The 130,537-nt window shown below is 56.3% G+C and overlaps 5 protein-coding genes and 1 long non-coding RNA gene across 14 annotated transcripts; 3 read left to right on the top strand and 3 right to left on the bottom strand.

The window, feature by feature from the left end:
• The first annotated feature begins 12,433 nt into the window (after positions 1-12,433).
• On the top strand, positions 12,434-38,628 carry RHBDF2 (rhomboid 5 homolog 2). 7 transcript variants are annotated; one of them, XM_023244039.2, is made up of 20 exons: positions 13,305-13,382; positions 18,115-18,172; positions 25,630-25,826; positions 29,003-29,168; positions 29,909-30,036; positions 30,577-30,772; positions 30,866-31,069; positions 31,875-32,003; positions 32,358-32,476; positions 32,619-32,816; positions 34,044-34,155; positions 34,358-34,432; positions 34,610-34,771; positions 35,059-35,168; positions 35,324-35,387; positions 35,477-35,571; positions 35,848-35,923; positions 36,093-36,193; positions 36,398-36,551; positions 37,265-38,628. In XM_023244039.2, the coding sequence occupies exons 4-20, from the start codon at positions 29,025-29,027 to the stop codon at positions 37,682-37,684; spliced, it is 2,487 nt and encodes an 828-aa protein (XP_023099807.2). In that variant the 5' UTR covers positions 13,305-13,382; positions 18,115-18,172; positions 25,630-25,826; positions 29,003-29,024; the 3' UTR covers positions 37,685-38,628. The 7 variants fall into 7 exon arrangements, with proteins under 7 accessions (XP_023099811.2, XP_023099806.2, XP_023099807.2 ...); XM_023244040.2 differs by lacking the exon at positions 13,305-13,382 and adding an exon at positions 15,196-16,891; XM_023244043.2 differs by lacking the exons at positions 13,305-13,382; positions 18,115-18,172 and adding an exon at positions 12,434-12,558.
• A 20-nt stretch (positions 38,629-38,648) lies between these two features.
• AANAT (aralkylamine N-acetyltransferase) lies at positions 38,649-41,583 on the bottom strand. Its single transcript, XM_011289442.4, has 4 exons — positions 41,423-41,583; positions 40,373-40,609; positions 39,941-40,095; positions 38,649-39,715 (listed from the first exon to the last, which is right to left on the bottom strand). The coding sequence occupies exons 2-4, from the start codon at positions 40,533-40,535 to the stop codon at positions 39,410-39,412; spliced, it is 624 nt and encodes a 207-aa protein (XP_011287744.2). The 5' UTR covers positions 40,536-40,609; positions 41,423-41,583; the 3' UTR covers positions 38,649-39,409.
• Positions 41,584-50,723: 9,140 nt separating this feature from the next.
• Positions 50,724-56,698, bottom strand: LOC123382039. The gene is made up of 3 exons (XR_006589812.1): positions 56,126-56,698; positions 52,976-53,131; positions 50,724-51,321 (listed from the first exon to the last, which is right to left on the bottom strand). It is a non-coding gene; the product is annotated as an uncharacterized LOC123382039 (long non-coding RNA).
• Positions 56,699-56,922: 224 nt separating this feature from the next.
• On the top strand, positions 56,923-114,338 carry UBE2O (ubiquitin conjugating enzyme E2 O). The gene is made up of 18 exons (XM_045043994.1): positions 56,923-57,392; positions 99,695-99,754; positions 99,858-99,968; positions 102,020-102,117; positions 102,431-102,494; positions 103,169-103,312; positions 103,743-103,852; positions 103,982-104,132; positions 104,376-104,848; positions 105,228-105,382; positions 105,656-105,768; positions 105,861-105,989; positions 106,587-106,676; positions 107,745-108,441; positions 108,711-108,847; positions 111,486-111,689; positions 111,807-111,864; positions 112,029-114,338. The coding sequence occupies exons 1-18, from the start codon at positions 56,970-56,972 to the stop codon at positions 112,697-112,699; spliced, it is 3,888 nt and encodes a 1,295-aa protein (XP_044899929.1). The 5' UTR covers positions 56,923-56,969; the 3' UTR covers positions 112,700-114,338.
• Positions 114,339-115,270: 932 nt separating this feature from the next.
• On the bottom strand, positions 115,271-120,272 carry SPHK1 (sphingosine kinase 1). Of its 3 annotated transcripts, none has more exons than XM_045043995.1 (6): positions 119,676-120,272; positions 117,583-117,786; positions 117,060-117,212; positions 116,879-116,973; positions 116,683-116,798; positions 115,271-116,379 (listed from the first exon to the last, which is right to left on the bottom strand). In XM_045043995.1, exons 2-6 carry the CDS (start codon positions 117,590-117,592, stop codon positions 115,590-115,592), a joined length of 1,164 nt encoding a protein of 387 aa, XP_044899930.1. In that variant the 5' UTR covers positions 117,593-117,786; positions 119,676-120,272; the 3' UTR covers positions 115,271-115,589. The 3 variants fall into 3 exon arrangements, with proteins under 3 accessions (XP_044899930.1, XP_023099805.1, XP_011287697.1); XM_023244037.2 differs by lacking the exon at positions 119,676-120,272 and adding an exon at positions 118,437-118,599; XM_011289395.4 differs by lacking the exon at positions 119,676-120,272 and adding an exon at positions 118,104-118,315.
• LOC123381842 (translation initiation factor IF-2-like) lies at positions 118,059-121,838 on the top strand. Its single transcript, XM_045044183.1, has 3 exons — positions 118,059-118,085; positions 118,492-119,154; positions 119,398-121,838. The coding sequence occupies exons 1-3, from the start codon at positions 118,059-118,061 to the stop codon at positions 119,476-119,478; spliced, it is 771 nt and encodes a 256-aa protein (XP_044900118.1). The 3' UTR covers positions 119,479-121,838.
• Positions 121,839-130,537: the final 8,699 nt, after the last annotated feature.

Genomic DNA, 130,537 nt, shown 5'->3' with positions numbered 1-130,537 from the left:
GTAATTTTTTTGTAACATTTGTCTATTTTTGAGAGACAGAGTGTGAGCGGGGGAGGGGCAGAGAGACAGGGAGACGGAATCCGAAGCAGGCTCCAGGCTCCGAGCTGTCAGCACGGAGCCTGACGCGGGGCTCAAACCCACGAGCCGCGGTGTCATGACCTGAGCCGAAGTCGGATGCTCAACTGACGGGGCCACCCAGGTGCCCCCGTGCTTGTTTTCAAACGTCAAGGGGCTTTTAATCTTTGGTTCTGGAACTCTCCTCCCTAAGGAGGATAGAATGAGTGAGGGAGGAATAGGGAGAGACTTTCAGGAAGAAGGGCCCCTGCCGGTCTCACGGGCCAGTGAGAGAGCCAAGGATCGGGGCCCCCACTTGTCAGACCCGAGCACCCAGCATCCCACACGGGGAGAGCAAAGTGTTCTCCAGTTCCCTGCGGAAGGCCAACCCTCCGGAGTTTGAGAAAGGAAGTCTGTTAGTACCAACCTGACACCCCTAGCCCTTTCCCTGCGCTCTCCACACCCACCCCTCCCCAAGCTTTGTATCCTGTATCCCACAGCCTCAGGCTGGCCTGCCCAGCCCCCACACACAATGGAAGCAACAGCCAGAGCATCAGCTCCCCAAGGAGGGGTGGGGAGGTCACCACCCCTGGGTGGGCTGCAGCAGAAGCAGGAAGCAGCCTCCGCCCCTTGGGAGGACTCCTGGCTGCCTGGGAAGATTCAGCTGACAGGAAAAGTTTTATCTCCCAGACCATGAACTCCTTGAATGCAGGCTATGCCTTCAATCTCTTGGGCCTGGGACAGCAGAAGTGCTCAGTAGAAATCCAGAGACTAAATGAATTCCACTCATAGAAAGCAAGACCCGTACACGGGGCCAAGAGTGTGAGCTGTGTGCATGAGACGTAAGCGCGGGGTGGAGAGGACGTCAATGGGGCAAGGCCTTTCCAGGGAGGCTGTGTCCCCGGGATGGAGCGCTGGACTCCCGGGGCCAGCCTGTTTCCTAATGCTGTGTGACTTTGGGCAAGCCGTTTCGCCTTTCTGGGCTGCATGGTCACCTCTAACTTAAGATAGGAGTGAGGGGAGCCTGGGTGGCTCCGTCGGTTGAGCGTCTGACTCTTGATTTCGGCTCAGGTCATGATCTCATGGTTCGTGAGTTCGAGCCCCACGTCGGGCTCTGCGCTGACAGTGCGGAGCCGGCTTGGGATCCCCTCTCTCTCCCTCTCTGCCCTTCCCCTGCTCATGTTCTCTCTCTCTCTCTCTCCCTCTCTCTCTGGGGCACTGGGGACGTAAGAGCTGAGCTGCTCAGGGCAGGGTGACCTGACTGTCGGGCCATCCATCGGAAGCAGCAAATGGAAGGAGGCGAGAGGGCCGACTGGCCAAGATGGGTCTTGAGAGAGGAGGGGTGGAGATGGAAAGAGGAAGGCAGTGAATGAAGGAGGAAACTCTCAGGAAGCAGGACAAAGGACAGCGAGGTGGCCTGAAGGACCCTGAGGAGCTCAGGCTGAGCCAGAGCCAGGGTTGGGGGCTGCAGGGCTGCGAGAGGAAAAGGGGCATCTGCGGGCGGGGCGGGGGAGAGCCTCTGGGAGGAAAGACACCCCTTCCTTCACTTCACTTAGTGAAGGGGCCTCCGAACCCAGCAAAACTGGAATCATTCTGGAATGTGGCCCTTGAGAAAGTTTATCTCGGCTCCCCACCACCTAGAGAGGGGGCGCAGGCAGTGAGCGACTCCCCCCAGACCTGGGCTAGAGATGCTGCTGGACAGGGGTGGGAAGTGGGGAGTGGGGTGGGGGAGGCACAAGTCCAACTTACCGCCAACTGGGCAGAGCCCAGGTGTCCCCGCTGGGCTCTCCCCAGGGTAGGGGAGCAATGTCTGGGCTTTTGTGCTCTACACTCAGGGATAGCCTTGTCGCTGAAGAGCTAAGCAACTGGGCCAGCTCCCCCTGGCGCTCTCGGGCTGTGAGTGATGGGGTGTCAGGAACGGGGGTGCCCAGGCTCCGGCTCCTTCACCGCCAAGCCGTCCTGGCCACGCGGCCCCACAGCGCCCCCTGCTGGCCGATGGGCGAGACCTTCACCAGAGGCCGAGCACTGTGGGCCGGCGACCTTCCCTTTCCTACTTCCCTTTCTCTGTGGGCCCGCCTTCCTCCCTCGCTTTAAACGGACATAATCTGAGGCAAAAAGGAAAAATGTGAGCCCTCCACCTATATATGAAAATATCCTCCCATAGTTTGAACCAAGCGGTAAAAGTTAAATGCTCTGTTAAAAAAAAAGCAGACTAGGGGCGCCTGGGAATGTGTGAACCCCGAAATAATTTCAGACCAGCGAGGACAACAGTCTTGGGGGTAGGAGGGAGCGCCTATAGACGGGCCTCATCTGTTCTCCTGCGACGGCCTCAGAGATACTCCTCATGACCCTATTTTAAGGCCCAAGGACTGGGTTCAGTTAACAGCTTGCCCACAGTCACAGAGCAGGAACTCCAGGCTGACCCCAAAGTCCGAGCCCCTCAACAACTCAGCAGAGAGAAGCAGAGTGAAGCACACGGGACAGAGCAAGAAGCCGCCCCCCCCCCCCCCCCCCCCCCCGCCTGGAATCCTGGCCTGAACCCGTGGCCTGGCCTGCTCACCACTCTGCTGCTTTCATAGTCCGTCTCCACCTAGCAGCTGGGCAATGCTTTCTCGAATCTTTTTGGCCCCAGCGCAGACCTTCCAAAGGCCTCCAGGTCCTGGACAGCCCTCTGGGGTCTAGAAGGCCCTATAGAAGCACCAGCTAATAATGGGGGAGGTTATGGAAGTCGATAAAGGAGCCGGGGTCTGAGACTTTGGGGAAAAGCGAAAAGGCCCCACAGAGCTTCAGGGAGAGAAGTGACAGTGAGCGTTCACAGACCTGAGGTTCTCAGTTTCTCTTTCCCGAACTGAGATCTGGGCCGATGGTAGGAGTCCCCCTGTTCCCAGCTCGGGAGGAGTGGTGGGACCCAGACTCTGGTAAAGACTTTGGGAGCCTGAGGGACCAAAGCTTTTCAGAACAGCTTTCGTGTTTCTCAGGACAGAGTGTGGGTAGCACCATTTCAGACGGGCGTCAGGAGATACGCACCGGTCCAGATTTGCCCTGCCTTACTGTGCGACCGTGGGCAAATCTCTCCTGTGCTAAGCCCCAGTGATGGCAGCCCCAGACGAAGGGCCAGGTGACCGCTGCAGTCCACGGGCTCTTGAACTCTTCCCTTTTCTGCTGAGCTCAGAGTCTCCCCTGAGAGTTACTTCAGGGGGCCCCAGGGAACTGAAAGCCCTAGACGTGACTACTAGCCCCCCTGAGGACAGAGAGGGTCTGGGCACCGGGCCACAGCGAGGGTTCCGGGAAGGCAAGGACCAGGCCCCAGGAGGAGGAAGAATGCAGAACAAGGATTTCTTTTCTTTTTTTCTTCCTCCTTCTCTAACTATTTTTCTTTTTCAGTTACATAAATATACATTTATATATTCTCATTGTAAAAGAGTCTAGAAATACCTATGAATTTTTGAAATTTTATTAAAAAAATTTTTAAATGTCTTTATTTATTTCTGAGAGAGACAGAGAGACAGAGTGTGGGGGGGGGGGGCGGGGGGGGGCCAGAGAGAGGGAGACCCAGAATCCGAAGCAGGCTCCAGTCTCTGAGCTGTCAGCACAGAGCCTGATGTGGGGCTCGAACCCATGAACCGTGAGATCATGACTTGAGCCGAAGTCGGAAGCTCATTGGACTGAGCCACCCAGGCGCCCCTAAATTTTATTTTAGAGAGAAAGCATGCCCTTGTGTGCATGAAAGTGGGGGAGAAGGAGAGGGGGAGAGAGAGAGAGAAAGAGAGAGAGAGAGAGAGAGAGAGAGAGACAATCTTAAGCAGATTCCATGCTCAGCACAGAGCCCAATGCAGGGCCCGATGGGGGGTTCCATCCCACGACCATGGGATCATGACCCGAGCTGAAATCAAGTCTGTGAATTTAAAGTAAAATAGAACAGTCTCTCTCCAGGGACTCTATAGAGTATAAGCTGCCCGAGAACAGCCCCCACTTGCCAGCCGCAAAGCCTTGAGCAGGCGACTTGCATTTATGGTGTCTCAGTTACTCATCTGTATAATGGGCTGTTGGAGGATGGAATGAATTCACCCATATACAGAAAGCATTTGCACCGTGCCTGGTGCTCATGGGGCATCTTGAATAATTTATGTAAATGAGGCTACAAGGAACGATGGGGGACACATATATGGCATGTCTCCTCTGCTCACGTACACAGCACATCGTCCCATTGGTTCACTTACAAGACACAAGTTCAAAGACAAAAGTAGCGACAGACTACAGGGCATTAAATCTAGCACAGAGCCCTTCTGAGCACAGGGCCCTGTGCTGCTGTCCAGGTCACATGCCCATGAAGCTGGCCCTGCCTCTCTGGACAACAGCCATTGCCAATGAACTTGGAAATGGATCCTCCCTTAGCCAGGCGTTGAGCTGTCCACAGGCCCAGCTAACACTTCAATTATAGTCTCTCAAGATACCCTGGATTCCTGGGCCACAGAAACTGTGAGAGAATAGTGTGTGTAGTTTTAAGCGGGTAACTCGTTAGTGCAGCCATAACTAAGGAATACCCCTGGCATTCTTCTGAAAAGTGGATCTTTCCTTCCTCCAAAGTAGGGCTATTTGGTTACTTTAAAACACAATTCCTGCTGAAAAGGCAGGAGAGATGCTTGAGATTTTCCCTTTACTGACCTTTTTTTAGAAAAAAAAATTTTTTTAACGTTTATTTATTTTTGAGACAGAGAGAGACAGAGCATGAACGGGGGGAAGGTCAGAGAGAGAGAGAGAGAGAGAGAGACACAGAATCTGAAACAGGCTCCAGGCTCTGAGCTGTCAGCACTGAGCCCGACGCGGGGCTTGAACTCACGGACCGCGAGATCATGACCTGAGTGGAAGTCAGACGCTCAACCGACTGAGCCACCCAGGCGCCCCTGACCTTTTTTTTTTAAAGTAAGCTCTACATCCAACATGGGGCTCGAACTCATAACCCCATGGTCAAGAGTCACATGCTCTTCCCCGACTGAGCCAGCCAGATGCCCCCTGCCCCCCATCAGCTTTCAGAGTGAGGTATTGGTTTAATAAATGCCTCTCCGGGGGGTCCTAAGAGCTTCTCTGGATTTCTCCTGTTTACATTTCTCAAGAACACTGACTTTTTGTGATTCTAGTGTATTTCCATCACCTATACTCATTTTTCTTTTTGATGCTCAGATTGTGTCAGTTTGGCCAGTGGGAGTCCCTTCCAGCGGGTTAGTATGTCCTTTTGACATGATGCCATTAATCTCTGAAAGCTTCCTTGCTTTCTGCCACGAATAAGATGTCTCGAGCTCCCCATGCACTTTCCCTGCCCCAGACCCGGAGCCAGCCATTTTTCCAGGGAGCCCTGGTTCCTTCAGTGGTGCCTTCCATTTAGGTACTGAGATCCGGATGCTACGGGTCTTTGTAGTTTTAATTGGCATTTCCCCCCAGTTACTAGTGGGCTTGGGCATCGGGTATATTCACTGGCTGTTTTTACATATTCTTCTTTGAATTATCTGTTCATATCTTTTATCCAATTTTCCTCTTATTTTTTTTTTAAGATTTTATTTACTTTTTATAATTTTATTTTATTTTTTTTGATGTTTATTTTTGAGAGAGAGAGACAGAGCATGAGCAGGGGAGGGGCAGAGAGAGGGGGAGACATAGAATCCCAAGCAGGCTCCAGGCTCTGAGCTGTCAGCACAGAGCCTGATGCGGGGCTCGAACCCACAGACCATGAGATCATGACCTGAGCCGAAGTCGGACACTTAACCCACTGAGCCACCCAGGTGCCCCTTAAGGTTTTATTTTTAACAGGTGCCTGGGTGGCTCAGTCGGTTGGGCATCCGACTCTTGATTTTGGCTCAGATCATGATCCCAGGGCCATGGGATCAAGCCCTGCCTCGCTCTCCCCAAATGGGAGCCTCCTTGGGATTCTCTCTCTCTCTCCCTCTGCCCTTTCGCCTCCCCCTTCCTGCTTGTGTGCGTGCTCGCTCTCTTTCTCTCATTCTCTCTGGAAAAAAAAAATTATTTTTAAGTAATCTCTACTCCTAACGTGGGGCTGAAACTCACAACCCCAAGGTCAAGAGTCACATGCTCCCCAGACAGACAGCCAGGCTGGCCAGGTGCCTCTCTTATCTTGTAATTTTAAAATTGATTTGTGGGCCCTCTTTTTTAGCTTCTAGATATTGATCCTTTATCAGTTACATTCACCGGAAGTACTTTCTCCCATTTGCTTGGCTTTTAACCTTGTCGAGGGCATCTTTTATGGCACAAAAGTCTACAGCTTTTGTGTTATCAGATCTGTCGATCTTTTTGCTTATGGCTTCTAGGTGGAGTCTCTAGGGTAGTGTGTCTTCCTAGGGAGGCCTTAGCACCTCAAGGTTAGCTAAACTGCCTAATGTAACACATCAAACAGCTAGTGAGTGGTGAGTTGGGTAGACTGGAGTATTTGCCACCAAAGCCAGCGTCCCCCCCGCCCCCGGCCCACCCCTACCACCCTCCCTGGGTGACTGCAGCCTCCAAGGTGAGGGAAGAAAGATACGGCAGTGATCTGGGGTCTGCAGGGTGAGCCCAGCCAGGATGTGGGAGGTAATGTGGATTCTGCAATAACATTCCAAGTCCATTCCCAAAGGCCAGTCAGAATGACCAAGCTTTGGCTGAGATTAGGATGCCCCAGAGGAGGGCTGATAAAGGGTTGAAGACAGCACGTGCAGGGAGCAGGCTGCTGGGAGGGAGGTAGAGATTTCAAGGTCACCGTGGGGGAGGAGACGGCACCAGAAAGAGGCAGAGCTGGAAAGCATCTCTGGGGCCCAGGAGTCTAACCACATCCGCCTCTGGACACTGGACGCCCCAGCGTTTCACGTGGGTGGCAGGCAGCTCTTAGGGTACCTGGGGTCTTGTAGGTCAGGAACACCCAGAGAGAGAGAGGGTCACTGGTGCCCCTTCCTGGGCAGGACGTTCTCAAAGGAGGGCAGGACGGCAGAGAGGAGTTATAGAGGCTTTGACATCTTAGCCTGTGGCCTTAATGCCTGGAGAATTTAGGTGCGGCTGCCAGGTTTTCTGATGAGAAAGCAGGTAGAGGGAGCAAGGATGAATCATGGCTTCCCTGGGTTTCCTGGACCAGGTGGGGCTCCTTGGCGCAGCACCCCCGGTCACCACTAGGTGGCGACTCTGCACCATCAATACCAGGTGCCAGGGCCCGACACCCCACCTGAGCTGACTCTTTCTTGACTTTGCCCCCTAGAGGGGGTGGGGGTGGGGTGGGAGTGGGGGTACATCCCCCAGCATAAATGGAGAGGACAACTGGGGTCCTGGGCTAGCCAAATTCTGGACAGAGGGGATGTTTTCTCATCCCTCTTCTCCACTCAGGTCCCCTGGCCCCCTTTCCCTATACCTTTGACCTGGACCATTGCAGTAGCCTCTTCACGAGCCTTGCTACCTTTGCCAAACCTGCGTGTCCTAAACACAGCCAGAACGACCCTTCTGACATAGGGGTATGGTCCACGATGGCTGGAAAGAGCATGGGCCTTGGGGACAGTACCCAGCTCTATACTCCACCAGCTGTGCGGCCTTGGGCACAGCCCTAAACCTCTCTGAACCTTGACAAGAAAGCATCTCTTCATTCAATAGAACCTCATTATGTATTCTAGGTTTCCTTTAATCTCAGCTAACAAAGAGAGCCCCTAATATTTTACGCCCCTGGACAAATACAAGGACATCCTTCCAAGGTATGTTATCAGAACCTTTTTGGCTTTGCTAACTCATGACTTCAGGGTCACTTTGCCCTTTTCTTCTGAGGGTCACACTGTCTCACCTTCCTGATCTGAATGTCGTTAAGTGATGGGGTTTTGGAGAGATGGGGGTTCAGAGCCAAGGGCCAGGAAAGAATTTTTGAGATGTCTTCGGTGCAAAAAGGTGATTTCATTAAGGCACGGGGGTAGGACCCTTGGGCGGGATGAGCTGCCTTATGAGTGTGAGGGGTGACCATTTATACACTATGGAGTTGGGGGGAGATAAAGTCAATAAGGCACTGACATTAGGGGGTTCCCGTAGAAATGTTATACTTTGTATTCGCCTCAAGTATTTACCAGTGGGCTGCAGGTTAAAAGGAAATTGAATTTTACCTGCCATTTCCTTCTGGCCTTTGTTCCCCGCATCACTATGGAGGGGAGGGTGATGTGGGGGCTCCAGGAAACTGAGTCTATAGGTTTCTGGAGAGCAGGCTATTGATGAGATTGCCTTTTTCTGGTAATTGACTAAGACATTTGTAAACTAGTACAGACTCGTGTCCTGCAGGAGTGTGATCTCTATCAGGTAACCATTTTCTTTCCTTTCCTTTGTTCCTGGGCAGCCCGAGTGCCTGAGGAATATCACACATATCCCACCTGGGGGGGGGGGGGTATTGCTAGCTGGTGCATGGCCTTCAGCTCGCCTTATGGTCCCTCATCATCTACAAGGCTTGTCTTGCCTACCCTACGGGATTTCTGTCAAGATTAAAAATGCTATCATATCTACAAAAGTAATTTACAAAGAGTAAACTATTAGACGCCAATTTTCCAGTTTAAAAACTCCCCGCTGTTTGCAGAATGGAATAAAAACACCTATCCTGACCCATCAGAGCCTTCAGCGGACACCGCCTGCCTCCCCACACTCGTTGCCCATCATTCTTCCCTCGTGTCCTGGGATGCAGCCAAAACAGGGGCCAGAAATTCCCCTCCTATAACCGGGGTTTCCTCCCTCCTGTGTCCTTTTTCTAGTTCTTTCCACCAGGAACTCCTTTCCTGATCCCTACCTATCAAGACCCTCCCGATGCCTTGAGGCTCATTTTAGAAAAAGCTTAGACTGTATTTTCTGTAAGCGATGAAAAGTAATACGCGCTCATGGTATAAAATGAAAAGCCGGTCTCTGTCCCCCTCCCCTCCACTACCCTCCCACGCAAGGTCACTCCACAAACGCACCTACCAGCAAACACATGCATGTTCTCTTTAAACGTAGGTAAATGAAGTTATACCAGGGGCGGCTGGCTGGCTCAGTCCATAGAACACGTGACTCTTAATCTCAATCTCAGGGTCGTGAGTTAGAGCCCCAAAATCATAATGGTGCCTCTCCTGGAGTTGTCACAATGATGTGAGAACAAAGGCAAAAAGAAATGTAGGTGAAATTAAATTTCCCTATAACCTGCAGCCCATTGACAAGTACTTGAGACAGGCAAAGGCTAACCCTTCTCCAAGAACTCCCAATTGTCCTAATGTTAATACCTTGCTGGGGGCGGGGGGGGGGGGGGATCCCTTAGCCTGACAATAGCCAGGCCTCCAGGATCCTGTAAATCTTCCCCAATCTTTGCCTCTCCCAACTCCAAAGTATCTAATCAATTGATCCCCACAACCCCAGTACAGCTCTTTCAACCCCAGGAGTCCTGTTCCCGTGCCTAAATAAAATCACCTTTTTGCACCAAAAATGTCTCAATAATTCTTCCTTTTTTCAAAAAAAAATTTTTTAATGTCTTTTTTTTTTTATTTTTTTAACGTTTATTTATTTTTGAGACAGAGAGAGACAGAGCATGAACAGGGGAGGGTCAGAGAGAGGGGGAGACACAGAATCTGAAACAGGCTCCAGGCTCTGAGCTGGCAGCACAGAGCCTGACACGGGGCTCAAACTCACGGACCGCGAGATCGTGACCTGAGCCGAAGTCGGACGCTGAACCGACTGAGCCACCCAGGCGCCCCTTTAATGTCTTTTTTAACATTTATTTATTTTTGAGAGAGACAGAGTGTGACCAGGGGAAGGGCAGAGAGAGAGAGGAAGACACAGAATCTGAAACAGGCTCCAGGCTCCGAGCCGTCAGCACAGAGCCCGACGTGGGGCGCAAACTCACAAATGGTGGGACCATGACCTGAGCAGAAGTTGGACGCCCAACCGACTAAGCCACCCAGGCGGCCCCCGCCCCAAGAATTCTTTCTTGACGGTTTGCTCATGAACCCCACTTCAAACCACGTCAACAAGAGGGGAGATAACACAGTACAGCCCTTAGATCAGGGTGATAAGGGAGCTCTGAGGGCAGAGTACAGGCTAACAGCACCGACCCCCCCACCTAGGACATGTGTGATATTCCCTGGACTCCCCAGGCTACCCCAAAACAGGAAAGGACCAAACAAACCAAAAAACCCACAAACGGTTAAATTGATAAGAGTCTCCACCAGTTTGTCAGAAAAAGGCAAGCCCATCAATAGCCTAAAGTCCAGGAACTCCCGACTGTCTTAACATTAATGCTTTGTTAGAGGGGAAAAACAACCTAAGCTTGACAGTAGCTAGGCCTCCATGTGAAAGTCTCTGGAAACTCCCTCTTGACTTTGTCTCCCCCGATTCCATAAAAACGGTCCCCCCCTACACTTACAGTGCAGCCCTTCCTGCCCACGGGTCCTGTCCCCGTGCTTTAATAAAACCACCTTTTTGCACCAAAGAGGTCTTCAAGAGTTCTTTCTTGGCCATCAGCTTCCAACTCCACCATCACCCCAAAACTGCGTCAAAGGGAAAGGACCCCAAATGGCCAGCTGCCTTTACCCTTCCTGTTGGGTTTTTTTTTTTTTTTAATTTTTTTTTTCAACGTTTATTTATTTTTGGGACAGAGAGAGACAGAGCATGAACGGGGGAGGGGCAGAGAGAGAGGGAGACACAGAATCGGAAGCAGGCTCCAGGCTCTGAGCCATCAGCCCAGAGCCCGACGCGGGGCTCGAACTCACGGACCGCGAGATCGTGACCTGGCTGAAGTCGGACGCTTAACCGACTGCGCCACCCAGGCGCCCCCTTTTTTTTTTTTTTAATTTTTTTTTCAACTGTTGGGTTTTTAAAAAAGGTTTTTGTTGTTGTTGTTGTCTTTTTGAGAGAGAGAGGGAGCACAAGCGGGGGAAGGAGAGAGGGGGGCATGCTCACAGCAGCAAGCTTGATGCAAGGCTCGAACCCATGAACTGCGAGATCATGACCTGAGTCTGGACACAGCGGACTGAGCCACCCAGGCGCCCCTAACCTTCCTGTTATAGTCCCTGTGTGTTTCCACATCCCTACTGAGCGCCAGCCCTTTGCACACAGGCCCTGATCTCTTTCCTCTTTGCGCTGCCTACAGCCCCCAGGGATGTGGTGGGCAAATAAATGGTCCTTGCATCTGCTACTGGGGAGCGACCCTCTAGCTTTGGCCCACTCCCCACCCCCAAGTCCTGGGGGATGGGGAGGAGGAGGGATGCCTTCCTCTGCATAATCCCCAGCAGCCAGGAGCCCCTCCTCCTCTTTCCACTTCTTAACTTCCCACCCCCATCCACAGGAACTCTGTAAAGGGCCAGGGTCATGTCTTGGCTGTCCCCTGAGACCAACAGGACTGCTCGATTCTGCTCCCCACAGGTCCAGGCCCCACCCCCTCCCCCCAAGTAGAGTCTCCCTTCAAACTGCGCTCGCCCTGGCAGGCCAGGCCTCCCCAAGGTGGAAGGGCGAGATAAGAGCCACCAGGGCTGAGAAAGGGGCACCAGGACCTTGGAGTTTTTCCTCGCTCCCCTAGCCACAGTTTTGTCTAGGCCGAAGTGTGGAGGCTAGGTCAATCAAGTCCTCCCTATGCCGAGGAGAAAGAAGGGTCCATCTGGGTAGCCAGGGGGCCGAGAGGGCAGAAGGACGGAGTGGCCCAGTGCCGGGGGGGGGGGGGGGGGGGGGAGGGGCTAGTGGGCACACCACACCCAGCACCCACCCAGCCCGCACCCAGCCTGCAGACGGAATTGGCTGAGTCCTGTCAATGCCTTCAGGAGGGGGTAGGTTCATGAGTTTTGGCCCTGGCCACAGGGTGATGCGGGTGGGACCCCCCCTCCACCCCTCGCCCCAACTATGGGTGCCTGGGGGAAAGGGAGAGAGCAATGCCAGGTCCGCACCCCAGGGGAGCGGCAGAGCTGTGGAGAAGCCGGGCCCAGGGAGATCAGGAATCAAAGGCCAGCTTCTCTGGGCTGAGAGGGAGGGGAAATTGGCTCAAAATTGATGAGACATGGGGTCCCATTGTGATAATAGTAACAATAATAGCTAATACTAACAATAGCAGCTGCAGTGCCAGGTGCCTTCAAAGGGGCTTCTAAGAGGCAGGGCCTATTATCACCCCCATTTGCAGGGTGGGAAGCAGAGGCTTTCGGAGGTTGTAGGTTATCCAAGGCCACACAGAGAGGAGGCGGCAGGGCCGGGATCTGAACTTAGGTTCTCTGGCTGTCAGCCTCCACCGCCCGTAATAACCACCTAGTTAACACTGCTATGCCACGCTTCACAGCATCCCCACTGCCAACCACGTGAGAAGGCCAGGCAGCCTTTACTACTTTGCAAATTAAGAACAGGCTCAGAGGGGCTAGGGCCTGGGTTGAGGCCACCCTGTCCCCGAGGCTGGCCTCACCGAATCTCCAGATCCTGAACGCTTTCCTCTTCTGCTGCAGGCACCCGTGTGAACCAAGGTTTTGCCCCATCAGGAAGGTCGTGTGTCGTCGGGCCAGAGACAACGTGAGTTTTCACTGGGTCGGCCCTAAAGAAGATTCCCGGGACTCCTCCAGAGACACCCTCCCCCCCCCCCCCCCCCGCAGGCACCAGCGCGTGCTTCGCTCAGCGGCAAACACTCCTACCCGCGGCTTCGTGTGGGGGTCGGACGGGGGCGGAGGAAGTGGAGCAAGACTCGGCCTAGGAGCGCGCGTCCGCCCCGGGAGGATGCAGAGGAGGGCAGAGATCAGAGGCTTGCTGGAGGCGGGAGCTGCAGTAGGACGAGGAGTAATCGAGATGCTCCAAATGCGTTTTAGGGAAAGTGAGCGGCTAAAGGTTCGAGGGACAGGTCCACTTGGCCTTAGAATGAGAGCACTGGCAGGAGCGGGATGGGGGGGTGGTCGTCACTGGAGTGCCTATTCCTTGGGGGGGAGGGGTGACGTGATGGCAGTTCAGACCTAGATCATGCGCTTTGTCCCGGGAGGAGAGGACGACGCCTGGAAGAGATCGGCTCCCGTAGAAAACAGGGCTCTCCCCAGGCGGGGACGCCCGCCCCCAAACCAGGGATCCGGGCGCAGAGCGAGGGGCGCGAGCCCCCCCCCCGCCCCCCGGCGCCCCGGGGCGCGCAGCCTACTCCCGCGCGGCCCGGAGCCCCGCCCCCAGGCCGCCAGGCCCCGCCCCAGGTCGCCGGGGCCGCCCGGTCCCGCCCCAGACCGCCAGGCCACGCCCCCTCCGCCCGCGCGCAGGTAGGGAAGAGGCGGAGCGCCGGGGCCCCGCCCCCAGGAGCCACCGCCCAGCCGCTGGCCGGCGCCGCTCGGAGCTGCGTCCCGGGGACGTGGGGCCGCAGGGAGGTGAGCGCGGGGTGAAGGGCGGAGCTCGGCACGCGGCGGCCGGGCCGCAGGCGTCAGAGGGGTCCGCGGGGTCCGGCACGAGCCCGGCCTGGGGCTGCTGTGCGGGGCCCGCGAGGGCGCCCGACCTGCGGAGCGCTCGGGCCCCACGTGGGCCGCGCCCGAGGCTAGAGGCCGGGGCTGGGCTCGGACGGGGCTGCTGGACCCGGGCTGCCGGTCCCTGGGGTTCGGCTGGGGCGAGACGCCTAAGAGGTCCCTTGGCCACGGGTCACCAGATGTAGGGGGCACGACGATTGAGCAGAAGTGTAAAGCCCCCGGGAGGAAGAGAGGGGACTGTCTGGGTACGGGACCGCGCAGTCTCGCCTTCGTTTCAGAAGCTCCTGGAACTCATACCCTTCCCTCTCCTTTCTCTTCCTGGACGAGCAGCGGGCCGCCGCCTGGCCGCTTTCAGCCTCGCCAGGGTGGAAACAGGTGCGGGAGAGTGGACTCACGGCAAGTTTAGGTCGGAGCTCAGAAATTGGACCCAGCAGTCCCCTCTGTTGCTCCAAGGGCCTTGGGTTAGGTGCGCGTTAGAAAGGATTATGTCTGCTAGACATACTCTCCCATCCCAGGGCAGAGGGGAAGCTGAGGTCTCAGCCCCTGCCTAACTGGGTGAAAGGCTAAAGGGGGCCGGGGGGGGGGGTGGGTGGTGGGGAGAGACTTGCCAGATGACCCCACACGTGAACTGGCTTCTGGTTCCCAAATAATTCAGGACCCCGCGTTCGTGACATTTGCTGGTAAAAGGATGAGCCCAGCCTCTGTGTTCCTGCCACTTCGTAGGGAGGGCAGAGGGGCAAGCAGGGGACTGATTTTGGTGCCAGGAGATACTTGATCATGTCTGGAGACATTTTGGTTGTCACAACTCAGGAGAAGGAGGGGAGTGTTACCACTGGCATCTGGTGGGCACAGGCCAGGGATGCTGCTAAAAACGTCTTACGGTGCACAGGGCAGCTTCCCACCACAGAGAATTAACCAGCTCAAAATGTCACTGCTGCGCTGAGGTTGAAAGACCCTGGAGCCGCACCTGGCCCGTCAAGTTACTTCTGGACTGCCCCTGCTTGCCTCAGTTTCCCCAGGGGTTAGGAGAAGAACAGAGTAAACTTCAGTTGTGAGGGCAGTTATTCCCCCAGCAATAGGACTTCCTTTGGTGCCATCAGCCTGCCTCTTCCCTGCTCAAAGCGGGGGCCCTACAGGAAGCAGGTCTGGGTGCTGTGGGGGAGGAGCTGAGTCCCAGGGGCTGGGCACAGGGCCCTCTCAAGGCTCAGTCCTGGAGTGCTTCACCCCTAAGGCAGCCTCCCATGCAGGGTGAGCCAGGACAGCCCTCCAGCTCAAATATCCCCCTGGTGGGGGGGGGAGGGAATGGGGACAACTCTGTTCTCATAGATTTTCCCAAAGCTGGATTGCTGAGACAGGCATGGACGCCTAATGCCATGTGACCTGCTGGAATTTTCCCTTCTAACCTGACACCTAACTCTTCTGGATATTTACACCAGGAAAATAACATCCAAGGACTGACAGGCTTCTAGTTCCTTGTGGCTCTCCAATCTGCTTCCCTCCGGCAATAAAAAGGTCCTCTGTGGCTTGTGGGAACCCTGGGTTAGACAAGAGGCCCCAGGGTGGGTCCCCCAGCTGGCAGAGCGAGGCAGCCCCTGCTTCTGATGTTAGCCAAGGGGCAGGCCAGGGGAACCCCAGTAGGGACGAGTCCTTTGAATGGGGCTCAGAAATGTTGGCTCAGTTCTCAGGGGCTGGGGCGGGGTGGGGGGGGGGCTGCCCTAGAAGGATGGGATGGAATGAAGACACTGTCCCTGCCCAGGAGCCCGGGCCACTCCACTGCCCTCCCTTCCCATTTCCTGACAGTGTCCATTGTCCACGTTCTGTTCACTTCTGGACCCTGGCCTCCTGGACCCACCCCCCCCAGAACTCTGGCAGGGCAAGAGGGCAGGTGGCAGTTTCTGGGGGGGGGGGGGGTTCTTGGTGGGTTTTGTTTTTTGTTGTTGTCGGCTGTTTTGCTTTTAAACTTCAAAGGGCTGGAATGGCACTGCCGTCTTTTTGTTGATCGGAAACCCCGGAACAGGGGCCTCTGTCTTTAGTGTCTCTCGTGGCACAAAGCAGCATTCCAGACTTGTGCAGAGCTGCTCAGAAATTAGGCAGTAGAGCCTGATATTGAACCTGGGCCGCGGTGCCCAGGCCCAGCCCCCAAACCCTGTGCCACCTGCTGGTAAACGGCCAGCTGACTCCTATCTGGTTCGCTCATTTGTGAGCTGTAGGTCTCCGTGGTATCCCACACACGCACAGACCCACACTGCCCAGGAGGGCGCTTCTGTTCTTCTCAGAGGAGGAATTAACCGCGGCACAAATACCGTGTAGAGGCCACCGGGGTCTGAGCCTGGCTCTTCGTCGGTGGTGGTGTTTTTACCGGTGGCTGGAGCCCTTCAGAGGGTTCCCGTCAACCTACAACAGACTGTGCCCGATGAGACGGCAGATAAGAGCAGGAAGACGCCGAGGGGGTGTGTCTGTGCACGCCCGTACCTGCTCCTGCCCAGGTGACTTCAGCCAGCCACCTGCCACTTCTTTTTGGTTCAGGACGAGTGGTAGCAGCATCGGGGGGGCCCCAGCCTCCCGCCTGCCTCGCGGTGCGGCATCTGGGGAGATGTGCTCTCTGGGCTGCCTCCCCCCGCCCCCCCCCCCCCATCTCTGCACATCCCCTCCGGCCTGTACCACCCACTTTGGAGCAGTGTTACCCTGGCCACCCTCGGGGATTTCCGGAGTGAGCTCACCCGTTTGCTCCCGGGTTCCCATCCAGCTGAGCCAGGCTGGGGGGAGGACTGGCGGGGACGTCAGTGGCCACTGGGAGTGCAGGCCAAACTCACCCGTGGTGGCTGGGCTGGGAAGGCCAGGCTGGGCTGGGGGAAGCCAGCTCCGAGGATACAGGTCAGGGCACGTGGCCCCACCTGTCCCCGTCACTGGGGGGAAAACAAGGGCTTTTCCCACCCAGCCCATAAAGTTACTGTTGCTTCCCTAATGGGAGTTGGACGTGTGTAAATAAGAATTCATCACCTCGTCTTCAGGGAAGTAGGAGCACTGCGTCCACATTCCGTCACTGTGTGCGCTTACCCGGGGACCCAGACACAAGTCATGTGTCTGCCGTTCAGATGCTGCCAGAAGGCATGTTGTGGGGGCGGGGTGCTAGGAAAATGGTCGGAGCTGAGTGGGCAATGCCAATCAGGGATGCCGGCCAGGAGGGTGGGAGGGCGGTAGGAGGGGGATTCCCAGCGTGGGGAGCCAAGAAGCAAGGCCCAGAAGCTGGCGGGCACAGTGGCCTAGGAGATAGTGGTCGGTAGGATGAGGGTCACTTAGAGCCCGTGCCTCGGTTTCTTCAGCTATACAGTGGGGTAACAGTAGAGCCTCGGGACGAGTTGCCGGGAGGATTCCAGTGGTGTCGCGCGTGAAGTCTTGGGGGCCGGGAGCCTGAGGTAGGAGCTGCCACAATAGTGACATCACGCCTGCTGTTAGGAGCGTGTCTGTGGCCCTTGGCACAGGCCCGTGGGGACGACAGGGGCCTTGCCTCGTGGGCTCTGGGGAGGACTCGATAAGAACATGCTGGGGAACAGTGCTAGAATTACTCTGTAGGGGGGCTGATCCGGGGTGGGGAACCTCAGCTCCGAGAGGCGGAGGGAAGAGGGAACGGGAGGGTGGGTTTCCAAGTGGGAGTGGAGTCTCAGACCAGGAACTGTTGGCTTCTCCCAGCCGGGGCTTTTCCCTGCCCCCCCCCCCCCCAGCTTTTGTGATGGGGGGGCGAGGGGGTCATGGCGGCGGTGACCCTCAGCTCTGCTCCCTCCGGCCGGGCTCTTGGGGCCAGGAACGGGGTAAGCCGTTCAGAGCCTTGGTTGCCTCCTCTACCTCCCACGTGCGGCCCCACAGCCTGTGCCAAGAGCATCCTCGGGGGGTCCCGCCCCTGCCGGACGGCAGGAAGCGTCTTTGTCCTCTCCGGATGGCCCTCTCCAGGGTGGCCCCCAGAAGGCCTGAGACAGGAGGTGGGGGACCCGCTGTGGGACGGGGCCACAGCAGGACTTGGCACTAAAATCTGGCCTGAGCCCTTGATCTCACTGGTGATGATGAGATAAGGGCAGTGTGAGAGAATGTTTGAGAAAACCCTGTGATAAGCGGAGAAGCACTACCTAAGTGCCAGGTGATGTCATTTCTGCCTAGGGGCTGCTGGGAGGGACTCCTGAGTCTCAGAGGCCCACACCTACACTCGCCCCCAGCCCATGGACCACTCGGTCACCACCCCAGGCCCATTTTGTGGCCGCTTTGCCTCACCAGTGCCAGGGTGGCAAGGGGCATCACTACCCCCCAACTCTGGGGCCTTGGACAGGTGACTTGACTTCTCTGAGCCTCAGTTTCCCCACCTGTCAAATAGAGATCTGTTACCACTGGGGCTCTTGGCTCAGATGTAGGGACCCAAGTGAGCCGTGGTCAACCAGGAATAAAAGAAGCTACCAATCACTGGCCAGTGATAGCGGCCTGGGTCCCATGCATTCATAATCTCATGTCCTCTCTGTTGGATGGGGGAGGCATCCCCCCATTTCACAGCAGAGGAAACCGAGGCTCAGTTTCCTCTGGCAAATTGCTCAGAGTCTCCCAGCAAGTAGGTGGCCAGGCCAGGGTTTGAGTCCTGTCTCTGTCCTCCCCGCAGCCCTCCTCATTCCTCAACAGGAGAATCCATGCTGCCCCAAAGTGACGCAGGGACTTCGGTGAGTAGGGTTTACAAATGCCCACATTCCCCTGTCTGAATGGCCCGGATGAGCCCGGGTCCAAGGGCCCTGAAGGTCTAGCAGCCATTGGGGCTGGGACCAGCCCCTTGGAGGGAAGCAGCAAGCTCCAGGGCAGGGTTCTGGGAAATCAGGTTTATTAGCTCCTTAATGACTGTTTACAAGCTGAAAACTGTTTGCCTGGCATGCTCCCTCCCAGCCGTGGGGCCGGCCTGGGGCTCCAGAAGTGAGGGGGACCCAGGACAGCCCAGGGCCTGACTTCCGGCTGAGTGGTCGTGGGCAAGGTGCTTACCTCTCCATAAACTATGGTAAGCCTTTGTCCCTCTGCTGAATGTCCACCCAAGTGAGCCCTGGCTAATGGTGACAAAGCCACCTAGATTTCAGACTCCCCGGAGGCTATGCATAAACAGACTAGGGTCAGAGATGTGAAGCGGCTTGCCTGCAGTACACAGCATTTAGGGCTGGGCCCCTGTCTCCCCCAGTTGGACAGTGTTTGTTTTTTCTTTTGAGAGAGAGCATACGAGAGAGAAAGGGGGGAAGGGGCAGAGGGAGGGACAGAATCCCAAGTAGGCTCTGAGCTGGGGCTTGAACCTATGAATCGTGACATCACGACCTACGCCAAGAGTCACTTAACCGACGGAGCCTCCCAGGTGCCCCAGTTGGACCGTCTTTTCACCGTCTGGAGCCAGGCCACAAGGAGGTGGGTGGAAAGTAGGTGGACCCCACCCTTGCAAACTCAAGACAGAGCCCTGCTCTGTGTACTGAGTGTGGGCCTGTCTGGAAACAGTCTGGTCACCCCTCGGTGTCAGGGAGCTTCCAGCAGGGGTGAAGTAGGCCCGCCCCGCTCCCCAGCCGATGTTGGACCCCATCCTTCCCCCAACCACTGAGCATGGGCTGGGCCTCAGCCAGTGAAAACCCAACTGTCAGGGGCACCCAGCTGGGTTGGTTCAAGGGTTGGCTCTTGATCTCGAGGTTGTGAGTTCCAGCCCCACGTTGGATGCAGAGATTATGAAATTATAATAATTATAAACTTGAAAACACAACAAAAACCAATTCCCAGCACGGCAGGATCCTAAGAGAGACAGATCTTCTTGCCTGTTTGGAGCAAAGCCCAGTCTGCACCAAGCTCGGGTCAACATGGCATCCAGCGTTGTGTCCTCCCTTTCTAGGAGCCTCTTCTGCCCCGGTATCTGGCCCAGAAAGAGTCAGGGCCTCTGGACCCCCGATGCCACTTCCTTTTTTTTTTTTTTTTTTTAAGTTTATTTATTTTGGGGGCACCTGAGTGGCTCAGTCTGTTAAGCGTCCAGCTTTGGCTCAGGTTCTCACAGTTTGTGGGTTCGATCCCCACGTCGGGCTCTGTGCTGACAACTCAGAGCCTGGAGCCTGTTTTGAATTCTGTGCCTCCCTCTCTCTCAAAAATGAACATTACAAAACAATTTTTTTAGATAGGTAAAGTTTATGTTTGAGAGAGAGAGAGCAAGCAGGACAGGGGCAGAGAGAGGGGGACAGAGGACCTGACGTGGGCTCCACGTGTGCCGACCTCAGCTTCAATACAGTGAGCCCGACGTGGGGCTCAAACTGCACGACCTGAGCTCAACCGACACTCAGCCAACTGAGCCACCCGGCTGCCTAGCCCCCCTGCCTCCTCCCTTCTTCACTGTGATGCTCAGGGAGTAACAGAACTGGGACAGAATGTGTCACCTTCCCAGAGGAGGCTGGGCCGTTGGGCAGAGCACCCCAGGACGGGCCCCTGTGCTCCCTTTCTTCTATTGTCCCCAAGCTGCACTTGGCCCCTAGGCTCTGGGAGCTGCTGCTTTCCTGGGGTGTGGAAAGGCACGTGCATCCCTGCTCAGCCGCTGTCCCCTCGTGTGCTTCTACGAGCAGCTTCTGGAGTCCAGAAAGTCCCAGAGGGCACCTTGGAGGGCAGGGCCCAGCACTGTGTCCAGCTGGGGACACGTGGCGGCATTGAGTGCCGCCTGCCTGCCCCTGCATGTTGCCAGCGGCTGCTGCATCCAGCTCAGCCAGTTTCCTGGGCCCAGGGCCCCCACAGAGGACGGGGCCTTCACATCTCCGCCCGCCCCACTGGCAGCGGTCCTGAGAAAGCTGATGCATACTACACAGGGGCGTCGGGGTCTGCGGCGCTCTAAGAACTTGGCCTCCCCACCCCGGACTCCCACAGGCTCACAGCCTCAGCCTGGAGCCCGGGGCCCGCTTCCTGGGTCTGTGGTCGGCCCTGCTACCTAAGCCACTCCAACTGGGTCAAGGGGAATCCAGAACCTGGGGTCTGGTGGGGGACAGTGGGGACAAGCCAGCAGGTCCTCGAGCCCCTGACTGTGCCCCCGCCTCTCCATTCTTTACCTTCTGAACTGAGTGTGAGCAAAGCCCTTAAAGGTGTGGGGGTGAAGACATGGGGGCTCTCTGGGCCGGGGTCCTCTGTGGGTGCGGCCTCTCCCCGTGCAGGGCAGGGTGAGGCTGGGCTGAGCACAGGTGCCAGTGTAGTGGGGAAGTGGGTGCTGGCCGGAAGGGATGGAGAGGCCCGCGGAGACTTCCTGCTGGCTTCTCTAACTCTGACCGGGGAGTGACTTGGAGTTCAAAGCCTCCAAGGGGGACGTGGTGGTCCCTTCCCCTTCCGTCTCTCCGCGTCCCTTGCCTTCCTAAGTCCTGATCCCCGGCCCCCAGAGTCGCCTCTGCACTTTCCTGGCCTTTGCTCCCGGCCCCACTCAGCAGGGCAGGGAGGTGCGCGGGTGAGTCACTGGCCATCAGGAAGCCCGTAGGGAGACGGGTTAGACAAACGACCGCCTTTACATAAGCGCCTGGGCCCTGAGCTGGAGCAACTTCCCGAGGTCAGCAGAAGCCAGGGTTTGCCTGGGGGTTGCACAGTGGGTGAGGGCCAGCTTCCTCTTCGCAGCTTTCTAAAAACGACCTGGTTCCCAGAAGGGCTGTGGCGGAGGGACAGGCCGGTTTCAGTTTCTATGGCAGGGAAACGGGAGAGAGGCCACTTCCTTGCCCCTGGCCGTCATCCTGTCATCCTGTCATCCTGTCATCCTGTGATTCATCAGGGGACAGACAGGTTCCCCGCAGCCCCGAGCCGCCTCCCTTCCCTCTGGACCTCCCGTGGCCCACTCACCCACCACGGCCAAGTGGCGGTTTCTTTATTTCCTTGGTTCAGGGGACCTGCGCCGCCCCCCTCCCCCCCCCCCCCAGGAGGTCCCCTGAACTTCCTGATCCGATCTGGTGGCTGGTAGTGGTTTCCCTCTGTCCTCTACCAGAGGGCATGCTTGCCCCTTGCCCGAGTCCCTCCCTCCCTCCCCTTGGTCCCCAGTTCTGGCCACACGCAGGCTAAGCGCTGATGTCAGCTGCCGCGGCTCACTCCCTACCCTGGGTCGTGAAGTCCTCAGAGGCTGGGGATTCCGGAGACCCCGTCCACCATGGGCAAGACCAGGGGAGCATTCAGAAACCTGCTAGGGTGCATCGGTGACAGGCAGGTGGGGAGGGGATTGGGGGCCCCGCCAGCGCCCCGTCTGGACGTGCGCTGCCAGATCTTGGGCAGGGGACCTCTCTGGCCGAGGCCGGGCTGTGACTGGCGGGATAGGGCTTAGCTGGTAGTGCCCAGCCCCACCCTTTGAGGAAACCAGGTTTTCTGTGGGCATCACTGAGTGGTTTCTGAGTCTGCATTTCTGTCATGTGCGCCTGGCTGCCGGCAGCTGGGTCACACCACTGGTTGTGGGCGTGGTGCAGGGGTGACAGAGTGTCAGCCCCTGGGTCCCTCTGGGTCATTTGAGCTGTGCACTTCACTTTTTCTTTGGATCTGCCCCACCCCACCCCACGACGGACGGACTCCACCCTCAGTCCCCTCTCCCTACCCAGGCCCCTTCGAAGTCTTCCAACTACTCTGGGCAGGGGCTGAAGGTCCTTCTGGGGGAGGCCCCCAGCGAGGCCAGGATCCAGCTTGGGCAGGTGGCATTGGCCTTGCTGCGTGGGACAGGCTCTCAGACTCTCCACGCTGCCCCCACCCCGACCCAGAGGCTGGCCGCTGCACCAACCCAGGGGGTCTTGGAGCAGCGGATGTGACTGTGGGCCAGGAGGAAGCCCGGTCCCAGGATGTCACAATTTCCTCTGCAGTGAGCAAGCATTTCTGGGGCGTGGGAGACATGTGTGGGGCGGGGTGCTCCCAAAACTCCAGCACTTTCTGTCTGGGTTCCTCCATGACCCCGCCACACTACCGGCCCTACCCTCTGCCCCCTGCCGCTCTCGGGAAGGAACTGGGATTCTGGTGCTTCTGCACAAGTTTGGGGTCAGTCTCAGGAGCAGGCTCACCCCTCCATGGTGGAGAGGGGCTGTGGGAAAGTGGTGTTTTGTACTAAATGTGTGGGCCTCGTGGGCATCAATACTGGGCCATCACCTCGTCCAACTCCCTTGCTTAGCAGTGAAGGAGAGGGGGGAGGGTAAAGTTTCTTTACAGGCCAGGATGTGGCCTGGGCCACGAAGATGGTGAAAATGGCCTTGGGTACCATGCTGCGCCCCAGGAAGGCACGCACGCAGCCCTGCCTCTGTTCTCCAGGGCCAGGCCGCTTCTCCCTGTGACCCCCAGAAGTGCCCTGGGGCCAGTCCAGTCTCCCCAGTCCTACCGCCTAAGGTTGTGTCTGCCCTTACTTCTGTCAAGACAGTGGCACAGATGGTCTGCAACACAGCGGGTCCCAGGCTGGGGAGTCTGGGCTGTGCTGGGGAGGGGGGGACGGGGGGCCCAGTGGGGGCTCATCCTGGGACAGCATCTGGTCACAGAGCCACAGCAGGGCAGTGGGCACTTTGTGGAGCTTTCCAGAGTGGGCTGGGTGCAGGATGGGGGGAGGTAGTTTTGGTCCATGGTCCATGTGCGCCCCCCCTTCCACCTGCCTCCCATCCCATCAGCCCTTAGCAGGGGCCTGATTATTCCATACCTGCCTCTGCCCAGACCTGCCTCTGCCCAGGGCCCAGGCCTACGCACGGGCAGATCTCTGCAGAATGCCAGGAGAGGCAAGTGAGAAAGTGGTTGGTTCTGTCTGGTGACAGGGCAGACTTCCTGGAGGAGGTGACATTTCACCTGGCGTCGCCCAGGCAGACAAGGTGGAGCCTTGTGCGGCCAGGGCAGGTGCAGGGCCTCAGACAAGAAAGTGGGGGTTTGCGAATCTGCAGGGACACTGGTGTATCAGGTGGGGGTCGGGGCAGGTTCTGAAGGGCCCTGGGTATCTACTCCAGGCAAGTGTGACCAGCCCTGAGTTCCAGAAGGATCCTACATGCTTGATGAGCTCACCCAAGCTTGGACTCGGCAGCCCTATTCTCCCAGCCTTCTTCCACCGCCTGCCTCCCTCCCTCCTTGGTGCCAGTTTCCCAGGACAGTGCCTGCCTGGTGCCCTCTCACTGCACCCTGGTCCCAAAGGAAACTAAATTGGAGAACTTTCCGTGCAGGGGCCCCAGGTGAGGCTGTTGTCTGGGAGCTGTCCCCAGAGCAGACGCGAAGTGGGATCTGAGGAGCCAGCTGGCCCAACGCTAAGGCCCATCTGCCCGTGATCTCTGGGCGGCCTCATCGTCCACGGCCAGTCTGCCCTGAGGTGTGGGGTCGGGCCTCCCAGCACTTTGCGGAAGAAAGAAGGATGCTTGAGTCTGTTGGTCAAACCCAAAGCAGAAACATCCTGGGCCCCCAGCTCTTCCTCAGGACCCCCTCTGGCACCCCCCCCCAAAGTTCCTCCTATGGTTGGAAGCCTTTGTTGCCCCGTGGAGTCAGAGGGAGGGTGCAGACCGGCCCCCAGCCTCTGGTGGGCCCCACGGCAGCCCCTTGGGCCCCTCTTGGTAACCCCGGACCTCTGAGGAACAGAGTCTAAGTGCTATTGAGTATAATTTCCCTCTGGGCTAGACTCCACTGTCACCCTGATAGGGGGCCATCCAGCCCCCAGTGTGCTCTAGCTTTGGGCTGGGTGGGGGGTGGCTCCTGTTTCTTAAAGAGACCCAGCTGTTCCCTTCCTGGCTGTGTGAGCTTGGGCAAGTTACTTGACCCCTCTGAGCCTCCTCCCTTCCCAGTCACAAAAGGGGAGCGATGGCAGATGTCTGTTTTGAAAGGTGTCTTGAGGAGAAAATGGGATAATGCGTGTGAAGGACCAAGCCAGGCCTGGTTGCACGGGAATACTTGACCTGTCCTGCCTCTGGTAGCTGTCAGGGTTCTGCTCCCCGAGGGTCTGCTGCAGAGTGTGCCCTGTGCGGGAGCTCCTAGAGCGAAATATCACAGAGTTCTTTACCTTCAGATGCTTGATCTTATGTTGTGTGGACGTGACCTGGATAAATCATTTAAAGAAGAACACAACTTGTGGGGCCTCTGGGTGGCTCAGTCGGTTAAGCGTCTGACTCTTGATTTCAGCTCAGGTCGTGATCTCACGGTTCATGGGATCAAGTCCCACGTTGGGCTCTCTGCTGAGTGTGGCACCTGCTTGGTCTGTCTCCCTCTTTTTCTTTCTCTCTCTCTCTCTCTCAATAAACATTTTAAAAAATGTTCTAAAAAAAAAAAAGAACGAATACGACTTCTGAATCATTTGAACACTGTCTGAAATACCTGCCTTACTCTAATCGAGAGGAAATGTTGAAGGGAGCCTGGGTGGTTCAGTCAGTTGAGCGTCTGACTTCGGCTCGGGTTGTGATCTTGCAGTTTGTGAGTTCGAGCCCCGCGTCGGGCTCCATGCTGACAGCTCAGGGCTTGGAGCCAGCTTCTGATTCTGCGTCTCCCTCTCTCTCTCTGTCCCTCCCCCGCTCATGCTCTGTCTCTCTCAAAAATAAACATTAAAAAAAATTTTTTTTTAATTTTTTTTTTAATGTTTATTCGCTCTTGAGAGAGAGAGACAGAGCATGAGCGGGGGAGGGGCATAGAGAAAGGGGGGACACAGAATCCGAAGCAGGCTCCAGGCTCTGAGCTGTCAGCACGGAGCCCGACGCGGGGCTTGAACCCACAAACCGTGAGATCACGACCTGCGCCGAAGTCGGACGCTCAACTGACTGAGCCGCCCAGGTGCTCCCCCCAAAAACAATTTTTTTTTAAAGAAAAGGAAATGATCAGAAGACAGCCAGCACTTTGTGTTTAAGTTAAACATGTGTATTGAAGTGATGTTGAAACAGGAAAAATAAAGTAGAGGCCACCCTGATTTGGGGTTCCTAGCCCAGAGCGGGGGCGGGGGGCTCGCAGGTGGCTTTTTAGGCAAACCCTCTGAGACTGGACCCCCCTGGCTGCCCGGCCGTCTGAGCACCCAGCTCACCGCCAAGAGGGGTTCTTACTCCAGGTGGCGAGAACATATCCTTTAACCCCTCACCCACGAGGCCGGTGGGATTACCCCATTTTACAGAGGCAGAGACTGAGGTCAGGAAGATTAAAAGGTCCTTGGTCCCAACGCGCCTGCTTGAGTCTGCCCTTCCTTCCTTAGAGACTGCGCGCGCCTAAGGAGCTGCCCTGCTCGGCCTGGAACCGGCTGCCTTTGCGTCCGTCCACCTGCCCACACAGCTGAAACTTGACCCCAGAGCATCTGCAGAGAGTGAGGGAAGGACTAGAACATACTAGATCATGCTCTGAAGACCCCTGCGACAAGACCCAGGAAGCCGTGAGCTCAGCCCAGATCCGAAGGTAGGAACTCGGTTAGCAGGGGGTGGGGGGAGGGGCACCAACTGCTTTGCTCATTTGTTTGCTTTTCGACACGTCCGAACTGATGCTGTCTGCGGCCGGACTCCTCTGGAGGTGGGGGCGCAGCAGTGAACAAGGCAGAGAGAGAGGGAGGCAACCCGGGTAGAGTGACGGAGAGACTTGAAGGGAGGGGAGGGCCAGGGGGCTGCTGCTTCAGGCAGTCAAGGGGGGCTCCTCGGAGGAGGCAGCGCTCCAGCTGGAACCAGAGTGAGAGGGAGGAGCTACCTGTCCCACCGTGTGATGATCTGACGTGGGGATGGAGGGACCAGCGCAGGCAGAGGCCTGACGTTTGGGGAGCACCTGCCTGAGACTTTTTTTAACAGCTTCATTGAGCTATAATTCACATTTAATTCAGCACAGAGCCGTGAGAGCCATGAGATCACGACCTCAGCGGAAATCAAGTCGACCACTTAACCAACTGCGCCACCCAGGCGTCCCTTGTGTCTGGCTTCTTTCGGTTAGCATAAACATCCTTAAAGTTCATCCCTGCTGGACCATGTCAGCGCTGCCCTGCTGTTTGTGACTAATCATTCCGTTGTGTGTATGTGGGACCTTCTGTTGGTCCGTTTGTCTGTTGATGGGCATTGGGGTCGTTTGCACCCTTGGGCCCTGCTGAACATGCTGCCGTGAACATTCCCGCCCACGTTTCTGTGTGCGCATACAGCCTGGGCGTGTGTCGTGCATTCTGTCACCTGATGCCCAGGGCGCCTCTCTTGGTTGGGGGGAGGTCTTTCCCCCATTATAAGGTGAGGGCTTGGGTGACCTGTGGTCAAGTGCAGGCCTCTGTGCAGGTCAAGCCCAGAACCACCCACCTGCAGCGTGCTTTTGACCGTGACCCCTCGCGGCGCCCCTAGCCGAGCTTAGCAGGTGCGAGACAGTCGGGGACCTAGAGTGGCCGGGTCGGGGGCAAGGAGGAGACAAAGCCACTCAGGGCTCAAAGGCCCCAGTGAGAAGCTTGGATTCCGTTTTAAGGGAGAATGGGAAATCATGGGACACTGTTGAGCAGAGAGTGATGTGGTGTGATTGGTGCTTTTAAAAGGTGACTTTTGTTGTTATGTAGAGGACGGTCATGAGGGTGGGGGCTCGAGGGGCGGCGGGTGGACCGTTCGCGAGGCTGCCTGTGGTCCTTCGGGTGAGAGAAGACGGTAGCTTTGGTGAGGCCAGGTAGAGATGGAGGGGACGGACAGACTCGGGACAAACGCGGCTGCTGTCACCCTCTGTCACACGTCGGCCCCACATGCCCTTACCCGGAGGGCTCCCGTGTGACTCCCCGCGTCCGTGCACAGCCCGGGGTCAGCCCCGCTGTATCAGCAGGTGGATGTGGCGCCCCTGGCCTTGCAGGAGGGGAGGAGAAACCAAACCCGCTCCAGCAGCTTCGGGAAGCGGGGAGAGAAAGTAGCCGCAGATTTTAGCCGGAAGAAGGGCAGAGTGAGGGATGAAAGGAATAGAACAGGCAGAGGGCCTTGATTCTGGTGGAGTCAAAGGGGAAGTGGGGGCTGGTGACCAGAGCGAGAGTAGAAAAGCCCCAGATCGGGGCGGAGTCAGTAAAATTGCCACCTCCTTCTGGCAAGGCCGTTTCCCAAGATCCGTTGAGATTCAAGATGAACTTACTCCTCAACCCAGCAACTCCACTTCTAGAAGTTTGTCTTGGGTTAGTGCTGGGACAAGGACCCGGTCTGGGTCTAGGCAGGGGTGTCGGTGAGCACCAGGCACAAGTCCAAAATGCCGAAAACACCCTCAGCTGCCATCAGTCTGGAATTGGTTTAACCTTGGTATGTGCCACTCAATGAAATCTTGGTAGTCACTCAATGAAATCTAGGGGTGCTGGTGTGGCTCAGTGGGTTAAGTGTGACCGGCTCTCGATTTCGGCTCGGTCGTGATCTCACGGCTCGTGAGTTCAAGCCCCATGTCGGGCTCTGCGCTGATCCTGCTCGGGGATTCTCTATCTCCCTGTCTCTGTGCCCCGCCCCACCCCCCACTGTCTTTCAAATAGATAAACATTTTTTAAGAAAAGAAAAATAGGGGACACCTGGGTGGCTCAGCCGGTTAGGCGTCCAACTTCAGCTCAGGTCATGATCTCGCGGTTTGTTGTGAGTTCGAGCCCCGCCCCGCGTCAGGCTCTGTGGGGACAGCTCAGAGCCTGAGCCTGGAGCCCGCTTCAGATTCTGTGTCTCCCTCTCTCTCTGCCCCTCCCCCACTCACACTGTCTCTGTCTGTCTCTCAAGAATAAATAAACATCAAAAAAAAAGAAAAACAAGGTAGCCCTGTGTGCATTGATGGGACAAGATGCACACACTCTGGAAGAAAAGTTGTGGCAGGAGCGTGTGTGGAACCCAAGTACGTGTGTCCTTTCCGGCTGCAAAGAGGCTGTTTGGTGGCAGATGGGGTGACAGGCAGGCCATGAGCTCACTTTCTGCTTTATAGGTCTTCTGGGTCTGAGCACATGTCACTTTTATGGTTGGGATATAGCGTTTTTCCTCCATGAAAAGAGAGAAGTACCAGACAGGTGGCAATTTCAGTTACCTTTGAAAAAGGAACCAGGCAGCCCAGGGGACAGGAACCAGCATGGTGGCTTTCTCTCTATCTGCAATCAGGCTGAGCAGCCACTTCCTTGCTAGAAACCCAGAAAGCACCTGCTCCCCGCACAGCTGTGGACCTCTTCTTTGTGGCCAGCGCACCGGGTGGCCCCGGAGCCTTCTCCTGGTCCTCCCCCAGGCCCTGCCCCTCGATCGAAGGAGGGCTCTGGATCCCAAGAAGCTGCCCTCTGGCCCCTGGCCTACTTTGACCAGGCTGACAAGGCGGCCAAGGTCACCTGGCAGCTCAGTCCTTTGCCCTCAGGCTCCTTTCTGGGTGTGGTCCTGCAGTGGGAGGAGGTGGAAAGGTGGGGATTTCTCAGGCCCCTGCCGGCCTGGAATGCAAACGAAGGACGAAGGACAGAAATAGACCTCCTTGCGATAATACCCCACCCAGGTCAGATTCGGTCTCTTGTTGCGAGGTTTAGACCCCAGAGTTAGTTAGGCCTGACCTGGGCCACCTGCCCTGGCACCAAGGTCCCCCGGTCCCCTCCTGTCTTGCCACCTCTCGACACACTCGTGCCCCCCTCCCTGTTTCCATTCCAGCCGCGCTGCCCCCCTGCCCGCCATGGCCTCCGCTGACAAGAATGGCGAGAGCGTCTCCTCCGTGTCCAGCAGCCGCCTGCAGAGCCGGAAGCCGCCCAATCTGTCCATCACCATCCCTCCACCCGAGACCGTGGCCCCTGGCGAGCAGGCCAGCATGCTGCCCCAGGTAAAGGGACAGGTGAGGGGGCAGCCTGGAGGCTCGCCGCCCTGCCCCAGACAACAGCCGTGCCCACACAGCACTGTTCGGGCGGAGGAGGCCCCTTCTGCCTGAGCCCCAGCTGCCTGTGTAGCCCCTGACTTAGGCCTGTGCCCCCTCCTGCCTTTCCAGATGTCACAGTGAGCGGGCCCCGAACGCAGGTGCCGGTCTCCCGGTGATCGCTGTGGGTCTGCCGGTGGGATGTGCGGTCCTGAGAAAGCCTCCCGGTTCCACCCAGGACTGGTTGTTTCCCTTTCTGTCTAGGCCCTGCCACACCACCCCGCCCAGGGGCGAGGGCTGTCACACTTGGGGGAAGGGGCCCCCGCGCTGGGCATCAGCAGCCTGACCCCGCGGCGCCTGGCTCCCGTGGAGAATGGAAATGAGCAATGTTTCCAACAGCCTGGATCAGCGCTCCATAAAGGGCTCATTGAGAGCAGGCTTGAAACAGTGTCCTGGGGCATAAAGGGGTGCTGTGTTGGTGCCACCCACTCACCCCGGGGGGCTCTTCCTCCTACAGGGAACCAGGAGCTAGGAAATCACGCTGGGGGTCACTGAAGAGTTAAAAGATGGTGACTTTACATTTGGAAGGAAAGCAGCTCAGGGCGTGTAAATTGGGGGTGAGGCTTGTTCTCCGTGCTCTCACGTAGGGAGCCAAAAAAGAGCCAGCCCGGGCTCTGGGCTCCACCAAGTCCCAGCCTGTCTTCCCACAGAGGCCCAGGAACCCAGCCTACGTGAAGAGTGTCAGCCTCCAGGAGCCACGGGGACGATGGCAGGAGGGCAGCTCAGAGAAGCGCCCAGGCTTCCGCCGCCAGGCCTCCCTGTCCCAGAGCATTCGAAAGTGAGCACCCTTCCCGCCCCCCCGTCCCCGGAAGCCCTACGGACCTTCTCTGGGCCTGGCCCCTGGGTCCCCTTCCTAGAAGGAGTGGGAAGGCCTTAATGAGCGGCCCTCCCTGCAGGGCTGGAACGTGAGAATCCATTAACACCGTGTTCCGGGGGGGAAACTGAGGCCCAAGGGCGATGTGTGCCTTATAGAAAGTCACAGGGTGGAGCCTGCGGGGTGGGTCAAGGAGCGGGGCTGGGGGGGGAGGCACCGGCCCACAGAGTGACTCCCGGAGGCCTGCCCACCCCTTTTAGCTGGTCATTGGGTACCAACCCAGGGGCAAAAGCGGGGAGCCGATCTGTCCCCCTCCACTGCACACACACGTGCCTGGTCGCCTGTCGTCCCCTGCCCACACACGCTGTCACCTCCCACGTCCCCTCCCCTGGACACAAGTGCACGGCACCCTGCCCCCCTGCGTCCCCCCTGGACGTGCCCTGGCCCGCTTTGGTCTTCGTCCCCGCGGCGTGCCCACCCCCGCGGCGCTCTCGGTTCCCGCAGGGGCACAGCCCAGTGGTTCGGGGTCAGCGGCGACTGGGAGGTGAAGCGGCAGCATTGGCAACGCAGGAGCCTGCACCACTGCAGCGTGCGCTACGGCCGCCTCAAGGCCTCGTGCCAGCGGGACCTGGAGCTCCCCAGCCAGGAGGTGCCGTCCTTCCAGGGCACCGAGTCTCCAAAACCCTGCAAGATGCCCAAGGTGGGTTTGGGGGGGAGGGAGGGGCAGCAGTGGCAGGGGACGGAGCCCAGGGGCCCGACCTGCTCCCTCCCTCCCTCCCTCCCTCTCTTCCAGATTGTGGATCCACTGGCCCGAGGACGGGCGTTCCGCCACCCGGACGAGGTGGACAGGCCCCATGCCCCACACCCGCCCCTGACCCCCGGCGTCCTGTCCCTCACATCCTTCACCAGCGTCCGCTCTGGCTACTCCCACCTGCCCCGCCGCAAGAGGATGTCTGTGGCCCACATGAGCTTTCAGGCTGCCGCCGCCCTCCTCAAGGTGAAGATGCCTCTGCCCGGCCCCCGCCGCCCCTCCCTCCCTCTCTGTCCCCCCAGAGCGTCCCCCAAGAGCTCGCCTGGGCGCATCCCTCTGTGCCAAGGGCAGCGGATGCATGAGGTTACCCGGCAGAGAGGCCCGGGGCCTGGCCCATGGCCTTCCAGCCCCAGCGCTCCAGGGTTTGGGAAGCCGGGTTCTGCACCGACATGGGCTGGACAAGTCGGAAGTGAAATGTGCAGTCAGTTCACCCGAGTTTACTCGGCCCCTATGATGTGCTGGGCACGGGGGCTGCAGAGTGACAGGAGCCAGTGTCCCTGCCCTGGGAGAGCCCCCAGTGCCGAGGGGGCAGTTGTCACTAGTCAGTGTGATAAGTGCCGGAGTCGGTGCAGGAGAGGGGCTCGTGTCAGGGAAGCCACTTGAGCTGAGCCCAGAAAAATAAGGAAAAGTTCCCCAGGAGAGGAATAGCTTTCTCAGCAGAGGGAAGGGCCCACGCAGAGGCCCGGAGGTAGGAGGGGGCATGGCACGTGGGGGTCAGAGAGGGGGGCAGGGGCACGGTGTGCCGTGCCGCGGAGCTGGGGCTCCGAGTTTTGGGAGTAAGGGCGCGGAACGAGTGGTGGCGAGCTAGCTGCCCAAGTCAGAGGGCAGGACGTCAGCAGGGAGAGGAAAACGGCCAACTGCGGAGAGAGCGCTACGTTTAGGGCTATGGAAGATGGTGCCCTGTCTCTGGCCACGCCCTGCCCAGGGAGGATGGGCTTGACAGTCCCTTTGGAGCGGGGGGCCTGATGCCCGTGCCTCTGCCCTGTCACAGGGGCGCTCCGTGCTGGATGCCACGGGACAGCGGTGCCGGGTGATCAAACGCAGCTTTGCCTACCCCAGCTTCCTGGAGGAGGACGTGGTCGACGGGGCAGACACGTTTGACTCCTCATTTTTTAGTAAGGCAAGCATGGGGTGTGGGCCTCGGGAAGAGGGTACGGGGTGGCCTGGGAGTTAGGACTGGTGACCTGGCCTTGATCACGCGCTGCCAGGAGCCCCTGACAGATCCAAGGGCCCCCTGGTTGGAGGGATATGCTGCCTCGCGGAGCTCCTGGGCCCCTGTCTCTCCGTCAGGGACCTGGCGGGGCAGGTGCCAACGGGGAAATCATGAGGGCTCCCAGGCACATGCCCTGCACCTCCCTCCCCAAGAGCCTGTCCCGCTCTGTTCTGTCCTTGAATTGAGCTGTCGGGAGCAGTATTTGGGACAGTGGCTCCTCACGCTGTCTTTCTTTGTGTCCCCCGCTCCACCCCACCCCAGGAAGAAATGAGCTCCATGCCCGACGATGTGTTTGAGTCTCCCCCGCTCTCTGCCAGCTACTTCCGGGGGATCCCACGCTCGGCCTCCCCGGTCTCCCCCGATGGCGTGCAGGTCCCTCTGTGAGTTCTGGGCAGCCTTCCTCCAAGCGGAGGGAAGTGGTGCGGTGGGGAAGGGCTCCCCCAGCCCGCAGCAGGTCCCTCCCGGGCCCCCTTCTGGGATGTGCGGGGAAGGGGCAGCCGGCTGAGAGCCCTCCCCCACCAGGAAGGACTCCGGCCGAGCCCCGGCGGCGCCCGGGGCCAGGCGCAGCAGGCGCCTCGCCTCCACGGTGAAGCACTTTGCCTTTGACCGCAAGAGGCGGCACTACGGCCTGGGCGTGGTGGGCAACTGGCTGAACCGTAGCTACCGCCGCAGCATCAGCAGCACCGTGCAGCGCCAGCTGGAGAGCTTCGACAGCCACCGGTGAGCCGCGAGGCGGCCGCCTCCGGGCGTTGTGGGCGGCGTCCCCGCCCTCAGGTGCAGGCAGAGGGCAGGAGGGCCGAGGGCCACCCCGGGAGGCCTGGGAGCTTCCGGCTTCCCCAGGACCCTCGCCTGCAGCAGCCCCCTTACTCACCGAGCCGGCATTTGGCGAGCACCCCCTGCGGGTGAGGGAAGCAGGGACGAGTCCCCGGGGTTGCCCTGCGAGCATGTGCATGTGCGTCTCCTGGGAGGGGTCCCCCGGCGCTTTGCTGCCTCTTCACCCTCCCTGCTTCCTTGGCCTGTGCCCTCAGCCTGGCTCCCGAAAGCAGTGAGTCGACAAGCGTGCATTGAGTGCTATCCCCCACTGGCCCCAGAACAGCTCTGACAGGAGAGACCGGGAGGGCACGGTGGGCCAGAGGGACGGTCAGAACCTTGGACTATGAGTGAGGGGAGCGTGGGGCAGGATGTGCACAGAGACCTTGGGGGAAATTAGAGGATTGGAGGAGGGCAGTCCTCCCAGTGTGCGATGGGCAGTGACCTGATGGACATTAAACCCCGATTATAAATAAGTAATAACGAGGATAGCAAGCGTCCCAAGGAGGACGGAGAATGAGAGTGAACTGGTGAGGAGGGGTGCAGCCAGCATGAGCAGGAGTTAGCCGGGTAAAGAGAGATGTGAAGAGCATTTCTGACAAAAGAGGCACCGTGTGCAAAGGCCCTGGGGCCGCGAGGATTGTGGTTTGTTCCAGGAACTGTAAGAGAAGGATGTGGGTGGGCACAGTAAGGCCTTGCAGCCAGCAGGAGGGGGCGATGTTGGACTTAATTCCAAGGTGGCAGGAAGCCATCTAAGGGTTTTAAGCAGGGAGAGACATGTTGGAGTGCATTTTTTTTTTAACGCGTATTTATTTTTGAGAGAGAGAGAGAGAGAGAGAGAGAGAGAGAGAGAGTGTGAGCACAAGTGGGGGAGGGGCAGAGGGATACAGAGGACCCGTGCTGATAGCAGAGAGCCCGATGCGGGGCTCGAACTCACGAACCATGAGATCTGACCCGAGCTGAAGTCGGCCGCTTAACCGACTGACCCACCCAGGCGCCCCCTGTAGGGGCTGTGATGTCACTGTGCCGAAGGATGAGTTGGAGGGGAATAGAAGGGGAGCTGATGGGGGATGGGCTCGACAGACTGAGGGATGGGATGTGGGTTCGGCTCCGCTGACCCCAGGCTTGTGTCCCCAGGCCCTACTTCACCTACTGGCTGACCTTCGTCCACATCATCATCACGCTGCTGGTGATCTGCACGTATGGCATTGCACCCGTGGGCTTTGCCCAGCACGTCACCACCCAGCTGGTGAGCCAGGCTAAGTTAGGGGTGCTCCGCTCCGGGGGTCCTACCCGCCCGAGAGGCATCAAGCGTCATCGGCACCGAATCCCTCCCGTGGCCACAACCTGGCCCGTGCAGGAGGGTGCTCTGGGCTCACCACAGCTTTACCCCTCAGCCCTACCCTGGCATGGGGAGCCCCCTGACCGCCCTCCCTCTGCCTCTGCCCCAGGTGCTCAGGAACAAAGGTGTGTATGAGAGCGTGAAGTACATCCAGCAGGAGAACTTCTGGATCGGCCCCAGCTCGGTGAGGGGCCCGGCGGGTGGGACAGCGCCACAGCGGGAAGGCCCTGGGCCCCGTCACCTCCAGCTGGGCAGGGGGTCGGCTTGCCCAGGGGACCCCCCCCCTCGTCCGGGGGCCCTCAGGGGAGACTCAACAGAGTGGCCAGGTCGGGGCCCACGCTTATTCTCTGCCCTCCCCCAGATCGATTTGATCCACCTGGGAGCCAAGTTCTCGCCCTGCATCCGGAAGGACCAGCAGATCGACCAGCTGGTGCTTCGGGAGCGAGACCTTGAGCGGGACTCAGGCTGCTGTGTCCAGAACGACCACTCGGGCTGCATCCAGACCCAGCGGAAAGACTGCTCGGTAGGGCCAGCCCTCCGCTTGCCCTAGCCTTGGGGAGGGCCCCTGGAGGACCATCCCCTCCCTCCTTCCCGGCCCCACACACCCCTGTACACGGGCCAGCACGGGGAGGGTGCCGACCTCCCCAGAGGCGCGGAAGCCACGTCTTGGGAACGTCAGCCGGGGGTAGAGGTCTGGGAGATGGGTCTGAGCCCTGGGGACGAGGGGAAGAGCCCCTGTCCTGGAGGGTCCCTTGCTCACTCTCACGGGGACATTCGCCTAGTCGTAACCAACCCTCCTCCACCCTCCAGGAGACTTTGGCCACTTTTGTCAAGTGGCAGGATGACACGGGCCCCCCCATGGACAAGTCTGATCTGGGCCAGAGGCGGACATCGGGGGCAGTGTGCCATCAGGACCCCAGGTACGGTCCCAGGGTGGCCCACCGCTGGGCCACCCGTGAGAAGACGGCCTTGCGCATCCTGCCCGTGGCTCCTGCAGGGATGTTGGAGGGGAGTGTGGCAGGCTGGGGGGCGGGGCACAGCCCCTCATTTTGCCCCCTCTCACCCCTGCCTCCAGAACCTGTGAGGAGCCAGCCTCTAGCGGCGCCCACATCTGGCCCGACGACATCACCAAGTGGCCAGTGAGTGTCCGGGGTGGAGCATGGTCTAGGAAGGGCAGGGAGGGGGTGCCTGCCGCTGCCTGGGCCCCACCCGGTGTCCGTCCCGGCAGATCTGCACGGAGCAGGCCAAGAGTAACCGCACGGGCTTCCTGCACATGGACTGCCAGATCAAGGGCCGCCCGTGCTGCATCGGCACCAAGGGCAGGTGAGCCAGCCCGGGCACTCTGCCCCGGGCACCCTGCCCAGAGCTTCCTCTTACCCTCTGGCACCACCCACCACCCCGGGCCAGTGTCCTCCCTGCCTGGTGACTCTGGGGTCACCCGTGGCGTGAGCAGAATGAAAGGGAGCTTGCCCCCCCCCCCTGCAGAGCGGCACCCCCTTCCTGCCAGCGATGCCTGCTGTGGCCAGGCCTTGAGCAGCAGGTGAATGGGCAGGAGTCCTCAGGGCCCTGACGCATCCCCTGGCCTCCTTGTCCCCCCAGCTGTGAGATCACCACCCGGGAATACTGTGAATTCATGCACGGCTATTTCCACGAAGAGGCAACACTCTGCTCCCAGGTGAGGCAGGGCCTGGTGGGGCCCTGAGCGTAAGGAGGTGAGCACCGCAGCCTGCTGGCGCTGGCCTCGTGCCTTCCCTCCCGCAGCAGGTACCCGGCTCTGCCCCCCCCCCCCCCCACGTCAGGGCCAGCTGGGTCGAGGGCACTGACCTCCACACGCTTGCCCCCAGGTGCACTGCTTGGACAAGGTGTGTGGGCTGCTGCCCTTCCTCAACCCCGAGGTCCCAGATCAGTTCTACAGGCTCTGGCTGTCTCTGTTCCTCCACGCTGGGTAAAAGGCCCCTCGCTGCCCGCCCCTCCCCGCCAGGCCCCTGTGATGTCTGCCCGCCCCCGCCCCCCAGAGACCCCTGGAGGAGGGCTCCCGGGCCAGCGCGCAGCCGCCACGAGGCTCCAGACCCCGCTGCCCCTGCGGTGCCTGGCTGGCAGCCGCAGGCAGAGGCGGGACGGCTGATGCCTGGTGCGCCCCCCTCCCCAGTGTGGTGCACTGCTTCGTGTCTGTGGTCTTCCAAATGACCATCCTGCGGGACCTGGAGAAGCTGGCCGGCTGGCACCGCATCGCCATCATCTTCATCCTCAGCGGCATCACCGGCAACCTCGCCAGTGCCCTCTTCCTCCCTTACCGGGCGGAGGTAGGCACTCGGAGGGGCGGGGCAGGGGGCGGGGCCGGCTCTGCTGCTCCCCACCCCCACCCCCCCACTGGCTCTGCCACAGGGACACACGGCGCGCGCCCTCCCACGCCAGGTTCAACAGCAGATGGACAGCTAAGCTGTGGGCTTATTGGCTGATCCCCTAATCCCCGGGTGCAGGGGAACAGCACTGCCCCTGGGTCGTGCTCAGGCATCCCTTCCGGCTTTCCCAGATCTTGTCCCTCCTTTTGTTCGCCTCTGCTTCGTTTCTCTTCGTGACCGCGACCCTGCCTGTTTACCTGCCTGTCACATAACTGTGGGTTGAGCTGTATGGAATCGCCAACGCCCAGCCACTCTAGACTCACGGAAACAGCGAGTTTTTTGATCGGTTCAGTCTAACGCTGTTGGCTCGCTCAGGGTCTGTCTGTCCCGCCGTTCGCTGCCTGGAGCGGGCTCGTCTGTCGCGTTGATTGCACCGACCACCCACTGGGCCCGTAGTAGGTCCTCAGAGTTTGCAGAAAACGTGGGTGCCGCAAGCCCAGCTGTGGCCCAGCCGCTGCGGCTGCTCCCCGACCCCCTCCCTGCCCCCACCCCAGGTTCAGGGTCCCCGCGCCTGGGAGGAGCCCACCCATAGGCTGACCCGGGTCCCCGGGGGCTCCAGGCTTCCCCCTGGGGCGCCTGGAAATGACCCTTCTCCCCTCCCCCACCCGCCCCAGGTGGGCCCGGCCGGGTCGCAGTTCGGCCTCCTCGCCTGCCTCTTCGTGGAGCTCTTCCAGAGCTGGCAGCTGCTGGAGCGGCCCTGGAAGGCCTTCCTCAACCTGTCGGCCATCGTACTCTTCCTGTTCGTCTGCGGCCTCCTGCCCTGGATCGACAACATCGCCCACATCTTCGGCTTCCTCAGCGGCCTGCTGCTGGCCTTCGCCTTCCTGCCCTACATCACCTTCGGCACCAGCGACAAGTACCGCAAGAGGGCCCTCATCCTGGTCTCGCTGCTGGTCTTCGCCGGCCTCTTCGCCTCTCTGGTCATCTGGCTCTACGTCTACCCCGTGCACTGGCCCTGGATCGAGTACCTCACCTGCTTCCCCTTCACCAGCCGCTTCTGCGAGAAGTACGAGCTGGACCAGGTGCTGCACTGACCCCCTGCCCCCCGGGCGGGGCATCGCTGCTGCTCACGGGGCGCTGAGGGCCCGGGGCCCGGGCCGGGCTGCAGAGCGCCCCCTCCCCCGCGCTCCGGAGACCCACTGCCAGGGGCCCGGGCCCTCCCTCCACCAGGCGAGACGGTCACAAAGGCGGGTTCCCCCGGGGCAGCGAGGCGCCCCCTTCCTCGGGCTGGGGGACACTCCGCACACGGGCTTCTCTGCAGCTCAGGGGCTCAGGGCCGTGCCCGCCCGTCGCTCCCCTGCTGGCGGGACCACTGCCTAGGGGTGGGCTTCTTTCTTTCCCAAGGTCCTCAGGCTTCGCCCATCACCCCCCTCAGCCTCTGCTGGTGCCCCCCGGCCACACACACACACACACACACACACACCCCATTGCTGTGAGCGTGCCCTTACTGGGACGTGGCCAGGGTTCCCACACCTGCCTCACCACGCCAGCCCTCCTTCCTGTTTCTCCTCCCCTCTCTGCCCTAAGAGCCCAGGCCCCTCGTTCATCGGTGGCCTGGTGAGCCTGCCCTTAACGCTCCTGGAGCAGACTTGTGGGAAGGGCTTTGCCACAGTCTGGGGCAGAAAAGAGCAAGGAGGCACAGCTGGGCTGGGAAGCTGAGAGCCTTTGCTTGTTCCGAGCAGACAGAGGCTGTCCCCTCTGTGTCCCTCTTGGCCCTCCCTTGGAGTCAGTGTTCTGCCTCATGGGGCTGGCTTTGAGAAGGCCGGCCCTACTCCACTCTGCCTCACTCCTGCCCGAGTTGGGGCGGGGGCTGGGCTACTCACTCCTGCCCGAGTTGGGGTGGGTTCCCCAGGGGTTGCCCAAGGCTCGGTCAGACCCATTTTTTACTGGTTTATATTAAGGTTCTAATTTTTAAAAGTAACGCTAACTTTATATGGATGACGTCTCAAATGTATTAAATGATACTCTTTAGAAGTAACATCTTTTGACCCGAGGGGCTCTAGCAGAGTGAAAGCTGGAACTTTATTTTGGGGTGCGGGGCCAGCCACGAGCTCAGGGGCGGGGCCTCGGCCTAAAGGGATGGCGGAAAACTTGTGGGGGATTTGCTTGGGCCAGAAACCAGGTTTGGGGTCCCAGGGGGTCCCTTGAGAGGGCCGGGTTAAATGCCTGGAGCCCAGGGGCGGTGAGGGTCTGGCTGCCCCTGGCAGAGACGATGGGGGGAAGGCACAGCCCTCGTCCACTCACTGGGCCCCACCCACAGCCCTGACCCCACGTCAAGGAGCCATGTGGGAAGTGAAGAGAGGACCCGGGGGGTCCCAGGCCAGGGGTGGGGGGCACAGGGGCTGAGCTAGGAGGTAGCCTCTGCTCTTTCCTGATCCCAGCTACCCCTCATTCCGGGGCAGAGGATGAGAAAGGGGCTCCGTGAGGCTGGGGAGGGTAAGGGCCTTCGGAGCACCAGGCCCAGCCCACGGGGACAACGATGCTGCCTGCCCAGAGGGCCCCCCGTTGATTCCCGAGAATGAAGGAGTCGCTGAGGTGGGTCGCAGGACACCTCCTGCTGTCCCCGGTTATCGACCACTCCCCACCTCTGGCACAATTTGGAATGTGGGCCGGGGAGAGGGGTGGTCCAGAGAGCCTCACAAGGATAGGCTGGGAAGTGTATCACCGAAGCTTGCTGGGCAGCTGGGTTGGGGAGAGAACGGGAAATTGGGGCTGGGTAGGAGCCCCCAGGTTGGGGGGCGGGGTGGGGAGCAGTGACTTCAGGAGCCGCTGTTCCTACGCCGGGAGGCATGGTCCCACATGGAGCGCTGCAGCTCATTGAAGGTGAGCGAGCCCAGGGTGATGGCGCATGGGCCCACGAGGCGGAAGCCGAATTTCTGGTAGAAGGGCACCAGCGCATCCTCACACATGAGCACGGCCCGGCGCACTGCTGGCTGCCTCCCCAGGTGGTGCAGGAACCGCCACATCAGGATGGAGCCCTTGCCTTGTCCCCGGAAAGTGTGGTGCACGGCCAGGGCGCGTAGGTGGGCGGTGTGGCCCCCGGGCCGGTGCAGCGTCATCGACTCCTGGGAACGGGCAAGGAATGTGAGTCCAGGGCATCTCCGTCGATAACCTGCCTCCCCAGAAGCCCCACTGGCCGAGCAAGCGTCTCTCGAGTGCGTCCAATCGGGGCTCCATTCCTACCCAAGGAGGGCCCCAAACTGGGAGCCGTACCCTCCAAAGAGGTGGGTCCTTTTGACCCAGGAGAGGCCCAGAGGAAGAAATCACAGCCCAGGGGCGCCTGCCCTCACCTGAGTGAGTCTCTCCTGGTCCCAAAGCGAGCCGATGATGAAAGCCACAAGGCGGCCCTCCTGGAACCAGCCCATGGACAGCTCTGGACACAGGGTCAGAAAGTGCTTGATCTCCTCCAGATACAAGGGGCAGATGCCCAGGACAGAGATGAAGGCTGCAAGGGGAGGTACGGCGTGTGACTCAGCGGTCACCGTGCCACATGCCACTGGCCACCGAGCATCTGCTCAGAAGCCCAGGTGTGCGTTCCCACTCCCCACCCCTCCCCCATAGGAAAGCGGGATTCGGGGCCCTTCCCGTCCCCACGCGCACGCACACACACACACACACACACACACTCGATCTGATACTCTGGGGGTCCAGCCACCGAAGACAGGGGCTCCTCCCCATGGACAGACGCGTCAGCGTCCAGATCCTGTGCGGGGCCCACTCACCTTCACGCTCAATCTCAAACACGCTGGCAGCATCCTCCGGGGTGAGGCAGCGGAACTCGTTGGCGGGAAGCGTATGACGCCGCTGGTGGCCTGGGGCCTTTGGGGTCTCCGGCTGCAGCTGTGAGGCCTCGGGCTCCAGCGGGTACGTGCTCTGTGTGGACATCCTGGATGCTGGTGCGTCCCCGGGTGCCCCAGCTTCAGAAGTGGCCTTGGTGGCCGGAAAGGGTCCTGCGGCACCTATCGGGGAGGAGCGAGGGTCAGGGGTACGGTCCTCCTCTCCGATAGGGGCGGGCCAGGGTGACGGCGCGTCTTGCCTCTTGTGGCCGGACCTGGGGTCAGGTGAGTCCCAAAGCAGACCTGGGGGCCGTAAACATGGGTGCCCTGTCCCCCCCCTTTCCGTCTCAGACAGAAGTACCCGCGGAACAGCCCTTCCACACCTCCAGATCTGGCCTCACTGCCCTCCAGGGACACCCAGGTCTCAGGAGGCGGTGGGAAGGGTGGGCAGGGCTCTGTGGAGCCTGGGGAGGGGTGGCCACCGACCACTTCTGACACAGTTGGTCTTATCTGCCCAGAAGGAGACTTTCTGGTCCTTTGGGTGAAAGATACCGTGCCTCCAGCTTTCTAGGCGGGTTCGGCCCTTGGCCCTGGAGCAAAAGGCCCTTAACCAAAGCGGGTTCTCAGGGAACCTTCACATTTACTCAGATGGCCTCAGACTGGACCGTGCACGCATGCGGAAGGCATCAGGAGTGCAGGGGTAGTCTGAGGGAGAAGGGAGCGGGCCTGGGGAGCAGCGAGACCCCTCCCGCCCTGCCCCTGGCTCAGCCGCTGTGCCCCTGCGGCGCTGTGTCTCTCCCAAAATACCCTGGGGATTCTTAGAGGAGGCCATCCTTCCCTTAAAAAGCCCATGGTCTCCATACGTGCCTTGCCACACTGCCCCCCCCCCCCCCCCTGCCCCGGCCCCTGCTACTTTTTCTCCCTACATCCAGAAGCCCCAGACAGGGTAGCTCCTGTTCCTGAAGGCTGGGAGCCAGGAGCAGGGGTCCCACTTACCAGCACCCTCAGCAGGGGCCCAGTGTTCCCACCACAGAGCCGATCACCCCGGAGGTGGTCCGCAGGCACAGGAGCGGGGGCGGGGGGGAAATCTGGGACGCCCCCTCCGTGCGCAGCTCGCCTGTTGCAGCAGGCGTCACTGGGGAACATGGGATGTTCTCACCGATTTATAATCCCTGCCCCGCCTCCTTGTCACACCAGCAGGACAAAGCCAGCAGGGCTGTGCGGCTCCGTGCCCTGTCTCTGCCTGTCAGACATCAGCACGACATACTGGATGCACAAGGGATTACAGTGATTGATGAAGGCCCCAGAGAGGGGCGGGGAGAGCACAGGGCTAAAACCTCAGGGGTCCAGCTCTAATCCCGGCCCTGGCTCTGCCTGGCTGGGACAGGCATTCACCCTTTGTGCTCTGGAGGCTTGGGCAAGCCCACCCCTGAGGGTCCTTTCAGCTTCTGCAGGCTGGGAGTGCTACCCTTTGTGGCGTCTACTGTGTGCTGGGCCTCGGGTACGAGCGTCCTTTAATCCACATGACAGGCCTGCCCAGTATTAGCCCCATTTTATAGAGAAGGGAACAGAGGCTCAGAGAGGCTGAAGAACCTCCCAGCAAGTCGTCGAGGCCAGAAAGGCAACCCCGGGCTGTCCCCCTGTGTCACGCAATTACAGGGTGTGTTGATTTTCCACATGACAGATCCGCGCCTTCGCACTCCTACTGACCATCAATCAGACTGTGTCCTCAGGTCAGGGTCTGCCAAAGCGAGGTGTCCCATTGGCCTTGGCAGGAAATGCCCTGGTCTCAGTGAGCCTGGAGAGGCAGGCAGGGCTGGAGGCAGCCGTATTCAGACCTTGCCGGGTAGACGGAGACAAGCCACTGATCACCAGACACACCCCTCTACGTCCTGCCCTCATAAATTACCCCCTCCACGTATGTAACCAGCCTACCTCTTTCCAGAGCACTCCGAGGAAAAGACCCAGGTCCAGAAGTAAGAGTCAAAGCCCCACGCTCACCGCTCGCTCATCGCCTGTCACAAAAACCAGCCTCAACAAGCAAGAGGTCCTTAGTGACTCATGCCCCCCTGCCATCACCCTGGTGATGCCCTGTCTACCCGCCGCAGAGGGAGGGCCTGCTCTTGCCATGGTCCCGGAGCTCTGCCTACGTGGCTCTGACATCGGGGTCCCCAGACCAGCCCAGATGCCCCCCGCACCCACGCTCCTATCTGTGGGATCCCTTCCTCCCAGGGCCTCTCTGCTGTGTGAGGCCCAGCAGAACCCCCAGAGCTTAACGTGCCCCCCACCCCAACTGCTACCAGGCACTTCCCGTCTTTCCCCTTCTGGGGGCCCACGACAGACCTCTCGGGACCGCCCAGAAGACCTCCTCACGCTTGGCTTTCGGGCCTGGTTGGGAAGACAGGTCCAGGACCGGGGCTGGGCACCTCAACCTCCAACCTCAAGGTCTCAGGAAAGGTCTTCTCTGTCCTTCTTAGACCCTGTGGCTCCACTGCGCCCCCTTATGCCCATCGCCACCGCCCAGAGCCGCCAGAGAAGAGCAGGCTATCGAATCTGCCTCTCTTCTGATTGACCACTGTATGGCCCTATTCTTTCTGGAAAACACCTCTAGATACATGGAACCTCAGAGACGAAGATAGGACATCATTATACTAAACGTGGCTGAGCTGGGGGACCCGATCCCCCAAGGGGGCAGGGGAGGGAAAGGGAGGGTGAGCTGTCCCCATCAACTGGAGAACCTGACAGTATGCCATCAGCGATGAGAGGGAAAGAGATGGGTGACGGACACACGGGGGTGACGGAGACAGAGAAGGACGCCTCTGTAGTGAAATTAAGAGAAAGGTCAAGAGTGACTGCATTTGTCTCTAGTCCCAGCCTTGCTGAGTGATGATCTCTGGAGACCTGTCGGAACACCAACCGCTTCCGGACCTCGGGGTGTCCTTCCCCACGAGGAGCTGTCATCAAATTCATCTGACCAACAGAGTGGCCTCAAGGGATGTACCTTGTGAATAAGGGTGGCAGATTTGGCAAATAAAATGCAGGAAGCCCTGTGAAATTCAAATTTCAGGCAAACAACTTTTTTTTTTTTAGGATTTTATTGTTGTTTTTATTTTTACTTTTTTTCGGTGCAAAAAGGTGATTTTGTCACAGCATGGGGACAGGACCCCGTGGGCAGAAAGAGCTGCCTAAAGATGTTACTTTTAGCTAATCTCTACACCCAAACCTAGGGCTCGAACTCACAACCCTGAGATGAAGAGTCGCGCATTCCACTGACTGAGACAGCCAGGTGCCCCACAAATAACTTATTTTTAAGTTTATTTATTTATTTTGAGAGAGAGAGAGAGAGAAAGGACCAGCAGGGGAGGGGCAGAGAGGGGGGAGGCAGAGGATCCAAAGCAGGCTCTGTGTTACAGCAGAGAGCCCCGCACAGGGCCGAACTCATGGGAGATCATGACCTGAGCCAAAGTCGGACACTTAACCAACTGAGCCCCCCCAGGCGCCCCATCCCCACGACAAATTTTCTTAAGTATAAGTCTGTCCCCTGCAATATTTGGGACACACTTACACAAAAAAAATGTTGATCCAAAATTCTGATTCCCACCTGAAACTCATGCGACGTTTAGGTCAACTCTATTCAAAGTTAAAAATAGATTTTTTTTTAAATGCTGATTTTATTGGGCATCCTGTGTTTTATCTGGCTACATTGTCTGTGAGGTCTGAGAAAGGGAGTGGTCAGCACAGGCCGGGGAAGGGGCAGTGAGGGAACCAGGAAGAATTGCGTGCCTGCACCGGGGCACAGGGAAGAAGGTGTCCGAGCCTCGGGCAGGGCTGAAGTCCTTGTGTACATCATGGCATCATGGTGTGATGTCGCTAGCCATTACTGTGACCGATCCCACTCCCCCGGCTTCAAAGCAGGGCTCCCGTGCCTGGCTGCACCCTGAAATCATCTGGGAGCTTTAAAAAATTCCAAGCACTGTGTCACCTCCCCAGAGATTCTCATTTTAAGTTCTGGGGTAGGGCCTCGGGAGCATAGCTCCTCCCCCAGGGGCTTCCTCTGTGCAGCCGGGCCTGAGAACCACTGTTCAAAGTACACATTCTCCAAGGGACGCCCGTCTGGCTCCGTCAGCAGAGCATGTGACTCTGGGTCTGTGGGTCATGAGTTCGGGCCCCGCGTGTGGTGAGTTTATTTAAAAAAAAAAAAAAAAAAAAAAAGGTGCATGTTCTCCGAGCTGTAGGTTGGCATCCTGTTTGTGTGCCTTGTGGGGAGAGAGAGTGTGCCTACCTAGCCATGTGCCCAGAGCAGGGGTTCAAACTTTTGCACCCCTTTGCAAGTGGAGTCTTGGGCAGAGGTCAAGTGTGTAAAACAGATCAAGAGTCCCCACACCCCCCACCCCGACCCTCCCGCAACAGGCCAGACCTGCTGTGATTTCCATGAGGGCCCTGCCGAGATGAGACTGGTCCCAGTAGGGACCCCCTAAGAGAAATGGACTCCCTTCAGAAGCTCAGACTCACCTTAGAGTGCCCTCTGCCCTGAATGCCCCCCCCACCTCCCTGCATGTTCTGAGGCTCTGTCCAGGCTCAGGGGGCAAGAGAAGAGGGCCATCTATGTGACAGGCATCACAGAGGACATCACAGGCTCTCCAACAGCAGAACCAGAGGTGAGCTGCGTATCTGATGGAGTCAGTGTGACCCAGTGTCCTGTGTGGGGACCACTGGCTCAGGGTGCTTCTTTTTAGATCCCCTATTGATATAATTTTGCTCTTTTTTTTTTTTAATGTCTATTTTTGAGGCGCGGGGGGGGGGAGGGACAGAGAAAGAGAAGGAGACACAGAATCTGAAGCAGACGCCAGGCTCTGAGCTGTCAGCACAGAACCCAACACAGGGCTTGAACCCACGAACCAGGAGCTCATGACCTGAGCCGAAGTCGGACGCTTAACTGACTGGACCGCCCAGGCGCCCTGGTATAATTTTGCCCTTTGCCAGTCTTCTCGCATTGAGAAGCACCAGCTCCCTTGAAAGGGTCCTGTAACCACTGCTCCCCAGTTCTGACTCTGCCCGTTGGCCTCCAAACCACACTCCTTCTCACTGGATGTCTCCCCCTTAGGGGTGCCGCCCTCACTCCCTCCGGTCTGGTCTCCCAGTCCACCAGACGGGTCTATGTACATGTGAATGGCAGTTATGGGCTGGGCTCCGGTTCTCTCCCACACGGTTCTTTGGTCCCAAGCAAACCGTGGGCAATGGCTTGGCTTCCTGCTTTAGGGCTCCAGAACATTCTATGATAGTTTGGAGCAAGGCTGTTCAGGGCCCATAGAGACACCCCCCACCCCCCCACCCCCACACAAGGGTCATGTTACCTAACTCCTCACCTGTCTCAGCCTCACCTCTGACCCAGCTGAGCCCCTATCCCACTAACGATCTGAAGCGGCAAGGATGACGGGTACAGATGTGGCCATACTCGTGATGGAGTAGACGACGGAGGTCTGGGTACTGAAAGAGTGTTCTGAGGGGCTGCGTGTTGGCTAAGGAACGTCCACTCTTTGGGAGGAAGGAGACATTAGCAGGAAGAAAGGAAAAGGATAAAGACATTTCCCAGAGTCCCAGCCATGGGGCAGTCAGCAACGTCAAGTGCAGCCAGAATAGAGAGAGATCTCAGATGCTCTTATCACAGAGGCCCCTGGGGGCCTTGAAGTCTTTCAGAAGAGAGGGGTGGGGAGGTGTGAGGGCAGAGGCAGGGGAGTGGCCTCATGGTGGCAAAGCAGAGGTCACAGCAGGGCAGAGGCCACCTGTTAAAGACACACTGACCCGGGGCGCCTGGTGACTCATTTGGTTAAGCGTCTGACTCTTGATTTTGGCTCAGGTCATGATCTCATGGTTCGTGAGTTCAAGCCCAGAATTAGTCTCTGTGCTGATAGTGCAGAGCCTGCTTGGGATTCTCTCTCTCCCTCCCTCCCTCTCTCTCTCTCTCTCTCTCTCTCTCTCTGCCCCTCCCCTGCTTGTTCTCTCTCTCTCTCTCTCTCTCTCTCTCTCTCTCTCTCTCAAAAATAAAATAAACATTAAAAAATTTTTAATTAAAAAATAAATAAAATAAATAAAAATTAAAGACACACGGACCCATTGGCAAGACTTCCCCCACCCCCTATCTTATCCCTCCACCCCCCTCTCCCCTCACCAGCACCATCACCTGCAATGACTCTGACGCACCCACAGAGCCTGGCACAGTGTGGCAGCGAGCATCCACCTGGGCCCAGGTGAGTGACGCCCTCACTCCCAGGACCTCTGGGAACTTCCCACACGGGGCTGCACCTGCTCCTCCCTCCTCTCCTCAATGTGATAATGGCCCGGTTCCCACTACAGGGCCCGGGGGAGTCCACCTGGGGGAGACTGCGAAGTGGGCCCCTTGAGAGACAGGGCCCAGAGACACTCTGATGATGTCTCTGAGACCCCAATTTTCCATGCAAAGCAACGGAAAGGCCCTAAGGGGCAGGGAAGGCAGCCCTGTTAGGTCATCTGTGCAACCAGTTGCATTTATTATTATTATTATTATTATTATTATTATTAACATTTATTTATTTTTGAGAGAGAGACAGCAAGTGAGGGAGAGGCAGAGAGAGAGGGGCAGACAGAGGATCCCAAGCAGCCTCCATGCTGTCAGCGCAGAGCCCGACGTGGGGCTCGAACTCATGAACCACGAGATCATGACCTGAGCCGAAACCAAAAGTTGGACGCTTAACCGACTGAGCCACCCAGATGCCCCACTGGTTGCGATTATTTGGTGGTTTTGAGGGCGGCTTGTTTCTCTTAACTCCTTCCCTGGACTTCAGATCCGCCCTGCACGCCTTGCACTGAGCACATTTTGCCTAGTTTACCTTTTCAAACTTAGTCTGTTATGTGCAGGCTCCCCGGGAAACAGAAACCGAGATAGAGGATTGCACGCAGCAGTCTCGCTGGGGAGAGCTCTCGGGGGGGCCGACCCTGTCAGGGAGCAGGGGAAGCAGCCCTGGGTGGAGGGAGAGGTCCGTCATGTTGATGTCATTGCCACAGAGGCCTCAGCCCATCTCGTGGGAGCTCAGGAGCCAGGAAGCCCTTCAGAGACACCCAGATTGAATGAAGCAGGGGGCAGGCCTCTTTGCCCTGCATTGACCTTGGTTGAGGAAGCTTCCTGAACTGAGAGCAGCCCTGCCAGCCAGGGGGCGGGTGCTCTTGGATCATTCTTTTTAAGCTGCCAAGAGCCGCCCTGGCGGTGTGTTAGCACCAACTTCCGGGGTCCTTGCCAGGGTGATAAATCCTGCTGTGGGGAGAAGTGTTCCCAGAACTACGCACTCACCTTATGCAGCTTGATGTTCTGCCCCTCTTGGCCCCGTGTCCTTGACTCCAGTCGCACGTTCTCCCAGCTTCTGTCGGTACCAGCGGCTGGCACCTGCAGGCCCTTCCAGGTAGAGCCTTTCTCTTCCCTTAGGTGGCCCAGCACGTCACCAGCCGGGTTATGCTGTGATTGAGACCCAGCTATTGATCTGGTCCAAACAGAGGAGATAGAGTAGACCCTTGGGGTCCGGGGGTGGGGGAGGGTTGGCGCTTGTCTTACCAGGAAGAGTCTTGTCTTCCGGCAAAGAGAAAGCAATAATCTGTCATGGGCGGGAGGGGGGCCACACCTGTGAGGGCCCAGAAGGCTCAAGGAGATGTTCTCAAGGCTTTGAGATTTTCGAGCACAGCAATCCCGATATCCCCAGGTGTCTCAGAGTCCCCCTTCTTCCTCCTTGGCATAGCTGACTCACCAAGTTTGGGAATTCAACCTCCTCTGGGGTTCTGCTGGCCCGATTAAGTCCAGAACCCAATCCCCTACTTTTCTCTGTTCCCTAACTTCGGGAGGTGCGTTTCCACCCAGGAGACCCTCTGGCTTATATACTGAGCTTTGAATTGGTGACCCATCACCCGTAGCTTTTCACTGTCTCTAGTGCGACTGCCCCCAGCAATAGTCATGAGATGCCGTAGTCCTCATGATGACCACTCTCCCGTGCCTTGCAAATGCCGGAGATTTTCTTCCTTTTTTTTTTTTAACCGCATTTCCTTCTGACTGCTGATGGAGCTCCTCATTAGTAGGCGGATGATCCAGCTGTAGAATCCCATTCATTTTTAAAAATTTTTATTTGCTTATTATTTCTTTATTTTTTAAAAGATTTAATGTTTGTTTTTCAGAGACCGATCATGAGTGGGGGGCGGGGGGCAGGGGGAGAGGGAGACACAGAATCCAAAGCAGGCTCCAGGCTCTGAGCTGCCAGCACAGAGCCCGACTCGAGGCCCGAACTCATGAACTGCAAGATTATGACCTGAGCCAAAGTCAGACACTTAACCGACTGAGCCACCCAGGCGCTCCTATTTATTTGTTTTTGAGAGAGACAGAGAGGGCAAGAGGAGAAGGGGCAGAGAGAGAGAGGGAGAGAGAGAAAATCCCAAGCTACTCCACACTGTCAGCGAGAAGCCCAAGGTGGGGCTCGAACTCACAGATCATGATTTCATGAGATCATGACCTGAGCCGAAACCAAGAGTCGGACGCTCAACCGACTGAGCCACCCAGGAGCCCCTCTGGAATCCCTTTCAGGGTCTGTTCCCTAGGACCACACTTGGCACCAATTACGGGTCAGATTGCCCAGGAAACAGACTTAAAGACTCTGAGGATGTTTACTGGGAGTGTCCTCAGGGAGCAAGGGCAGCAGAAGTGGGCAGAGGGAGAAGTTTAACCTTGATGAGGAAGTTCTAGGAGAGACCTCAGCTGAGCCCAGGAGAAGCTCCGAAGTCGGGGTGGCCCTTCCCAGGTGTCCTGAATGGAGGTGAAAGGCCAGGCTTTGTTCCTCCTTCAGGACAGTCATCGGATGGCTGAGGCACCTTCTTGTGGCCGAGGGCAACCCTTGGAAAGGTACCCCAGCCGTGATCCTCAGCGACCAGTGCCTGGCAGTGGGGGAAGGGTTTCTTGGGATCTGAAGGTGGATTCGGGCTACACACCACTGTATCCGCTGACGCCCATCTCCCCAACAGGCTTTATGAACCCCTGGAAAACAGAGCCCGGGGTGAGAGTGGAAGTGTGTCCCCCAGAGTAGGTGTCTATCAACAGGTGTTGATTCTTCCGTTGAGGAGGATGGCATTTAGCTTCTTGACTTCCTGTGGATTTATTTTGAAGCCTCATTTGCATAGATAGGCTGGTTTCACTGCAGGGCTGAGTGGAGCCCCGTCCTTACTGGGGGTTCAATATCTGACATAGTACACAGGGCAGTTTCCTCAGGAACCTTCCAGACCTTTCTGGAACGGAGGTGTCAAAGGCGGGGAGGGATCGCCATCTCCTGGAGAAAGAAGGGACCTACGGCTCCCTGAACATCTGGAGCCCTGCTTGCCCAACAGAAAGGTCATGTGAGCCTCATAGGTGACTTTCATTTTGTCATAGCCACATGAAGCAGCCACAAGAAACAGGTGAGCTGGATTTTAATAATATATTTTATTTGACTCAACACAGATACAATATTGTCATTTCAACCAGTAATCGATATAAACTTAGTGAGATATTTTGGATTTTTTTTTTTTTTTTTTTTTTTTTTTGGCAAACAAGTCTTCAAAATTCAGTGTATATTTTACACTTACTGCGCATGCCAGTTCAGACTAGCCTCATTTCAAGGGCTCCAGAGCTACACGTGGTTAGGGGTTACCGCAAAAGCCAGCACAGATCTAGAGGCTGAAGTCCGAGGAGAGAACAAGGGTATGTGTGTGTTTGTGTGTGCACGCATGTGGGGTGGGTGTGCATCCGTGCGGTGTTTGTGAATGTTCCTCTCCATATATAGGAAGCGAGAGCAGGGCACTTGAAGAAAAACAGGTGTCAGGTCCCAGAGACCCGATGACACATTTAGAGCCGTTGGAGGAGGTTGGCTGGTTCTGTTCAATCACTCAACAAAAATCTTTGGAGCACCGGGTGCCTGGGTGGCTCAGTTGGTTGAGCGTCCGACTCTTGGTTTCGGCTCAGGTGATGGTCTCGCGGTTCCTGGGTTCGAGCCCCACTGTCAGGCTCCACGCTGATGGTGAGGGTGATGGGATTCTGTCTGTCTTTCTGCCCCTGCCCTGCTTTCTCTCTCAATCTCAATCTCAAAATAAATAAATAAACTTAAAAAAAAAAAAACAAAAAAACCTTTGGAGCACCTTTTTTTTTTTTTTTTTAGTCTTTTTTTTTAATTTTTTTTTTTAACATTTTATTTATTTTTGAGACAGGGAAAGACAGAGCATGAACAGGGGAGGGTCAGAGAGAGGGAGGCACAGAATCGGAAACAGCCTCCAGGCTCTGAACTGTCAGCACAGAGCCCGATGCAGGGCTCGAACTCACGGACCGTGAGATCATGACCTGAGCCGAAGTCGGCCGCTTAACCGACTGAGCCACCTGGGCGCCCCGAGGAGCACCTTCTATGCGTCAGACCCGTGCTGGATGCTGGCGTACAAAGATGAAGAAGGGCACAAGAGAGGTGAATAAACACAATCACACGGGTGTCACCAGGTAAGGTGGGGGGGGGGGGGAATGGCGGGGGAATGGGCGCTTCGAGGGCTTCTTAGATAAGAAGGCACAATCTGGGTTTTGTGAGATGGAAAGGAGTTCTTTAGGTAAAAACAGGAGTTGAAGTTGAGGCATAAAAACTTCCAGGCAGATGGTGAACAAGCAAAAAGTCACCAGGGACCAACACTTGGGGTCCTGGAGGAGGCAGCCCAGGCTGGAGCACGGAGCATGTGCGTGGGGCGGACAGCTGGAAGACAGGGTTAGAGGTAGGTAGAGGGAATCGATTCCAGAAGGGTTACCTGGTGGGCCAGGAGAGCCACAGAGAGATGTGAAGCCGAGAAGTCGGATGATCGTGTCTGCATTTTCCAGGTCCCTGGGGACAAGGTGGCAGATAGTTTAGGCAGCACGGTGAAGGGGTGTATGGGGGCGGAGTACGGGCTGGGGGAGGGGCATGGGACGGAGGCTATAGCAACAGCGTGGGCAAGCGATGGGGATGAACTAACACCAGCAGGTAACCGTCTATCAGGCTGGAACACTGGACAGGCCCTATGCAATATATTCACCATGTCAGTTAGATTCTCAATAACCCTAAGAAGTACGTACTATTGTTATTCCTATTTCACAGAAAGGAAACTGAGGCTCACTGAAGTGAAATGGCTTGCCCAAGGCCACGCGGTGAGTCAGTGGCAGCGCAGGCTTCAAACCCGGGTCCGTCTGATTCTGGGACCCTGCCCCTAGCCGTGGTGCCACGACACCACTCCACCTCCCCATGAAGTGGCCCCCGGGGGAGCCCCTCTGGAGCTGGGGGGTGTGGAAAGGGGGTAGAGGGGCCATGACCTGGGCTTTGATTGCATGTGGAGCTTAACGTCAATGGTTAACCCTCAGGCGGCCAGTTTGGTTCCCAGGTAGGTGATGTTGCCATCAACCTGGGTGAGGAGTCTGGGAGAAGAAATGGGTTTGGGGGAAGATGTCACTTTGTGACATTTGGCTGGTCATCCAGGAAGTACCCACGAGTGCTGAGGAGAAGGCCTTGGCCTGGCGATCTGGGACGTGGTGGTGAGGAGAGTGACATTACTGAGAGACAGCCGCCCTACTGTTCTTCAAACTGGTCTGGTGGACTTGCTGTCCTCGGCCCCCATATCGGCAGGAAGGAGGGAAACGGGGTGACTCTGCCGACCCTGGGCTCTCACGAATCACTTCACCCTTTCCCAGTTGCCCCCGGCCCAGAGCGTTTTGCTCCGTGGGTTGTAACCATTCCTCAGAGTCAGGAGTGAGAATGGCCAAGGGCCCACCCATCTGGGTCCTGATCCTGACGGCCCCGCAAGGGTGATCTTGGACAAATCCCACGGTTCTCCCAGGGCATCGATACAAAAAAAGGGTAAGGCTCCAAGGGCAAGAAGGACTCCTTTCATTCCCAAAGCCCATGACTGGGGAGTAACCCACAGCTGGAGCCTCAGGCAAGGGCATTTCTCTAGCCAGCGTCTGGGGTGTGGGAGGGCTCCCCAGGGGAGCTCCCCTCCCCCTCCACCTTCCTAGCTGAGGACCCCAGTGCTGCAGGCACCCTGGAGCCTCCAAACATGTGCTCCAGGATAGAAGTAGTTCTCTGGGCCTGTCTGGATTCACTCCTACAGGGAGGCCTGGAAAGGCCAAGCAGGCTGGGGCTCCCCGTGGAGCAGTGAGAGGCCCTGAGGCCCGTGCACACTTCTTAGCCCAGTGGCCGTGTAAGATAGGGATAAGACAGAGCCTGCTTCCCAGAGATCAGTTCAGGCTGCCTCCGGCTCTGATGCCTCCTGGGCCTGCCAGCCCTTCAGCAAGGGGAGTGGCCAGACTGGTTCAGTTTCTTGCAGGCATATTTGTAAATAAGCAAAATTCTCCCGAGAAGACTCTCTCTTCCCCAAGAAGGGCTGGGTATTAGGGCCGTGAGAGGAGGGGTTTCTCGGCTGGGGAGTGAAGGGTTTTTTTTTTTTTTTTTTTCATTCAACAATTATGGAAATAAAAACTAAGCCAGTGTTCCCATCCCAGCTCACCCCGCTCGCCAGCTTGGGTGTGCAGACTGTGGCTGGGGGCTCGGGGACCAGGAAGGAGTCAAGCTTCAGACCTTGGCTGGAGCATCTCAGGTGCGAGTGAGGTTGGGAGGAATGTCCTGAGCCTCTTCCTCTAAAAGGACTCTGATGCAGCTCAACCTGGGGGCGACAAAAAATGGCTGAGAGAACGCACGGGCAGCTACTTGGATGTATGGGACAAGGATGGGAAACTGACCAAGCAGAGGACCAGGAATCTCAGGCCTTTGACACCCCCTGATATGGTACATCATTGGGCACCAAGACTGTGCCAGGCACGGTACTAGGTACTGGGGTTACAGGCATACGCAGGACATGATCCACGTGCTCCAAAGCGGTTTTGTTAGCAAGGGAGAGATCAGCGTTTGAAATCAAGGCTCTTACCTACAACCTAGCAGCTTCCTGGGGGAGGGGGACAGCACAGGGTTGGCATGACGCTTCACAAAAGGAGGGCTCATACATCCTCTCCCACAGAGGGCTAATCTATCTACATAAAGGTGCATAATCTATCTACAGCATTTAGTATAGTACCTGCTATTAAGTTACAGCTCAGGAACTGGTAGCTATTATTAGCCATTATTACAAGAAGCCACAGAATAAACATGGCACATCTTCCTGGAGTGCCAATTTTGCTCAGTGATTAGGGAGGAAGGACATTCTTTTCATATTAAAACAAACACAGGCATAAGCTAGAGTAGAGGGCAAAACTCACTTGGATTTTTTTTTTAATTTTTTTTTTAACATTTATTTATTTTTGAGACAGAGAGAGACAGAGCACGAACGGGGGAGGGCCAGAGAGAGAGGGAGACACAGAATCCGAAACAGGCTCCAGGCTCCGAGCTGTCAGCACAGAGCCCGATGCGGGGCTCGAACTCAGGGACCGTGAGATCGTGACCTGAGCGAAGTCGGACGCTCAACCGACTGAGCCACCCAGGCGCCCCAAAACTCACTTGAATTTAAAAAAAAAATTAAGTTTATTTATTAACCTTGAGGGAGAGTGAGTGAGAGAGTGCACAAGCAGGGGAGGGGCAGAGAGAGAGGGAGAGAGACCATCCCAAGCGGTTCTCTGTGCCGTCAGCGCAGAGCCCAGTGCGGGGCTCGAACCCGGGAACCGTGAGATCATGACCTGAGCCGCGAACAAGAGTCGGCCACTTAACCGACTGAGCCACCCAGGTGGCCCGTCCCTTGAGTTTTTGACGCCAAAGATATCGAGCTCATCGTTGCCCTGCCCTGTCAGCCTACTAGCTTGCTCCCTCCCCCCATCCCTTGATAGACATAGGAACTAGAAAAGCCCTTGGTCTTGGGAGTCAGGAAACCCGGGTTCCACCTTGGCTCTGCAGGTTACTACGTTGTAACCCTAGGCACTGAATTCCTCGGGTCCTGTTTCCTCCTTGATAAAATGGGGCTCAGGACACCTATATCCAGGGTTGTGATAACAAGATAATGTATGTGAATGTGCCTGGCATAGTACCTGGTCAATAACAGGTACTCAATAAGTGTCAGGCTATCAGGGGGTAAGGGGAAAGGGCTAAAGGGGCATGGTAGGCGAGACAGAAGCCACTTACTGCTGTTAAGCCTGCCAGGTCTTTACGGGGGAGGGGGTGGGGAACTGAGTCTTTCCAGCAGTGATTCCAGATGGCCATTCATACACTGTGGTCTGCAACAGAAAGGCCAGGCTTTGTGGGTCCAGCTGTGCCCCTAAATTGTATTCTCGTTCCCCTTCAGCTCATTTGACCACAGTTTTTTTTTCCCTCTCTATCTTAGTATGCAAGTTTTCTAAGATGTGGGTCCATTGACAACGACCCCAACCCCAATATTACATCAATATTCTCGAAGCACTTTGACTCAGGACACATTATGTACTCAGGCTGCCACCTGGGCTTCATGTATGTTCTCAGGGCTTTTCCACGCGTGTCGTTCTGTATCCTTGGCGGTCTGAAAACTGCTCAAGGAACAGGGATCCTGCCTTGGTAACAGAACCCAAGTACTGTAATATGGAACCATTTTTACTAATCTGTTATTGATGGTCTTGCAGTCAAATGAGGAAAAAATCATTTTGACTGGGAAAGGGTAGGGCCCTATTCTGAGGATTCTTAATTTCCTTCTAAGAACCCATTTGGAATCTGTCCTCCGAGAATGCATCTAAATCTTTTTTTTAAGTTTATTTATTTAGGGGCGCCTGGGTGGCGCGGTCGGTGAAGCGTCCGACTTCAGCTCAGGTCACGATCTCGCGGTCCGTGAGTTCGAGCCCCGCGTCGGGCTCTGGGCTGATGGCTCGGAGCCTGGAGCCTGTTTCCGATTCTGTGTCTCCCTCTCTCTCTCTGCCCCTCCCCCGTTCATGCTCTGTTTCTCTCTGTCCTAAAAATAAATAAAAAACATTGAAAAAAAAATTTAAGTTTATTTATTTATAACTAAATAGAGAGAGAGAAAGAGAACCAGTGGGGGAGGGGCAGAGAGAGAGGGGTACAGAGGATCCGAAGTGGGCCCGGTGCTGACATCACAGAGCCCAATGCAGGGCTCGAACCCACAACCCATGAGATCATGACCTGAGCTGAAGTCAGATGCTCAACCGACTGAGCGACTCAGGCGCCCCCGGATGTATCTAAATCTTCTGGAACTTACTTACAGGACACGTTAGTATAACTACTTTTTATACTTGATTTCTTTATTTTTAAAGTTTATTTTGAGAGAGAGAGAGAACTAGAACAGGGGAGTGGAAGAGAGAGGGAGGAGAATCCCAAGCAGGCTTTGCACTGTCAGCAAAGAGCCCCACGTGGGGCTCTAACACACACTGAGAGATCATGACCTGAGCTGAAACCAAGAGTCGGACGCTCAGCTGACTGAGCCACCCAGGCGTCCCACTACTTTTTACATTTTAAAATGGCAACACGGAGCAAACCATAAGTATAACAGTTCTACCTGGCTAGAAGTTTAGTCTAGGAAGGGAGAGGTGAAATATTGTAGTAATGGTTGAGCTTTACTGACGGAAGTGTACGTCAGGCACTATTCTATTTCCTTCAATCCTCCCAACTGCCCGATGAGACACGTACTGCCGCCATCACCCCTATTTTACTGATGAGAAAATTAAGGCGAAAAACAGTTTCTCAGTTTACCTACCCGTACAAGATTAGTAAGCGGCCGTGCCAAATACTGGAATCCATGGCTCCATCCCACCCCTAACTGCCTCACTGTCCTACCTCCTGCCTTGCTCCTCATGGAGCTTTGAGCCCCTCTTGATGGGTGTAAAGCCAAACCATAGGGGCTACTAATGCTTGATGATCTTTCTGATCTTTCTCTGGACCTCCTTCACCAACCCCTTGACCGATCCCTGAGGAGTCATGACCTTCCAAGCTTTGTGTGGAATTTCACCCTAGATACACTCTATACATATCTTTTATAGCCTTGCTTACAAGCTACCTTGGAGTTGCTTTTGCAGCTATTTAATAGGTGTATGTTTTGTCTCTCCAACCAGATTGTAAACGCCTAGAGGACAGGGACGGTATCTAGCTCTTTCCCACCCCTCCCAGAGCGTAGGACTAGGGCTGGGGACGCCAAGGAGGCTCCTCAAATGTTGCTGACAGTCTCGGGACCATCCTCTCCGCCCCACCTCGGCCACTCCCCTTTTCCTCGTTGACCACTCCACTTCCTCCTCCGGGGTCCCCACCCAGTCCCGCTCCCATTACTTTCCCCCCTCTGGCCCCGCCCCTCCCTCCGGGAAATCCACCCCCTCCCCCCGCCCCGGGCAGCATCTCCAGCGTCCCCTAGCGACGAGGCAGGAGCTCCTAGCAACCGCATCTCGATTCCCAGACGACGGCGGCACGTAGGGCCACGTCAGCGCGCCGTGGCCCCGCCCCCGCGCCGGCTGGCCCCGCCTCCCCGTGCCGCGTTCGCCGCCGCCGCCGCCGCCGCTGCCGCCGCCGCCGCCGCCGCCGCCGCCGCCCGAGACTCGCGCAGAGCAGTTATGGCGGATCCCGCAGCGCCCGCGCCCGCAGCTCCGGCTCCCGCCCAGGCCCCGGCCGCGGCCCCGGACGCGGCGCCGACCCCGGACGCGGCCCCCGCCCCGGCCCCGGCGCCGGCGCCCGCCCCGGACTCGGCCTCAGGGCCGTCCTCGGACTCCGGCCCCGAAGCCGGCTCGCAGCGGCTGCTCTTCTCTCACGACCTGGTGTCGGGCCGTTACCGCGGCTCGGTGCACTTCGGGCTGGTGCGCCTCATCCACGGAGAGGACTCGGACTCGGAGGGCGAGGAGGAGGGCCGCGGGAGCTCGGGCTGCTCCGAGGCGGGGGGCGCGGGCCACGAGGAGGGCCGGGCCAGCCCGCTGCGCCGCGGCTACGTGCGCGTCCAGTGGTACCCGGAGGGCGTCAAGCAGCACGTGAAGGAGACCAAGGTGCGGCGGGCGGGCCGGGGGGCCGGGGGCCGGGGCCGACGCGGGGACGGGAGTTGCTGCAGGAGCCCTAGGCCGGGGAGGGGAGGCGCGCGAGGCGCTGGCCGGCGTGGTGCAACCGCAGTGGGCCGGGGTGGGAGGACAAGCCTCCGCGGAGGGGACGCTCCGGTGCAAAGTCATTGCACCAGCCCCGGGCCACCGGGCGCCGCGCTTCCCCCCCACCCCCGCCCCCCTCCGCCCGCGAAGGGGCTTCCACGCCTGGCCGTGCTGTGGTGTCGGCCTCAAGATTATGTGGACCCACTACCGTGGGGGAACTTCTCAGACTCTGAGGCACGCTCGGCATGACACCAGTGCGGCGTTTTGCTGACCCCCAAGGAGCTACATACTGCATTGTGCATCCCGAAAGGAAGGCCGTGCCGGGTCCGTGCGGGGAAGGGTTGTGGGCGGTCCAAAACAAAGGTAGAGGTGAAAATCTCGGGCGACGGATAAGCCCGAGAAGTTCCCCAAATGACAGAATGCGTTATTATGGGTAAAGAAACCCCAACCCCTCTTTTAAAACAAAAACAAAAACAAAAAAACCAAAAAAACCCCAACCTTGTTGCCTCATTGTAATTGCTGCGGGGAACTTTGTGAGTAAAATCATTAACAATCAGAGCCGTGATATTAATAGTACGGGAAGGGGGGGATGTGACAGCTGCGACTGGAATTGATGACTCCCAAGTGCAGTTGGACTTCTTGAAAAAAATACTACAGAACCATGGATGGAAAAGAGCCACCCGTTCGGAAGCCCGAAGGGTTTTTCCTGACCTGAGGCTGGAGGCACACCTCAGACTCCCATACGGTACTGGGGTGAGGCTGGTGAATATTGCAGTCTTTACCAGCAAAGGGGTGCATCGTCTTAAACCCGAAACCTTGAACCCAGGTTGGCCTGGTGGCTTCCTGTGTCTTGTTTTCCTGAGTGTGAACTCCTATCGGCGGTTCCCACCCAGGCACACACCCCTGTATCTTTCACCCCTTCTTCATCTCGTCCTCTTCCTCCCCTGCCAGAAAACATTGCTAAGCAGGAATCAGGCCTGTGCTGTTGACAGGTGTGATTTCAAGGGAGGGCGCTTGAGAAGTTCATCTGGGTTTCTCACACGCTGGGAGACAAAGGCCACCCTGCCAAGGGGGTCTGTGATAGCAGCTCTGGCAGGGGAAAAGGCCGCTCTCCCAGGAAGAGCCTGCGAACCACTTCCCCGGGGCAGAAGCGACCCTTGGTAGCAGCAGAGTCTTTCTGCTGGCCAGTGCGCATGCCTCCCCAAGACCCCGAAGTCCGCACGCACGCGGGTCCCCTGGCTTCCCCTCCGAGAAATGCCAGTCAGGCAGTGGCTACCCCGACTGAAAGAAAATGACAAGTTCGTGTGCAAAAACAAACAAACAAACAAACACAAAAGTATGTGGGAAATTCTACTTTCTATAGCGGAATGCTCGTTACCAATTCCCATCGGTGTTGTTACGTCGGAAAGACGATTTTTTTTTTGGTCTTTATGCCGTGTTTCTGCATTGTCTTACTAGCACATGGTTGCTAATGTCTTTCTGCGGGTTTTTTTTTGTTTTGTTTTGTTTTTCCTTTAAACAAAAAATGTTTTGCCCTGACCATCTTCTCCAGAGGTTTGTGACTTTCGGAAGGCAACTCGTTTCACCGTGTCACGGCCTCCTGCGCCGGGACTCAGGCTGCCCGGCCAAGTTCGCTACCGGGAGCTGCCATGTTTATCAGTTGTCGGTTCCCGTTCATCTTGACTTTGGTGGTTAACTTTGTTTACGGTTATGTTCTGCCCGCCTCCTTCCACCATGTGTAATTATCTACAGAGTTGGGCTTAAAATACCTATTTACGAATTAAGCAGAAAATAAGTGTAAGGTAAGGCACCGGCTTGGCTATATCTTGAAGGTGGCCTCTGGTGATTTGCTTTGAATTTGTTGAAGTCCATCGTAGCTCCGGTGGTGGCGTTTTCTTTGCCACCGGAGCGTCTGTGGCTTCTGAGCTTAGGGGCCTGGGAACCTTAGGAAATGGGGGCACGTAGCATCCATTTGTGGATGGCAAGACCCAGTTCTTCGAGAGTAGGTTTGTTGGGGAGGGGAGTTGTATACCCGATAAGTAGCTCTAGGGTCCCAGGAACCCTAGGCACAGGTGACCCCGACTGGGGCGGTGGGGTGGGTCCTGGGACCTTGCACTTTCGGAAGTGGTTTAGGAAGAGTTTTGTTTTTTTCTCTTCTTCTCACTTCTCCTTGGAAATCCGTAGAGGCTGTAAAGGAAAGACTCTCAGACCAAGGCTGAACATTTAGGTTCTGATGCCTACTCCATCCGATTTGGTTATGAGATCTGAGAACCCACTTACTGATAGAATAACGTGGTTGACGATGTGGAGAAACGTATTTCTTTTTAAAGCTGCCACCTCTTGGCATCTTTTAAAATAGTACCCTTTTAATGTGGAGCGTTCAGTAGGCTGTGGAGTATTTCTGTCGTTTTCGGGTTAATTTGTTGGGCAATGAGTAAAGGGGTAATATTAGTCTCTTGATGCAAGCTTGAAAGGAACAGATTCATGACGAGACATGAAGAGGCTGGCCGACCAGTTCTGCCCCCTCCTGGCCCCTTCAGTGAAAATTATCAACAGAAATCAAATAAGTAGCTCTTCCTTGGAGACTGCAGAATTTATGGTCCAGTTCCTGAGGCTTCCAGCAGCCAACGTTGAGCTTCTTTAGGACTTAAACACGAAGTTTGTGCCCCTTTCTTCCCTCAATCTTCTGACCCCTTCAGCATGGTACTCCTCGAGACTTCCCCGTTTGGCCATGGGTCTCCTTTGTGACTGACCCCTTCCCCAGCAGCGACCATCCTTGAGTAAACTTTTGGAATAAAGCCAAATGCCGGTAGTCTCTCTGCCTTCTCGCGCACTGGCTAGACCCGGCGGGTCTTTCTGGTCTCCAGCGGCTATGGTTGGGCACAGTGGCCCCTGTAAGGGAGAGAACAGACTGCCGTCTGTCCGTCCAAGTTTGGGGGCTTCCTGTTTAGGCTTTGGCTTTCCCATCTCTTGTGCGCTGTCCCTTGCTTTGAGTTACCACAACGTTCAGAGTCTCTCCTGGTTTGAGATTTGATGTCTCAAAATGAAGCTGTCTCTGCGATCACGCTGCTTTTCGAAGGCCGTGTGTGTGTAGCATCCCTCATGACACATCCCTCAGGAATTGGCTTTTCAGTTTATTTTTGGCTTCTACTCAGGCCAGCATTTCCACTGGGAAAACTGTTTAGGTGTAGCATCGTGGCATGTGAAGCTGGCTTTGCTTCACTCGTCCGGGTGCTGGACCCATTAAAAGTCATTGTTCTTAGTGATGTAATAGGAAGAAGTTATGGAAGGTTAACCAAGATGCAGGACTGGGTGCATCTCGCTGCACTTGACTCAGAGGGGATCACAGCACTTGTAGACTCGCACAGCTCCCCTGTGCTTTTGTTCTTTGCCCTTTGGTTTCCCCCCTTCTGACTTCTGGGACCCGGTGCCGAGATGGTGCCTCTGTCTGACTTGCCGCCTTGCTCGAGGGCACTTTCACCAGAAGAAGGGCGTGTGTTTGTGTCCTGTGATTGGAAGTCAAAACCCTTGGGTGCTCTTCCCAGCTGTCACCTACTCTGAATGACCTTGGCCTAGTCACTGCCTCATTTTCTCTCCGCAGTCAAATACAAGATCTGTCTTCCCAGCCCCTGAAATGAGCCTGAACCAGAAGCGTCGCTGAGTGCTGTGGCCACTTGGCTGTTAGCAGACACCATCCTGATGTCCACTGGACAGAGCCAGCCACCCCTGCCCCGTCCCTTCAGGAGACCACTTCCATGCGTCACAGAGTGGCGCTACACCCAGGAGGCACCTTGGGAGGCAAAACGTGCGCCACAGGGGTTTGTTTCGGTGGTGTAGGAGTTCCTCATTGATCATGTTGTTGCTCTTGACCTGGTGGGTTATAGACTGGACTTCTTTTTAAGACCCTTCTATAGATACTCATGAACTTTATGCGCCTTTAAAGTAACACCTGCCTGAGGCGCCTGGGTGGCTCCGTGTGTTGAGCATCTGGCTCTTGATTTCTGCCCGGGTCACGATCCCAGGCTCATGGGATCAAGCCCTACATCATGCTCTGTGCTGAGCGTGGAGCCTGCTTAAGATATTCTCTTTCTCTCTCTCTCTCTCTCTCTCTCTCTCTCTCTCTCTCTCTCTCTCTCTCTCTTTTCCTCCCTCTCCCCCCTCCTCCCTCTCCCCCCTCCTCCCTCTCCCCCCTCCTCCCTCTCCCCCCCTCCTCCCTCTCCCCCCTCCTCCCTCTCCCCCCCTCCTCCCTCTCCCCCCTCCTCCCTCTCCCCCCTCCTCCCTCTCCCCCCCTCCTCCCTCTCCCCCCCTCCTCCCTCTCCCCCCTCCCTCTCCCCCCCTCCTCCCTCTCCCCCCCGCCCCTTCCTCTCCCACTCCTCCCCCTCTCTCCCCCCTCTCCCCTTTCCCTCCTCTGTCTCCCCCTCTCCCTCTCTCTCTCTGCGTCCCTCCCTCTGTCCCTCCCTACTGTCTCCAAAATAAAGAATAAAAAAAATTAAAGTAACACCTGCCAAAAAGTCCACCAACCTCCAGGAGAGGGATGGAATGAACATATACGTGTGCATATTTTCCAGAATCTGGAGGATATCTTTTGAAATTTCCAAAAGAACGAATTGCAAAGATGGTAGGTTATTGCTTTTGTATTTTAACATAATATGGATAAGCATTATGTCGTGTTACTGTGTGCCAGGCACTCTCAGTGCTTTCCGCATATCGCTCAGTGCTCCCAGCAACCCTGTGAATTAGGTCCTGCTAATATCTGCACGTTTCAGAGGAGGAAACTGAGGGGCAGAGAGGTTAAGTAACTTGTCCGATGTCACACTGCTAATAAGTGGAGGAACCTGAATACAAATTGAAGTAAATGTAGTTCTCACCTGAGAATGTTTAAGTTCAGCATTCATAGATCATTACTGCATCAAGTGCCCTGGTTAAACATGAGTCACAGACCCTGTGGTTGGTATTAATCATCCAGTCATTAAACACTTGAAAGTCTTAGTGGAGAGGAGGTAACCCCAGGTAAGGAGAGAGGAAGGAGCAGGGTGTTGGGATGGGTGGAAGGTGTACCGGTGGCCAGGGGAGAGCGAGATCACTCCGGGGACAGGATGGGAGGAGGCTCCAGGTTGGCCCTTGTGCTGTGCTTCTGTTCTGCATTTTTCATTCCCTGGCCCCGCCGTCATTCTCAAAATCATTGTCAAAACATACATTTTATTTCTGGAGAACCTGTGAGTGCCCCTAGATGTTGAATGAAAGCAAGCTCTGTGTGATTCATTCCAGTGCTGGTTTAGTCCCCTCCGCACCTCCTGGACCAGAAGTCCGGGGAACGGGCGTTTCTGTGTTGCCTTAGAAATGGTCAGCCTTAGGAAATCCAGCTTGACCTCCTGCCCCCAAAGACCTGTCCGCCCTCTTGCTGCTGTTGTCACCCTCCCGCTGGGAATGCTGAGTCATGAGACGGGTTCAGAAGGGCTCCTTGGAGAGAGGCTGAGTTCCTTCTCCTTCAGTCGCCCTGAACCTGACTGTGCTCTCGGCCTTCTTCTTGTTTTAGGACATTAAAGGTCCTGTTGCGCCCTTCCCGTTCCCACTTCACTGTTATCCCTGCTCTTGTTTTTTTTTTCTTTTCGTTTTCCTGTTCCATCAAGAGAAATCTTGCTCTCTTTTTTACTGTTTTACCCAGGGGCCTCATGGAATCCAGTGGAACCTCTGTGGGGCCAGTACTTTACAAAAGGGATGCGGTTATCGGTTATCGTGCGTAACATGAATCAGCATCACAACAGCGCTGGGCCCATGATCAGTGTCAGCTGCCCCCGGTGGTCCCCTCACGGTTGGATTTAGGGTGATGTCTTTTTAAAGAGCCATTCTGCAGTTTTAACTGGGAGGAGGACGTGATCTGTGCTCCTATTCCAATTGATGGAAGCTTTCAGAGTTTCCCTGCCCAGAGCTTAGCCTGCTTCTGGATGGGAGGGTGCTGATTCACATGGATAATCGAAAGAGGGAAACGTGCTTTTTCATTTACAAGATGCTCTCGCTTAACGCTTACTAGGATTTTGGTGTTTTTAACTGTAGCTCCTTCTGAGACTCCACCTGCCCGGTGGCTGGGTGCCACTGAGAAGGTGGTGCTTTCAAGGCTGTTGCGTGCCCCACACTCACGGCTCTAGTGAGCGGGGTGCACATTCCGAATTGCTTCCGTTGCTGACATTTCTGCTGGCCTCAGGGGGCTCTAGTAGGAACCACCTGACACGTGTGTGGTCACAGACAGGGAAGAGCAAAACGCTTACTGGAAATTTTTGTACTTCGGAATCAAATGGAGTCATGTTCACGGATGGCCCTCTGAAGTCTGTCCACTCCGGGGTTGTTCGCCCTGGTTTTGCTCTTGAGTTGCACTCTGAGGTTGAGCCTTCGACCCAGGGCCGACCTTGTTGAATGGATCTTTTGGTCAGTTTTGCCTGCAGATATACTGTGTTCTTCTGAAGCAAGATTGTGAAAAACAAGTTTTTGACTTAAACATCGAGGCAGATGATACACTGTTCAGAAGTATTCAGCTAGGCAGCATGTACTGGAACAAATGGCCTTTTGGGGTTAAATCTGGTTGACTGGTTGGCCGAGGGATTTGCCTAATTTTGAGACTGAAACACTTAATTTTTTGTAGTTGGGTCGAAGGAATACGACACTTATCAGATCACTTTGGGTTTAAATCAATAGCATAGGGGTGCCCAGCTAGGTCATGCAACTCTTTTTTTTTAAATTTTTTTTATTAAAAATTTTTTTAATGTTTATATTTATTTGAGAGAGAGAGACAGAGCATGTACTGGGGAGGGAGAGAGGGAAGCAGACTCCAGGCTCCTAGCTGTCAGCACGGAGCCTGACGCAGGGCTTGAACCCACGAAATGTAAGCTCATGACCTGAGCCGAAGTCGGACGCTTAACCGACTGAGAAACCCAGGCCTCCCGAGCATGCAGTCTTGATCTTGGAGCTTTAAGTTCGAGCCCCAGTTGGATGTAGCCATTAGTTAAAAAACAAATAAAAATAAAAATCTAAAAAAAAAAAAGATCAAACTAACCTAGCTATGTCCGGTGAGGATTCATTCTAGCTATGATAATTTAAAATTTTTTTGAATTTAAGATACTGTATATTGCTTAAAAAAAAATAGAAAGGAAAACATATTTGATTCTATCCAACAATAAAATGAAAACCCCCAGCAAGCAGGAGAGATTTTCTGCAGTCTTAAAAAGAGTGTTCTGGGGTGCTGGGTGATGACACTCAGTGGTTAAGCTGCTGACTTCGGCTCAGGTTGCAGTTGGTGAGTTCAAGTCCCGCGCTGGGCCCTGGGCTGATATGACAGCTCAGAGCCCGGAGGCTGCTTCAGACTCTGTGTCCCCCTCTCTCTCTGCCCCTCCCCAGCTCGCACTGTGTCTCTGTCTCTCTCAAAAATAAACATTAAGATAAAACTAAAAAAGAACATGTTCTTCATTTACATCCTGCAAGTGAGAGCTGGTCTTTGACACTCAGCAGCTCCGATGAGGTGCTTCGTCTTGTTTTCATTTTGATCTTTTTTTTTGTGGGAGATGCTGCTGTGATGACGGTCGGTGAAGCTGTTGTGACAGGCATGTCCACGGCACTTCTTGCTAGCCCCTTAAGTGCAGGTAGGAAGGGACACACACACGCATCTGTGTCTTGTGTGGCTTCCAGGAGGATCAGGAACAGAGTCTGTGCTGAAAGCGTCCCCTTAGTTGTCTGCTCTGACTGTTCAATTACTTAAGGGAGTTTGAGGGCCCTGAAGGTTGATGATACCATCTTCAAGCCAAAGAAGAAAGCTGCTCTGCCTACCTCCAGTATGCTGCAAGAGGTATCTGCCTCCATTTCCTCACGACCTCTTAGCCTTCCTCTGGCCTCTCACCACTGGATGTGAATGGCTCTTCTGAAGGTCACAAAGGACTAACGGATTCCCGGTCACCGTATTTGCTGACTTCTCCCTAGTCCTTGTCCTTTTGGTCCATCAGCCTTGTTGATTGTGGTCGGTCCTGCCCTGTTACTGGAAACTTACTTTCGTTGGGTTCCATATACCCAACCGTACTGAATTTTTCCCTTTAGCCTTTGTGGTTTTTGTTTTGTTTTAAGGGTTATTTATTTATTTTGAGAAAGAGAGAGGGAGAGAGAGAAACCCAAGCAGGCTCCACACTGTCAGTGGAGCCCGACACGGGCCTCGATCTCCCGAACCGTGAGATCATGACCTGAGCCGAGATCAAGACTTGGATGCTTAACCGACTGAGCCTCCCAGGTGCCCCTTCTCTTTAGCTTTTTCCTCTTATCTCTGTGAGACTTCTCCACGTACCACGTTCTCACTCCCCTCACCACCTTCCTGTCTTCGGTACTTTTGTTCACTCTTGTGGCTGCAGCTGGCTCTCGCACTCGGCTTCCACACCCGCTCCGCGGTCCCCGCCGTGGACCTGACGGCTCCCTCCTGTCATCTAGAACTTCAGACTTTGTGGGGTGTAAAGTTTTATAAGTGTAACTGCCCTTCCCACCCCCAGTTCCAACTTTTGATCATGAAAAATCTTCAAATATACAGAGAAGCCGAAAGACTAGGCCAAAGAGTATTAATTACCAATGATGATGAGTTAGCAGTTAACATTCTGTTCTCTGTGCTTTACCTGTGTATGTAAATATATGTTCTCCTGAGTCACGTGATAAGCCAGAAGCAGACGTGACAGCAGACAGCTCTGAATACTTAAGCTTGCGTCTTCTTAAATTCAGACGTTTGGGATCATTGGAAATTTACCTTCTTGGGCGCCCATTCTAATTTAAGTGTGCAATTCAGTGGTATTAAATGCATTCGTAACGTGCAGCCGCCCCCATCATCCATCTCCAGACCTCTTTTCATTCTGTAAGACTGAAACTTGGTGCCCACCGAACAATAACCCCCTGTTTCTCCCCACGCCAGCCCCTGGCTACCATGTTCTACTTTCTGATGTGAACTGTCACTTCGCTTAGAATAATATCCCTAAGGTTCATCCATGCTGTAGCAGACGGCAGAATTTCCTTCGTTCTAAAGGCTGAATGAGATTCCGCTGTATGTATCACAGCTTTCGGCCTGGCTCTTCATCTGTCGGTGGACACTTGGGTTGCTTTCCTGCTTTAGCCGTCCCGAGTAACGCAGCTCACGAACATAGGCGTGCAGATACCTCTTCGAGATCCCACTTCCGGTTCTTTTGGGTGTATCCCCAGAGGTGGGATTGCTGGGCCATGCGGTAGTTCTATGTGTACTTTTTTGAAGAGCTGGCCTACTGTGCTCCACAGCAGCTGCATCATCTCATGTTCCCCCCAGCCGTGCGCAAGGATCCCGGTTTCTCTACACTCTGGCCAGTGTTTGTCATTTGTGCGCGCTCTCTCCTCTCTCTCTCTCTGTTTTATTTCGGCCATCGTAATGGGTGTAAGGTAGTGTCTCACTGTAGTTTTGATTTGCGTTTCCCTAAGGATGGGTGATGTTGGGCATCCTTTCACACGCCTCTCGGTCACTTAAATATCTTTGAGGAAGCGTTTATTCAAATCGTTTGCCCATTTTTGAATGGGGTTATTTGGCGGTTTTTTGTTGTTGGGTTGTAGGAGTTCTGTATATATTCTGGATATTGATCCCTTATCAGATATATGACTTGCGAATATTTTTTCCCATTCTGTGGGTTGCCTTTTTTATTCAGTTGATACTGTCTTTTAATGCGTTATAATATGTTTTTTTAAATTTTCATGAATCCAGTTCGTCTGTTCTTTCATTGCCCGTGCCTCTGGTGTCAGCCTCCCATTCTAATTTGTCATCAAATCTTTGTTCGAAATGCCTCTTGCCTCCTCTGCATTTCCTTTCTGCAACACGAGCTCACTCTGACCGTGTTGCGCCTGGACTGATCTCGCCTGGTCTCCCTGCCTCTAGCCCTCTGCAGCCCAGTGCGCAGTGGCACAGGCTGACCTTCTGAATGACTGTTGGATTGTGTCGGGACCCAGCCTCCTGACACGCCTTAGCTTGTCACTCAAGGCTCCTCGCCTGCGTGTCGTGCTTAATCTTCTGCCCCTTCAGTAGACTGCATCTAATCTGTTTCCCCGGTTCACTTGTGCCGTTCTCTTCCACTGACGCCCCATGGCACTTAACGTGACACACTTGAAGTCTCTCTCCCTGGATTGGAAGCTTCTTGAGAGACAAAGACAGTGACTCCTGATACGCTGTGAAAGCTTATATTTTGAATGGCTCACGTCTAGTTTCGTGGGAGGCGTTTGTTTGAGTTAATGACCAGATCCTTCCCATTCACCTACAAAGAGTATTCTTCGCCTTTTTCCAGACGCTTCATGATCTGTGCTGGAGCTATGCGGGCACCTCGCCAGCTGACACGTCCCCTTAGGGTACTAGGTAGGTTGCCCATGTAATTTATCGTCCAAGCTGGGCTCTTTCGAGAGCGCTATGAATAATTGCTCCAGACTGAGACATGTGGGTATCCTAACACCAGGAAGAGCAGATTAATCAAAAATACACCGTGTTGTAGTTGACTGTTTCAGCAACTTCCATCAGAAGCTCCCCAGGCAGAGCATGAGCCCAGTGGGCTAGGATAAAGCTAGCCAGAGCTGGTGTCGGCTACGGCCGAAATGCAGCTGTGTCTGGGATTAAAACCTAGCAGGAATTGAGACACTCTCCTGGCCACAGGCTCCCTAGGAGCATGGCCTGGGATGAGAACTAAGAGGCTGTGCCTCACGAAGCCAGTAGAGACTCTCCCTGGTTGGTGCCATTCTGGGTTTCCTTTAGGTCCTCGTGCAAGCTCTGAACGATCTGGAAAAAGCACCAGTTCAACATTTAGAAGCCGCCCAAGTTCTAGCGCCCACAGTAACTTCAAGACTTTGGTGGAAGCCTTCACCGTCCCTGAGCCTCAGTTTCTCAGCTTACAAAATGGGGACGATGCCCATCTCAAGGCTGTCGTGAGGGGCAGCTGTAACAACCCCGCTGAAGAAGACACTTGCGAGACCTACGTTCACACGTGTGAGGTCATGAATGGAGAGCAGCCCAACAGCCCTCACCTTGGGAGATGGTTTTGGGTCTTTAGTGTGAGCCTGCTTTTGCTGGAAACAGGACAGGGCCCCAGCGGTGCATTGCCTGGGAGCGCAGCTTGGGCTCTGTGCTCTGCCCGCCTCGGTGCTCTGGGGCATCCTAGAGAGCGCAGCCTGGGGTTGGCGTGCCTGTGCCCGGCCTGTTACTCTGAAGGAATCAGGCACCATCTATTAACACGGCTCACCAGGGGTGCCGGGAGTATGGGGAGAGCGTGGATCCGTGGAATCCAGAGCAGCACTTCTGGAAGGCTAATGTGTGTGGCCTTGCCTGGGGCTCTTGTTAATGCAGTCTTCTGAAATGGCCAGGGGTGCACCTGAGAGTGTGCGCGTCTAACCTGCCCCCTGGGACGCTGATTCTGCTGGTTGGGACTGTCCTCGGAATTGAACTGACAGTGTAGGTCCTTCAGAAACCCTGTTGATGTCTGTAGGTTCAGGTGTGACCCCCGTCACCCCGCCCTGAAACTGTATGTGTGTAACTGGTTTGAGGTTTTTGTCTCCCCTCTGCCTTAGTCTTCTGGTAGCGGTGGTAATGCCAGAAATTATCAAAAGGGGGGCGGCAGGAGGGAAGAGACATTAAGTACCTCTAATAACCAGGCAGTGCTTTCAGAGCCTAGTGTTCCTGTTGGAAACACCTGCTTCTCCTTCCCCCTCCCCCCATTGCCTACTGACCGGTATTAATGCACAGTTGCCGCTAAGGGTTTTGCTGGATTTCATTTCTTCTTAGGATGCACATATGATTGTTGTTACGAGAAGAATGCAACCAGTCCAAGAGGAAAATGATTGAAACTTGCTTTTTTTTAATATATATATATATATATATATCCATCCAGTAGCAGTGGATTCCTGCCATGTGCCAGGCGGTGTAACAAATGCTTTACACGTATCATCATCTTACTCCTTCCCTAAGGTGGCCAGTGTCCCCATGTTAGAGAGGGAGAGCCTAAAACCTAGAGAATGCCTGTAACTCGCCCAAAGCCACACAGCTAGTGAGGGGCAGAGCCTGGGTGTCTATGCTGCCAGAGCACGGGCCCTTTTCGCCGGCTGGGTGCTGTGGGAGTACAGAGAACACCCCTACACAGGCCCTGTACTCTAGATCGGGGACCAGCGTTCTTTCTGTAAAGGGCCAGATAGTAAATATTTTAGGCTTAGCGGGCTGTACTGTCTCCTTCACGACTGGTCAACTTTGCCATTGCAGCGTGAAAACATTCAGAGACAATAAGGGAGCGAGGGGGCATGGCTGTGTTCCAGTAAAATCTTATTTCCAACAGGCAGCAGGCTGGATTTGGCCTGGAGGCCGTAGTTTGCCGATCTCTGCTCTAGAAGAGACCTGACTGATGGAAATACAATGTGAGCCACATCTGTAATTTTAAACTCGACAGGAGCCACGTTTGAGAGAGTAAATAGAGGGGCGCCTGGGGCGTCTGGGTGGCTCAGTTGGTTAAGCATCCAGCTCTTGATTTCAGCTCAGCTCTTGATCTCAGGGTTGTGAGTTTAAGCCCTACATTGGGCTCCGTGCTGGGCCTGAAGCCTACTTAAAAAAAAAAGAAAAGAAAAAGTAAACAGAAACAGGTGACATTACATTGAATAAATTTTATGTGACCTGTTCTACTAAGACACCATACCGATACGCAATCAGTATAAAAATTCTTAGGAAACATTTTACATTCTTCTGTCTGTAGTGGCTCATGCGTTGGCTGGCGCTCTGGTGGGAGAGAAAACCCTCCAGTCCCTTGCTCAGTTTTGTTTTCTTCAGAGCATCTAGCATTCTTTGAGATTTCATTGCCTCGTTTCTTTGTTTACTGTCTCCCCAGCCAGAAGGGCAGAGGGCAGAAGCGAACCGTTCCCTGCTCTCCGTGCCTGAACAGAGACCGGCCCAGAGCCGGTGCCCGGGGTCCTTGTTTAATGGGTGAATGGGGTACGTGGAAGGTAGAGGCTGCTGAGTCCCGTCTGGAGGCACAGACAACATTGCGGGGGGGGGGGGGGGGGGAGGGGAGGGGGAGGGGGGAAGCGGAGACTGGTGGGAGAACGTTAGGAAAAGCTTTCATGCAGGCAGCTTTTGAGCTAGGCCTTGGAAGGTGAGAAGAATTTGGAACAACAGTGGTGGGAGGGAAGCGCATCCTGAGCGGGAAGATCAACGTGAAGAAAGACAGGCGCAGGACGAGTTCGCACATTTGGGAGAAATAGTTCACTCAGGCCCTTGGAACTCCTTTACACTTAAAAATTATTGACGATCCTGGGGCGCCTGGGTGGCGCAGTCGGTTAAGCGTCCGACTTCAGCCAGGTCACGATCTCGCAGTCCGTGGGTTCGAGCCCCGCATCGGGCTCTGGGCTGATGGCTCAGAGCCTGGAGCCTGCTTCCGATTCTGTGTCTCCCTCTCTCTGCCCCTTCCCCGTTCATGCTCTGTCTCTCTCTGTCTCAAAAATAAATAAACGTTAAAAAAAAAAATTAAAAAAAAAATTATTGACGATCCCAAGGAGCTTTTATTTATATGGGTTGTATCAGTATTTACACGTGCAAAGTGAAAGCAAAACTTAAGCCCTATGAATACCCAGGCACTCGTTCTGGCCATCAGAGCAGGGACATCATTACGCCGCGTGGCCTCTGGCAAGTTCCACCGTGGACTTGGGAGAGGACGAGAGTGCCAAAGGCAGATTCCATCTTAATGGGACCATGGAAAGGTTTTGACTTGGGACCTCCCGAAGGGGGTCTCAGGACCCCCGGAGCACGCGCCTACGACTGACTGCTGAGCTGGCGGTGGGGTGGAGGGAGGAGGCGGGCGAGAGAGAGCACCGGTTAGCCGGGCTGGCCCCGGTTGCCGGTGGTGGTGACAGCATTTCTCATGTCCTGTTGTGCTCTCGATGTGTTGCGATCACTTCACATGGGGGGCTCCTTAGGCCCCTCCAAGAGAACCCTGTGGCGTAGGTGTTCCTATTTTATATGTAGCGAAGGAGAGTTTGGGTGAAGCCCAGGCAGGTGCCCCCACAGCCACAAGGTCTGCTGCCCCTCCGGAACTGCGCAGCACACGGCTTCTGTGGGCTAAGGGTCTTTGGATGACAGCCTCTGGAGTTTGGCTTTGTGTTGTCGCTGTTTTTCCACGTGATGAAGAGCCACTTCAAAGTTTGCGGTGATCGTGTGGCAGCATTTCCTAAGATGGAATTGGGGGAGGGGGGTGGGATCTGGGAAGCCTGGGGACTAGTGAGGAGCTTTTGCAGTGCTGGCGAGTTCTATCTTTTGTGCATTTAATTTGCGTGGCATTTCTCTCTCCCTCTTTCTCCCTCTCTCTCTCTCTCTCCCTCTCTCTCTCTCTCTCTCTCTCTCTCTCTCTCTCTCACTCACACACACACACACACACACACACACACACTCACACACACACACACACACACACGGCAGAGTTTTGAAAGTGCCGGTTTTCATACAAAATGGCCCCTCTGTGTGAACCAATAACTTCCTCCAGTATTCAGTGAAGCAGCAACCTATTCCAGTGCCGGAGGGAAAGTTGGTGTGTTGGAGGACTTACTGATAGCTTTAAGGAGCTTTTTAAGGATAATTTTGACGATGCTCAGTTTGACCTTGGGACCTGACTCTCAAGTACAATGAGGACTGTTGAATCAGAGAGCAGCCAGGGCACTTTGAGTTAGAGCAGTAGGGATCGAGAGGTAGAGGGAGGTTGGGGAAGGTTGCTCTTTCTTTCTTTCTTTTTTTGAAGTTTATTTATTTTGAGAGAGAGTGCGAGCACGAGTGAGCAGGGAGGGGCTGAGAGAGAGAGAGAGAAAGAGAGAGAGGATCCCAAGCAGGATCTGTGGAGCCTAACTCAGGGCTTGAACCTATGAACCATGAGATTGTGACCTGAGCTGAAATCAAGAGTCGGATGCTTATCTGACTGAGCCACCCAGGCGCCCCAGGGACAGATTTCTCAGATGGTGGCAGGCACAAGCCATTAAGAGCATTTGGGAGTGGCAGGGAAAGCAGGTGTAACACAACTGGGCTGGAGCAGTGGCTGTCCACGAGCCCAGGGTCTCAGATGATCAGAAGGGAGTTGGGGAGCCATTACGTACGTTTTTCTTTCTTTCTTTTCTTTTTTTTTTTTTTAAGGGCTATCCTCTTTTTTTTTTTTATAAGTTTATTCATTTATTTTGAGAGAGACCCAAGACAGTGGGGGATGGGCAGAGAGGGAGAGAGAGAGAATCCTGAGCAGGCTCCACGGTGCCAGCACAGAGCCCATCATGGGGCTTGAACCCATGAAGGTGCAAGATCATGACCTGAGCTGAAACCAAGAGTCTGACACTCAACCATCTGAGCCAGCCAGGCTCCCCTGTTTGCTTTTTGCTGTGGTAGAATATACATAATAAAATGTACCATTTTCTTAAAGTTTTTTTTTTCATGTTTATTTTTGAGAGAGAAGAGAGTGAGAGAGAGAGAGAGCACGCACGAGTGGGGGGGGACAGAGAGAGAGACGTAGAACCTGAAGCAAGCTCCAGGCTCATCAGCACAGAGTCCAACGCGGGGCTCGAACTCACAAGCTGGGAGATCATGACCTGAGCCGAAGTCGGACGCTTAACCCACTGAGCCACCCAGGCGCCCCTCGAATGTACCATTTTTAAGTGTGCAGTTCGGTGTCATGAAGTACATTGCTGTTGTGCGCCCATCACCGCCACCCGTCTCCAGGACTGTTTCCTCTTCCCAGACTGAGACTCTGCCCCCATTAAACAGTGACCCGTTCACTGTAGACATGTGGTCTCCTGACATACAAGGAGTGAGGCGGGGGAAGAAGCGTGGCAGAGACTCAGGCCTCCGGAGTGCACGCCCAGGTGATAGTCCCGCCAGTAACAGCGTGGACACAGAAGCGCGAGGGAGGTTGAGTGTCGGAAGCTGAGTGTCGTAGATGCTTGGAATCATCCGTGCGAAGAGACCCCTACCTTGGAAATGCGTATTGAGTCCCGTCTTGCTTTGATTCTTATCGTTGTCCTCTTCCACGCCCTCATAATTGCATTTTTTTAAATGTTTGTTTATTTTGAGAGAGCAGGCACGTGAGCGGGGGAGGGGCAGAGAGTGGGAGAGAGTGAATCCCGAACAGGCTCTGCGCCATCCGACTCAGGGCTCGGTCCCACCAACCTTGAGATCATGCGTGACCTGAACCAAAATCTGGAGTCAGACGCTCAACCGGCCACCCAGGCTCCTCCATAATTGCATTTTTTAAATAAACACTTTTTAGATTTATAGACAGTTTATAAGGATCCTAGTATATCCTGCAGCAGCTCCCTCTAATGTTAACGTCCTACGTAACACGGTATATTTGTCAAAAGTAAGAAATTAACATTGGTTTTACATTATAAACTAGACTGTACACTTTTATTTGGATTAGTTTTCCACCACAGTCCTTTTTCTGTTTCGGGATCCAGTTCACAATACTACGTTGCATTTTGCATAATTGCTTCTTTTTTTTTGAGAGAGAGCATGAATGAGCATGAGTGGGGGAGGGGACAGAGTGGGGGCGGGGGGGGCGGGGAAGAGAGGGAATCTCAAGAAGCAAGCTCCATGTTCACGGAGCCCAACTCAGGGCTCTATCCCCCGACCCTGAGATCATGACCTGAGCCAAAACCAAGAGTCAGACGCTCAACTGACTGAGCCACCCAGGCGCCCCTGCGTAATTGCCTTCTGATTGTTGGAAAAAAACCTTCTAATTGATCTTTCTCTTGATCTAATCTTCAGTTCATCCTCTGCCTTAAGAGTTATTTTTCTGAAGAATTTTGTTAACAGCTTTTGACGCCAGAGAAGAGGGGTCAAGCAAGATGCCCTTGAAAATGAGGCAGTCTGGAGGTGACCCGTAACTATGGGCAGTACCCAGAGAGGAGGGTGGCGGCTGGACAGGTGAGTGCAGAGTGAGGAAGTCAGGGAAGTAGGGGAAGTAGGCTTAGGGGCCCTTTCAGTCTCTGATGATCCAACTCTGAAGAAAAATTGGTAGGATTATTCTCTTTGTCTGAAGTTTATAGTTGTTGGTTTTTCCTGGGGACACGTTATCAGCTCTGTTGCTGTGCAGGTGACCCTTTCTTGACAACCTGTGTAGGTGTTCCCGGAAACTCCTCAGGAGCTACTTGACATTTTCTCTCACTTTGATGTAACACTGATTCTCATGGGCTCAAACCTAAAGAATCATTCTTGGATTACATTTTATTTTATTTTGTTTTTTAAGTTTGTCTTTATTTGAGAGAGAGAGAGAGCGAGCAAGCAGGGGAGGGACAGAGAGAGAGGAAGACCGAATCCTAAGCAGGTTCCAAGCTATCAGCACAGAGCCCAACGTGGGGCTTGAACTCACAAGTGGTGAGATCGTGACCTGAGCTGAAATCAAGAGTCAGATGCTCGACTGACTGAGCCACCCAGGCACCCCTTGGATTGCATTTTTTTCTTAATTTGTTTTTTAAAAAATTACATCCAAGTTAGCATATAGCGCAATATAGCTAATTTCAGGGGTGGAATCCAGTGATCCATGCCCTACATATGACACCCAGTGCTCATCCCAACAAGTGTCCTCCTTAATGCCCCCTTGCCCATGTAGCCCATTCCCCACCCTCAACCCCTCCAGCAGCCCTCAGTTTGTTCTCTGTGTTTAAGAGTCTCTTATGTTTTGTTCCCTTAGATTGCATTTTAAGAACAGAGAACACCAGTAACAAGAACTTGTTTGCCGCTTGACCTTGCTTTGGCTTCAGGGTCTTAACTCTGAGCCTTCTGCAAACCAGCAGTAGACGTCAGGGTCAGGCAGCGCTCAGGCCTTTGCGGCCTGGCCATCTCTCTGCCCGGCGAAGACGCAGCCCTGCTGGCATCTCACAGAGACCTGCTCAGCCCTTAGGGTCATTTCTGCTGTAAATCAGCACATCCCGGGTACTCCTGAGTTGTTCATCCTGTTCTCTCCTTCATCTCTTCATCGTATTTGTCATCTGTGCCCTGGGGACCTCCGCAGCCAAACGGCTTCCCTGCACAGCACTTGCGGTGCCACTGCCTCCGCTCCCTGCAGGAGGGTTCGTGAAACACACACGGGCTAAGTGTGTTAGAAAGGCCAAGTACGACCGCTCTTTTTCGGGAACGTGGCTTTGGTCTTGCCTACGGTGTTTAGAAGTTAGATGTTCATAGGTGGAGGTGTTTCTGTGTCATAGCGTTTTCTTCCCGTTTCAAAACAGATTTTTGGTAGCGTGCTTTTTAATGACCGCCCGCCCATAATTCCATCAGGTGGACGAACCCAAGTTTCTTGAACTCATGTCCGCTTTTGACCAGCTAAAACGTTTCCAGGTTTTCACAGTTTTCAGTAATGGAACTAATGTCTTACACTTGATACTTTTTTTTTTTTTTTTTAAACAAATCTTCCAGTTTCTCAGGATAAATTCCTGAAACGGAATTACTAGTCAAGGGATAGGAGTACACTGCTAAGACTTTGGATTCATTTTACCAAACAGTCGTCCCCCAAAGTGGTATGCGGGTATACACTTCCATCTTGCAGTGCCTGTCTCCCCAGCTGGTGGGGAGAGGTTTTGGTGACTTAGGTGGGGGTCCCCAGCTAGCTGGCAGCATCTGGGGACTAGAACTCAGGTCAGTTGACTAGGCATTTTTCTGACTGTACTCTTCTGTCGCCAAGAAACAAGCCCTTCTTGTGGCCGGGGGTGTCCCCGAGCTCTGCAGGACTGGTAGGCCAGTCTGTTGTGCCTTCGGCTCAGGGCACGCGTTCCCCGAACAGAGGGCTGGACTAGGGGACGGTGAGAAAGCCAGGGGAGCTAGGGTGGCTCAGACATGGGCTGGCGTTTGCAGAGGTTGAACTCTCAGAGGGCCCTCCACAACCCAAATGCAGATCATGGTCGCATAAAGTGGGCCTTTTTCCTTTCCCCAGGGTGAGGCATTAACCCCAGTCAGCGCTCAGAATCCCCATCTCTTGCACATGGCTCCACCGAGGCACTTGTCAGATGACCCAGCTCATAGTGGGACGATGACTGTGTCCTGTACAGTGATGCCGTCTCCGTCCTCTCTGTCTCTCCTGTAGACCCCTGTGCCTCAAGCTTGCCTCTCCTTTGCTGGTGACATCAGAGGACAAGGGAGTTTTCAGTTATCAGGTGCCCAGTGCCAGCGGGTCTTTCCCTGAGCCCCTGAGATGAATGACGTTGGCCGTATACTGGGTTTTAGGGTATGTCTGGGCCCACAGCAGTGGTACTGGAAGGAAGGATTTGATTTGACCCCTTTATTTCATAGTCAGGGAACTGAGGCCCCAGGAGGCTCACTGGTTCAGGTTAAGGATGACGGAAGCCACCAAAGGACAAAGACCCTGAGACTTCAGAAAAGAAAAGTTCACAGAAGGACACCCATGTAATTTCTAGGAGTAGAAGTAGAGGGTGTTAGTGCCGGTTTTAGTTTTCTGGTGATTTAGTTCTAGTTGATGGGTTCTGAGTTTGACTTAAATAAAATGTAGAATACAGAGGATTTAACTGTGACTCAGGAGGCATGTTCAACAAACTTCCTACTCGAGATCATAGATGCAGGCAAAGTCACTACTTGCAGCTTAACCTTAGGCTTGCCTTTAAAAAAGAAAAGAAAGAAAAGGAAAACCCAGCTTTTTCGAGATATAATTTACATGCCATAAAATTCACCCTTTTAAGTTACACAATTCAAATGGCTCTCCGTATATTCAGAGCTTTGTGCACCCACCCTCACTATATAGAAGTAGAATATTTTCATTTCCATCACCCTTGAAAGCAAGCCGTCCCACTGAACTACCCATACTTCTCAGCCCCCGGTAACCCCTTTCTTTGTTTGTCTCTTTGGGTTTTTGTCTTTATGGGATTGCCTCTTCTGGACATGTCCTATAAGAACACATACCGTGCAGCCTTTTGTGTCTGGCTTCTTTCACTGAGCGTGTTTCCAAGTTTCCTTTATGTCGTAGTACACGTCAGGATCTCGTTCCCCTTCTGTGACCAGGTCCTGTGTATGGGCATGTCACTTTTGTTTATCCGTTCATCAGTTGATGGACACTCCATTTGGGGGGCAATTTTGAACGATGCTGCCGTGAGCGTTTACATACACGTTTTTGTGGGGCACGTATTTTCAGTTCTCTGGGGTGTCATGCCCAGGAGTGGGTTGCTGGGTCATGCGGTGACTCGGCGTGTGTCCTTCTGAGCAACTGTAGTATGTGAGGGTTCCAGTTTCTCCGTGTCGTCAGCAGTGCTTGTTATTGGCCATCTGATTACAGCCGCCCCCGTGGGCGTGGAGTGGTTATTGCGTCACGATCGGCCTGCATCTCTAGCGACTGACGGCTTTGAGGGCGTCTTTTCACCCGCTCCGTAGCCATTTGTAACTCTTCTTTGGAGAAATGTCTCTTCCAGTGAATCGTTTGCGCGCTTTTTAAGTGGGTCATTTGTCGGCTTGCCTACTAGACCCTGCCTTTGGGTCTTCTCTGTCCGTTAGAGGCTGGCAGGGGGACCACTTCCTGCGGTAGGTGCTGTGTGTGTGTGTCACGGGGGTCTCTGCCAGGCGTCTTGCACTGCATTCGGATTTAACTTCCTTTCCTGTTTAAATGTACTTTAGAGGAGTTGAGATCCTTATAAACTGAAAGGGCTCTAAATTCTAAATCTTGTTGAATTGAGTTTTAATTGTTTGACATCTGGGGCTCCACAGTCCCCCGAGAATAAGAAAGGGGTTGCTAAATAGGGCTTCCTTGACATAGGGGCAAGCTTGCAGATGTTTACCAGTCGCACGAATTAGGCACGGCATGCAGTCGCAATTGAAGTTTTTCAGAGGCAGAGACGGTACCACCTCCTTCCCCCTCCGGCTCCCCTGTAGTACGGGTTATGATACGTCTTACGCAGTAGGTGATGAAGTGCTTGTTGCTAGACACGCATGTGTGTTGGTAACCGAGGCGTTTCTGTGGCCGTTTGGCAGGTTTGAGGCTTTGGCTGTGCTGAGGCGCGTGGGGGGTGCCGGGCGTGTGACAAACGGTGCCTGGTAACGGAGGCCCCGGGCTGGCCGAGTGCGTCTTGGCTCCCGCTGCTTCCCAGATCCCCCATCCTTACGCAGAGTGGCTGTCTGCTGAGGGGCACATGGGCTGCTATTTATGTTTTGTGACTTTCTCGGTGATTGTTTTTAGTTTAGCATTTAAGAATCTAATTTAACTTCGTGAGCATGTGAAGTGTCGGTTCCCCATGCCTGTCGCAAGGCACAGAGAGTGAGTCTCTTCCACCCGGAGCCCAGCTTTGTCTGGGATCAGGTCTGACTGTCGTGATTGAATCCCTGCAATCCGTAGAATTCAGCATTTCTTCAACATTTGAAAGAAGGCCATGGGCACTGGGGTGGCTCAGTTGGTTAGCGTCCAACTCTTGATTTCGGCTCAGGTCATGATCTCTTTCTTGGTTCTTGGGAGATCGAGCCGCCGCATCGGGCTCTGTGCTGACGGTACGGAGCCTGCTCGGGATTCTCTCTCTTCCCCTCTCTCTGCCCCTCCCCTGCTTGTGTGCTCGCTCTCTCTTTCTCTCTCAAAATAAATAAACATTTAAAAAAACAAAAAAGCAAGCCATTTGTCCGCACAGATAGGTGCCCCCTCAGGTTACTGGGGGTGTTTCTGACACAGTCGTGCCTCCCCTCCCCCCCGCCCCCCCCCCCCCACCATTTCGCATATTAGAACAGCAGTTCTGGGCGAGCCCCTCAATGATGAACTGGTCTCTGAATTAAGTGGGTGGATGTTGAAACTAAAGCATTCTGATTTTTGAATTTGTGATTTCTTGTTTTCACTAACTTCTTCCCATCTCTCCATCTTCAAATCTGTCCCGTGGTTGTAGGTAAGTACTTTGCTGAATTAAGGTTAGAGATCTGTGGTTGCCATCCTTTAGGTAAACACAGTAGATTGAATTTTTATTTCCACTTCCTCCAGAAGCCCTTCTGAAATGGCAGTAAATGAATTTTTTAAGTTTATTTTTCTAAGTCATCTCTACCCCCACCATGGGACTCGAACTCATGACCCGAAATCAGGAGTCCTGTGCTCCCTGACGGAGCCCACCGGATGCCCCAGTAAATGAAGTTTTTGAATGTGTAAACCTGCAAGAACAGAGAACAAAAGATTTTAAGTTCTGGAAGATGAGCCCAGACCGTGTGGGTGCTTATGGAAACCGAGAAGCACTGCAGAAAGTCTCAGGGATCAGACGCCCCTGATGTTGCCCAAGGCGTAAGTGAGGCTTGGGCCCAAAGCCAGAGGGATTAGATGAGAGGTTCGCCTCTCCGCCCGTGCAGACCCCGCGTGTGAGAGCAGAGGTTCGTGCTCTGGAGAAATCAAACCAGGGAGACTGTGGATTGACACAGCTGCCATGTAACAAAGGGCAGCATAACACGAAGATGAAATAGGGATTCCAGGAAGTCTGTACACCAAAAGGGGAAGTCTCCGCTGTGTTCCCTGCCTCTCCCCGAGTGCCGAAACCAGGCATGAGGCGTGGGGTTGGAGGATTCCTCTCCGTAAAAAAAAAGAATGGTGTCAGAGACAGACCTGCAGTTTGTGGGGCTTGACAGTCCCTCAGCAGAAGCTAGATTCTATCCCAGCTAATATGATCCGTACCGGCCCAAAGCCCTGCTTGTGTTCGCAAAGCTTCCATCGTCTTTTTATCTCTCAACTTTTTTTTTTTTTTTACTTTTTATCTTGAAATAATTAGAGATTCACAGGAAGTTGCAAAATAGTACAGAGAGGTCCCCTGTACCCTTCATCCAATTTCCCCCAATGGTTACATCTTACATGACTACAGACGGTATCAGAACCAGGAAATCAACACTGGTACACAATGTATGTCCAGTTCGGTGCCGTTTTATCAGGTGTAGTTTCATGTAATTGTCGCAGCAATCAAGATACAGAACTGTTCCATCACCATCACGATTTCCTGTTGCCACATCTCAAATAGGAATGGACATCCAAGGGTCACTGAACATATTCAAAAAGCTTCCAACATGAAGGGTAAAGCTAGAATAAGCCAAGAGATGAATCAGAAGAAACCCTAAGGGCACCTGGGTGGCTCAGCAGTTAAGCATCTGACTCTTGATTTTGGCTCAGGTCATGATCTCAAGGTTTGTGGGATCAAGCCCTTCTTCAGCTTGGGATTCTGTCTCTCCCTGTGTGTGTGTGTGTGTGTGTGTGTGTGTGTGTGTGTGTGTGTGTGTGTCTCCCACTCAAACAAACGTGAAAAAAAAAAAAGAAACCCTCAAAACACATAGTGAATGTCTTCTCAGAAATAAGAGCCAATGTTTTGTTGATGAAATAAAACAGAATGGTATAAAACTCAGAACAATAAAGAGTTCTTGGTGTTAAAAACGTATCAGGGGATAGAAAAGAGTTGACAAAGACTCCCAGGAAATAGAGTGAAAACACCTAGGAGATCTATAAAGAAAAGAAAAATTAAGGACACAAACGTATCAGAGAAATCAGAACTGTTTCCAGAATTGATGATCACAAAGTTCGAGGATGGTGAATGGAAAAGGTTCTGACTGGCACATTGTGTAATTCCAGAACACTGGTGATGAAGCTTCCAAAGAGAGGAAAGAGGTTACATGCAAAAGATTGGGAATGAAGATACCTCCAGTTTTGCAACCTTCAATCTTGTGGGGAGCCAGCAGGCAGTGGAGTGAATTTCCAGTCTAACATGGCAGATTGAGCTAATGTAGAACCACTCCTACTCAATCACTTAGAAAATGCCGTATAGAATATAATGAAGATTTTAAATATGTAACTAAGTTTATAAGAAAGAAAGGGGATCACAAGAAACCAAAATCAAGAGGGAATTTAAAACTAGAGCCGAGAAGGCCTACTGATATTGTGGCATCTTTAGGGGGTGTTGATTGGACCTTAAAACAGGCCCTCACAATAATAGAAGTTTGGATTTCAATGATCATGTGTAGAGTTGAAATAGAGATCCCTTCAAAGGGCTCTTCCCTGCTAAAAGGAATAAAAGGAATTCGAGAAGATCTCCCGTGTGGGGCTAGAGAAATGGCTGGGAAGTTTTATCACCGCACCACACTCCGAGATGCGGGGGGAGGTCTCTTATAAGCAGTTGAAACATCCACGTTTGATTTCTGTATTGATAATAGCCTCCTATTTTAGGAATCCCCACGCCAGCACCAGGCTGGTGATGCCCTCAGTGCCCCTTGAGGAAGAAAAGCAGAACTTGGATTGAATGACCCTTCCGCAAGGCTGGCCTCCTAGAACCCTGACATCTCCACCAAAACGATGAGCTCAGGCCAGGGGTTGACTGATAAACATGCAGAAACAATAAGAATCAGCTGTCAGAACAAACAGGATTTCCAGCGTTTTAAAATTCCAGGTAATAGGAGAGATTATAATATAAATGTCTGAAGGGATTGAGGGGCTAAAGAACTAAAGGAAAGAGAAGAAATCAAAGGAAAGCCTAGGACAGTACCTTTAAACGGGCTTTGTTTTAAAAGAACCCCAAAAACCTCCAGAATGAAAATTCTAATTGAATGTAAAACCCAGTGGAAGTGCTAAATAGCCAAGTGGATACACCCCCAGGGAGAATTACGCGAACTGGAAAACAGATCTCGAAGAAGTTGAGTAGGGATTCGGTGCCGAGAGCGAGACGGGACGGAAGGGAGGGAAGTAACACCAGGGGCATTGACGGGAGTGCCCAGCCTGTGTCTGATGGGAGCTCCCAAAGGGAAAAAGCTTGAGGGGAAAAAAAATCCCGATTACTCCCAGGGTTCCCCGTGTAAGTCAGCAGGGGTCCAGGTAGTCACATGGAGGCCAGACCACAATGGAAGAGACTCTTCAGGGTGCTAGGGAAAATAGGTTGCTACCTTCGTTTTCAGTAACCACCTCATTACTACTCAGTAGTGAGAACAAAATAAAGGCGTTTTCACAGCACGAAAACACTGAATTTATTCACCGACAGACCTTCTCCATACTCCGGGGAGAAGGAAACTAAGCCCAGGAGAAAGGAGACAGACAACAAGGAACGGCGTGCCAGGACACGGGGAACACAAAACAGTGGGCATTACTAATTTGAGGAGAGCTTAGAGGGAAAATCCCGACAAACAGCCGAAGTGAGAGCGAGGGGACGATTGTAATGAACGCGTTCTAAGGCCTTTGACCCGTTTGGGAGGGGTAGGGGGGCCTTGCTGTGATTCAGCCTGAGTCCAGTAGACAAACCAGCGTGTTAAGTAAGGGTAACCGTCAAATAGAAATAGGCCTGAAAGCTTTCCAACCAATAGAGGGAAAATACTCAGAGTTATTAAAAACTAGGTCATTCTCCTAGAGAAAAGGAGAGCAAAGAAAAAGCCTGGAAGATAGAAGGCCCTAAAGGTAATAGAAAGAAATCCGCACGATCACAGTGAATATAAACAGAGCGAACGTGCCGGTTATGACAGGTGGGAGACAGTAGGGCAAAGCCCTCGACGTTCTGTGGGAATCCCACATCCCCCATCCCACTTCCAGGTGACCCAGCGGGGTAATTCTGTTCAGGCGTGCAAGGACTGGAAAAATAGCATGCTTCCCTTGAACCCTTTCTCCGGAAGCTGACGGAAGGTGTGCTTCACCGAAACGAGGGAGTTTTCTGGGATCCGGGAAACAAGAGCTCCCTTGTTGCCCTGCGGCAAAGGGAAGTCCACGTAGGAGAGGCAGGGTGGAACGGCAGTCTCCAACAGACACAAAACCTAGAAAACACCTGATGAATTATTCGAGCAGGTTGGGAAAAGTTATGGAGAGGTTTTTGACGCACAGGTTGTACGTGTTCGCCGAGTGCCCCTTGGTTCGGCTCTAAGCTCTGTTTGCTCCGTTACAACACGATCGAGTTGTTTCAGTCAAAGCGGTAGAGCTGTTGGAAAGATGGGCTCGAGGGACGGGTCGTCGGGGAGGGGAGAAACAGTAGGTAACGTCTGCTGTTAACAGATTAGGAATTAGTGATGCAAGCATATGGTTCCTACATGTGGCTGAATATTCTAACCTGTAAGAAAGTAGAAAGTGGTTGCCTCTGGGGAGCACTATTGAGACAGTACAACTGGGCGCTGTTTTATGTTTTATGCCTCTGGTACTCTGTTGTTGGTGTTGTTAAGGATTTACTGGTTTAAACCAACAGTGTTCAGTGGAAAGGCCATCTAAGTCACATAGGTAATTTCAGGTTGTTTTTAGTGGCCACATAAAAAAAAAGCAAAAGGAAGCAGGTGAATTTAATGTTGTATTCAAGCCAGTGTAGATCCAGGATATCATTTCAGCATATGCCACAGAGGTGACAAGAGTAATGATTTGCATTCTTCACGCTGCGTCGTCGCCACCCCGTCTGTGCTACGGCACGTCTCCTCTCTGACTTGGTCATGTTTCAGATGCTCAGTGGCCGAATGTGGCCAGTGGCTTCCCTGTTGGACAGTTTAGGTCTGACCCAGGAACATTGGAGAAGCCCATTCTGGAGGGGAGTTACCTGACCCTGGTTTCTTCCTTTTGCCCAACCATCCCTACTTCGTTTGTTTGTTTGTTTGTTTGTTTGTTTGTTTGTTTGTTTTAAGTTTATCTTGAGAGAGAGAGTGTGTGTGTGAGCCAGAGCACACGAGTGGAGGAGGGCCAGAGAGAGAGAGAGAGAGAGAGAGAGAGAGAGAGAGAGAGAGAGAGAATATCCTAAGCGGGTTCGGCACTGTCAGTGCAAAGCCCAATGCGGGGCTCGAACTCACACTGTGAGATCATGACGCGTAACTGACCGAGCCGCCCAGCCATCCCAGCCATCCCTACTCCAAGTTCTCCACAGACGTTTGGACTTGCTGAGTGTTTTCATGGAAGTTCCAGACTCGAAGACGGAAGCGATCCCAGGCTTCTCGTTTCTGTCCTAGAGTGTGTTTCCCTCTTTCCTCGCAGATCCTGTTTCTAGCGCCGCTTTGAATCTTCTCCAAATTCTCTGCACCCTGTGGGTGTAATAATCAAAACTGGGTTTAAAATACTGTTGAAAGGCTGGCGGACTGAGAACCGAGTGGTAAGGCGGCCTCACCCTTCCAGGCGGTGCCGCTTTTCATGTGGCTCTTGGCCTGTTCGGCACGAGTGCTGCTTGTTCAGATCGCGGTTACCTGTGAAGTGGTTCCTTTTGTGCGGACACCCATCAGAACTGTCACACTAGACCCATGGGCTGCTGGTGTTGGCGGTTGGGAGCTGAGCCACTAAGCCAGGCTTATGACCACAGGTAGCATGCCCTTCAGCACCACCCTCCACCAAGAGGAGGCAGGGCAGACGTCACAGGAAATGGACTCTGGGCTTGCGGTGTGGAAAATCCAGCCTCCTCAAGGTAGTGGCGTTTCCGAACAGTAGGCAGTACCTCCAGTATGCAGATGGCTTCGTAGACGCCGTGCTGCAGACTGCCCCGGTGGGTTCCCTCTCAGGCCCGAATGTTCACATCTTCCTCCACCCTGTGGATTCCTGGCACTGTAGTGGGGATGCGGTGGTGAGCGGTGCCTGCCCTCGTGGGGGGCAGTCACGTCGAATGGGGCAAACGGTAACGGGTGCGGGGGATGGCAGGTGCTGTGGAGAAAAAGGGAGTATGTAGAGAATGAGGAGGGATGAGTCCCGATGGGGCGGTCAAAGAAGGCCTTTCTGAGGAGGTGACATCTGAGCTAAGACCTGAGTGCGGCCACCTGGACAAACCAAAGCCGTGATTGTTCGTGTGGCCGCTCATATTTCCCCCAGCCCCGCACGCGTCAGCACGTAATTGCTTATGGAACTACCTGTCTTCCACACCCTTCTTGGCTCTGCCCCGGCTGAGTCTGTCTCGTTTCCCCATGTTTCATTAGCATCAGACACAGCATCTGGCATCCTGTAGGTGTTTAGTTGGTTGCATCAGTGGATGGATGGTTTGTCGGTCTGTAGTCGATCAGGGGAGAGGCATATCATAAATGTCCAAGGAAGCAACCGGTCAGGAGCCCAGACTTCTCTACAGGGCAGGCACTGTCCCTGTCCAGCCCTTGATAGAGGAGAGACAGGACTGGAGCTGCAGCCTGACAAAAGTGGGTTAATGTGAGACACCTCCATCATACCTCTCCCCGTGTACTTCATTCCACAGTTTCTGTACGTCGTCTACTGTGTCGGGACAGTTCAGGTTGCAGATGAGTGAAGTAAACTTAGAAAAGGTTGGGAGAGCATGGGCAGGGGGCACGGGAAGGAAATCGTTCTTGATTACTTACTGTTTGCCACACGTGTCCTGGCGCCTCCCAGGGCTTATTACACACAGAGAGCTCAAAACCATCACCACAGGCCTGCCTTTGCCCTCACGTGGCTTGGTTGGCCCTCGCAGGACCATAGCAGAGCCCCTGAGACGTCTTTATCTGTCCTGCCTTCCTCCACTTAGAATCGGTGGTCCTTGAGAAGGTCTGGGTGCAGCCTACTAGAGGTAGAAGGGCTCTTCAGATGCCAGTCTGGTGTCGCCTTCTGGTTCTTCTTCAGACTCCCACTCCAGCCACCTGTTGGCCGGCTCCCAGGACCCGGGGATTAAGGGAAGACGGCCAGCCCAGAAAGGCTGAGAGGTTTATTCCATAGAAGCTGTAACCCGTACCCCAGCAAGTCTCTGGCCCTTCTCGACACTTGGGTTCGGCCCTGGGGCACTTGTCGTAGCCGTGATTATTCCCATTCCCTGTTAGGGGGCCGGAGGGCATGTTAGAGATCAGTCTGCAGGACCATTAGGTGTTTCCTCCTTACCTCTTTTTCCGGTGGGTGCTGGGGAGTCCTTCCCACTTTCCCAGCCCTGCCAATTACGATGAACTCTGCCCAGAAACGGGCTGCTAAATATTTGTGTTTCATTTAGTTAGAAATCTTTGCTCAGAGGCAGGGTACCTGCTCCTGTCCTGACCTAATTCTAGTGACGTGGGGAGCTGGGGAAAGGAAGCCACCATGGCCATCGTGTTGGCGCCGCAGTGGCGAGGCCATGTCTGCTGACTCGCAGCGGCGGGATCCGCCTGTCTGTCGGGCTCTCTGTGGCCATAGCATCGGCAGTGTGGACCAGCCAGTTTGGAAGGCAGTCCGCGGTTTGGGACCATCTGGCCGTCAGGGCCATCACTGAATGATGCAGGACCCCGGCTTGCTTCCCATCCCAGGGTCTTGTGTGTCTCCTCCTTGGCTCGCTGTGCCTTTACCAAGCCCCCGCTTCCCTAGGGGGCGGGGGAATGTTTGCAACACCCACCTCAGTTTGTCTTGGAAGGATGTCATTTTAGAATTGAGGGAAGCAGAGAACCGTCCGTGTTTGGCATAGTCATTCCGGGAAGGACGGTGAAGCCTGCCCGCCCCTCTGGGATGGGTTCAGCTTACCTGCTGTGGGGTGGCTCACCAGGGAGAGGTTGGAGGCGGGGCAGTCTGTATGGTCTTCGCAGCTCTGTGCGCACAGGTGTGATAAAAACCAAAACTCCGTAGGAAGATCAGCCACCCTGAGCCCCACACACTCCACCCCTACTTCAATGAAATCCTGGCCCCCTCGGCAAAGAATCTGCCTTGGATCGGGGCCCTGGTGTGTTATTTTTACTGCCTTTTCCTACCATATTTGCATTTTTAAAAATAGCAGTGCTGAGTGGATCCCTTTCAGTCTGAGTCTGCCACGGAAGGTAGGATGCATTTTGCAGAGAGTGGCTATTGATCAGCAGCTGATTCTCAGTGTTTGGGAGCGTGGCCCGAAGGAGACGCAGGTGTTGTGGGTGGAGGTGAGGCTGGATGTCACAAGCCACTGTGGAAATGAGGTGTCAGCTCTTTGCTGAGTGAAGATTATGTCATCTTGGAGATGATGTCATGTTTCTGCAGGCTCACAAGAGGGAAGGTGAAGAAAGGGAGCGGGAGCGTCTATAAAGATGAAGTCCTGGTGGCCATCTTGGATGATTTGGGCCAGACAGTGGCACACCCTTCAGACCAGGGTAGTTCTGTCTCAGATTTGGAGCACTTACCCGTGGGCAGAGCCACATTTCATTTACTGGCTCACACCCGTCCTGAAACCCAGCTCTGAAAATCAGGCTCTCGTGGTCACAGCGCGGGCCCAGGAGCTGCCTTTCTGCCTGGAAGTCTTTAAGGTGGCGAAACCGTGTCCCCCAGGTGTCTGAGGACGGCAGAATCTGCTCTTTGCCACCTCGGTAGCAGCTGGCCTGAGTCAGGTCCCTTGACTCTGGTCAATAGAGGTTTCGCACTAAAAGCGGTCGCAGGGCCTCAGGCTTTGTTGTTGGCGTCAGTCTGGTAACTGGCCTAGATCAGGGTCCGGACCACCCGAAAAGAGGTCACAGTTGGGGCCACATCACTTGGACGACCTGGTGCGTGTGTATCTCGTCAGAGGCTGAACCACGAGTGTATCAGGGAAAACTGAGGCAAAGCGGCGGTAATCAGTTGGGTCTCACCGTGTTCGTTATTTTAGTCACCTTGTTTTTGTACCTTGATCTCCAGGTTTATGTCTTTAAAATATTTTTAAAAGTTATTTTTTATTTCTTAAAGTTTATCTCGTTGGAGAGAGAGAGCACGCTTGCGAGAGAGGGGCAGAGAGAGAATCCCGAGCAGGTTCCGCGCTCGGTGCAGAACTGGACGCGGGGCACCGTCTCACGACCGTGAGATCGCAACCAGAGCCAATTTCAAGAGTCGGATGCTTAACCGACTGAGCCGCCAAGGCGCCCTGGAATATTTTTAAATTAAAAACAAATGTCCCTAAGTAGTTGGGGTTCTATTTTGTTTTAGAAGAAAGGGAAACTTACTGACTGGGTCAGAACTGTTTTCACCAGGCTGTTTGTCAAGACTTGCCTGGGGGATGTTAAGCACATTTCTGGCTTCACCCAGAGACTCAGTAGGTTTGGGGTAAAAGCTAAATAAAGAACCTGTTTTGTTTTATTTTATTTTCAAGTTTATTTATTACTAATTTTGAGAGAAAGAGAGTGTGCACCTGCGCGGAGGAGGGGCAGAGGGAAGGGGAGAGTCCCGAGGAGGCTCCACACTGTCAGCACAGAGCCCGATGCGGGTGTCAAACCCATAAACCATGAGATCATGACCTGAGCCAAACCAAGAGTCAGATGCTCAACCGACCGAGCCCCCCCCCCCCCCGCCCCAGGCACCCCAGGCATCCGTTTTTTTTTTTTTTAACATTTATTTATTTTTGAGACAGAGACAGAGCACGAACGGGGGGAGGGTCAGAGAGAGAGAGAGACACGGAATCTGAAACAGGCTCCAGGCTCTGAGCGGTCAGCACAGAGCTCGACACGGGGCTCGAACTCACGGACCACGAGATCATGACCTGAGCCGAAGTCGGACGCTTAACCGAGCCACCCCGGCGCCCCCAGGCATCCGTTTTAAAAGAGCGCGAGGATTCTAATGGGTAGCCGCCTTAGAACCTAGTCATCCTCCCAAGAGCCCTACTGAGGCTGCCTCCGTCTTTCCTCACAATCTTTCGCGATTTTGGCACTTGCCAAATTATCTAGACTTCCTCTGCTCCGTTTTTATGGGGCCATTTGTCGGCTTCCACCTGTGGCCCTTCAAAGACCAACACGGTAGCGTGTGGTCAGCCAAAACACCACCTCGCAGCTGCCGATTGTAAGGCCCGGTGTCTAAAAGCAGGTGCAAGTCAGTTTTGCCCTCTTGCTCTCAGGAAACGCGTTCCCCTCAGGTTTGTGATACTATGAATTCTGGCTGAGAGGCCCTTTGCGCGAAGGGCCCAGGAGAAGGAGAGAAGCTCTGTGCCTGATTGTACAGAAAAGATCACTGGACGGCTGAGGTTCTGTGTCTCTGTGCTGGTGTCTGTTCACTAGTCACCCTTCACCCTTCCCTGACCCCGCAGGGGCGCCCTGGAGCAGCCTGGGGTGGAGACGCTGTTCTGGTCCTGGGATGGGGCGGCTCTGTGACTGTCCCTGCACGTTTCCTGTCCGACATGGGGAGAAGACCTTCCCCCTGAGGCGGCGGTGGGGTTGAAGGAGGTCTGTGAGGCACCTAGACGTACCTCCTCCCCCTCCCCCCTGAGCACCCCTCACCCAGGGCTGAGGTGATCTGCTTGCTGGACCCCCTCGGTCCAGGCAGTGCTGTCACCTCCTGCGCCCCGGAGCCTGGGTAGCAGTATCGGCCAGTGTTACTGTAGCTTCGGACCCAGCTGAGAGCGCTCTGTCCCACACTCTCTGATTCACTCCTGCTCAGATCCCCTGTGGGTGAGTGTGTCCACACTCATTAAAAGGAGGGGAGAATTTTGACCCCATGAATGGGAACATGGTTATTTGTATACTATAAGATTTCCTGTGGGTTTTCTTGAAATAGCTCCCCTGTTGTACCTAAAATCCCTTCAGTTTGCAAAAGGCTTTTTCCTAGTGATATCTAAATCCAGATGTGCCCTTACGCTAATTGTGGCATCTTGTTTCAGTCTTTGTAAACGTTACCTTGCGCGTGCGCGCGTGCGTGTGTGCGTGTGTGTGTGTGTGTGTGTGTGTGTGTGTGTGTTCGCTTTCTCCAGCGGCTCTGTAAGTACCTCAGAGGAGGCGCCTGCTTCAGGCTGGGCCCGGGTGCTCCTGGCGTGGGGCTTTCTTAGACCGGGCAGACCAGGGACATCTTTCTGCTTAGCCTGCCTACTTGAGAGGTCTGTAGGGATGCACGCTCCAAACAGACTGCCCCTCCGCGGTGACAGCGGTGGGCAGGTGCTAGAAACCTGCCCCTGCCCCCCCCCCCCCCCCCCCCATGTTACAGGGAATGAGCTCAAGCTGGAAGAGCCCGGAGCTTGCCCGGCCCAGGGCTGTTGTTCCAGATGAGGCGGCTAACACCCGGGGAGGTGAGAGGACGTCCCCAGTGCAGCACCAGTCTCTGCCGGGCCTGGTGGTTGTGCAGGAGGGAGACGGGCCACCTCGATGCGACAGCGCGATTGCAGGGATTCTTACCCCAGTCTCAGCGACTCTGCCGTTTCGTCTGCAAGTATCTTAAGTCCCAGCCCAATGAGCCCTGTCATCCTACCGCAAGTTGCCGTGGGCGAGCGCTGGGCACTCAGGGTTTTTGAGACTTAACGCTCAGACCCAGAGGTAACCTCAGCCCCTAGTGTGCCAGCCGCAGGGCCATCTGGTGCCCAAGTGGCACGCAGTACCCCAGGACATAGGGTACTCATCTGCCGGGAGGTGGTAACCGCAGGTGTTTGGGAAACAAGCAGAGGTCGGTTGTGGGTCCAGGGAGGGTATGTTTCTTCCACGTGGGGTCCCTTACGGTTGGAGAGTGGGCCTGGCCCACCCCACTGGACCCGGAGACGGTCCCTTTGAGCTACTTCTCCTCCTCCCTTGCCGCCTTTAAAGTGCCAGTTAGAATAGCCAGGTTTGGGGGTAGTTTTTTCAGAATGCCTATTCTCAGAATACCCTCCTGGGGCTTTGGACTGAGCAGTGCACCTGGGACAGGGCTGTCCCTCCCTCTATCCTGATACCCTCTCTGTCGAGACCCTCTGTTACGTGAAGACGGCGTACCGTGCGCACGGGTCACCCGGAGAGCAGAGACGTTGTTAACACGTGGACTCCCAGGCGGCAGAGCTGGGGTGGGACCTGGGAGTCTGCATTTCAGTAAGCTCTGGGCAGATGGCGGGGCTGCCGTCAGGGGCCACGCCGTGTCAGCACGGTTCTCGTTGGCCAGCGCCATGCCCGAGGGCTGCGCCGTAGGTCACGCTTGCCAGATGAGGAGGGGCAAGTTTGCAGAACCGGCTCTGGAGTGCTCTTGCCAGGGCGGTCTTGGGCAGCTCACCTGCCTCTCCAAGCCCCCCGGACTCCGGTAATGGTGGTGCCCCTTGTAGAGGCTGTGGGGTCTGCAAGGAGCAGAGCGTGTGGCACTCCCCCCTACCCCGTGCAAGCTCAGTAAAGGTCTGTCGTTCCCCGAGCCGCCCTGACATCAGGTGGTGGATGTCTGGACGGCAGTGATGAGGCCATGAGCCCTCTCTGCGCCTGGACAGTTGGCCTGCTGCGTGCTTACCCCCAGGGATGCCCAGCAGCCCTAGGACAGCAGCCTGGCCCCAAGAACAGAAGAAGTCATGTTTGCTGTTTACTTTTCTACCTTTTAGTCGTGCTCCTTGAGGAGGGAGGTTTCCTCCTAAAGCTTCCTGTTTGTACCCTTCAATTTAAATCCAGGAGTCATGGGCGGTTTTGTTCTATGTCCGTGCGGCCTCTTGCCACCGAATGCACGCACCGCACCCCAAACATCACGGCATCTGTGGAGACCCAGCCCTGCTGCCCAGGCTCCTGCTGGCCTGCCGCGGGCGCAGCTCCCCAGTCCTGCCCCCTCACTTCGCAGGCAGTTGGACTCGGTCCCCTTGCTCTGCCCCCTGGGGCAGGCTGTGCCTCCCAGGCCATTCCAGCAAGCTGGCAAGCTGCAGCTGCACTTTCCGGGCAGTGATGCAGTCATGCCGCATTGCCCAGCCCGGATTGCGGTGTCTGGGGTGTGGGATCAAAGAGGGAGCTCCCTGGGGACAGTGCTGCCCCCGGGGGCTGAGAGCACAGAGGCCTGGCCAGTTTTCAGCTGACGCAGAGGAGGTGGTGGACATCCCTTGCCTGTATCTCTGATGGTTAGTTCCTGTGCAGCCTGGCCCTTCCCACCTTCCCCCACCAACCATCCAGAAACAGGAGTTTTTCTTCTCCCTACCCAGCTAAGAAGCGTATGTGTATTGTGTATAAATGTTTGCACGTATTTTCATTTTTTCTCCCCATCTAAATGTATGTGCGTATTCCTACAGATTTTTATTCTTGTCTCATTCTGAATCTATAGAAAACACTAAAAAATTATGGAATTAATTGACCTCAGTCTTTGGCTTTAGCAGAACTTCCGATGAATGATTTCCACGATTAATAGGATTTTCTGGTTAGGGGCACTGACCTTTGTCTTTTCTTCCATACTGCCCAGACATTTCCAGCTGTTCTCTCCCCCCCCATGCATGGGAGGCCCTCTGGCCATTTGTGTTTTGCCGGGAAAACCTTCTGTCCTCAGGTGGGCAGCTTGCTGATTGCTGGGTTGTCCGGGGCTGGCCACATGATGGTCACCTGCTCCGAGAAAGGCCTTACCCCGGCATATGCTAGAATCCCTGACCAGTCACATCCCCAGACCCAGTGTGAACGGGGAATTTGGGCTCACGTGCCATTTCCTCTCACTTCCGGTTTTCCGGTTCTGAAAGCCACCATACTGACGTTTGTAAGTAATGTCACAGAGTTCGAGGTTCCCCACCCCCACAGTGTCTACGTGTGAACATACAGGTCTGGGGTTTTTTGTTTGTTTGCTTGTTTTTGGCTCCAGGCCAGCTTCTGATGAGCTGTTTCTCTCTCCTGGATGCAACTGGCCAAAACCATAGCCAGAGAGAGCCAGTAGAGCCGGGCACAGGCACCCGGCAGATAGGCAGGCAGGGTGGGGGCTCTCACGCCTCTTGAAAATGACCCACTGTAGAATATTAAATTTTACATCATGATTTCAAAGTTTATTTATTTTGAGAGAGAGCTTGAGCAGGGGGAGAGGCAGAGAGAGGAAATCCTAAGCAGGCTCTGCTCTGTCAGCTCAGAGCCCACCTTGGGGCTCGAACTCACGAACTGTGAGTCAAACCAACAGTTGGACGCTCAACCAGCTGAGCTGCCCAGGTGCCCCTAAATTGATTTCCTGACTAATGGGTCACAGCCCACAGTTTGGAAAACACTGCTCTAGAGAGCTCTAGAGAGCATTCCATTCATTCTGGGATTTCCAAAACTTTTCTAGAAGTCCTCACTGCAGGACAGACTTCCCAGTCTGGCATAATTAGCTTCTCTGGCCACCCAGTTGCAGTTACCTCGGGGAGGGGAAAGGGTTACGGCCACTGGACCATCCCCCTCCCCACCCATCTCTGTGCCAGGTGCTCGTAAATTCTTTAAAGGTAGTGTTCACTCCTTGTACATTTGGATGTTCTCTCTAGCCCCGAATCTACAGGAAGCTCTAAAGAAATTAAATGACCTCCACCCTAGGTGTCAGCAAAGTTCCTGGTGAATGATTTCCTCTGTTCTCACCTCCCCAGACGGAAGCCGGCACGTGTGTGTGCACTCACCAGCATGCCCCCTCTACTGCTGGGTTCCCCCCCCACCCCCCCACCCAGTGCGGCGTGGTACTTGCAGTGGACCCGGCCCACAGGCAGTGTGGCTAGGCCCTTCAGGCTCGGGGACAGCATCGAGAGTGTCTGTGACACTGAAGGGGTGGGGCTCTGCTTAGGAGGCCCTGGGGTCCTCGTCACAAGTGGAAGCCCCTGTTGACCTGTTTCATCCTTCTCCAGTACGGCTTGGACTCAGCCCCGGCTCAGGCTGTATGGGGTTGTTACCCTCTTGGGAAGTAATAAGCCTTTAGAAATTTCCAGTGCTCGTCTGACCTCATATTCCTTTCAGGACTCTGTTCTTTGAGTCCTGGCCTAGGTAAACAGCCTAATTCCTACGTGCGTCTGCTGGGCCACGCTGCCCTCCACCTCCCCTCACCGGGCAAAGCAGCAGCGTAGCTCAGAAGATTCTGGTTTCCTTGCTGAGCACCGTGAGGCCCCTGAGCGGTCTCCCCGGGGTCTCGGGCCTGGCTCAGTCGAGGGGAGTGTAGTAAAACCTCACTCTGAATACAGACCCAAGCTGGGCCCGCTGCCGGCTGTCCCCAGTTTTCCACTTGCTCACCAGGGCACCGTGAGGGGCTGGCAGCCAGCTTGTCCTTGTGATCTGAGACTTTATTAGGCGCCCGTGGGTGCTTGGCACGATGCCGTACCTTTTGGGTTTGAAGCTCTTTCTGGTTGTAAGTTGAGAGTCTGGTGTAAGAATGTCACTGCCCCCCCCCCCCCCCCCCCCCAGCAAAGACCACGTTGGTTTTTCTCGGGTGGTACTTAAGGAGATCTACCCACTTCGCTTGTGTTGTGGCCCTCGCCAGAGTCTGACAGGAGATGGCGGTGGCTGGTGGGCGGGTTCCAGCCCTGACACAGATGCTCAGGTACCTTTAAGGCCCCTCCTTTGCCTTTTGTTGGGGACTTTCTGCCGCTTCCCCTCTCACACTGGGGGCCCCTGTGCTCGGGCTCCTGACCAGGAACAAAGCCACCTTTTTTCCCCAGAGCAAGTGCTTGGCCTCCACTGGGCAGGCCAGCCCTTATGGCCACCCAGTCCTACAGATGTGACGTTCGGTCCGCTTGAAAGCAGCTTCTGCATTTTCAACCTGTTGATCAGCCTCAGTTTGCCTTTTTCTACTCTTGAAACAGTTTGATACCGTGAATTTGGGTTCCTCCAGGTCAGTAAAGAGCAATGTTATGAGCGAGGGTCTAGACCAAGGATTGCAGGACCAGCTCGTGTTTCTGTCGTGTTGTCAGTGGTGGGCCCCGAGACCCCAGCTCAGAAGCAGTGTGCACCTCGGGTGGGGGGCAGGGAGAGGAGAGTAGTCCTCCTGGTCAGAGCAGAGCTCCGTGGAGCTCAAATGGAGGTGATGGAAGTGCCTAGCCTCCCTGCCGTGTTGCCTTTTCCCTGTGATCTGTGTTGCTTCCCAACTATGAGCTCTGCCTTCTTTCTTAAAAAAAAAAATTTTTTTTCAATGTTTTTACTTATTTTTGAGACAGAGCATGAGCAGGGGTGGGGCAGAGAGAGAGGGAGACACAGAATCCGAAGCAGGCTCCAGGCTCCGAGCTGTCAGCACAGAGCCCGACGCGGGGCTCGAACTCACAGACCGTGAGATCATGACCTGAGCCGAAGTCGGACGCTTAACCGGCTGAGTCACCCAGGCGCCCCAGTGAGCTCTGCCTTCTGATGAGACTGTATGGAGGGCGATCCTTTCCCCCAGTGCTCTTGTGTCCCTCCTGCCACCATTCTGGGGGCAGCCTCAGGGCTTCTCAGCCTCAGTGCAGCTGATGCTTTGGGCTAGCGCATTCTTTGTCATGGCATCAGGGATAATAGGGTGGGGGGGTGTCTTGTGCTTCCTTGGACGTTTAGCAGCATCCCTCCCCACTGTGTACCAGAAACCCCTTTTCCCAGTGGTGACAGTGAAATGAAAAATGCCTCCAGACACTCCAAATGTTCTCTGGGGAGCAAAGTCGCCCCCAGTTGAGAACCACTTGGCTAACTGGTCTCCCTACCCCTCTTTACAGCCGGCAGCCAGAGGATCCTTTTAACGTTATTGTCATGCATGCGCTCTGCCCCGAGCCCCGAGCCCCGCACTGGATGGAATCTCACGCCCTTCCTGCGGGTCTTTCTCCAAGGCCTGAAGGAGCCAGCCTCATCTGCTTACTGCCCTCCTTGCTGGTCATAGAACACGCAGGCCCACAGGGTCTTTGTGGCAGCCTTTCTCTCTGCTTGGAAAGCTCACCGCCTTCTTGTACTCAGATCTCCGGTCAGATGGCACCTTGGCGTGGCCTTTCCTGACCAGCCTTCAAAAGAACTCACTCATTGGGACGCCTGGGTGGCTCAGTTGGTTAAGCATCTAACTGTTGATCTCAGCTCAGGTCTTGATCTCAGGGCCGTGACTTCGAGCCCCACGTTGGGCTCTGCATTGGGCATGAAGCCTACTTTAAAAAGTAAATAAAATAACTCACTCACTCTTGCTTCCTCCCCTTCTGGTCTCTCACCCCTGCCCCTGAGTTGCCTTTTTTTTTTTCTGTATGGAACTTAGCACCGCCTGACCTGTGTGTGCGCTCACACGCGTGTGTCTCCTCCTTGCGCTAGAACTTAAGCTTTGTGAGAGCCGGCACTTGTCTCCCCAGCGCCTGGCCCATGGCAGGTGCTCAGTCATCATTGTTCAGATGAGTCACCTCCTCTGTGAGGCCTGGCTCTCCTCCCGCAGAGCAGCGCCAGCGTCGCTGTTTCCAGAGCCGGCAGGGGAGCAAACGACGTCCCACGGTCGTGTCCCAAAATCGTCTGCAGTAATGCACGCTCCCTTTAAAAGCCATCCATAGTCCCTTCTCATTCGGAGACAGGTCAGCATTTTGGTGCGGTATCTTTTTTTTCCCCCCTGTTCAGAAGCCTCCGGCAGCTACACTCTCAAAAAATGTTGATAGTCCCCTCCTCAGAGGTTGTTCAGCAATTTAGAGCCGGTAATGGCAGTTGGGACCTGTCCATCCCCCACCTCAGATCCCGCTCCGGTAACGAGTTTTGGGTAACTGCAGTCAGGGTGTACCTACCAGAAAATCTCTGGTAGGTTTTGCTTCGCGGCTCGTTCAGCTCCAGAGCCCGGCATTTTCCTAGAGCGGGCACAGCGCCCTCTAGTGCTGGCCTCCAGTGCCCGCCGTCTGGGTGCCCGATCTCTGCATCCCCGGCCCAGGAATGAACACAGCGCTGATCTTTCACTGTGATGGACCTTCCAGGAACGTGTTTTACTCGCTTCTCATTTTTGCGGCTCCAGGGAGGGTTGGGCTTTTTGTGCGGTTAAGAGAATGGCCCCTGGAGCCAGATTGAGTCAAGTCAAGGTCCACCTCCGTGGAGCTGTGTTTTCTTTCTGTCTCCATTTACTTATCTGTAAAGTGGGAATGGCCGGAGCAGTGTGCTTCGGAGCTCCGTGGAGGACCTCACAGGTTACAACACACAAAGCACCGAGGAAGCTGCTTGTCGCCCTTGGGCGGTGCCGTGGGCAGAGGACTCCAGAGCTCCCGAGCCCCCGGGAGCACTGAGGTGCCTCCCAGAGTGGGGCTATGGAGAGCCTTGGCGATGCAGGTAGCACGTGATGGGAGTGGGGCGAGGAAAAGAGAGCGTTTGGAAGGACGTGTGCAGTGGAGAGGCGCCTGGGAGGGGGAGGACTGGCTTGTGTGGACACAGGCGGTGCCCCGTGTGGGTGGGACGTAGGGAGCTGGGGAGGAAGGTTGTGAAAGATCAGCGAGAGCCTTGCGGGTTGATCTAAGCCCTTCCAGATGCCCTTCTCTCACCGTCTGGAATTCCCGAGGGAAGGCTATGTAGCCAGACCCGTGGCCGCCACACCCCTCTTTTCTCCCTGCCGTTCCCACTCTGCTCCCCTCCCCACATTGTCAGGGCTTTGGAGAGATGTCACTCCTTGTCACAGAGGTTAGAAGGGCCTGAGGACCAGGCCTCCGGGTGGGGAGGTCAGCAGAGCCATATCCAGAGGACGGTGTTTGCTCCCCAGCTCCCCTCTCCCAAGAACACTGAACTGCTGCCCTGCCGCCTTCCGCACGGGCTCACAAAGGCAGGATGGAGGAAACCCGCCTCTGGCCTTGCAGTGACACCAGCCTTCACCCACGTGCTGTTCCCGCTCTGGCCTCGGAACGGTCGCCTCGGTCCCACCTACCCACCCACCCTCAGGAGCAGCGTCCCTCGGGCCAGGGTGCCGCGAGGCCGGGCGGCGTGCCATCACAGACTACACTGATTCAGGAGCTGGGCCTGTGCCCGTCCCTTCCCTGCAGCTCTGTCGGGCCCGACACAGACCCCTCGGTGGGGACGTGATCTGCAGACTCAACTTGGGGCTCTCCTCAGGGATCCCCGGGCAGATAAGGCGGCCTGTGCCCACGGCCGTGGCTCACACCAACGGTAGCACCCCTGTGTCCCACACAGTGCAGCCCCTCTCCCATTGGATTTCCTGGCACTGTAACTTTGGTTTCTATGGCAACTTGGGAAGACCTGCAATTGTGGCTTTTGAAGTCTAAAATGGGAGCAGAGGTTTGAGATAGGGTGGGACAGCACTGAAAATACCATGACCCAGACCAGAGCTCTGGGCACAGAGGGTTACAGGATAATAAGTTCTTTGAGTTAGAAAAGTGGCACCATCATCATGGCAGACCCTGAGCAGAGCTCCTTGTGGCCCCTCACAGCCTCTTAGGGTCTTTGAACAGAGGGAAGAAGAGCCTGACCTCAGAGGGCCTTCAGCCTGTGCCCTGGGAGACAGCAGATCTGGCATTAGCTGAGCACTTACTGTGTGCCCAGTGCCCTGTGATCGTCTGTGCTTTCATTGCCTTTGTAATCCCCTCCACCATTCCCAGACGGCTGCTCTCACGTGTGGACATAAGTGACTTTCCTGAGGTTTCAGAGCTGGCACGTGTAAGTGTCTGGCTCAGGGACCCCTGATTTTAACCCCCAGGCTTACTCTTAGCTGGATCATGGGCTTGTATGCCCAGGTAGGAGAATCTCCATCGCTTGTCAATAATGGGGCCTGTCGCTTTCTCCTTTACTTTTTTGTAAATCACATCATCCTACTGATAGCAGGGTTTGTGTCAGCCATCATTGCCAAAATTTCGGTGACCTTGAGCCGGTGTCTCAGTTCTCCTTCTGTGGAGTTCACCTTTCCCTGCCCTGGGCCTTGCACTGGGGGAGTGAGCCTGAGGAGTCGTAGGTTGGGTGTTGTTTGAGAGAATAGCTCTCGCACCCCTGTGGTTTGGGGTCTCGGAGGTGCCCGTCCAAAGGAGATGGGCGGTCAGAGACTCACCCGGTACCGTGGCTCAGTGAAGCATTCCCGAGGGGCGTCCCCAGGTTGGGCGAGCCAGCAAAGAAGACGCGTGGGCCCGGTGGACCACTGTCTTGCGGCCGGCCCATTGGAGGGGGGGGTCCCGTGCCTGGCAGAGGCGGGGGACAGCCCTCGAGGGGCCCTGGCTGTCCGCTCAGAGGAGGCTGGGCCTGGCTGGCTGTGAAGGGATGGGTCCGGTGCTCGCCGAGCAGTTGGCGGGGCTCCAGAGCCGGCCGTCCCGAGGGCTCCCCCGCGGTGCTGTGCTCGGCTCTGCGGAGCAGTAGATAAGGAGCAGGCTGCGGCTGGTCGGAAAGGATAGCCCAGATTACAAGGTCGTGTCAGGCGATAGCGGGCGTCAGGGTGACCCACGTGGCCCGGTGTCACTCCGCTCCTCCACCCCCTGTAACTCAGCGCTCAGTAGGGGCGCAGGCAGGCACTTGCAGAAAGTGGGAAAAGGATGTCACTCCTAGCAAAGCGGTCTTGCTGTGTGACGGGCTGTTGAACCTGTAATTTGAAGGAGGCCTTATGTGAACTGTCATTTAGGCACGCTTCTCGGTATGATCGAAATGACCTTCGGTCACCATACTGTTTGCCTCTGGAGCTCCGGGAGGTAGCGCCTGGAGTTCTGTCTGTCAGTCTGGCTGCCATTAGAGGGTGTGTGGCGCTGGCCCAAGCTGTGCTCGGCACTTAGGGTTTGTGTGCTTGGCTGTCTGTGTGTCACAGCGTAGTCAGAAGTTGGGGGGGAACGCACCCCGTAATGACATCAGAGGCCATTCTGTCACACCGTGTTCTCTTTCTCAGCTGAAGCTAGAGGACCGCTCTGTGGTGCCCCGGGACGTGGTCCGGCACATGCGATCCACCGTGAGTGTTGGCGCGGGGGTTGCCCGGGGAGTGTCTGGGCCGGGTCTGCCCTGGCGGCCGGTGCCGTGCGCCTGCTCGGGCCTGGATGCCTTCTCCTCCCCAGGACAGCCAGTGCGGCACCGTGATCGACGTCAGCATCGACTGTGCCGTCAAGCTCATCGGCACCAACTGCATCATCTACCCCGTCAACAGCAAGGACCTGCAGCACATCTGGGTGAGCGGCCCCGCCCGCCTGCCCGCCCTCGGCGGTCCGGTTCTCCCCACGCGCGCACCGCACCTTCCGGGCACCTTCCCGGGGCGGGCTTGCCTGAGTGGCGCTCCTTGTGAGGAAGCCGTGCGGACGTGAGGTCGGGACACCTCCCTGTGCCTCCGGCATGCCTTGCTGGTGGGGTTTTCCTTCCCTCGCTCCCTTTCTTTAACACTCTGTTTTGAAACAACAAATTTCTTCCTTAGTTTCTTTTTTAAGTGATTTCAAACTTAGGGAAAGCTGTACGTTCCCGTGCTCCCTGCGTCCCTGGGCTCCTTGGCGGTGAACCTTTCCCTCCGTTGGCCCCATCACCTTCCTCCTCCCTTCCCCGCATTTCCTTCTGTCTCCCTAGTCTTTTCTCTGACACGCTGGAGAGCAAGCTACAGACACAGCGCCCCACGGGCCTGAAGCACTACGGTGCGTACTTCCCCAAACCCGGAACCCGTCTTTCAGCCCCCCGTTCAGGAAGGTGGCACTAGCACGCATCTGTCCGACCCAGAGACCCCATCCGGCTGTTCCAACGGCCTTTCCCCTCCGATCCGGGACTCCGTTCAGCAGCACACTTTGCATTCGGTTGTCAGCTCTTTGATTCCTCATCTGGAACTGCTCCCAGTCTTGCTTTGTTGTCCACGCCCTGGTACCTTCCAGTGGCTGACCTGAGCGCAGAGCCGTGTCATCGGCCTCCTGACCAGACTCAGGCCTCGCATCCTTGTCAGGACCGCCCCAGAAACACCCGGAGCTCTTCCTGGCCCGTGACATCCAGCGGCCACAGTAGGGGTGTTCGTCGTGATCCCGGCCGTATTGGTGTCTGCCCAGCCTCTCCACAAGGTCACCATTTACACCACCTTTGCAAGGGATTCTGCTCTGGGGAGAGATGCCTCAGGGTTGCGTCAATAACCTGTTACTTTTGAAACCCTGGTCCACCAGCCCCAGCCTCGGTTAGCACTTCCCACCCGAGCCGGCCAGCTTTGCGGGGAGGTGCTCCGGGGTTGTGTCCATAATGGCTGAGACCCCGATCCACCAGCCTTAGCCTCCGTTAGCAACTCCCACCTGAGTCGGCTAGCCCTCTAATGCTTGCTGAGTGGTGATTTGATAGCACGGTGGCTTCTCGTCCTTTTTATTAGTTGGCGTTCTGTACGGAAGAGCTTCACTCTCAGCCTCGTTCGTTTAATTCTTTTTACGTCGGTATGGACTCCGAGGTCCCCTTCTGTTCGGTTGGTTGCAATCCATTACTGCCAGTATTTTGTTGCTTAAATTATTGCAGATTTGGCCAGTAAGCGCCCCTTCAAGCTGATATCTGTGTCCTTTCGACACTTTCCCATCCTGGGTCTTGTTTTTGGTTTTTGTTTTGTTTTGTTTTAAGCACCTTCTTACTTTCTACCTCTTCTGATCCGGCCCTGGAATCAGCCATTTCTCCCAAGAGCCTTGGTTCCTTTCAGAGGGGAATGGCATTTTAAACAGAAATCTGGCCGTGTGCAGCGTATACGGATCGCCAGCAGGGCCTCTCAGGACCACACCAGGAGATGCCTGTGTGTGTACCCGGAGGCACGTCTGAATTTGTCAGCACCTCTTCTACGCACACATGAAAATATGTGATTTTGTCTCAATACTTCTAGTTCCGTTTGAGCAGCTCAGGTTCGTTCTTTCCTTTCCGCTTTTCTGTGTGAGTGAGAACCTTTCCCAGCAGGGAGACACTTGCTTTTGTATCGCTTACTTGTCCACGTAACCACCCTCCACCTGCCACCTCCACAGCCCACTCCTGCCCCGGAGCCCTGTGTCCTCGGAGGCTCCGTGGCCTCGCGCAACTCTCTCGTTGCCGCCAGGCAGACCCCCCCCGCCCCCCCCCGACCTGGGAGGGGGAGCCGGGGTGCAGCGTAGAACTCGTTGGGGTGGGGGGGCGGGCCGGCTCAGGCAGCGAGCTCCTCGGATCCCTCCTCCTCCGTCTCCGGGCAAAGAGGAGCTGGTGGGCTGCACGCCAGTGCCTCCCGCTGCCTCTCACACCCCGGCCCGGTCCACAGCCCTTCATGTACGGGGACTACATTGCCTATGACTGCTGGCTGGGGAAGGTCTACGACTTAAAGAACCAGATCATCCTGAAGCTGTCCAACGGTGCCAGGTACACAGCTCCCCCGTGATACGGGGCCACGCTCTGCAGGGGCCACCCGCGGGCCGGGGAAGGCCGAGGGCGTCTTCTCGTGGGGCCTGCGGTGACACGCGCTGCTGGCTCTGGGGGCCCGCCCCTGGGCTGGTCTCCTGTCGCCCTGGCCTAATTTAGAGCATCTGTTGGGGGTTGGTGCTTTATTGTCGATAATTTTTAATGGTAGTCAGTACTCAGGGGTCGGGGCCTTGTTTGTCTCGGGGGAACCACTTGGACTGGTGTGTCCGTCATTGTGCCCTGGTGGAGACCAAACCCGTGTTCGCTGTTTCAGGTGCTCCATGAACACAGAAGATGGCGCCAAGCTCTATGACGTCTGTCCCCACGTCAGCGACTCTGTACGTTTGCTCCACCCAGGCAGGCTTCTCCGGGGGCGGGCTTGGAGGGGACAGAGTCTCATGTTCCTCTGCCCTCTGGGCCGCACAGGAAGAAGGACTTCTTAGCAGAGAGCTGCGAGCTAGCCCGGGCTAAGCAGACGCTGCTTCTAGGCAGAGCGGTTTCCTAGAAAAGGGGTGGGTGCGTACCAAAAGGTCTAGAAGTCTAGACCTGGACAGAAAGTATTAGAACTTCTCTTTGCATTTTGTTAACTGTGTGTTTTCTTTAACAAATAGCCACTTTTCAGTATTAGAGCAGTACACTGTGTTGTTACAGTCGGATATTTTAGAACAATAGTATGTGACTGTTTATAAGTAAGTATGGGAAGGGCGCATGATCAGACCCGTGTGGGGACTCCTGCCCTCTAGGGCCCTCGAAGTGTCACCCTTGACCAACAACACTGACCTGGCCTGAGAGCTTGTTGGGATGAGTCAGGTGTACATTCTAATGAGCTCCCTGGGTGATTTATGTGCATTTTAGATGTGATGCGTGCTGCTCCAGAGCCCTAGGCTCTGTCTTAGCTTAGAGGGCTGGGGAGCATGCAGGTGTGAGGTGAGGCAGGCGTAGATGCAGAGAGCACTGTCCCCTGGGCACGTGCCACTCATAAGGACTTTCTCTCTGGCCCCACATCCTGCAGGGTCTCTTCTTTGATGACTCCTATGGCTTCTACCCGGGCCAGGTTCTCATCGGCCCCGCCAAGATCTTCTCTAGTGCCCAGTGGCTGTCTGGGGTCAAGCCTGTGCTCAGCACCAAGAGCAAGTTCCGTGTGGTGGTGGAAGAGGTAAGGCTGGGGTGGGGCCGGGGCCTCAGCCTCTGCGCCCTGGTGCTGAGCTCTTACCACTCCCTTGCTGTCTGCTCGGAGGACCAAGAGGCCCCTTAGCCCTCTTGATCTGAAAGGGCTTTAAGGATAGAGGGAAGCCAGGGCGTGGTCTTGGGGTAACTGCTAGGCAGGTGTCCCCCAGCCTGACCCAGCAAGGTGGCACAGCGGTGAGTGGTGGACCCGCCGGGCCCTGACAGGGTGGGGACCCGTGGGGTGAGGCTGTAGTTGTTACAGGTGGGGCCTGCTCTGGGGGTGGGTGTCCTACTTGGTGGTAGGCCGTGAAGATCCATCTGGCTTCCTGCTCCGGAGGTCAGGTGGGCTCCGGGCAGCTGCTTAACTGAGAAAGCGGTCAAGCTGCCGACTAAGGCCCTGTCCCACCCGCCATCCCCAGGTGCAGGTCGTAGAGCTAAAAGTCACATGGATTACCAAGAGTTTCTGTCCAGGGGGCACGGACAGCGTCAGCCCCCCGCCCTCTGTCATTACCCAGGAAAACCTAGGCAGGTGAGTGGCTCCAGCATGCCCACTCCAGCGACCCCGGTAGCGTGCCCTGCTCGTGTCTCTGGACCAAAGTGAGAGCCGTGGGGGGGCCGAGATCACCGTTGGTCCACCCCTCGCTTCTCTCCCTCCCAGGGTGAAGCGTCTCGGATGCTTTGACCATGCTCAGCGGCAGCTTGGGGAGCGTTGTCTGTATGTCTTCCCAGCCAAGGTAGAGCCGGCCAAGATTGCCTGTGAATGTCCAGAAAAACACTGCGCCCAGGGGGAGGGCTCTATGGCCAAGAAGGTACGTCCTTGGGGTTGGGATAGGTGGGCGTTTGAGGAACTGGCCGTGAGCTGTTTCCACAGCTGGGAAGGACGGTCTGTGCTTTAGGCCTTGGGGGGCAGCTCTGATCACCTTGCAGGCCACCTCGATGTGTATCGCTGCCCCCCTCCCCCCCAAACTGCCTGGGTGTCCCACATGCCCAGGGTGGGGCCAGGGGCGCCCTGCTGCTCCACAGCCCCCGTGCCTCCTGCTCCGCCCTCACAGGTGAAGCGCCTGTTGAAGAAGCAGGTTGTGAGGATCATGTCCTGCTCCCCGGACACGCAGTGCTCCCGAGACCATTCCGTGGAGGACCCGGGAAAGAAAGGAGGGGCCAAAGCCAAGAGCGAAACGGGGTCGGTCAGCCCCGAGGAGACGCCCGATGGGGCCGCCAGCCCGGTGGAGATGCAGGATGAGGGCCCAGAGGAGGCCCAGGACGCGGGTGAGCAGCTGCCCCCCTTCCTGCTGAAGGAAGGTGGCGACGACAGGCTGCACTCGGCAGAGCAGGACGCGGACGACGAGGCCGCCGATGACACGGATGACACCAGCTCGGTGACCTCCTCTGCTAGCTCCACCACCTCCTCCCAGAGTGGCAGCGGCACAAGTAGAAAAAAGAGCATCCCCTTGTCTATCAAGAACTTGAAGCGGAAACACAAGCGGAAGAAGAATAAAATCACTCGTGACTTTAAGCCGGGGGACAGGTAAACCCAGAGGCGCCCTCTCCCTCCTGGCTGAGTGTCCGGCCTGAGGCTGTCCGTTTGGCTCCCGCACACGCAAGCACAGTCTGCGAGCCCCACGCAGGCTCGGGGGGGGGGGGGCCCAGCTGAGGCCGCGTAGGCGCCTGGCCTTGGCCAGCGTGGAGAGGAGGGCTCTGGGAGTGGGGCCGGCAGGTGGCGTGGAGGCACCGTGTGGCCCCGAGTCTGGCCTCCGGGACCGCGTTCACCGGGCTCTCCCAAACGAGGCCTCAGAGGAGGTCCCGGGGCACGGGACATGCGGGGGAGCATTCACGGACCTGTCTTTCCTCCTCCTTTCCTTGCCTGTTGCGTGTGGCCCGGCCGACCGGATGCACCGCGCCTGCAGGGTGGCGGTGGAGGTGGTGACCACCATGACCTCGGCAGACGTGATGTGGCAAGACGGCTCCGTGGAGTGCAACATCCGCTCCAACGACCTCTTTCCCGTGCACCACCTGGACAACAACGAATTCTGCCCCGGAGACTTTGTGGTGGACAAGCGAGGTAGTGCTGGCCCCAGAAGGCCGCCCAGCCGAGGGCCTGGGCAGGGCTTGGGAGGGAGGGGCCGGAGGCCTCGGGCTCAGGGAGGAGACGCCCCCTTTGAAGAACTTCTTCAGGGACTGGGGCAGCCTTCTCTGGCCTCTGCCAGCCTGGCCAGAGGACATGGGTCCTGTGCCCTGTGCCCCGCGATGTAGTGGCGGCGGGCGGTGGGGGAGGGGGGGGGGGCGCGGCAGGGCTCCTTAGCCCTAAGTCACGTTCCCTCCTCCGGTTTCCCAGTCCAGACCTGTCCAGACCCCGCCGTCTACGGCGTGGTGCAGTCTGGGGACCACGTGGGCCGCACCTGCATGGTGAAGTGGTTCAAGCTGCGGCCCAGTGGCGATGACGTGGAGGTATGCGCAGCCCCCGCTCCTTCCTCCAGGGTGGGCTCTGGTGGGCTGGCTGTAAGGCCCGTGGGCTCATGACAACCCATCCCGTGCTCCAGCTGATTGGAGAAGAGGAGGACGTGAGCGTCTACGACATCGCTGACCACCCTGACTTCCGGTTCCGCACCACGGACATCGTCATCCGCATCGGCAATACTGAGGATGGAGCTCCTCACAAGGAGGATGAGGTCTGCCCCCCCCCCCCCCCCAGTTCACGGCCTCCATGCCGGCTCCCTGCCCCAGGCAGCATCTGCGATCCCTGGAGGTGCCACCGGGTGGCTCCAGGAGACCAGACCTGCAGGTGTCCTCTCGTGCGCCTCCACAAGGATTTGCCTGCCCATCAGGATCAGACTGCACGTAGCTGCTCCCTGAGCCCCAGTGGTTCTGTTTAGTGGGGAAGTCCGACTCCTGGTCCTGAGTGCCGTGGGGGCACCGGAGAGGCTGGGGGAGGGGGCGTCCAAGCCATGCCTTGGCGAGCAGGTGGGAACATCGGGTGGGGTCAAGCCGAGGAAGAGCAGGAACCCCGTCCCGAGAAGGTCGGGAAGCCCAGGGAGGGCAGAATGCTGAGCGGGAAGGGAATTAACAGGGGCTTGGTGTCTGGCTGCCGGTGCCGGAGCCAGAGGGCCCCACGCTTGAGCTGCTCACCCTGTGCGGCCTCGGGCCGGCACCCGTGTCCCTTCTCACGGCCTCGCCCTTGTCACCCATTGCCGGAGCTCCCTTTGGAGGTGATCTGGCCCTCACCCTTCAGAGAGATGCTCCCTTGACCCTGTCCCGTTGCCCTGCAGCCATCAGTTGGCCAGGTGGCCCGTGTGGACGTCAGCAGCAAGGTGGAGGTGGTGTGGGCTGACAACTCAAAGACCATCATTCTGCCCCAGGTAAGCCCCTGCTGAGGCCCAGACCGTAACCGTGGCAGCCGGGCTGGGAGCCGTGGCTCGTCTCCTGTCCCTGCTCACGGAACAGGGAGACAGGCTCTCGGGTCTTCCCGGTGAGGGTCTCTTCTTTGGGGCGTTTGGGTCTCAGAGAGCGCCTGAGAGGAAGGAGCTGTCCCATGCAAAACTGTGGTGTGGGCAGTCCGGAGAACAGAGGGGCAGCCCACAGCTGGCCCGTAGTCTTGTCCCACCTGGAAGGTTCCCCAGGTTGCCAGGTGTGTGCAGATTTTCACAAGCTTTCCAGATTTGCCTGTGTCCCCATCTCCCTGTGCCGAGAAACACAGGTTACTTCCTATAGGAGACAGAGCCTTTCCCACCAACAGTCCTAGGAAAACTTTTCACACGTCCGCAAGAGGAGGGAGAAGAGCTGGGCCCCAGTCCCAGCCCCTGCTGGTGGGCTCTGAGCAGCAAAGCTACTCTCAGTACCGTTTCCCTCCCCCCTTGTGTGAGCTGATCTGCACGCCCCAGCTCCCCTCTCCTGGCACCTCCACGGGGTAGGGGAGGGAGTGACTCACTCACCCCCTCGTCCGGGCGGCCATTCCGGGGTACGGGAACAGGATGTGACACAGGCCAGCTCTGCTGAACCTCCCCCGCCGCCATTGCACGTTCTCAGCTACCCGTGCAGCCCCACGGAGGTGGCTGACCTGAATCCTCTAGGGGAGGGGCCGGATTTGCCATCAAGGTCAAATGGTGGCCAAGGGGTGCACACAGGGGCAGGGGAGGCTGGAACAGCCTTTGGCTGTTGGTTGGGGTTTTGAGCTCCGCCCCCCCCCCACCCCCGGCAGTGGGTGTGGGGCAGGCAGAGGCGCCTTCTAGAGACCCGGGGACCAGCTAGTGCAGAGAGACTCAACTGCGGAGTCGAGAACAGGAGAGGGGGAACGGGTGGAAGGGGCCTGCCGAGGCCTCAACGCACCCAGTCACCATCAGCTCTGAGGGTCGGGACGGGCCCCAGAGTGAGGGCCCCAGAGCGCCCAGCAGAGCCTCTCTGAATTGCCTGTCTTCCCCCACCCCCAGCACTTGTACAACATCGAGTCTGAGATTGAGGAGTCGGACTATGACTCGGTGGAAGGCAGCACCAGTGGGGCGTCCTCGGATGAGTGGGAGGACGACAGCGACAGCTGGGAGACGGACAACGGGCTGGTGGAGGATGAGCACCCCAAGATAGAGGAGCCCCCCATCCCGCCCACCGAGCAGCCGGCGGCCCCTGAGGAGGACAAGGGGGTAGTGATCAGCGAAGAGGCTGCCACGGCCGCCATTCAGGGGGCCGTGGCCATGGCTGCCCCCGTGGCTGGGCTGATGGAGAAGGCTGGCAAAGACGGGCCCCCGAAGAGCTTCCGGGAGCTGAAAGAGGCCATCAAGATCCTGGAGAGCCTCAAGAACATGACTGTGGAGCAGCTTCTGACAGGCTCGCCCACCTCCCCCACAGTGGAGCCGGAGAAACCGACTCGGGAGAAGAAGTTTCTAGACGACATCAAGAAACTGCAGGAAAATCTCAAGAAGACCCTGGACAACGTGGCCATCGCAGAGGAGGAGAAGATGGAGGCGATGCCAGACACGGAGCGCAAGGAGGAGAAGCCGGAAGGGCAGTCACCCGTGAAGGCCGAGTGGCCCAGCGAGACCCCGGTGCTCTGTCAGCAGTGCGGCGGCAAGCCCGGAGTCACCTTCACCAGCGCCAAGGGCGAGGTCTTCTCAGTGCTGGAGTTCGCGCCCTGTGAGTTCACCTTGTTTTTGTTGCCAGATCTGGAGGCCGGGTGGCCGGCTGCCGCCTGAGGGGAGGAGGCCACGTCCCCGGTGTGGTCGCTGGTGCCGATGCCAGGTTGGCGGGTGCGAAGCGCGTGGGGTTATCCCCCCGTCGGGGGCGCACACCCAGCAGCCGGCCGCTCCCTCGGGGCCAGGCTTCCCGAGGGCGGCAGCTGTGTTTCCAGATAGAGCTCTCGGGGGCTTGCCATTAGCGATTGACCACTCTTTCTTGCCTTGTAGCAAATCACTCTTTTAAGAAAATTGAGTTCCAGCCTCCGGAAGCCAAGAAGTTCTTCAGCACAGTACGGAAGGAGATGGCGTTGCTGGCTACCTCGCTGCCTGACGGCATCATGGTCAAGACCTTCGAGGACAGAATGGCAAGTAGCCTGGCGTGGGCCCGGCGCGGGCGGCTGCAGACGTGCTCGTGTGGGTGCTTGGTACCCAGGGGGCCGCGGGACCCGGCAGCACCTGGGAGGCCGTCCGCACCCCTCACGGGGCAGGAGCCCCGCACGTGTGTCCGGATCGCATGGTTCCTCCCTTTCTCCCTCCTGTTAAAAGTCAGTTTTGAAGCACAGAGCTTTACCTGAGTCCTGTTCTCTTGAAATATTACCACGTTGTGGAAAAGGCGAAAGTTGCCTTTGAGCAATCCTCACCCTGCCCCTGGGAGTCACGACTGAGTTTTGTGGGTCTCCTTATAGGAGACCCTCTTTTCATGTCTTTACCTTCTCGTGTGTCCCTGTAAACACTTCGTGTGATTTGTTTTACGTGAACAGCCCGTCCTCGTACATGTCACCTGAGGGTTGCTTGTTTCACTCAATCAGGTAATTTTTTAGACCCACCCCCCGTGTTGATGGATGTCGATCCAGTCCGTTCTTTTTTAGCTACAGAATAGCGTCCCGTCACGCGGCCATGCCGCACTGCGTTTTCCACTCCTGTCTTCGTGGCTCAGGCCCAGGGTTGAGTCCTGCCACCAGAGGCCGTGTGAGCACCTCCTCGTTCCAGGCGCAGGCCAGCCCGGTCCGCCTGGCCCCTCATTTATCCGGCACACTTACCAGGCGCCTGCTGTGTGCTGGGCCTCTGTGTGCGAGACCCTGAACCCTACCCTGACCTGGGCCCCACCCCAGCCCTGGTGAAAGGGGCCCCAGGACAGAAGAGAGGCGCTGTTCAGACCTTCTTGGCGCAGGCCGGAAACCACAGAGCGGGGCTGGGGTCTCCACAGGGTCGGTGCTGCTCCGGGTTCTTAACGACACTTTGGCTTGTTCTTGGATTTTAGTAAAACTTGGGAAATTCCCGGCTGGTCTCAGCTGTGCTGACGGAAGGGACTCGCATGTTTTCCAAGTCTCACCTGGAGGGACGGGGAAGTAGTGCCTTCTCTTGAGGCCCACAGGGCGGCCGCGTGAGAAAGCGCGGGAGAGGGTGCTGTCGGTCCAGTCGGCACTCCGCCCTCGCCATTCCGTCACCCCGTGTTCTGAGCACGGGTCTGGCTGCCGATGCCGCCCCTCCGCCGGCAGGCACCCAGATCTTGAGCGTCTGTGGGGCGTCTGCCCGGTGACTTAGTGACCTGAGTCTCTGACGCTCTGCCACCGTTTCTGCTGGAATTCCAGATCCCCTATCCCTCCGGTTCCCAAAAGCAGGTAGAGCCTTGCCGCCCTAGGATGTCCTTTCATTTTCTCACTGGTTGTGATTATTGTTGGTCTTCATGGCGGTGGAGGTCAGGGCAGGTGTTTTGAAGAGTGAAAATAAAAGTAATGAAGGGCTCCTGGGTGACTCAGTCGGTCAAGTGTCTGACTCTTGGTTTTGACTCGGGTCGTGATCTCACAGTGGTGAGATCGAGCCAGCCCCGTCGGGCTCTTCGCTGACAACACAGAGCCTGCTTGGGATTCTCTCTCTCTCTCTCTCTCTCTCTCTCTCTCTCTCTCTCTCTCTCTCTCCCCCCGCCGCCGCTCTCCCTCTCTCCCTCTCTCTCCCTCTCTCTCTCCTTCCCTCCATCCCTCCCCCTCTGCCCCTCCTTCGTTCATGCTCTCTCTCAAAATAGATAAATAAAAAAAACTTTTTAAAAGGCAGAAAGAGGGACTGAGCCTGGGTGGCTCAGTTGGTTAAGCGGCCGACTTCAGCTCAGGTCACGATCTCGCGGTCTGTGAGTTCGAGCCCCGCGTCGGGCTCTGTGCTGACGGCTCAGAGCCTGGAGCCTGTTTCAGATTCTGTGTCTCCCTCTCTCTCTCTGACCCTCCCCCGTTCATGCTCTGTCTCTCTCTGTCTGAAAAATAAATAAATGTTTAAAAGGCAGAAAGAAAAGCATCCATTTAAAACAATTTTTAAAAATAAGGGGCACCTGGGTGGCTCAGTTGGTTAAGCATCCAACTTCGGCTCAGGTCATGATCTCGCGGTTCGTGAGTTTGAGCCCCGCATCAGGTTCTGTGCTGACAGCTCAGAGCCTGGAGCCTGCTTCGGATTCTGTGTCTCCCCCTCTCTCTCTGCCCCCGCCCCTGCTCAGGCACCATCTCTCTCTCTCTCTCTCCCTCCCTCCCTCCCTCTCCCTCTCTCTCTCTCCCTCTCTCTCTCTCTCTCCCTCCCTCCCTCTCTCTCTCTCTCTCTCTCTCCCTCTCTCTCTCTCTCTCCCTCCCTCCCTCTCTCTCTCTCTCTCTCTCTCTCTCTCTCCCTCTCTCTCTCTCTCTCTCTCTCCCTCTCTCCCTCCCTCTCTCTCTCTCTCTCTCTCTCTCTCTCTCTCTCCCTCTCTCTCTCTCTCTCTCTCTCTCTCTCTCTCTCTCCCTCTCTCTCAAAAATAAACATTAAAAAAAATTTTTTTAATAAAAAAATTTTTTAAAATGAAAGTAATGACTTAACGGAAAAAAAAGCCTGGTAAAATAAACACAACTTTGGATAATTCTATTTACGCCCGGAGTTAAAAGATGCCGCGTGGCTCTGCACAGAGGTATTTACGTTTAGCTTCTCCGTAGCTGGTGGTGTTTGGAGCCCCCCCCCCCCCCCGCCGACCTCAGCCCTCCCTCCCTCTAGGACCTCTTCTCAGCCCTGATCAAGGGCCCCACTCGCACCCCCTACGAGGACGGCCTCTACTTGTTTGACATCCAGCTCCCCAACATCTACCCAGCCGTGCCCCCCCACTTCTGCTACCTCTCCCAGTGCAGTGGCCGCCTGAACCCCAACCTGTATGACAACGGGAAGGTGTGCGTCAGCCTCCTGGGCACCTGGATCGGAAAGGTGACTACGGTGCCAGGAGCCGGGTGGGAATGGGGGAGGGCAGCGGGGGGGGGGGGGCGTAGGGAGGGCGGGGTGTCGGGGCCAGAGCTGATGAGGCTGTGCGTGTGTGCGTTCCAGGGCACAGAGAGGTGGACGAGCAAATCCAGCCTCCTCCAGGTGCTCATCTCCATCCAAGGTACGGCGGGCAGGGTGCGGGGCGCCGGTGGGGAGAGCCGCTGGAGGGCGCGGTGCCGCTGGCCTCCGTGTCCTCCCCGTCCCGCCTGTGGCTCTGGCCGTCCGCGGAGTTGTCGGGCCGGCCCTGACGGGCTTCTCACCCCCCACCCCCACCCCCACCCCCAGGTCTAATCCTGGTGAATGAACCGTACTACAACGAGGCGGGCTTCGACAGCGACCGGGGCCTGCAGGAGGGGTATGAGAACAGTCGCTGCTACAACGAGATGGCGCTCATCCGCGTGGTGCAGTCCATGACCCAGTTGGTGCGGCGGCCGCCCGAGGTCTTCGAGCAGGAGATCCGGCAACACTTCAGCACCGGTGGCTGGCGGCTGGTGAACCGCATCGAGTCCTGGCTGGAAACCCACGCCCTGCTGGAGAGGGCCCAGGCGCTGCCCAACGGGATCCCCAAGGACAGCGGCTCCCCGGAGCCACCCGCCGTGGCCGAGCTCTCAGACTACGGCCGAGAGGAAGCTGAGGACGGAGGGCTGTTCCCCGGAGAGGCCTCCCAGGGCTCAGACTCGGAGGGCGGCGCCCAGGGCCTGGCCTCGGCCAGCAGGGACCGCACAGACCAGACTTCGGAGGCAGCGCCCGACGCCCCGGTGCCCCCCAGCGTCAGACCAAAGAAGCGGAGAAAGAGCTACCGGAGCTTCTTGCCCGAGAAGAGCGGCTATCCTGACATCGGCTTCCCTCTCTTCCCACTCTCTAAGGGTTTCATCAAGAGCATCCGGGGTGTCCTGACGCAGTTCCGGGCCGCTCTGCTAGAGGCGGGCATGCCTGAGAGCGCGGAGGACCAGTAGCCGCCAGCCCTCGAGGAAGAAGCGTCACGTGGGGAGAGGCCAGCCGCTGCCCGCTCGCTCCTTCCCCCGGAACCTTCCATCTTCCCGTTTTCTCCTCTGTCCCCAACGCGAAAGCCCCTCGCTGCCCTCTCCCCGAGGTGAGTTTGATGCTGAAGTGCAAGAAGTTTCATGAGATGCTGCCGTTTCTTTTCCGAAGCGATCTTCCAACGGGCCGGTGCCCTGTGGCAAAGAGAATCTGAAACCTGTTGCTGATTTTCCACTTGTCACCCAGGCGGAGCGTCCCGGCACTTGCTCCCTCGCCGTCCCCATCTCAAGGCGGAGGTGGGGTCTTCCTAGGGCCTGGCTCGGGGGCTCCGTCTGCCCCACGAGCCGTGCAGCTCAGCCGCAGGACGAGTGGGTGTGCCTTGCATGAAGTGTGGGTTGCTCCAGCGTTTCCCCCCTCGTCCCTTTCAGCCTCTTCGGTGCCCCATAGCGTCCCCGTTCCTGGGTCCTCCCGCTGCCACCGCCACCAGATCCTCCCTTGTCTCCCCACCCCCCCCCCCACCCCCCTCCACCCCCAGCTGGGGAGTTGTGGCTGCCGTCACCGACTCCTGGCTCTGCTCTGGACCTTTCACAGGATAATCCTCAGGCTGTTGAACTTGCTCTCTCAGAGAGGTTGGGACCAGGCTGGGTTCAGGGTGACACCCGGGAGAGGTGGTGGTGGCCCTTGCGCATAACATGGAATGAGGACCAGGTTGCTGCTGGAAAAGAAGACAGCTGTAGGTGCCTTGCTCTCGCGTCCAGGTGGCTGGGGCCCCGCAGTGCTGGCAAGCCGGTCTGCCCCCTGCCCCGTCCCGCCCCAGGGCCCTAGGAGGCAGGGAGGCGGCACAGACAAGGCCACAAGGCCGGGGCAGGTGCTGGGGCCCCTCCCGCAGACTCTGCCCCTCCCACCATCACATGCTAACCCTGGGAGGTGACATAGAAGGAACCGGCCTGCTCTCTCTCTCTCTCTCTCTCTCTCTCTCTCTCTCTCTCTTTCTTGGTTGAGGATGAGGCCTCCTGTTGCTTACAAACTCTGCAGGCTCAATCTGGGGAGAGAGAGGTGGCCGACAGGGGTTCTCCTCCCTCGCAGAGACAGGCCCAGAGGTTTACAAGTTTTCTAAGCTTTTGATAATGTGAAGCTCCAGGTTAAGAGGATGCTGTTGAGCACATTGCAGCTATGTAATTTTTGGTGTATGTATGTAATATTTAAGGTTGAAAGAAAATAAATCTCAAAAGCAAAGATATTAACTCTTATTAGAAAAAAAAAAGACAAAAAAAAAAAAAAGAAGCCAAAGCATGATGCGTCTTGTCCGCCTTCCGCTGGCTCCACACTGTGCTGTGCCGTAACCACCCGGCGGGCAGCGGCCGCAGGGAAGGACGGAGCCGGGCCGCGGCATTTGGAGCCCTGAGTCGGTATCTTGTTTGAGAAACATCTAGAGTGGTGGGGCTGTGCTTCCCGGTGCGTTGTTCATGTGGAGATGTGAATGCCTACTGCTTACGATATCTGTATAAAGTGCTGTGTGATTAAACTTTTTTTTTACTTGCATTTTTTTCGTTTGGCTCATTACAATGTACAAAAAAGACAAGGTGGCACTATTAAACCTGCCTCTGCCATTCATCTGGGCTCTGTCGCCTTTCTTCCCCTCTGGGGCACCTCACGCACACCTCCCCAGGGGAAGGCAAGACCGGTTGCCAGGAAGGTTCACGGCAGCGGCACCTTGCACCCACCCGGTCTGCTTCCGTGCCTTCTGCGCGTCCAGTCCTAGGACTCACGGGCGTCCGGGGGCCGGGAGCCCGGGATCTAGTTCAGCGGGTCAGTGCTGTTGTTCGTGGGCAGGGCTCGCGTCCCATTCTTCAAGGGCCAGTGTTGGGCAATGTCTGCCAGCAGCGGCTGGGGTCCCAGGGGCCTGTAATTGACCGGCCCGGCCAGGTCAACTCCTTCCAGATGCTGGGGGAGCAGACATCGGAGCACCTGGCCTGGGCTTTACGCCAAAACGGTGACCAGCTTGCGAGCCTGGTATGTGCCCCTCCTGCTGTTTCCTTTTAACTCCTGCCCATGGGGGGATAGGGGCAGGGTAGGGTAGAGGAGGTGGAGGAGGCTGGGGGAGCCCTAGAGCCCTCACTGGAGGGATAAGACTCCTTTCCAGAGGGAGTAACTACCTCCCATTTTGACTTTGTTGCCGATTTCCCTAATGCCCCTGAAATCGGAGACATTTTCCCTTTTTGCGGAGACTAACTGGCTGTGTGGCCCCGGGTAAGACACTAGATCTGAGTGTCTGTCTTCCATATGGGGTTAGGCAGTTGGCTGAGCTCCCTGGCTTCTCCCAGGCCAAAGGCGGGATGATCACTGGGGCAGGGCCCTAACCTCTGCAAAAAAAAAAAAAAAAAAAAAAAGGAAAACCCAGACTAGCCCCGGTCCCGTGCCCACCACCAAAATGACTATTAGCAGGGGTCAGTATCCTGCTGTGTCCAATCCAGGAGGCACCACTGGGCATCGCTGACGTTAAGTTCTAGACCCCACTCCCTCCCCAACACCTGGAATAACACCAGTAGGCTGGGAGGGTCACTTTATTTGTATTTTGATTCATGGGGTGGGGCTCCCAGGACAAAACGGGACTGGCTCCCACAGGCAGGGGCGGGGGGCAACCGGCTGGGCTCCTGGCCCAGAGCCTCATTCTGGCCTTTGGGAGGCAGAGCCCGGCCTTCCAAAGCACGTCCTCCGCCTTCCCACCTTCTCCAGGGGTCCGCTTGCTCCTCCTCCCCACCACCACACGAGCTGGGGACAAGCCCCTCCGGTCCTGGGGGAAGGGGAGAGGATCCTGAGCTCGGAGTAGACCAAGCAGGCTAAGGCACGACAAGGCCCGTGGAGTCATAAGGGCTTTTCTGGAGGTGATCCCCGCCGAGGCTTCTGGCCGGGTGGGGGCTCCACGCAGCCACTGACCATCCAGATGTAGTCCGCGTGCACCTGGCCTTGCACAGCCTCGCTGACCAACAACTCCCCGTCGGCGGCAAACACACCCTTCCCATCCTTGGGCTCCAGGCGGAAGGCGACCACGGGCGCGTACACCAAGTAGGGACAGGCCTGCTCCAAGTGCTTCCCCTTCTCCATGGCCAGGAAGAGGCGCAGCAGCGTGGCCCGAGACACGCCCGCCCGCACGTAGAACAGGTGCATGGTGCCGGCGGCAGAGCGGCCCATCGGGGCAGCGAACATCTCGCTGCCCAGGTGCGAGTGCAGCAACGCCAGCACCAGCACGAAGTCCTGCTCCGGCACCACCGTCCAGTGCGCGGGCACCGGCTCCTCCAGGGGTACGAGGTGCGCGTCCGTAGGGCCCTGCTGGTCCTGCCGGTCCACCGCAGGGGAGGCGGGCACCCCGGGGACCCCCCTTCCTGCGGGCAGGTAGGCCAGTCGGCCCCGGTACACGCGCAGCGCCGCCAGGCGCAGGAAGGTGCCCAGAGTGAAGCGGAGCTCCCCGAGGCGCCGAAACTTCTCGCTCTCCAGATCCACATCAGCGATGAAGCCCCAAGACAGGCTAAGCACGGAGAAGAGGCGCAGCCCCGAGGCGGTCTGCAGTGACAGGAGGTTCATGGGCTCCAGCAGCCGGCGGCACAGCAGCAGGGTGCAGTTGGTCAAGAGGTCCTCGTTGGTCACCTGCTCATAGCTGCGGGGGAGAGAGGTCGGAGGGAGTGAGGCCGGAGCCCTCGTGCATCCTCCCCTTCCGCTGCCTGGGGACTCGAGGCAGGCAAAGCAACACGGGGTCCCTAGGGAGTTGGTAGGAATGACAGAGGGAGCAGGTGGAGGCAGCCAGCTGGAGTGACCGAGAGAGGGCCCCAGAACACAGCGTGGAGGCTCCCGAGAAGAGGGAACAGAAGTTACCCCGGGATACGGGGACTTAGAAAAGAAAACCTGGCAGGAGGGTGGCATGGAGGAGAAACTGAGGCCCCCTCGGACCCTGGGCTCTCACCCGGCATAATGGTTCAAAGAAGCTGCCAGGGCGTTGCCGGAGCCAGCCGGGAGGCTACACAGGGGCTTCCGGATGGCAGTCTCCCAGTCGGGCCGCTCCATGAGCCCGTTCACCACCTGTTGGAGCACGGGTGGCCTCAGCCTGGGGAGCACCCCGCCCCCCCCACCCACACCCAGTCTCTTGGGGCGGGCCTCACCTCGTACATCAGCCCGTCTCCAGACATGACCACCAGGGCGTCCCAGCGCCCCAGCTCCAACCCCTGCACCAGCTCCCGAGCGTGGTTCCGACGCTCTGTGGAGAGACGGGGTGGCCCCGAGGGTATGTATGGGGGACCGTGGCTGGGATTGCTCCCTGCCACCCCTCGGGGAGGCACTCACCAGTGAGCATCAGCGTGAAGGAGATGCCGGCCTGGGCCAGCAGGGGCTGCACGTGGCTCCAGAAGAGCTGCAGCGCCTTGCCCTTGCCTCCGCGCGGGTTTAACAGGACCAGCACGCGGCACCGCTCGGGCAGCAGGCTCCCGCCGCCTCCCGCTGTAAAAACAAACCCCAAAAGACCGCGTCCCCAACCGGCCACTAGGGGGCCGAGAATCACAAAAGGGGTACTGGGGTGGAAACGTGGGGCCTGATGAACTCCCCCGGTAACTGATCCAACAGATCCCCGCCAGAGGCAGCGGCCTTCCAGGGGGGGAGCTCCAGGAGCGGGAGGGAGCACGGTGCCCTTGCCACCCCGGCTCTTGGCTCAGACCCGGCCAGCTTCTGGCCTCGTCGGGAAAAGTGTTTCCACTGTCCCCCAGCCAGCCCCTTCTTTTTTTGCCCAGCTGACTCTGGCCATTCTTCCTGGCAAGGGCGGAAGGGCCACCCACCCTCAGCCCCTCCCCCCCCCCCCCGGGACCCCACAAACCTGGATCCATAACCTCGTCTCGCGGCTCCCGCTGCCAGGGCGTCCCCAGCGCTGTTGGGGGGCTGCCCGCGGCGGCGGCTCCTGCCTTCAGCTCCTTATCGGTGCCGCCCAGGCGGGCGACGCGGTGCGGGCTGAGGGGCTCGCCCTTCCCGCCCGGAGTCGGGGCCGCGGAGGTACCGGCGTCATCCCCTGCGGCTGCGGGATCTGAGGGAGAGGAGACAGCGCTGGCGGAGTCCCGGGCGGCCCCCAGAGATGGGCAGCGCCCAGCTAGATCCTCGGGCCGCGCGCGGGGAGCCGCGCTCTCTGGCATCGCCTAGTCCTCCGAGAGGTCCAGAGAGCCGAGGTCTGGCGCCACCAAGGGCGCTCCCGTCCTAGAACTGAGCACACCCCCCCCCCACGCCCCTCCACTCTCAGAGGCGAAGGGTCTCTCTTCCTGGGGACTCTCCTCCCTGGGGGCCTCGGGTTCCGGCCCGACGATGAGGCACAGCCCCGTGGCTCTCTCGGTCGCACCAGCTCCTCACCCCCCGGGGACTCCCAGAGGGAGGGGAGTCCAGTTGCGTAAAAATCCCAGAACGTGAGCGGGCATCGCGGGGCGCGAAGTTGGGCGCGAGCGATCGCCGCCCCGAGCCACCCCGGCGGGCCGGGGCCACAACCGCGAGCTGCGGAGCGGCGGGGGTCGCCGCGCGCGCCTCCCGAGGCCCCGCGACGCTGCCCGGACGCGCGCCTTGCTCGTGGGAGCCGCGCCGGGGCCGCGCGAGGGCCGAGCCCGAGCCCCGCGGCCGGCCGTCGCCTCCCTCAGCCGAGCGCCGAGTGGGCGCCCAGGAGTGGCGAGAAGGCAGGGCGGGCGGCCCTACCCAGTCGGTCCGGTTTGCTGGGGAGGCGCCACCTCCGTTCCCTACAGTGGCCTAGGGCGGAACTCGGCTCGTCCCGGGCTCAGCCTCACGTCTGAGCGACGACCGGAGCGCCGGACTAACGCTGACTCCACGGCCTCGCTGCCTCTGGCCTCAAACTTTTAGCTCAACTTCGCCGCCAGGCGCCGCCGCGCTGGGAGGGCGCTGTGCCTCTGCGCCCGGCCTGGCCACACCCCGCGCTCCCCCGCGCTCCCGGAGGTGGAACCGGCGCCTGGCGCGGCCAGGGCCTGCCCGCCCCCGGCCTCCCGCACTGTCGGCCCCCGCGGCTCGGCCCCGCGCAGACGCTTGGCCGGATCTCCGGGCCCGGCCGCGCGCGCGCGCGCGCGCGCGCCCCCGCTGCTCAGACTGGGCGACCCGCGAGAAGGCGGCGCCGCGGCCCGGCTGGAGTCGGCGAGGCGCAGAGCCCGGGGTCCGGCCACGAGCGGCGGCCGCGAGCTCAGAGTCCCGGACGCGCAAGGGTGAACGCGCAGCGCGGGCCCCGCGCGAACTCGCCGCGCCGCCCGAAGTCCGAGCCGCCCCTGTGGGGCTCCAGGCGCGCGCGGCTCAGCGCTCCGGGCAGACCCCCGGCTGCCCCTGGACGCTGCGACCTCCCGCCCCGGGATCTTCCCCCTTCGTGCGCCCCACCGCAGTCCCCCGGAATTCGAGGCCCAGACCCCACCGGGTACCCCTCCTCTGTGCCGGGGCGTCTCTGCTGCCGCGCCCGTTCTCCCCCGGAGGATTATTTTTGGTTTCCCGGCGCGGCAGCCCGGTCGCGCAGCCACCGAGCCCACGGCAGTCAGGCGCGCCGTCGGGGGGCGGGGGGAGGGGACAGGGGACCCGCCAGGGGTGGGGGTGGGGTGGGGTGGCTGCTGTCCGGAGGAGGGGGCCTTGTCAAGAACCTTAAAATTTGGATCTTTTTCCCCAGAGGAAACCATCGAGGCTCACCGGGGCGAGAGAAGCTGTCCCGCAGCAGGCGATCCAGGCCCACGCCCCTCACCCGCCGTGAGGTGTGAACAAGGTCTAGGGGTCCCCGTCGGGATTGGAGAGCCAAACCGTGGCGCAGTGTCCCCCGCCGCCTCCCCTGGCTCAGTGGGAAAATGCAAGAGCGCCGGGGGAACCTTCACTTCGACGGAGGCAGAGCGGGGAGCGCGTGTCAGTGCGTGCGTGAGAGATATACATACTTATCAGGAGAAAGTGTCTGACCTGAACGTGTCCGCGACCAACTCGAGTTGAGTCCCCGGGGGGGTTATCTGCGGAGACCCGGAGGAGGAAGGGGTCAAAGCCGACTAGGCGCCCTGACCAGGTGAGGCCAAAGTTAGGAAGGGCCTAACGCCTGTAGCGGGCGGAGGTGGTCCGGGCCCAGGCTGCTGTGGACTCGCGCGCCGGCACCCGCAGCCACGCGGCCCACGCACACCTGGCACTTGTCAACGCCCCCGAAAGTCGCAACTCGGGCACGCCTCCGCGGGGTCTCTTCCGGGGAACGCAGGCAGCGGGTCCCGGTTTCCCGGCACCTGGGGGGGCGGAGCCCGCGGTCGCCGGCTAGGAGGGAGGCGCGGGCCCGGGGACCCGCGGCTCGGCGCGCGTCGCAGCGGTGCGCGCTTCCGCCTTGCGCGGCCCCCGGGCGGCCCTGGCTGGGTCCCGAGCGTCCCGAGCGCGTTCCGAGAAAGTGACTCAGCGATGCGCTCGAGGGTCGAGAAACTCCGTAAAACTAAGAACGTGGGGAGGGAGCCGGAGCGCCATCACCCTCTCGCAGCGCCGCGGCCGCGGTCTGTTCTTGAACCTCCGGGCCCGCCACCCCCACTCCGCAGGAAACCGGCACGGGGAGGGCAGCGCTGCAGCCGCAGTGCCGCGGTCACGCGACGCGGGGACGCGAGCGGCGGCGGAGGAGGAGGCTCAGTGCGGGAGCCTGAGGACCTGATCCAGCCCACCCGCCCCTCCCCCCTGCTCCCCTCCTCCCCTTCTCGCCCTTCGGTCCTCTCTCTTCCCCTCCGGGGCAGGCTAGGGTCTAAGTCTGGATTAGGAGCTTTCGAAAAAGCGGGACGCGCTTTTTTCCCCCTGAGATCTCGGCCTTGGAGGGAGGTGGCTACGGAGAAGGCCAGGCCAGCCTCCCCCTTCCCCCATCAGGCCTGAAGAGCTGCTGCTTTAAACCTTGGAGTCTGGTGGGAAACTGAGGCACAGGGAAGGGAAGATGTGGCTGTGCATGAGTCCACGGTGAGAGAGCTCGCCTGCTACAGGGTCCCGCGCTTCCTCCAGGCGCCCCAGGCTGGAGCCCCGCCGGAGTCGCAGGGAGTCGGGTGGAGGCGGGGTTGACCAGAAACCTTGCGGGCGAGGGGAGGCGGGGCAGCCTTTTGGGCTCTTTATCCGGCCTCCGGGGGCCCAGTGGGAGGGAGGTGAAGGGCAAAGCCCTCTGGCCCGGGTTCCAGTCTGCACAATGGCTCCTCTGTCCTCCCTGGCGCCTCTTCTCCTGCCCCCCTCACCTCCACGGCCTCCGCTGTAACCCCCCTCCTTCTTGTCATTCACCTCCCCGCTCCCAGGCCGCCTCTCCCCAGCCTCTCTCTAAAGAACCTTATCTGATGCAGAAACTCACCCATCAGCAGCCCTGGCCCAAGAGACAGGATTGGGCAAGAACAAGATGCTTGTGGCCCTTTGACAACTGGGGGCACCCAAACCCGGAGGGGTGAAGGGTCTTGCCCAAGCTGTCAAACCAATTCCCAACAGAGCGGAGAAGTAAACCCAGGAGTCCTGCCTCCCAGCCGGGAAGACAGGCCTCTTGCTGATAAAGTTTGAGTATCCTATCGATTGACCCGGTAGGTGGCCTGCCCCAAGGAGAAAGAAAACCGGAGAAAGAAAACGTCTTGAAGCCCTCTCCAGGCTTCCTCCCCCAAGCCTGGTCCTAGCAACCAGCCCCGGTGCCCAGCAAGGCCCACCAGGCTTGATCTGACCAGATTGCCGCTGGGTAGCTCAGCTTGAAGGCGATACCTGTCTCACAGGTCAAAGAGACTGCCTTTCCATCTCTCCCAGCCACCTCTTCCTCCCCCAGGCAGCCTCCCCAGGGAGACACTCCTGAGAGCCTCTCTTCTGCTTCAGAGAAAGAAAGCAGGCATTCACTGGGCCCAGCTCCAGCTCTCAGGAAACGCGGGGCCAAGGCCGCCAGATGGCACATGACTTGCTTTTATTAGGATAGGATCCCCACCATCCCTCCGTTCCCGGAAGCAATCCTCCCTGGGAGATTGCAGCTCCCAAGTTGAATTGCAGGGCCTCGAGGCCTCCCTTGACCTTGAGTCCTTTGCGCCTGGGGGGCTGCAAGGGCAGGGAAGGGGAGGTGTCCAACTCTACAAACTCCCCTTAAGACTTGTGTTCAGGACAGTCCCAGATGTGGCTTTCCGTTCTGAGAGTTGCCTAGATGCTCGTGACCGTGCCGGGGGTTGTGGGGTGTGGGGTGTGCCGCCCGTGGAGATCCGGGAGGGCGGACTGGTCACACGGGATTCTTGGCTGCTCGCAGGGAGTGTTCAGAGTTTCTGTTTCTGCCGTGGTTGGGATCAGCTTAGCTCTATCCTTCGGGCAGCCTCCTTGTCCTCATGGGTTTCCTTGCTAAGGCTGGGGACACCTGTCTCCTCTGGGGTCTGCCTTCCACCCTCACCTGCTGGCCTGCTGATTCTAGCTCCCTGACAGGGTGACTAGCTTCTGGAACGCCCTCAGTGTGGAGGCCTGCAGGCCACGCCCACTCCACTCCTTTCGAATGTCTGCCCAACATCTGAAGACAATTCTAGTTTCCTGGGGTCGTTGTCACAAAGTACCACAAACTGGGTGGCTTCCCAGAAATCTACTGTTTCACCGACCCAGAGGTCCCGAGTCTGAGACCAGTATGTTGAGGGGGGAGGGTGCAGAGAGGGAGGGGGGACAGAGGATCCAAAGTGGGCTGTGCTCTGACAGCATTGAGCCGGACGTTAGGCTCAAACTCACAAACTGTGAGATCATGATCTGAGTCAAAGTCTGACGCATAACCCACTGAGCCACCCAGGCGCCCCTGGATTTGTTCTTTGGGGTCTGTATTCTGTTCTGTGGGCTTGTTCTTTTTCAAATGCAAATGCAAATAACCAGAGTTATTAGGACTCTAGTGTGAATTAACGTATCACTTTTTTAACGTATCACTTTTTTAGCGTATCACATTTTCAATCAAAACAATGTACAAATACTATGGGCGCCTGGGTGGCTCCGTAGGTTGCGTGTCCGACTTCAGCTCAGGTCACGATCTCAGGGTTTGTTTCAAGCTCCACCTCGGGCTCTCTGCTGTCAGCACAGAGCCGGTTTCGGATCCTCTCTCTCTCTGCCCCTCTCTCGCTCACACTCTCTCTCTCAAAGATAAATAAACACTTTTTTAAAAATGTACAGATAGGGGTGCCTGGGTGGCTCAGTCAGTTAAGCGTCTGACCGGCTTAGGTCATGATCTCACGGTTTGTGGGTTCAAGCCCTGCGTCGGGCTCTGTGCTGGCAGCTCAGAGCCTGAAGCCTGCTTTGGATTCTGTGTCTTCTCTCTCTTCCCCTCCCCCACTTGTGCTCTGTCTCTCTCTGTCTCAAAAATAAATAAATGTAAAAAAAATAATAAATAAAATAAATAAAAATAAAAATGTACAGATACTAGGAGCGCCTGGGTGGCTCAGTCGGTTAACCATCGGACTCTTGGTTTCGGCTCAGGTTATGATCTCACAGTTTCGTGAGTTCAAGCCCCACATTGGGCTCTGCGCTGATAGCCTGGAGACTGGGATTCTCTCCCTCCCTCGCTCTCTGCCCCTCCCCACCACACCTCCCCCCCCCCCCCCCCGCGCTGTCTCTGTCTCTCTCAAAATAAATAAACTTAAAAAACATTATTTTCCTCAATGGACAAATACTAGGTGTCCTGAAAAAGGGAGATAATGTGCGTCCACGTGCGTGTTGGAGGAAGGCGGGCGTCTGGAAACCGGAACCACCCTTCTCCCGGCGTTGTCAGGGTGCGATCCGTTGGGAGGGGTTGTTGATGTCTGCCACACTTCCTTGCACGCCCAGGCTTGCACACTGCTCCCTCGACTTTCAGATCTTACTTTACACCTTGACTTATGGCGTCCCTGGCTTCCTAAGAAGATGGGTTTGTTTCCCCGGCCCTTGGAAGAACAAAGCTGAGTTTTGTGTCCGCGTATTAGGTTCCTGTTGCTGCCCAGATTTACTGTCTTCCAGCTCCAGAGGTCAGAAGTTTCAAATGGGTCGGCGAGGCTGCCCCGCCTCGCCTGTTCCAGCTTCTGGAGGCCATGTGCATTGCTCTGCTCAGACCCTCTCTTCCTTCCGAAGCCAGTCGCACAGGACGTCAGGTCTTCGTCTGACCTTTACTTCTATTGTCACGTCTCTGACCTTCCTACCTCCTTCTTCCTCAAAGGAACCCGGCGATTACATCGGCCCCACCCCTATCTATAACCCAGGATAGTCTCACCATTCAAGGGCCTTAATTTAAGGCTTCCTAAGCTTCTTCCAAAGCCCTTTTGCCATATAAGGTAACATGTTCGCCCGCACCCGGGATTATGACCTGGACATTTGGGGGGCAGTTATCCTGCCAACCACGGAGGAGTTAGGGAGAGTCTGGGAGCTGCGTCTTGGCTGAAGAACTTTCCGACACCCGCCCCCAGCACCCCCAAGTGAACACACACCAGGAGGTTGTTTTCCCCCAAATAAGTGTCTATCGTGTGGGGGTGAAAACACTTTTGCTGGTCTCCACACGTGATTCTGTCGACTTCCCTGCAAAGAATACCGGTTTCCAATTTTGAAAATTACCCCAGAGAAAAATTGGCATCTCGGCTACACATAGTAATTCCGGGATTCCAAAACCCCAACTCTTCACCTGAGGAAGGGACGGGAAGCAGAACAGCCCATCCCTTTTTGGCCTGGCAGAGTTCTCCACTCGGCTTTGCCGGAAGGGTTCGCCATGGGCCCCCCGGGTACCAAAAGGAAGCGTGTGGTCCTCTCGGCCCCTATCATGTGATCTAACAGCCCTGCTGCCTCTGCCCCTCTGTGTGCCTCTGCCACACAGAAAATCGTGGCTAGGAACATTCCAGAGGCTCTGGCTGACATCAGCTCCGGTTTGGGCCCAAAGCAGCCTCTGGCCTGCTCGCCAGTGGCCAACCCCACATCCTGGATGCTTGCCATGATTGTCCCTTCCTGAGGCTGCAGCCAGCCCTCCACCCCACCCAACTGTGCCTACTTGTTCATTTATACTGGTTCGGAGACCGGGGGCAACTGGTAGGAGCCTTGATCCAAGGGAAGGAAAGCCATGTCAGGCCGCCCGCGGCCTGAAGTTTCCCAAAGGGAAACTTCTGGGAGTCAGGAAGAGAGGCCCGGCGCTCTGAAGTTGGGGAGCAGGGCAGCAGGACAGGCAGGATCCCAGCCAAGGGGATGGGTGTGTACGCAATTTTCCGGGGGCTTGATTTTGTGCAATGTTTTCCACTCTCACCTCTTTCAAAAGCTAAGATGCATCCTTGGGACGTTCCCAAAGCAAACAGAGTGGGCGGGACCCGGCCGAGGTGGGCGGTGCATTGGCACCAGCGGTCCGGTGCCTTCCCTCCAACCTGACGTGAACCCGGCCTGCCTGCTTGCCTGGGGAGGTGAAGTCCCTTGTCACCGGGACCCAGAGAAGCTTGCCCTGCCTCTGGGAACGCCCGCTCCCGGCACCCCACTGACCCCTGGTGGCCACCTGGGACATGCGTCCTTCTCCTTCATCCGAACCCTGCGGCTGCTCAGGCTTCCTCCCTAGATGCCATCTGTGGGGGGTGGTAGCTTGGGGGCAAAAGAGGGGCATGGGCGCCCTACTCTGCCCGGCTGCACGAAGACACGGATCCCGGAGCGGGGCTTGCCTACCCCTGATGCTCATTATCCACATCCTGAAAATAGAAATTCCTCTTCCCTGGAGGCTTGCCACTTGAAGGTCAAACCCTTCGATTCTTTCCAGACACAGCCCCGGTAATTTAAGCCGTGATTATACAGCATGGGCTGGACAGCTGGGGCCGGGGAGGGGGGCTGGGGGCAAGGGACACTGTAACCTAATTGCACACGTGTTCCCCAAAGCCTTTGGGCATCAAGGGGAGTGATGTGCTGATCCGACAGGAGAGCCATTTCCAAAAGCAGTTCCTTGTTCTCTGAAGTCCTGGCCGCGGCCACGTGACTAGCATCTTGAGAATGAGTTAAGATGTCATTTCTCCTTCAAGGCACCGTCAGATGATCCTAGCAGCCTTCTCTGAAACTCACTTTCAAAAAGGAAATGGGGAAACAAGTGATTACCTGGCAAAGCTTACAGACTAGTGAAATTGTGTGTGTGTGTGTGTGTGTGTGTGTGTGTGTGTGTTTTAAAGAGAGAATGCGCACATGTGCACACTCAGGGGAATGTGGGGAGAGGGACAGAGAGAGAGAGAGAGAAAATCTTTTTTTTTTAATTTTTAATGTTTATTTTCAAGAGAGAGAGACAGAATGTGAGCAGGGGAGGGGCAGAGAGAGAGGGAGACAGACAGAATCAGAAGCTGGCTCCAGGCTCTGAGCTGTCAGCACAGAGTCCGACGCGGGGCTCAAACTCACGGACTGCGAGATCATGACCTGAGCTGAAGTCGGAAGCCCAACCTACTGAGCCACCCAGGCGCCCCGAGACAGAAAATGTTAAACAGGCTTCACGCTCAGCTCTGAGCCCGACGCGGGGTTCAATCCCACGACCCTGGGATCACGGCCCGAGCTGAAATCAAAGAGTCAGACGTTCAACTGACTGAGCCACCCAGACTCAGCCACCCCTGAATTTGTTTTTTAAAAGTCAAAATTGGTGGGGGGGGGCACCTGGGTGGCTCAGTCAGTTAAGCGTGGGACTTCGGCTCAGGTCACGATCTTACAGTTCATGGGTTCAAGCCCCAAGGAGAACTCTGTGCTGACGGCTCGGAGCCTGGAGCCTGCTTCAGATTCTGCGGCGCTCTCTCTCTCTCTCTCTGCCCCTCCCCTGCTCACGCTCTGTTTCTCTCTCTCCCTCCCTCTCTCTCTCTGTCTCAAAAATAAGCATTAAAAAAAATTTTTTTAAGCCAAAAACGGAATGGGCCTGGAGAGTGCTCCTGTGTACTAGGGGGCTGGAGAACGCGTCTTTTTCCTTCTCGTCTCCTTCCTAGAACTGCAGTCGTCGTGGCCCTCCCCACGGAAGTCCTCAAGAAATGCTTGCGGACTGACCTCTCCCCACCGCATCCCCCTCGGCGATTGCAGCAGAGAGGCCAGGAGAGACAGCCACATCTCGGTGCCAGGGGGTGCCAGGGGGCCCAAAAGGGCGCGGTCCCACACCCCACCTCCTCCGGGCGGGGCACAGCAGGCCGACGGGTCCCGGGAGAGCCGGCCAGATGGCTCCGAGGCAGAGTTAAAACGATATCTGAGTCTTCCTGACTCGGATGGCCTAGGAAAATCCATAGCATCAGAACTGGGCATTTGCAAGCAAGCACATAGATCCTACCGTTTTAGGCGGAGTTCCAGGCACCACGTGACAAGTGTCTGTGACTATTCGGTTCTCAGATGGACACCTTTGAGCCCTTGAGGAGGGAAAACACCCAATGTCTGCAAAATATGATTAGCGTGGGACGGGGTCTGCCTCCTTCAGCTCCGGCAGGCACGAGTGATATTCCCAACGGGAGAAGCCCGTTGAATCCTCAGGGGCTGGATCTCTTACTCTGATTTGCAGCCCTTAGCGTTGTGGGAGCCACACTGGCCGGGACAAGGCTGAGCGGGAGCTGGGAGCCACAGCAAACCTCAGGACACCGAGGGCCACGTCCCTGCAGTCTCAGGCTCTTCTTTTCTTTTTTCTAAGTTTACTTATTTATTTTGAGACAGACAGAGGGAGTGCAAGCAGGGAAGGGGCGGAGAGAGAGGGCGAGAGAGAATCCCAAGCAGGATCCCCACTGCCAGCACAGAGCCTAACTCGGGGCTCGAACTCCCGAACTGTGAGCTCATGACCTGAGCCAACATCCGGAGTCAGACACTCAACAGACCAAGCCACCCAGGTGCCCCCAGTCGTGGGCGTTTCTGCAATGCTGAAGACCCTGAGAGAAACATCTGGAAACTGCCATTCTAGACCAAGACCCCCATGTTGAGAGCACTCAGCAAAGCCTAGCAGGTCAACTGTGGAAACGTGGCCCTAACCAAAGTGGGAAAGGAAGCTAGGATTACCCATCAGCCTTTGAGAGAAATAGCTTTTAAAATGAGGTTCCCCGAAACGTTGAACATGTGACCTAACAGTTGCACTCCTGGGTCTACGTGCACCCGCGAGAAACGGAAACGTGTCCGCACAAAACTTCGGCAGCAATGCTCACGGCAGCTCTATTCACAACAACCGAAGGTGGAAACAGCCCAAACGTCCGTCAGTGGACGCATGAATCGACAGAAGCAGCAAATCCGTATCGTGGAGTGGTTATTTGGCCACGAAAAGGAAGCAAGCGCTGACACGTGCCTGAACGTGGCCGAGTCTCCAGGATGTTCCGTGGAAAAAAGCTAGGTGTGAAAGGCCACCTGTTGTGTAGTCGGTTGGGCGTCCGACTTCAGTTCGGGTCATGATCTCACGGTCTGTGGGTTCGAGCCCCGCATCGGGCTCTGTGCTTGATGGCTCGGGGTGTGGAGCCTGCCTCGGATTCTGTGTCTCCTTCTCTCTCTGTTCCTCCCCCGCTGGTGCTCTGTCTCTCTCTCTCTCTCAAAAATAAATAAACAGTAAAAGAAATAATAAATAAGAGGCCACCTGTTGTGTGATTCCATTTGTTTGGAGTGTACAGAATGAGCAAGTCAATCAAGATAAGAAGCTTAGTGGCTGGGGTAAGAGGGGCGTGGGAGTCGTTGCTTACGGGACGTGGGTTTTATTTTGGGGGTGACGAAGATGTTTTGGAACGAGACAGAGGCGGTGTTTGCACAATACCGTGAATGCACGAGATGCCACTGAGCTGTCCATTTTGTGTCCTGTGCATTTCACCTCAATTTCTTTTTCCAAATAAGGAACTGGAAGGAAAAGGGCAGTGCCTCTCTCAGGATCATTCTTTTGTGATGCACAAAATGTCCATGTCTTTAAAAAAATTTTTTTTTGAATGTTTACTTATCTTTGAGAGAGAGAGAGAGACAGACAGAGCGTGAGCGGAGGAGAGGCAGGGAGAGAGGGGGACAGAGGATCCGAAACGGGCTCTGAGCTGTCAGCGTAGAGCCCGACATAGGGTTCGATCCCATGAACCCAACCGTGAGATCCTGACCTGAGCCATTTACCAAAAGGCGGGGTCCCAACCGACTGAGCCACCCAGGCGCCCCGGCCTGAGGATATCCCTAGTAGAAAGCAGAGAGGAGGCCACAGACAATAGCCACGGGATCTGCTGACGGCCCCTTCTAATTCCAGGGTCACTTAGCACCGTAGCTCCCAAAGGAGGCAGCACGTTGGAACCCCCTGGAGATCTAGCGCGCAAATTTGGAAGCTGCCGACTTAGCGAATCTTGGGGAGCCTGGATGGCTCGGTTGATTGAGTGTCCGACTCTTTGAGTTCAGCCCTGCGTCCGCCTCCACACTGATGGTGTGGAGCCTGCTTGGGATTCTCTCTCTCCCTCTCTCTCTCTCTCTGCGCCCCTCCCCTGCTCAAGTTTCCTTGTGCTCACACACATGTGCTCTCTCTCAAAATAAAGAAACTTAAAAAGAAAGTGGGTGTGTGGGGGGATCTGTAGCGTGTTTTCCAAGCAGGTGGCCAAGCTCAAAGAACGCACAGATTTCTGTAAATGCCACAAAAAACTTCTTGAAGGGCATCGTGAACTGTCATGGTCCCAGTGACTATTTCATGTTTGGAAACGGACCAGGCGTAGTGGAGAAATGACGCATCTTATCACAATCTCCCTACGTCCTCTCAGACACCAGCGTGGGAATGTGGGAAGGGTGACAAAGCTGGCCGCCAGCCAGGCTCCAAGTAAAGGGGACAGGGGTCTCGGCAGCTATTACAGTCAATCCGGCTAGGTGGGATCAAAAAGGAGCATTGGGGAATTTAAAAAGGTAGGTTAAGTCCTGGCGCCTGGGGGGCTCATTCAGTTAATGTCCGACTTCGGCTCGGGTCATGATCTCACAGGTTGTGAGTTCGAACACCGCGTCGGGCTCCGTGCTGACAGCTCAGAGCCTGGAACCTGCTTCGGATTCTGTGTCTGCTCTGCCCCTCCCCCGCTCGTGCTCTGTCTCTCTTTCTCTCTCTCTCCCAAGAATAAGTAAACGTTAAAAAAAAAAAAAAAAAAACTTAAAAAGCTCAGTTAAGTCTTATTTCCCTGTTGAATCGTAATACAACTTTCTTAATGTCTAATTAGTATTTAATTACCAGGGGATTCTATTTTCCCTTGTGTGTAAATGAAAGATTACCTTCCCTTTATGAGGACTTTAAAGACTTCACCCTGGTGGCTAAGCCTCAGATGTGAGCCTTGAAGTGTCCAGCCCCCTCCACTGTGCCACACTGTTCTTTCCAGAATCAGATTTCCAAGCACCTATGTTTCTATCATGACTGGGGACAGCGGTTTGAAATTTATGGAGGAATGGAAAGGAAGAAGAAAGCGTCGGGTGGGGAAGGGAAGGGAGTCGATGAGATGCTCTTACATCAGAGGTTACCTGGCTTCTGAGCTGGGACTATACATAAGCTGGAACTTGGGCTTGTGTTGGTGTTTGACTTATATCTTTCCATCAGCCCCGATATCCCACTTGTGCGAACCGTTCCTGGGCAATTACTAGAAAGACAATTAATTTTTCATCCAAGAAAGGAACATATGTGTCTGAAAGTACTGACTCCCTAGGGAAGTGTTCCGCTTATCTGTGTCTGAGTAATAAATCACCCCAAAACTTAGTGGCTCGAAGCAATCATTTATTGGGTTCACCCTGGGTTGACTAGGCTCAGATGGGTGGTTCTCACTTGGGGACTCACGTGGTTACCGGGTCATTGGGCTAAACGTCTGAGATGGCTCTCTCATGTGGTGACAGTTGTGGCTGGCTGTCATCGAAGAGTTCAGCTGGGGCTGTCAGCCAGAGCAAGTCCCTGTGGT

Source organism: Felis catus, chromosome E1, assembly GCF_018350175.1.
Source record: "Felis catus isolate Fca126 chromosome E1, F.catus_Fca126_mat1.0, whole genome shotgun sequence".
Classification (NCBI taxonomy): Eukaryota; Metazoa; Chordata; class Mammalia; order Carnivora; family Felidae; genus Felis; species Felis catus.
This window is presented reverse-complemented; position numbering and strand designations above follow the sequence as displayed.

What these genes read in the sequence shown, in the direction of transcription:
- RHBDF2 (XM_023244043.2), top strand. Translation starts at nt 29,025, where the DNA reads ATGGCCTCCGCTGACAAGAATGGCGAGAGCGTCTCCTCCGTGTCCAGC. An exon ending in GATGGCGTGCAGGTCCCTCT is followed by an intron (nt 32,477 to 32,618) that starts GTGAGTTCTGGG and finishes CTCCCCCACCAG; the next exon opens with GAAGGACTCCGGCCGAGCCC. An exon ending in CCCAGCGGAAAGACTGCTCG is followed by an intron (nt 34,772 to 35,058) that starts GTAGGGCCAGCC and finishes TCCACCCTCCAG; the next exon opens with GAGACTTTGGCCACTTTTGT.
- AANAT (XM_011289442.4), bottom strand. Translation starts at nt 40,535, where the DNA reads ATGTCCACACAGAGCACGTACCCGCTGGAGCCCGAGGCCTCACAGCTG. An exon ending in GTTTGAGATTGAGCGTGAAG is followed by an intron (nt 40,096 to 40,372) that starts GTGAGTGGGCCC and finishes CTCCCCTTGCAG; the next exon opens with CCTTCATCTCTGTCCTGGGC. An exon ending in ACCAGGAGAGACTCACTCAG is followed by an intron (nt 39,716 to 39,940) that starts GTGAGGGCAGGC and finishes GCCCGTTCCCAG; the next exon opens with GAGTCGATGACGCTGCACCG.
- UBE2O (XM_045043994.1), top strand. Translation starts at nt 56,970, where the DNA reads ATGGCGGATCCCGCAGCGCCCGCGCCCGCAGCTCCGGCTCCCGCCCAG. An exon ending in AGGACCTGCAGCACATCTGG is followed by an intron (nt 99,969 to 102,019) that starts GTGAGCGGCCCC and finishes CCCGGTCCACAG; the next exon opens with CCCTTCATGTACGGGGACTA. An exon ending in GGTGCTCATCTCCATCCAAG is followed by an intron (nt 111,865 to 112,028) that starts GTACGGCGGGCA and finishes CCCCACCCCCAG; the next exon opens with GTCTAATCCTGGTGAATGAA.
- SPHK1 (XM_045043995.1), bottom strand. An exon ending in CTTCACGCTGATGCTCACTG is followed by an intron (nt 116,974 to 117,059) that starts GTGAGTGCCTCC and finishes GTCTCTCCACAG; the next exon opens with AGCGTCGGAACCACGCTCGG. An exon ending in GAGACGGGCTGATGTACGAG is followed by an intron (nt 116,799 to 116,878) that starts GTGAGGCCCGCC and finishes GTGCTCCAACAG; the next exon opens with GTGGTGAACGGGCTCATGGA.
- LOC123381842 (XM_045044183.1), top strand. Translation starts at nt 118,059, where the DNA reads ATGAGGCACAGCCCCGTGGCTCTCTCG. An exon ending in ACAGCCCCGTGGCTCTCTCG is followed by an intron (nt 118,086 to 118,491) that starts GTCGCACCAGCT and finishes ACAGTGGCCTAG; the next exon opens with GGCGGAACTCGGCTCGTCCC. An exon ending in CGAGGCCCAGACCCCACCGG is followed by an intron (nt 119,155 to 119,397) that starts GTACCCCTCCTC and finishes CTTTTTCCCCAG; the next exon opens with AGGAAACCATCGAGGCTCAC.